This window comes from Myotis yumanensis, unplaced genomic scaffold, assembly GCF_028538775.1.
Source record: "Myotis yumanensis isolate MYYU_CA2020_CCGP unplaced genomic scaffold, mMyoYum1.0.hap1 SCAF_1, whole genome shotgun sequence".
In the NCBI taxonomy this organism is placed as follows: domain Eukaryota; kingdom Metazoa; phylum Chordata; class Mammalia; order Chiroptera; family Vespertilionidae; genus Myotis; species Myotis yumanensis.
Window position 1 is genome coordinate 186,603,638 of NW_027223752.1, and position 118,533 is coordinate 186,722,170.

At 42.2% G+C, this 118,533-nt stretch overlaps 1 protein-coding gene and 1 pseudogene across 3 annotated transcripts; both read left to right on the forward strand.

Annotated features, from left to right (window-relative positions):
• Nucleotides 1-5,678: 5,678 nt before the first annotated feature.
• Nucleotides 5,679-107,663, forward strand: TMEM150C (transmembrane protein 150C). 3 transcript variants are annotated; one of them, XM_070409311.1, is made up of 8 exons: nt 5,679-5,748; nt 75,449-75,538; nt 76,627-76,680; nt 76,807-76,839; nt 77,272-77,339; nt 97,377-97,504; nt 100,879-101,056; nt 105,382-107,663. In XM_070409311.1, the coding sequence occupies exons 2-8, from the start codon at nt 75,459-75,461 to the stop codon at nt 105,588-105,590; spliced, it is 750 nt and encodes a 249-aa protein (XP_070265412.1). In that variant the 5' UTR covers nt 5,679-5,748; nt 75,449-75,458; the 3' UTR covers nt 105,591-107,663. The 3 variants fall into 3 exon arrangements, with proteins under 3 accessions (XP_070265412.1, XP_070265423.1, XP_070265431.1); XM_070409322.1 differs by lacking the exon at nt 5,679-5,748 and adding an exon at nt 5,940-5,994; XM_070409330.1 differs by lacking the exon at nt 5,679-5,748 and adding an exon at nt 47,364-47,369.
• On the forward strand, nt 45,168-46,336 carry LOC138993097 (cytochrome c oxidase subunit NDUFA4 pseudogene; annotated as a pseudogene).
• Nucleotides 107,664-118,533: the final 10,870 nt, after the last annotated feature.

Below are 118,533 nucleotides of genomic sequence, written 5' to 3' on the forward strand. Positions count from 1 at the left end.
GCTGTAGTCTTTCCAAAACAGAATTTTCTGACTGAAAGAGACCTTTTATCCAACCCCAGACCTTTAGAGGGGAGGGAACTGTGATGGCTAACTATTCAATAGAAGGTTAAACCAACACTTAGATCCATTCAGATCTTTTAATTTTTATTTTTTATATTAATAGTAATCTTTAGCATTTATGCGTATCAGGCTCTGTGCCAAGCATTCCAAATATTATCAGAGTTAATGAACTCAAACACTCTATAAAGTTGTTTTCTGTCCTCCAGTTACATCACCTGTAATACAGGGATCATATTATCACCTTTGGTGCAGGGTCCATTTGGATCTTTTAATCCAGAACCTTACTTCCAACTTTCTTATTGGAAAGCTTAAGTTATAGTCTATATACACATGAAGGGGGTTTCTTGATACATATCACTTACTTGTAAATCAGGTATGATGACAGAATGAGACACTTCAGAAGTTTTAAGGTATCATATGGAATGCATGATATTTGAATGTAGAGCTGATATACTGACCCAGTGGGACTCATGGCATAATCAGAACACAGCTTTACTCTCTGCTATCATGCCTGTTCAAGCCTGCTCCAAGGGGCCAGTTGTCTTCCTGGCCCTTGGATGGATTAATTCATAGGCCCTATAACTTTTTTAGGTCACTCTTAAATAATAAAAAGCCTCTGGCTACTTTTAGTTAGAAAAGTACAGTGTTATATAAGTAGTTAATATGTCTGGAGCAGTGTCATAATGCAAAACTCCAAACTTCAGTGGCAAGGGGGAGAAATAGCTCGCTTCCTCTGTATTTCTCCCAGCCCGGAGCCTCTCCCATCTTTCACACTCACTAGGCTGCCCAATGCCTCCAGGACTAAAGTGGGGAAGCGGAGGCAGAAAGGCCTGGGGGGCTCCAGCTGCCATTGCTTCCTCTGGCTACGACAGATGTTTCCAGCTGACACTTTCTCTCGTGGGCACTTTTATGGGTTTGTCAGAACCACCGCTGGGGAATCTCTCACCACCCATTTCCTTGGCACAGGCAAGTTCGTTTTTTGCCTCTGACTAGTTGCCTTAGATTCTGTCCCTCCCCTCCCCCACCCCAGGGACCCCAGCACCTGGAGGCAAACCTCTGGCTGCTTTCTGCTTGACTTTCCAAGCAGTCGTGTTGGGTAGGATCAAAGTCAAGCCCACACTGTCTCACTCTCTTGGGCTTGTCTTCCGTGGGAGTAAACTACTTCCTCACCCTCGTTCCTACCCTGTGCTCAGGCCACTTTTGCCAACTCTGGCCCTTTAGATTTCTCAGGCATGAGGCAGGCACCAGTCCATGGTGTTCCCCCAACTGCAAGGGACACATCCTGAGCTCTCTGAGAGGTCTGCCCGAAGTGCCTCTTCACCAGGTGAGAGTAAAGCCCCCTTCACCCTCTGCGTCCATGGGTGGGGGCAGGATGCAGGGGAGGGGCCTCTTAGAACACCTACGGCTCCTCTACAGAAGCTCTTCTCTAATCCACAGCAGTCTCCTCAGCCTCCACTTCAACTCTCTTACACCTTGACGGTAAGGGCGAGGTTAAGGGAACACTCCTTTGCAAGTTCTGCACCTTGTTTGGAATGGAGGAGTGGTAGGCAACCATTATGTGGAGCCTCTGATAAAATGGAAATAAAAGAATAGTTCCCACTGAACATCCTGTTACCAAATATATTCTCATTCTCTTTCCAACTACCCCCACAAGGTTTTCTTTAATAGGTAGATGTTGGTAAAGATTAAATGCCACTTCAACCAACTTTGTATGGCTTTGTTGTTTATCAGAGGAGACTTGAATTATCGGTGGTTAGGGAGAAGGGTTGGCTATAACTTTTTTAAAAATATATTTTATTGATTTTTTTACAGAGAGGAAAGGAGAGGGATAGAGAGTTAGAAACATCAATGAGAGAGAGAGAGAAACATCGATTAGCTGCCTCCTGCACACCCCCTGCTGGGGATGTTGCCCGCAACCAAGGTACATGCCCTTGACCGGAATCAAACCCGGGACCCTTTAGTCTGCAGGCCGACGCTCTATCCACTGAGCCAAACCAGCCAGGGCGGGTTGGCTATAACTTTGTTATACAGAGATTTTTTATTATAACTAGATTCATTACAATTTGACCAGGGGCAGGAACTCCCAGAATCCTGGCAGTATCATTTATGAGTTGTGCTTCTCAAGTATGTTTTTCCAACTGAATAAGGAGAGTGATTTGAATCACCATCAAGAGCAAATTGGCTGAGAATATAGAATTTCCTTGTAATTCTAATGGTCTGTAGTTGTTTCCGTAAGATAAGTTCACTTATACCAAAGAAACTATCACCCTGGCCCTAACAGGTTTGGCTCAGTGGATAGAGCATCGGCCTGCAGACTGAAAGGTCCCAGGTTCGATTCTGGTCAAGGGCATGTACCTTGGTTGCGGGCACATCCCCAGTAGGAGGTGTGCAGGAAGCAGCTGATCGATGTGTCTCTCTCATCAATGTTTCTAACTCTCTATCCCTCTCTCTTCCTCTCTCTAAAAAAAAAAAAAATCAATAAAATATTTTTTTTTTTTAAAAGAAAGAAACTATCACTCCAACTCAGATGGATGGACGCCTGTGCTATTCACCAGAGTTGGGTCAGCACCATTGGTAGAGCAACATGGTATCAAAATCATGGTGCCTCATTGGGGTCCCGTGGCATAACTATGTCCCTGCATATTGATCTCCACCCTACCCCAGGAAGTTTGTTGCTGGCATCTATCTTCAGGCCTTAAGCCCTGTTTGTTCTCTAGTTAGCCCTTTCCTCAAAGCCTGAAGCATTTTGGAACACTGTTAACATATCACTCAAGAATACAGGATCGCCCAGCTGGTATGGCTCAGCGGTTGAGCAGTAACCCCAGGAACCAAGAGGTCACCTGTTCAATTCCCAGTCAGGGCACATGCCAGGGTTTTGGGGTTGATCCCCAGTAGGGAGCATGCAGGAGGCAGCGGATCGATGATGTTCCTCTCTTATCAATGTTTCTGCTGGGGTCCAACCCCAGCGGGTCCAGGGGTCCCCAAAGGTGTGGACGGAGTCGGCGAAGAAGGAAGGACACGGAGGCTGCATTCAGTTGATCAGCATTGCGAGGTTCTCCCACCAGGTTCTCTAGCCAGCTTCTGTGTAGGTTCTTTTGCCATGTTCTCTCGCTAGGTTCTCCAGCCAGGTTCTGTAACCATGTTCTCTCGCTAGGTTCTCCAGCCAGGTTCTCCAGCCAGGTTCGGTCGCCAGATTCTGTAGCAAGGTTCTCCAGCCAGGTTCTATCCAGGTTCTCCTGCCATGTTCTGTCTAGGTTCTCCAGCCAAGTTCTGTTGCAAGGTTCTGCCTAGGATCTTTTGCCATGGTCTCTCACTAGGTTCTCTCTCTAGGTTCTGTCTCTAGGTTCTGTCTTCTGCTGCCTTGTTACATCTGTATTTATAACAGTTGATTTTAATCCTATCAATTTCTATTCCAAAGGTTAGGGCGTTTCTTATCTCCATTCCAGGGAGTAAAAGATTATGTAGCTTAAGTGTGATTGTTTGTAGTTAAAGTGATTAACTACCCGCCTGGCACTTAGTTAAGGGGTTTCACTCCCTCCCTAACTTCAGGGGAAAATCCCCACCTGAGGAAACAACCTTTCTCGGAGAGGTGACCTTGGCCAAAACACATAGCGCTGAGGGGAGCAAAAACATTAAGAACAGTATGCTATATATGCCAGGTCCCTTGAAACACATGCTGTGCAGATGTTTCCTCCCTGCAGCGACTGTGTCAAGCAGCAAGGATGGACTGGCTCCCGGCAAATGTGGACCCCAGCATGTTTCTATCTTTCTATCTCTCTTCCTTCCTCTCTCTATAAATATAAATAAAAGCATTTTTTAAAAAGAATACAGGATGAACCTTCATACACATTTTTAAAAATAGACATCCAGCACTGGAATAGTATTTCAATTCTACACCCATACATGATTTAAAATATCTAAGGTCATATTGCGTATATGGCAGACAAATTTTAATGGGTGGGATGCCAAGACCAATAAAAGATAAAAGCACAGTTAAATTTATGTTTTGTTTGTCCTCAGTTCTCTTAAAACTTCGCCAAAACTCTCATGACATTAACAGAATCTGAGTATAGCAACCAATTTTCCTTCATGCCAGCATTTTACATAATATGTCAGCTGTCAATATCACAGTCAGGAATGTAATTTATTTCACTGGGTTTATTTAGATAGACGTTTTGGAGATGAAGGTGGCAGTGACATAGTGCTGCTGACAAATGGTTCTAGGCTTGCTATACTCACAAATTCAAGTTGGTTTCTCAAACAAAAGTGAGCCTGGCTCTAAGTGAAAATGAAAATGTTCCAATAAATTAAACATAGTGCAAGGATTCTGAGTCCTTCCATAGAGAAAAGGAAAAATAAGGGCATATTACCAATCAGGGATCCTATTCCCAAGAAAGGCAGTGTCTTAGTCATGGGCATGTCCGAATCACCTGTGGCTCTTCTTAAAAATACTACTCCCCTGCACTCCGGGTTGGGACTCAGGGGGTCTGAGGAAGACCTGGGCCTTTGCATTGTCTTAAAGCACCACCCCGGCCGGTGATTCTGATGTGCAGACTGTTGAGAGGGGACACTGATTGTTTGGATCAACCCAGAAGTTTTAAAAGAATGGACTGGAAGGTCTGGCTGGAGGGCCCCTTCAGTCAGGGCAGTGGTGGGGCTGGGAGGGGTGTCACATCAGAGCTGGGGTTCGTTCATAGATAGGCCTCCGGCAATTCTTTGAGAAAGTCACAGATCACTTTGAGAGTCTGATGGAAACTACAGTTACTCTCTCAGAAAAACACACATAGGCTGACCCCCACAAAATTTAGCACATACTTTCAGGGGATTCTAGATTAGAATTAAGTTTTTTGTTTTTGCTATTTTCACCGAAGGGGTAGCAGTCCCATTGTTAAGGTGAGGAAAACAGGAGGGGCCAGGAGAAGCACACAGCCTAGTACCAGGAGAAAACAATAACAAATCAATATATACACATGTAAACAATAATTACAAGAGTGTGGGGGAAGGGAGAGTTCTCCAATGTTAAATTGGGGAATTCGCACCGTGTGCTTTGAGAGGAAACAGATAAATGAGACAGGTGTGGTACAGAGGCCCCAAAAAGAATGGAGATCAGTCTGACTAAGGCAGGATGATAAAGGACCTACTGTGTGTGGGCGACCCCTAAAACTAAGTTAAATGGTGAGCGCCTGATAAAAATGGCACCGATCCAGCTGCTGCTAGAGGTCACTGACATGGTGCCACTGGTAGGTCGGGGTCTGAGGTGGGGGAAGCTATTAAAATGCTGATGAATACAGTTTTGTGACAGACTCTGGGAGATTCTGGGAGGCAGAGGGCAAGCTGGCGCTGGGGGGGCGGCCTTGGAGTACGCCATTCATCCTCAGGGTCAGAAGTTGGCCCCGTGTTTGTTCTTTACGATGAAACAAAACCGCGGGAGAGCGCTGAGCGGTGGAGAACTACATCCAGCCAGTGGGCATTCCAATGATTTTTAGCTGCGATGTGCAAAACCCCTAGGTGCGCGGACAGAAGGGAGCCAGCCAGAAGGTTATGACAGGTCAGGAATAAATAACCAGCAGGCGGAGGATCCCTCAGATTCCGTCCTTCCTTTTGTCGGGTGCCGAGCGCCCGGCGCGCGGGTCCACGAAGGCTTTGGGAAGAAGCGGTTCCGCGGTGCACACTCGGCTCCAGCCCCGGGTAACGATCAGGGCCCCCGAAGGGTGGTGGAAGCTGGGGCCCGGGGGGCCCGCTCTCGCTGGCGGGGGCCCCAGCATAAGTCGGGGGCGGGCCGCAGCTGGGCGGACGGCAGATCCCACCCCTTCCTTAGAGAAGCGCCCTCCTCGCCAGGACTGCAGCCGCCGCCGCCGCCGCCGCCGCCGCAGGTCACGGCCCCGCGAGGCGCCCGCCGCCCCGCCACCCCGCCGCCCCGCCGCCCCGGAGCAGGTAGGCGCTTCGCTCGCGGCGCCGCGTCCCCCGCCCGGGCCGCCGGGCAGCCAGGGGGCGTTGGGCCCGGCCCCGCTCCCAGCCCGGAGGCGGAGACCGGGGGCGGCGGGCGCTGCAGCGGGGCTCCGGCGGCGGGGTCCTGCCGGCGGCGGGGCCCGGCTCGGCTCCATCACCCGCCTCGGAGCGCCCCGGGCGCGGCGCCGCCGGCCCGACCCCGGGAGCGCACGCCCCGAGCGCGGCGCAGGTGCGGGCGGCTCCCGGTCCCCCGCGGACGCAGCGCCGAGCCGGCGCCCGGTCCCGCCGCCGCAGTGCCGCTGCCCAGCCCCGCGCCCCCCGCCGGCTGCGGCGCAGGTCCCGTCCTTTGACAGGTGTCCCCGCTCCCGCCCCGGCGGGTACCCAGGCCTTTGTTGTCGGCGGACTCTGGCGGGAAGGGACCCCGAGTTCGGCCTCCAGCCTCCGGGCGGTTCGGCTCACTTTACCGTTAGCCCAGCCGGGCTGTGCGGCGGGCGGCGGGCGGCCGGGAAGGAGCAGCAACTTGCCTGCCGCGCGCGCCGCCCTCCGCTCTCCACGCTCCACGCTCGGCCGGGCTGGCTTCTCCGGGGCGCGCGCTGGGGGAAGAAAAGGGGTTTTCCGTCTCTCGGGGTTACCGAGGCTGTTTGGGGGCATCCGCTACAATGAGAAATAAAGCGATTAGGTTGGGTGATGGCGAGAGCCCTTTTTTAGTGGTTTTCTCCTCTTTTAAATAAATCAAACGGACTCAGAGGACGAGGGAGTTTTCCCATTTTTTAATTCATATTCCTTTTCTCTCAATGCATCCCTCTCCTCCGTCCACCCTACCTATAATGCACTTGGTTATATCTCAAACATTTTACTGGTTTGTGGGGGGTCAGGTTTATTCCTGCCAGACCTTCTCTCACGGCTAAGCCAGGATTGTGACTATGAATATGACAACAGCCCAGTTGGAATGGAAGCCCCTCTTCTTGAAGGAACCCATTCTGACTTCCTACATGTGAGGTCCTGTTAGGGAACCAAACATAATAAATGACGTGTTTTGCTTTTTTTAAAGTTCTTGGATCCGTCTTGCACCTCACTTTTCACTTCTAATACGTATATCTTGGGGAATTTTCCCTGTTAATGCTTAAAGAGTTCTCTCTTTAGATAGCTGCTTATTATTCAGTTGATAATAAATTATTATCAATGCTTCCAAATAAAGTTATTGGATCTATTATGATAACAAAGCCTGAGCGGTAATGTGAGTTTCTGCTTCATTTCTCTGCTTGAATCAAAGGCAGATTTTTTTTATATTGCAGGGCTGTAACTCCATTCTAGGCTGCAGCTCATCAAAACGATAGGCGAATGTGGATGTATTCCTTCCATGGTAGCAGTTGATAAATTGACCTACTTAACATTTTCAAAGAAAATTGTTAGGCTCATATATGTAATATTTACAGATCAAAGAATCTTAGAGTCTCAGCTGTCGTGCATTAAATCCCAAACTTTTTCTTCTATATGTACTAGAGATACCATGTTTCCAAGATTAACGATAGCTGTCATTTCCTAATGAACTAGAAATGTAAATTTAATCTCCATGGCATAGCATAGGAATTTTAATGATGTGTCCTTTATTTATACACATTTAATAAATGTCTTGCAAGCTCCCCAAGTTGGAAGCTCAAAAACTGGACATGGTAAATAAAAGGATGGAGAAGTTTTGCTAATAATAATGACTAGATGGCCGATGTTATGACATTGAGCAAACAAAGTATTTGGAAAATGCATGTTTCTTATAATCTGCCATCAAAGGCAATCTGTTTGGATTATTTAAATCAACATTAAAGTGTCTTTATAATAATTGCTTAATTTATGCATTTCACATCAAATGGCTTTCACAGGTTGCTTTGCAGAGGAGATTTGCTCTGTGGCATATATATATATATATATATATATATATATATATATATATAATAATTCCTCATGTTTAGGCTTTGTTATAGAACAGCAATTTTCAACCAGTGTGCATCATGGGATACCTGACTAGTCAGGGGCACTGACGTTTTTTCCCTTAGATTGTCAAATTTGAAAAAACGACAGCAGCCAACACAACAATAACCATCTGGTGTGAATGAATCAAACTTATACCTCTTTTTGTCAGATCGGCAAAAAATAGATTTTCTGGTGCGCTGCAGAATTTTAGTAATTAGTTTCCGTGTGCCACGAGATGGGAAGGGTAGAAATTCGCTGTTGGAGAGCCATCACACTCATGCCTACGGCGACTTTGCAGGGGTTTTGTGTTGTGCTGACCTGGCCTCTCTGAGATCTCTGCTTCACGCTCTTACCTGTCCTCCGGCTTTGTTTCTCTGTGGCCTGGGCACACCCCTGCAGGACAGTGGCCAGGTCAGCAGGGCACCTGGAATCACGACAGCGGGAAAACTAGCTGGCCCCGCCATCTCAGCCACTGGTTTCTCTACGCTATAATCTGGCCAGTTGGGGTCAGTTGAGTAACCAATTCAGCAAGACAGACACAGACAAGATAATGTATTCCCTCTCAGTCTTCCCCTTCAGGAGAAGGACCTAGAGCAGCGGTTCTCAACCTGTGGGTCGCGACCCCTTTGGCGGTCGAACGACCCTTTCATGGGGTCGCCTAAGACCATCCTGCATATCAGATATTTACATGACGATTCATAACAGTAGCAACATTACAGTTATGAAGTAGCAACGAAAGTAATTTTATGGTTGGGTCACACCATGAGGAACTGTATTTAAAGGGCCAGAAGGTTGAGAACCACTGATCTATAGTGCTCAAAATCCATACTATGGTGGGGATTACGTTCTGTGCAGCGCAAATGTGATAAAGTTCTCAAAATGTGATACAAAGACCAGGTGTTGTTGAATCTGAGTCTCAGTTCATGAAAAGGCTAGGGACACATCAGATGTGTGAGAGATATTTTCCTCATTCTCAGGGTAACAGAAGTGGGTCCCTTCTTATTTTAACTATAAACTTTTATTCCTGGAGCTGATGGTACCATGTATTTTTATGTTTTTTGTTTTGTTTTTATAAATTGCTCTAAGAACTTTCAAACTAAGTTAGTGGAACTTTAACAAGTTATTGTGATCATCCAATAATCATTTCCTAGCATGTTTGGATTTTGAAAAACAACTTGTGGCAGTGGAAGGTCAGTGCAAAGAGATTTGAAATAAGCTGGTTGGAATGATATTTTGAGATCATAATCGAATCTTTGGCAGTCGCCTTTAAATTCAACTCCACAGCCCTGGCTGATGTGGTTCAGTTGGTTGGACATCATCCCATGCACTGAACGGTTGCTGATTTGATTCCTGATCATGGCATATGCTCAGGTTGCAGGCTTGATCCCCAGTAGGGGGTGTGCTCTCACTTCGGTGTTTCTCTCTCTTCCTCCCCCTGTCTCTCTAAAAATCAATTTTAAAATCTTTAAAAAAATAAATTCAATTCCACATTATTCAAAGTCAAGCTAGTTCTGCTGGGTAGGACTTGGAAGTCTTTTATCAAATGAGAAGTGAACAATTTTCTTTTTAGCATCTGTAAATGGCTTTTCTCTTGGTCAGTGCTGTCCAATAAAACTTTCTGCAGTGATGAAAATATTCTATAATCTGCCCAGCGTGGTAGCCAAGAGCCACACATGACTGACTACTAAGAATTTGAAAAATGTCTAGTGCAATTGAAGAACGGAATTTTCGTTTTTATTTAATTTTAATTAACTTAAATAGCTACTGGGGCTATTGGCTACCATACTGGACAGTGAAGCTCTAAATTCTCTCCACCCATCTCCTGTAGAAATAACACGTGATGGTAATATTCCTTTAGCTAGAAGCAAGTGGAAATTGACATCGATAGAACCAAGAACGAGGCAGATTTAACTCTGTAATCCTGTTGCTACAAAAAAAAATAAATAAATAAAAACAAAAAACACTTGTATTTACTCTAAAGAACATGTTTAATGCTGACGTTCAACTCTAAAAATAAAACTTCCCTTTTAAATTCGATGTCTGCTAGCCACAAAAATAAGCATCACCCAGAATTGTTTAGTTGCTTGGCCTCACATGTCTGTGTTCTTGAACTTTTTTAATTTGCTCTCTTGCACATTATAGAATTGTTTATTCTGCGAGTTGGTTTCTGCGCTTTTTAAATTTTTCAAGGGGAGGGAGACTTGGAAAGGGGTAGGAATTGAAGGTGATTTGCACCCTCCACCCCCTGCAGTTACAGAAATACTATGACAAGTCTGACAAGTGAGTTCACCTGCCTCAAGGAGTGGCTGAGGCTCTGTCTCTCCTGCAAACCTTCTTGTCTAGTTTCTTTCCCTTGGGCTTCAAATCCAGCTCTTCTTTTTCAGCCCAGCCCCTGGCGCTGAACAAATCCACTTAAAAAATTACCTACCATTATTTTTGGTAAAACCATTAAAATGGGATTTTTAAAAAAATATATTTTATTGATTTTTTACAGAGAGGAAGGGAGAGGGATAGAGAGTTAGAAACATCAATGAGAGAGAAACATCAATCAGCTGCCTTCTGCACACCTCCTACTGGGGATGTGCCCCCAACCAAAGTACATGCCCTTGACCGGAATCGAACCTGGCACCTTTCAGTCCGTAGGCCGATGCTCTATCCACTGAGCCAAACCAGTTAGGGCTAAAATGGGATTTTATTTAACATCTACCATGTTTCAATTTTTAGACTAATCTGTTGTGATTAAGCCATCATTTGAGAGTGACACATTTTTAATTAGACTTTTTCACAAGGCACGGCCTCTCATATTTATTGTAAGTGACTGACCATCCCTCTACCTAGGACACCTCTCCTCAGGCCAGAGCTCAGGGTCCTGGTGGTCCCCCTTCAAATGGAGGGACTCTTCCTCAGTCAGTTACTTCAAAATTTTTCAAATGTGTTTGTGCATACTAACTAGGATATAAATTAGATTTACCCCTGCATTGTCTCTTCCCTGAAGGTTTTAGTTAACACCCTAGGATGACATTTTCCAAATTAGTGTCCATCCCACAAGGGGATAGAGATGCTTGAATAAATTTAGGAAATGGTCCATATAGTAGTCCTTGTGTGTGTGTGTAGATTTACATTGCACAACAGCATGGTAAGATGAGATATATAGACTTATTTAATTTTTGTATTGCTTATGCTTTTAAAAAAACTTTCATACAGTGCTTATAATAGTTTTCAAACTACAGGTCTTGGGTCATGAAACCAATTCAACAGGCCCAGATCAGCATTTTTAAAATTGACTTTATTTGGGTGACATTAATTAATAAAATTAAATAGGTTTCAAATGTATAACTCTGTGATACATGACCTGTATATTGCATTGTGTGTCCACCACCCAAAGTCAGATCATCTTCCATCACCACATATTTGGCCTTCTTTATCCTTTGCTATATCCCCACACCTCCTTCCCTCTGGTAACCACCATACTGTTGTCTGTCTGAGTTTTTTCTTTGTTTTCTTTCTTGTTTGTTCATTTATTGCTTTTAGTTTTATATCCTACATATGAGTGAAATCGTATAGTTCTTGACTTTTCAACAAATTAGTCTGACTTATTTCACTTAGCATGATCATCTCAAGATCCATCCATGTTATTGCAAGTGGCAGTATTTCATCTTTTATTTTTAGTGTTTTATTGTATGCATGTTCCACAAATGGCAACAGATATATGAAAAGGTGTTTGGCTTCACTAGCTATTAGGGAAATGCAAATCGAAACTACAATGAGATGCCACCTCATACATGTTAGAATGGCTATTATCAAAAGACAAGTAATAACAAGTGTTGGAGAGGTTGTGGATAAAAAAGAACCCTCATTCACTGTTGGTGGGAATGTAAACTGGTACAGCCACTGTGGAAAACAGTATGGAGGCTCTTCAAAAAATTAAGAATAGAGTTACCCCTCTTCTGGGTGTCTACCTGAAAAATTTGAAAACAGTTTTTCACAAAGATATGTGCACTCCTGTGTTTATTATGGCATCATTGCAGTGGCTAAGACATGAAAACAACTGAAGTGTCCTTATATAGTAAGCACTATCTAAGCATAGTCATTATTTGTATTATCATATAAAATATGTGTATATATATATATATATATATATATATATATATATGTCATGATATAGAACACTATCTCTGAAACTAAGCTTGGGGCCCACTTAGGGAAATACTGGTTTAAGATATATGTAACAGATGATAACAACATGTACCATTATTGAGTACTTACCAAAGGCTCCGTGCTGAATGCTTTACATGTATTATCTTATTTCTCACAGTCCCTTGATGTAGGAGCTACCATAATCCCACAGTTCCTATATCCCAGGAAGTGATAGAGGCAGAATCTGAACCCTGGGCCGTCTGGTGACAGTCCAGAGTTCAACCACGTCACCTCCTATATTGCAATGCGATGTCGATACACAGATGGACATCTGCAGACCTATGAGACCGCAATGTTGTACAGCATTGCACAAGTGCAGATAGGAGCCAGCAACACTTGTTTTCTGTATAAGACGAGGCTTGATGAGTGAGAGGGGAGTCATTGCACATTTCGGCTGGAAGAGACCTCACTGCTGCCAACCTGTGGCCTCTGAAGGTTAACACTCTTGGACAGGCAGCCTGCTGCCCAAAGAAACTCGAATGTTCCAGCAGATTACATCTCCAGAGCTCAGTCTTTCCCTCCTAACCACTTCCTAACGTCTGCATACTGGTTTGTAGCAAACAGTGACATATGGTCTAGATAGATATACCTATGCCATCCATAAATCCCCCCACTTTTTACTACATTCTGAGTTATTTGTAGTGTTGTTTTTTGTGGTTTTTTTTTCCAAAACCACTGCTTGCCTGGAAGTACTTCATTTTATATATGACAATATAGTATTTATTAGTTTTATTTTAGTTTTAGGTATACATCATAATGATTTGATACTTAAATATATTGTAAAATGGTCACCACAATAAGTCTAGTTAACATCCCTCACCACAAGTTACAGTTTTTTTTTTCTTGTGATGAGAACTTTTAAGATCTTTCTTAGCAACTTTAAAATATACAATACAGTGTTATTAACTATCACCATACCTAGGACTTATTTAGTGATGGGAAATTTATATCTTTTGATTTAATTTTTAATATAATAAATGGAAAGCAATGTTGTTTTAAGAATTTATTACCTCTGCCCTGGCTGGTTTGGCTCAGAGCATAGAGCGTCGGCCTGCGGACTGAAGGGTCCCGGCTTCGATTCCGGTCAAGGGCATGTACCTTGGTTGTGGGCACACCCCCAGTAGGAGATGTGCAGGAGGCAGCCGTTGATGTTTCTAACTCTCTATCCCTCTCCCTTCCTCTCTGTAAAAAAATCAATAAAATATAATTTTTAAAAAAAGAATTTAATACCTCTTCTAGGCATCTACCTGAAAAACTCGAAAACATTTATTTGCAAAGGTATATGCACCACTATGTTCATTGCAGCATTATTCACAGACGCCAAGACATGGAGACAACTAAAGTGTCCTTCGATGAAGGATTGAATAAAGAAGATGTAGCACATCATACTACTCAGCTATAAGAAAAGGTGAAATACTACCATTTGTGACAACATAAATGAAGCTTGAGAATATTAGGCTAAGGGCAATAAGTCAGTCAGAAAAAGCTAAGAACCATATGATTTCACTCATATGTGGGATATAAAGCTGAAACTCACAGACACAGACAGACAACAGTGTGGTGTTTACCAGAGAGAAGGGGGTGGAGAGGTAGTAAGGGGTACAGGAGGCCAAATGTATTGTTACAGAAGAGGATTTGATTTTGGGTGGTGGGCACACAGTGCAATGTACAGATCATGTATCATAGAAATGTACACCTGAAACCTATATGACCCTATGAACCAGTGTCACCCCAATAACTTTAATAATAAGTAAAAATAAATAAAAGAATTTCATATAAAAGGAGGCTGGAAATCCTTTCTCCCTCCTCCCCCCAGTGCAATTTAGAAAGTAAAACTAATTTTATTTTGGAAGTAGATTTCAGTTTTCCTTAAAGGTCGAACTAAATATAAGCAATTGCTTGTCCATAGATTTTGCGAGATAAAATAGAAGAGGCAAAAGCTTGTCATCATGGTTACTCTTCTTCTTTAAGAAGTACAGGCTGAAAAAAAAAAAAAAAAGAAGTACAGGCTGTGTCTAACATGCTAAAAATCCTTAAGATATTCAGACTTTTTTTCAAGGCTGCAGAATCGTCCATCTCCAGGGACAGTGATACAGGCTATCTGTGGAATACAGAGTGTCTTTGAAAAAATGTTGAAAGTCGTGTAATACTTTTAGGCAAGTGTAGACAAAGCTTAAGAAGTAATTGTGATTAACTATGGCAGTAGAGGAAATTAGCCTGTAGTTTAAATGGTGTTAATTATTATAATGATTTATCGTTTTCAATTGAATGTAAACATAAATGTCTCCAAAAATAGCATAGCTTTACTATTCATTAGACATTTCATTTGTTAACAAAGCAGACTTCTTCCTAGATTTTTTACACTTATAATATGATTTAACTGCCAGAGAAATGTTTTTAAATGGAAATAAGTAGAAGTTTTAAAGCATAAACTGAATGTACATGGCAAAAATGATGTTATTTTTTTTCTAATTAGGCTGCTTAATGAAATAGTCTTTCAAATTATTTTTCCTTCAATTGATCCATGAATGAAGAGGTATTAATTAAGAAATGTTGATACCACTGTAAAGCAGTCAAAATAGAAATATAATTTTTTACTGATTTTGGAGTGTATAAATAGAATTAGAATTCTGTAAAGTAATTGTCCTGGAATTTCTAATGGAAATGTATCTCCTAGAATGTCTAAAATCTGTTCACTCACCCCTATGTTCATAGCAACACAATTTACAATAGCTAAGATCTGGAAACAGCCTAAGTACATGAGAGGATAAGAAAGCTGTGGTACAGCTACCCCATGGAATACTATGCAGCAGTAAAAAAGAAGGATCTCTTACCCTTTGAGACAGCATGGAGGGACCTGGAAAGTATTATGCTAAGCGAAATAAGCCAGAAAGAGAAAGACAAGTATCACATGATCATACTCATATGAGGCATCTAATGAACAAAATAAACTGATGAACAAACTAGATCCAGAGACAGAAGCATGGAACAGACTCTGGAATCTCAGCGGGAAGGTGGGGGTGGGTGAGTGGGTGGGAAGAGATCAACCCAAGAACTTGAATGCATGTATGCATAACCCATGGACACACAATAAGGTGGTGGAGGCAGGAGCAGGCTATACGGGATCAGTGGGAGAAGAAAGGGGACATATGTAATACTTTCAACAATAAAGATTTAAAAAAAAACCTTAAAGAGTATTTGCACAGAAGCACTAGTAACTAAAATACACCTACATGCAGAGCAGGAATACTAACTTAGAGGTGACAGTTGTCTTCCTTGCAGTGTGATTTTCCCACACAGTCTAGACTTAAAAAGTGTGTCAGTTTGAATTTTTCCCCCAGTGTTGTCAATGAAAGCACAATGTTCATATTTATCTCCCTGTAATTTTAGCAGCTATTGGAATTTTTCTTGACAAAGCTGATTATCTTTTCTGACATTTTGATTAGTGTTTTTCCATTTTAATTTGAGCTTGTATGTGGGATAAAAATTGATTTATATGAAAAGGAGTGGGTTGCCCTTTGATTGAATACATCATAATGCTTTGATGTACCAAAATGTTGATTGAATGTGTATGATATAAAAATAAAGGCAAACATTTTCCATGAACTGATTTGGCAAAAAGATACCATTGTGATCAAATAGTGGCACACTGTGCTCTTTTAAGATCAGGCCATTGAACCAAGTGAATGTTCACTTACAGAGCCAGACATTGGCAGCTCAGAAATGGCATTCTTTATTAACTATTGGGCAATATTTGTGAAATCCCTAGCATGGTCCCTGGCCAGAGTAACTTCTTTTTTTTACTCTTATTTTTCAACTGTTTGTTTTTTAATTGTTGCTTTTTCCTTATTTATAACACATGTTTTAACTCATTTTTTCACATGGAAAATTAAAGAGGATTTTTCTGGATAATTGCTTCCCAATTGAGCATCTAAGGCATCTAAGGCTAGCAAAAGCCTTTGGAAGTCACATAATTTATTTCTTAGAACCTTGGCATGACCACAGTCATCACAGAGAGACTCTTAGTATTCTACTTTTAGGCTATGCATATTTTACACTAGTTCTTGACATATTGTTTATCCAAGCTGACTTAACAGTAATCTGAAGTTAAACCTAGGCTCACTTTGGTTTTGTGTATCTCCTGGTTTGCTTGCTTGTGGCATATTTACCTTGTCTTTCACATTATATCATTGTTGGTTTGTGTGTAGAAATTATATTATGTAAGGATACCCTTATCCTAGCATTTATTCATTCACTCATTCATTCAACAAATGTGATTTACTATGAGCAGACATGATCTAGATCAGTGATGGCGAACCTATGACACACGTGTCAGAGGTGACATGCGAACTCATTTTTTTGGTTGATTTTTCTTTGTTAAATGGCATTTAAATATATAAAATAAATATCAAAAATATAAGTCTTTGTTTTACTATGGTTGCAAATATCAAAAAATGTCTATATGTGACACGGCACCAGAGTTAAGTTAGGGTTTTTCAAAATGCTGACACACCGAGCTCAAAAGGTTCACCATCACTGATCTAGATGCTGGTTGATAGAGCAATGAACAAGACAGATGGTGTTTCTGCCCTCAGGGAGGTTTATACTCTGATCTATATTCTAGCTCAGAAATAAACAAGGAACTAGTATAGCATATGGCTAATGTGCTGTAGAGAAAAATAAATCATGGTAAAAAATGTGGAGGTACTAGAGAATGTGCTCTGAGAACTAGAGAAGTCTCCTTGTTGTCTGTTGCAAACTTAATAGTGATTCTTAGCACTTTACTGAGACTAGCCTTAGGACCTGAAGTCCTTTTCTTTCTTTTATTCAAGCCTGACCATCCAACTATGTCCATAACCCCACATCCTCCGACCTCCTACAGGTCTGTAACTTGTGCCAGCATAACCTCTCACATGCACCTTGCTACTCCCATATGTCATATCTTGTATTTTCAGTCCCTCTTAACTCTTTCACTTCTAGTCCTCTGTTCATTTCCCCACATTCTTTTTCTCTTCATCCTAGGGAATCCGTGGTTAAAGTTCTCAGCCTTTTGGCTGATTGCTCTCTCAGGCTTCTCTGTGGGTCGCTGCATGAAAGGCTTGTCATCCCCAATTTTGAAGCTAAATGTGGTAAACTGCCTGTCACCCTTTCTCATCACTGCTCTTCATCCAGCTCCAAGTCACTTCGTCCATTTCTTGAGAACTGAAGGCCTGGCTCCATGTCTTCTCATACCTCCCTTTCCTCTCCAACTCTTGTCATAACCCTTGGTGATGGCACCAGCCTAGGTGAACTGACCATGAATCTGGTCTCAAAATCCATTGGACCTTTTTACTTAATGAGCTGTGAATCCTTGCAACTCATTCATTCATTCATCCCACTTCCTGGGATGTCCTATCTTTCGACTTTCTTCAACTAACCAAAGTCTCCCTTGCACGTGCAAATATATTCAGATCCATCTTCATCTCCTTCCCTGAGAGGATGTGGTATCCATATTTCCCCATGTTTAAGGCCGGCCCATTACTTAAACCCTGAGTGCCATCTTCTTGTGCCTCCTTCAGAACCATTGCTATTTTAATATTCCTCTCTTTACTGTGGCCTTATATCTCTTTTTGTTTTTTACTGGCTCCTTCTCATCAGCCAAGCATTCATAATTTTCTTACATCCTAAAAAATAAATCTCCTAGGTTAAGTAAATTAAAGTAGATCTCTACAATAGAACACTATGCAGTCCTCTGAAATACCGATGGAGGTTGTATATGTCTCACATGGAAAGATGACCACAAAAATAAGTGAAAAGAGTGTTAAAACCGCTTCATTAAGTGATTTTCTTTTCCAGATTTTATTAATTTACTTATATTTTTATTTGTGGTGAAATACGTATAACATAAAATTCACCATCTTAACCATTTTCAAGTATACAGCTTAATGGTGGTAACACATTGCGGACCAGTAGTTTTATTGCTAGCTTTATCCAGTGGCCAGAGATCAGTTTTTATTGAACGAGTACAAAAAACGCTTTAAAATTAAATACACATTGCATTTTGAGTTATTTATTACATGTTCTTACAAGCTAATATCTTCTTAAGGTATGACACTTTGTAAAACACTGTGGATTATGAAGCGAGAATTCTTGTGATCCATCCGCAATGTGTTAAGTATATTAACATGTGCATCCAATCTCCAAAACTCTTAGCATCATGCAAAACTGAAACTCTGTACCCTTTAAACAGCAGCTCTCCATTTCCCACTCCTCTCCAACCACCATTCTATTTCTCTATGAATTTAACAATCTAGGTACCTTGTATACTAGTAAGTGGAATCATACATTGTTTGTCTTTTTCTTATTGGCTTATCTCACTGAACACAATGTCCTGAAGGTTTATACATGTTGTAGCATGTGTCAAAATGTCCTTTCTTTTGTAAGGCTTAGTAATATTTCATTGTATGCATATGTCACATTATGAATGATTTCATTTTTGAAGAAAAAGATATGTGTTAGTATATGTAAACATAGATATAATATATAAACACACATATATAAAAGATTATACATCAAAATGTTAACAGTGGTTATCTCTAAATTGTGGAATTTTGAATATTTTTCTTCTTCCTTTTTCTGATCTGTACCTTTTGAAGTATTTACAATGAGCACATTGCCCTGTTGTAGAAACTGAAAGAGACAAACCTTTAATGGCTCCTCCTCAGCCAGTCTAGTCACCCCCGTGATCAGGCACCTGCCCTCCTCTCCTGCTCAACCTTCCCCACTCCGTGCCTTACCCATTGTGCTCTGAGCACCACAAAGCTCTGGTTCTTGCGCACAGTGACTGGATGCCATGGAGGCCCTGCCCAGGCGGCATTCACAGCTGCATGGGAGCCTACTCATCCCTGAAGACTCAGCCAGGATCGTTTCCTTCTCGGGTGCCCTGCCCCGCCCTCAGTGCCGGCTCAGTTTCCTTGCTTTAGAGCTCCCAATTCCCTGTACTAATCTCTGTTGCTGCACTGGTGTCCTCATTATCTATGAGCTACTTGGGGATAGGGACTGTGCATTCATCTTTGTATTCGCAGTACCTAGAACAGAGCCTAGCATAATAATCCGGGCAGCTTGGGGACCACTGGTCACTCAGAGGGCCTGGGTCACTGGATGCCCAGAAATGAAGCTGGAACAGTAGGTGGAAGACTTGCCCACGCCTTTCTTTCCCACTATACCCTGCTGCCTGTTGTAGGAACCATGTAAAGATTTTAAAACACTTTACCTTTTACTAAAAAGAAATTAGATATTAAAATTATTGAAAACATGACATTTCTGTCTTGAACTTTGGTCATGTGGGCCATGCCTGGTCTCCTGTGTTGTTGGCCTTATAATGCATTTTCGGTAAATCCCTGTTCATCTGCTTAAGACCCCTAGTAGCACTGTATGCTCAAACCTCTTTCTTAAACTCAGCTACTGTGACAGGTTGGGACAGGATTTATTTAGAGGCCCTGGAGGCCTTTATTATCACCCTTCACATCAAATGATAGAGACTGGCTGCCTATACTACATGTCTGATTGATCCGGTCAGGACTTTGTGAGAAATAAAAAAATAAAAATAAAAAGATCTACTGCTGACATGGCTTTGAGTGCTGTGTTGAAGCACCTGGTGGGTAGAGACAGCTAATGAATCCTTCTTGCCCTTGATGTTGCCAGCCACACCTTGGACTGAGAGGGGCTTAATGACATTGTGAATAATGGTAGTTCACATTGAAAAGCTGTAAGGTGCCATACAATTTGGTAAAACAAATCTCACAGGCTGGCACAGTTAGGGAGTATGGGACAATTCTCTGACATATGAAAGGAGGATTCTAGGCCTCCTTTAGGCAGCATTAAAAGGGCAGGTGGAAAAATGAAAAATAGTTTTAATTACTGTGGAACTGAATTGGGTAAGGCCATCTTCAGCCTCTGAGCCCACAAGGATTTATCTTGGTTTTCCTTGAGAAAAGTGGCCCAATGTGAGTGATTCACCCAAAGCATCTGCAATTTTTAGAAAAAATTATTGATGATAAGACATTTAATGTTTGAAATGATGCATTTTTCAACTGTAGGACCAACATGTGGTATGTTGGCATAGATAGCTTGTGCCATTTGCCTCAGAATCACAATGGCTTAATTGAATGTTCCTTCTTACCAAGATCAGAATCTTATTGTAGAAGTTTGGCTAGACTAGGTAGTCCTGGTTATGATATATTTTGTTTTCTTTTGGTTTTTCCCAGTAGGCCAAAAAGGAAGTAACAAGATCACTTGGAATAAACATTAGACCTGAAGATGAAACGTCAACATTTAAGTCCTGGCCTAATTGCTCTCTATACCCTCTGTGTGTGTGGAGAAGTTATTTAATATATGGAAGCTTAGAGTTTCTATTGTTCATCCATAAAATGTGGGTTTATTTGTCTGTCTTGCTCACTGGACTGTAAACGTCTTCAGAGTAGGCTTTGTAGCTCATCCATCGCTGAAAACTCCGTATATGGGATGGGGCCTGGCAGGTAAGAACCCTGTACATATTTGTCGAACAAATCTGATTCATCTTACTACTTCATAGGTTCCCACACTGAAATGCCCTCCCTAGCCCATTCTATTTATTGGCATTTGCCCACAGCTATAAGGCCCACCTTTTTCGTAAACCCTACCTCTTTGTGAATGTTGATTGGCTTCTTCTGATATTTTTGCATGTGCTTATATTTAACTTAGAGCTTTATTAGGCACCATTTTTTAAATTAGTATCTTCTCAGATTGTTAACTTGGTCATATTAATATTGTTATAACCTTACTAGTTAGGCATTCAGGAAAATTGTACTGGTTTTGTATGTGTAACTAAAAAAGCAAATAACATTTTCTTCTTGGCAGCTGTCATTTCACCCCACTGCACATAAACAAAGCCCTGGAGACCATATGCGGTAAAACAAAATAATGCTGTAGAGCAAGGCAGGACTGCTGTTGCTATTACGGGACTTGTAAGTTTTTATTTTTGACTTTTATAACAATAAGACTCTGACTGCTTCAGTATATCAACATTTCTTCACCATTAAACCATGGATAAACTGTAGAATTGAGAGCCAGACCCTGGAATCATTTAAGTACATCATGGGAATTCAATAAATGTTGTAGACAGACTGGTTCCTACTTTATTTTTGGCTCCTTACTGATTTAGTCAGATTTGTACGTGTCACTTTACCTCCCTCTACTAATTTAGTATACCTTCTAAAATACTAAGATTTTATTAAATGTAAGATAGACTGAAATACAACTTTATTGTGGGAGCACAAACATATCACCCGTATGATGAGAACCAACATCGTCTTCTTGTCCTTTCTCCTTCCTTCTCTTCCAAGTTCTTTTTCTTCTCTTTCACATCCAGAGGCATCCAAAATGTGGAAAGCATTGGACTAGGAGCTGGGTGGACTTGTAGATGATTAAAACATTTCCTTCTCTCTCTAATCATCACCAATATTGAATTAAAGTGGGGTAAAGAGTTTACATAAGCGAACTGGGAAAATAAAGAAAAAGAAAGATAAACTTGGAAAATATATAACTTACAATAAACCATACTATGCTTCTAGTATGTGTCAAACTCCATGCTAGGTAATAATCACATAACTGTATATTCACAACAAATATTTCAGGTAAATACACTGATCTACTTTGCATAAAAAGAATTGGAATACATTGGGAAAGAGGCAGAGCTGGAATTCAAGTCTTGACCATTCTTTTATTATGCCAATCTGTCCTTATGCCAGTATAAAGATAAAGTTTAATCTATAATAATAGAAGTGGAATATGCTAATTAGACCGGACCTCCTTCTGGACCAAGCCGGGGCTGTGAGGGAAGCCTGGGTCCGGGTGCCTGCCTGTGGCCAGAGGGAAGCCGGTGCTGGCAGCCGGGGGAAGGAAGGCCTACTCTTGCACGAATTTCATGCATTGGGCCTCTAGTATGTAAATAAGAGGTTTTGATGGATACTTTTAAATAACCACAGAGCTTTGCAGGAGTTCGCTTGTCCCTAGGGGAAATTAGGATAAAAAGTAGTAAAGTACAAAAGAAATAATGCACAAGGGAAAATATACTTATTAAGAAAATAAATACCCATCAGTTTTGAAGCCTCCCAAGTAATGAATGCTAATCTATTATTAACTGCTAAAAGAACGGGTAGAGACAATGAATGACTTCTTTTGTGAAATTCCAAGTAAAACTAACTTCCTTCAGAATTATTAAGTAGATTGTAAAGAGGGACTTAGACACATTTTTATATGTAGTTATGTGTTTCAACAGTTATTCCAGATGAATGTTAGAAACACTGTCAAATCCCAAATTAATCCCCTTAAGGTTTTTCTTAATTGAATTCTTTGATATCTCTAAATTAATTTGGCAAGAGTGGCTTTCTTCACAACATTCTAATTAACCCTAATTCTAATTAACTTGAATATTGATTCAAGTTTTTGTGTCTCTCAGAGCTTTGTGGGTTTTTTTCAAGTACATTTCATATTACAGATAGTCCTAGATATTTTATGGGTTTTGTTGCTACTGTAAATCTCTTATGTTTCCATTTATCTGCATAATTAAAAACTGAATTTTTGTTTTTTAATCCAACCCCTTATGTGAACATTCATTCATTTCAATGATATTTTAATCAATTCTCTGGTCTTATTGTTGCAGATAATAATTCTTTTTCTGTATTTCTTATAGGTAGTCCCCTTATTTCTGTTTTTTTTTTTTTGTCTTATTGAATTGGCAAAAACTACCAGAACAGTGCTAATCATGGTAATAGTATTTATTCATTCATCCTAGTTTTGTTTAATAGGAAACTTGTCTTTTCACACTAAAAAGTGATACTGACTTATGGTTTGGGAAAGACACTCAATATAGGATCCTTCCATTCCCACTTTGTCCAGATATTTTGTAAGGGATGAGCACTGAATTTTATCAAGTGTCTTTTCAACATCCTCTTAGAGTTTCTTTTAATTTTACTTATTAATGTATTACATTATATTCCAACTAATAACTATATATTTCCTGGGATAAACGCTCCTATGTCATTTTTCTTTTAGTATACTGTGGACTTTATGTGCTATTTTCTATTTGGAGATTTTTACTCGTGGTATTCATCAGGGCAATAAGTATGTGTGTTATATATAGTTCCATTTGGGGATCATGTTGTACATATATTTGTGTCCCAAATTTTCTATTTTCTATACAGTAAGCATTTTCCTATGGCATTAGCTTTAAGACATATTTTAATGGCTGCACAATACATTATGTATGCATTATAATTTAACCCTCCTATTTTTCATTGCTTTTTAAGTTTTCCCTAATTTTTTTTTGCCATCACAACTAATGCAAAGGTGAACATCTTTATTTTTTTTATTCATATCACTGATTGTTTCCATAGTGTCTTAGTTTCCAAGGGCCACAACAACCTTAATACCATGAATTACCACAAACTTAATGGCTCAGAACAGCAGAAATTTATTCTCTCACTGTTCTGGAGGTCAGAGATCCAGATCTTTCCTTGCCTCTTCTAGATTCTGGTGGCTCCTGGCTGGTGACAGCATAATTCTAGTCTCTGCCGCCGTCTTCACATGGCCCTCTTCTCTATGCATGTCTGTCTGTGTCCTCTCCTTTTCTTCTGAGGGCACCAATCTTTGGTCTTAGGGCCCACCTTAAATCCATGATGATATCTTCTCAAGATACTTAAGTAATTACATCTGCAAAGGCCAACTTCCAAATAAAGTCACCTTCACAGGTAACGAGGGTTAGGACTTGAACATATCTTTTTCAAAGGGGGACACAATTCAACTCACTACTTGTTCTGTGATTAAAATACAAAATCAGGTAGGGGAGGCCAGGGGATTGTCAGGGGCAGGGGGAAAAAAAGGACACATATGTAATACCCTTTGTAATACTTTAAGCAATAAAAAAAAAAGGAAAAAAAATACAAAATCAAAGGATAGGAACCTTCTTAAGCCTCTTGATGCTTAATACTAAGCTGTTTTCCAACATTTGTAAGAGGGCCCGGCTCATTTATCCACATCTTCACCTGCATTACGTATTACCAAAATAAATGTTTGCTTCTTAAACAGGGCAAAAATGGAAACATCATTTTTAAAATTTAATTTCACTCATTGTTGGTGAAGTTAATAATTTCATGTACTTAATATGGATGTTTGTAATTATTCTGTAAAAACTTTGTTCATGTCTTTTGCCCATTTTTCTTTTTGACGCATTAGTCATTTTCTTATTGCTGCTGTCATTCTATATGAAGAATAGTAGCTCTTTGTCATATTGCTTGTAAATATTTTCCCAATTTGTCACTTGCCTTTTTATTTATTTATTTATTTATTTATTTATTTATTTTCGTTAATCCTCACCCCAGGATATTTGCCCCATTAATTTTTTTAGAGAGAGCAGAAAGGGAGGGAGGGAGGAAGGAAGGGAGGGAAGGAGAGAGAGAGAGAAACTTCAATGTGAGAGAGACACATCAACTGATAACCCCCCCGACACACACACACACACTCACACACACACACACACACACACACACACGCCCTGATCAGGGCCGGGGAATTGAGCCCAGGACCCTTCAGTGCTTAGTCAGCACTCTAGAGGCCCAGGCATTTACCTTTTAATTTAGAGGTAGGGGTGATGCTGAACATCTTACAATGCATTGGTCAGCCCCCACAACAAAAACGATCCAGCTCAAAATGTCATTAATGCTGCTATGGAGAAACCCTATTTTCAAATGTATCTTAGACTAGCAGGCCTTCCCCATATTAGATAGTAGATGTTAAATATAAGCCACGGCTGCTCCCGACTCTAGAACCTACTGCCTAGAACTGTGCCTGTGAGAAACAGCCCAGGTCAGTGCCTGCATGTCTTTGGGCCTTCCTGGCCCCTCCCCCAAGTTGGAGGCTCTTTTTGATGTTTTGTTCCATGTTTTTACGTCTGGAATACATCTCCTGACTGGGAATTGCATGGCCTCCCCTTGTTCTGGTTTTCATGGTACCCTTGAGGTGTACTGCATTGTAAAATTGCAAATCTTCATGCTTCTCTGCTTCCACAATATCCCCACAAACAGGCTGTTGGCACCTTGTCCAGGCAACCAGGTTGGTGTGATAAGGCTGGTCCCTGCCACAGCCCCCTCTGCCCTCCCTGACTGTGACCTGGTGACATTCAGACGCAGCACTGACATTTCCTCCTACCCTCTGCTTGTGCCCCCCCCCGCCCCCGCCCCCACTGAAGGCACTTCCCTCTCTCTGCTCCCGCCTACTGGGTCGAGCCACTGCCTGGGTGCTCCTCTCATGTGGGCCCTGCCTGTTAGAGCGCCTCCTTCTTAAAGGACCTGAGCATGTAATCAATCTCGGACTTTCATGTCTCTTGATGGTATTATTCCGTGTCTGCACCAGGCTGATCTTAAAAAAAAACACACCTATTTTCAATAACCATTATTCCTTACAACACAGTTGGCGAGGAGGCAGGGATGATCTGAGTCAGGACGGAAAACCCCAGGGAGATGCCCTGGGATTGCTCACCACTCAGCCAGGTCTGGAAGGCTCTGGCTGGTTGAGGGGCACGTGCGCTGCCGTGTTGCCCCTTCGGGCGCGCCCACACTCTCCATCCTAAAGTGAGGGTCCTGCCCCAACCCCAACCCCACCCCCCAGGTCCCGAAACAGAGCCACCGGGCAGCTGGGCTGCCGTTTGGCACAGTCCAAGGAAGGACTTCCGAAGCAGGAGCCCCGGGGTGTCCTGGCCAAGGCCCGCAGAGTGGCTCCCGGGAAAACAGGCTGGTGACCCCCGACCACACCGCTCGGTGCGTCTCTGAGTGACACTCGTGAGGGGCAGGCCCTGCTGCCTCCCATTGGGTGTCGGGCGACCCCTCCTCGGAGAGCCCATGGTGGGCTGCTGGTTGGCTCCCGGCCTGGCTGTATCCCTGGCTGCTGACCCGCTCCTGGCTCCCACCCCATGGGGTATCAAGCATCCTGTTCCCCCAGACTGGTGGCTCAGTGTAAAAACAAAAATAGCCCCGTCCCCCGCTCCCTCCAGCCCCCCGCCCCCCCCCCCAAGCAGGGTGGGGAGGGGCAGAGTGGCGAGGGAAGTAGCATTCTGATCCTGCCCCCTAATAGACCCGCAGCGGTTTCCTTAGCCCATTTGAGATCAGAAACCTCCGGGTCCGCTTGACTGGACACTTCTTAGTGCTGCTACCTATTGGCATGCTACAAGTCTTCTTAGAATGAACAAAACAAAGAATTAAAAGACGGAGTTGAGGCCACTATTGCTCTCCTACTTGTAGATCCTAGCCCCTCTAAGGTTGACTGGAACCCCCTAGAGAGAGAGCCCCCCACCCCTTACACAGAGCACTCTGGCTTCCTTTAACAAAACGGGTGGGGGGTGGGGGAGCTGATTATCCTGTGGTTGGTGGGGGGTTGTCCCAGAGAGAGGCTATAGCCTCTTTCCCCTTCCTCTTATCAACCAGAGACAGAAACTAAAATTCCTGCTTTCAGGTGACTAAAAGCCTAAAACAGAAAAAATGAAAGAAAGAAAGAAAGAAAAAAAGCAGAGGGAGAGAGGGAGGTACTGCCACTTAGGCAGCTACTAGCCCAGCCGTGGGCAAACTACGGCCCTCGGGCCGGATCCGGCCCCTTTGAAATGAATAAAACTAAAAAAAAAAAAAAAAAAAAGACCGTACCCTTTTATGTAATGATGTTTACTTTGAATTTATATTAGTTCACACAAACACTCCATCCATGCTTTTGTTCCGGCCCTCCAGTCCAGTTTAAGAACCCATTGTGGCCCTCGAGTCAAAAAGTTTGCCCACCCCTGTGCTAGCCCAAAGGGAAATAAAGAAAAGGAACTTTACACCTTACATATGGAGCACACCCAGATTTAGCAAACATAATGCTAGTCCTGATTACTTATCTATAATAATAAAAGCATAATATGCTAATTAGACCAGACATCCTCTGGATGTCCTTCCAGACGACCTTCCGGACAAAGCCAGGGCTGCGAGGGAAGCCCAGATCCCAGGTTCTGGAGGGAAGCTGGTGCCAGCAGCTGGGGGAAGGAAAGCCTACTCTTGCACGAATTTTGTGCATTGGGCCTCTAGTTTCTTAAAAAACAAGAGCCCCAGCCCGGATTGCTCAGTGGATAGAGCATGGGCCTGCAGACCAAAAGGTCCTGGGTTTGATTCCAGTCAAGGGCATATGTCTCGGTTGCATGCTCCTCCCCTGCCCGGGCCCTGGTCAGGGCTCATGAAGGAGGTAACCAATCTATGTGTTTCTCTCACATCAATATTTCTCTGTCTTTTCCCCTCTCTTCCATTCTCTCTAAAAATCAATGGAAAAATATCCTCGGGTGAGGATTAAAAAACAAAACAAAAACAAAAAACCCTAACTACAGGAAAAAGTAAATAAATTAAAGGTAATTAAATACATTATGTATATCCATGTGTGCATAACTCAGTTAAAGCAAGGCTCCATAATTTGATCCAATTGGAAACCCAAAGTATATACACATTTTTTATATACTGAAGAATTTTTAAAAATAATTTCTTTTTAAAAAACATATTTTATTGATTTTTTACAGAGAGGAAGGGAGAGGGATAGAGAGTTAGAAACATCGATGAGAGAGAAACATCGATTAGCTGCCTCCTGCACACCTTCTACTGGGGATGTGCCCACACAGCAGGGGGGTAATCACTCTTTACTTATTAGCGTTTATATAATAAGTTTTAATCTTTGAAGGTCCTATTTTAATTTACTTTAGGACACATTAACTCTTTTAACTGGGGTCTGTGGGGTTCCTTTTATAAAGCCAATTTGTAAGTGCCAAAAACTTACATTCATTTACATTTATTATTCATATTAGAGCCTCTATGTCTAATATGGAATATCTTAGGGCAATATGTCCTAAGATATATCCTTTGACTTTCCTGTCAAAGTACATGCCCTTGACAGGAATCGAACCTGGGACCTTTCAGTCCACAGGCTGATGCTCTATCCACTGAGCCAAACCGGTTAGGGCCTGAAGAATTTCTATAACAAAAAATTAAAAAGGTGCTGATTGGCTTTTGTGTCTCTACAACTTAGGTTCTACATTAACTTTAAATTATGCTAAAATGCACCAACTGATAAAACTTCCTGGACTTAATACTGGGCTCAAATTAAAGTTGTATGTGGGCATCCCACTAAATTTAAACATTGTGCCCTCTATAATCTTAGAAAGGTAATTAAATACAAATAGAGAAACAATAGGTATGCTTCACTTTAACTGTAGCCTTGCCTAAGTTTTCTATAGTCATTGTATTCATTGCCCTAAGATATTCCATATTAGACATAGAGGCTCTAATATGAATAATAAATGTAAATGAATGTAAGTTTTTGGCACTTACAAATTGGCTTTATAAAAGGAACCCCACAGACCCCAGTTAAAAGAGTCAATGTGTCCTAAAGTAAATTAAAATAGGACCTTCAAAGATTAAAACTTATTATATAAACGCTAATAAGTAAAGAGTGATTACCCCCCCTGCTCCATTTGGCAGTCTAATTTTACCTCTTCTTAAATCTGAAAAGCAAATAAATAAATGGCACCTCAAGTGGGTTACTAGGACCTTAATGCTATGGTTCCATCCATCAAAGCCCCATCCCCAATATCAATATTATTGAAATTATGGGTTCTAGTCAAAGAACAATGAGTAAATGCTTTGCTCTTATAGATTTGGTTAACATGTTCTACTCAGTGTCTGTTTCAGTAGTCAGCTATAGTTTGCCTCCACCTTCAAAGGCACATAATATATCTTTCTGGCTTCCCACGGGGTACTTTAACACCTTTGCTATCACACAGTCTTTGCAGACAAGACCTTGACTACATCCATCTTTCTCCAGGAGCATACATATAACATTACGTTGATAGCATCCTCCTCCAAGGAGATTCCTATGACACATTTGTTAATCAAATGACATTTGTTAATGACACATAAATCCAACATCATGTAGTTCTTTTTTGGGTTCTGGTGACAACATAGTCCTCATTTAAAAATTTTACTTAAAAATTAAAATCAGTAGGTACTCCTCTTAGTACCTTCAAAAATTCCTTCACTGCAGAACCTTTGACAACCTCTTCTCATGCCTCCTGGAGCCTCTGAACCACTTCTGATCCCAGAGCTGCTGATGCAAGAACCTGTACCAGTTGTTCTCTCCGTTAAAACAACAAATGACTAGCTACCTACTGGACTGTCCTGGAAATACTGGTAGAGGCTTTCATAGACCCTGAGCCTGTGACCCTCCATATCCACTGCCCCTTATTCTTTAAATCATAACAACAATGCACCACAAGCTCAACACAGCTACCAATGCCTACTTAAGACAGGTTGGAGCCAAACGTTGCTCTTCTGGCATATTCTACCTCCAGGAGGGGGTGACTTTCCTTGTCCTCAGTCCCTTGCCAGATGCCAGCCAAGGTGCTAAAGGAAGTCCCCTCTCCCTCAGACCCCTTGCCTCCCTGGGGAGCCTCTTGGGATTAATTGAACAGCAGTGGGTGTTGCTAACCATCATATGTGATGGAGCCCCATGGAACGCTGCTGCTTTTCATTCCTTAGCCAGAATGTCCCTAGTATTGGACAGGACCCCAGAAACTACTTGGCCAAACTGCCGGCTGTCATCTTAGTGCCCAGATGCCCTGGCCAAAAATGGCCCATCTTCACATTATTGTAAACTGTTGGACCTTTTCCTAAAAATTATCCCCTTCAAGGTAAACTACTTTAGAAATCTCTTGCCTTACAGATACCCAAAATAAAAATCATGCATGCCTCTGCATATACTAAGGCCAAAATACATGGCTTTGCAGGACACTCCTCATTTCCTTCAGAGTAACAGACATTATGGATAGTAACCAAGACACCCATTTTCACTTTTCAAAATACACAAGCTAGGCCTTTGGAAGAGATACACAAAATCCCTTGCATGTCCCTGGTAAGTCCCACATAACTGGTTTAATTGAGAGACATATGGTCTTCTCACAAAACTCTTTTTCAAATTCTAGTATAACAAACTCTAATGTTCTCTACTTGCCCCAGGTCTTAATTAATTTATTTATTTTTATTAATAAATCTTTATTGTTCAGATTATTACAGTTGTTCCTCTTTTTTTCCCTCATAGCTCCCTTCCACCCGGTTCCCACCCCACCCCATGCCCTTACCCTCTCACTGTCCTCATCCATAGGTTACGATTTTTGTCCATTCTCTTTCCTCACCCCCCATCCCTCTTCCCCCCGAGAACTGTCAGTCCACTCCCTTTCTATGTCTCTGATTCTATTATATTCACCAGTTTATTCTGTTCATCATATTTTTATTCACTTGATTTTTAGATTCACTTGTTGATAGATAGGTATTTGTTGTCACTTTGTTGTTCATAATTTTTATCTTTACCTTTTTCTTCTTCTTCTCCTTCTTAAAGAATACCCTTCAGCATTTCATATAATACTGGTTTGGTGGTGATGAACTCCTTTAGCTTTTTCTTATCTGTGAAGTTCTTTATCTGACCTTCAATTCTAAATGATAGCTTTGCTGGGTAGAGTAATCTTGGTTGTTGGCTCTTGCTATTCATCACTTTGAATATTTCTTGCCACTCCCTTCTGGCCTGCAAAGTTTCTGTTGAGAAATCAGCTGACAGTCGTATGGGTACTCCCTTGTAGGTAACTGACTGTCTTTCTCTTGCTGCTTTTAAGATTCTCTCTTTGTCTTTTGCCCTTGGCATTTTAATGATGATGTGTCTTGGTGTGGTCCTCTTTGGATTCCTTTTGTTTGGGGGTTCTCTGAGCTTCCTGGACTTGTAAGTCTATTTCTTTCATCAGGTAGGGGAAGTTTTCTGTCATTATTTCTTCAAATAGGTTTTCAATATCTTGCTCTCTCTCTCTTCTTCTGGCACCCCCATAATTTGGATGTTGGTATGCTTGAAGTTGTCCCAGAGGCTCCTTACACTATCTTCATATTTTTGGATTTTTTTTCTTTCTTTTCCATTTGGGTGTTTTTTGCTTCTTCGTATTTCAAATCTTAGACTTGATTCTTGGGGTCCTCTAGTCTGCTGTTGGGTCTCTGTATATTATTCTTTATTTCAGTAAGTGTATGCTTAATTTCTAATTGGTCCTTTTTCATATCCTTGAGGGTCTCACTAAATTTCTCAGAGGTTTCTAGAAGATTCTTGAGTAACCTTATAACTGTGGTTTTGAACTCTATATCCAGTAGTTTGCTTTCCTCCATTTCTGCATTTGTGACCTGTTTCTTTGTCTCCGCATTTTGGCTGCTTCCTTGTGTTGATAGAGTGGCTTTGTGTGCTAGGTGTCCTATAGGGCCCAGTAGCTCAGCCTCCCTAATTACCTGAGGTGGACACTCTTGGTGCACCCCTTTGTGGGCAGTGTGCACAGTCTTATTGTAGTTAAGTCTTGATTGCTGTTGGTATCACTGGAAGGAATTGACCACCAGGCCAATTGGCTGTGAGGACCAGCTGTGTCTACAATGGGAGAACTGCTGTGCTAGAGACACCCTTATGGAGCAGGACTTGCTTCAGTGGGGCTTTGGTGCTCACTGAGTCTGCCCCTTGAGTGTGTCTCTTATGAATGTGAAGAGTTGTACTCTGGTATGGTCTCACACTGATCACTGGGTACACTGGCTCTTGGATCTCTAAGGAGGTGCAAAGCCAGCCACTGCCTGAGGGCCACCCAGCAGGAGCTACAGATAGATCTGCAGATTCCTCCTCTTTGTTTGGGGTTTGGAGGTGCCCTGATGAGGCCCAGCTGTGAAGCAATGCAGGCTGCTGTCTAGGCCTTCTTTTGAAAGCTTTGGCAGCTCTTTGACCCAGCTGTAGTTTGTTAGGTTTTAGATTGCAAAAGAACAGGCCATTCATATGCAAAAGCCTCTGCTCACAGCTTGGATGGGGTTGTAAATTGTGTGGGGTGGGGTCTCAGGGAATCATCAGGGCAGAGCAAACCACAATGGCTGCCAGTTTGCTCTGCCTCAGAGAGGTCCCAGGGTCTCTGTGTCCCACGTCCCTGTGCAGGAACAATGATCTCTGCAAGCACCTCTGTGAGAAAGCCGCCCTCATGTTCCAGCCCGATGCCAGACAGTCCAGTTTCTCCCCGTATGAGTCTGAGTTCCCAGAGACTTGCCCAGAACTGGAGTTCGGAGCAATTGGGAGCTTTTATCTCCCGGTTGAAAAAGACAACAGCATACCCAGTTGCCAGCCTGTTTTCGCGTGCACCTCTGTACCTCTGCACTTCCACACTTCTGCACCTCCTACCAGTTTCAATGCGCTTTTCACTTTCCTTCTAGTTGTAGAATTTCCACTCAGCCAGCCTTCCCGTGGTTCTGGATGATATCTGTTTTGTCTTTTAGTTGGAGTTTTGATGTGGTTGTGCGAGGCAGCAAGTTCAAGTGTGTACCTATGCTGCCATCTTGGTTCCTCTTAATTTATTTTTATGAATTTTCAATCATATCCCCCATGCCATAGGGCTGGAGGCCAGATCATGGGCACATACTGTATGTACTCTCTTAGGACTCGTTAAACTTAAGTTGTCCCACAGGGACAAGCAACTGTTCATCTGATATGGGATCCACTTGAACCTCAACTTCCACAAAAACCTAAAACAAAAAGTACACACCATTCTGTTGACTGTTGCTCTTATTACTCCTGGGTGCTTTTATTGGTTTACAGTCTGGAAGCTCACAGCAAGTAAGTACCCTTTTGGAAAGGATGCTCCAATCCCACATCCTAGACAACACTGCCCTGACCCACAATCTCATAGACATAGCCCCAGATGACAGCACTTCAACCCAAGACCTTGCCATTGGAGATAACCACCTCTTACACTAAAATCTCCACCCCAGGTACACCCATGGACCACCTCTCCTATGGCACAAAGTGTACACAGGACATTTTTGCTTATATTCCTGAGTTTGCTATCTGCTCAGCCCATGATTCAAGTTTACTCCTTGTTCTCTGCTCAAATGTATACCCTACACTTCCATGCCTATGGGGAAATCTTGTAGCGGTAACTAAAAGTAATGGAGATTATTGCTTTCCCCTGGAGGGCCTGCCTTCTATCAGTCAACCCCTTGAGAGAGGACCACCCACTCGCTGGTGCCTTTTCCTAAACCCTCCTCCCCAGTCTTCCACCACCGTCTCTTGCTTTGTGTCTATTACCATGACCACCACAACCACTCTTTCCCCTTCGCTAAACACAACACCACATTCTCACGGGTTCATTATCCCCTAAATAGTGGTCCTGGGCACAGCACCTTGTTTAGTTCTCCTTGCTGACTCCCCAACATGTTTTCCCTAATGAAGCAGTAACTCAATGTGCAATGGTTATACTGGGGATTCCCATCATTCTTTATGCGCTGGGTACTTCCCTGTTTCCATCAACCCAATGATGCCAGACAAAACAGACAATATTTATACCTATTGTAATAAGACTTGCCATACCAAAGGAGCAGCCAGCATTGGCACCAACATAGTGTCCTTTTTTCGAACAAAATCAAGTCATAACTGCCAACCAGCACCTTTTGATGGCCCTTACAGATCATTCAGAAGCTGCACAAAACACTGTCCATTATGCAAGAAACCCATGAGTCTCTAGCACAAATCGTAATAGATAACAGATTGACTTAACTACTCACAAGCCAGGGCAGGAGGGGTTTGTCCATGCTGTATGACGTTATTAACTCTGGACTAAAACAGGCCAAACTATGAGTAATAGGCCAAACTATGAGGAATGGGCCAAAAGGTAAAGATCTCTCATAATGTAACCAACAGATTCCCTTACAATCAGAGATGCCTGGCCTGTTCTCTTGGCTATTGCTCACAAAGTAGGATGCCTGGTTGTGCGTATTTTTGTCATAGTCTTACTAGGACTCTTCCTAGCTGTGATCTCTATCAAAGTTTGCCTTCCAGTGGCTACATCAAGCTGTCCCACTCACCTTTGACATCTCCACAACCCAGGTGGCAAGGTCTGAATTAATAGAGTTACTGATGTTGAAGCATCACAGAGTTGATTGCATTATAACTTTTAAAAACTTCCTATTTTCCTGCTGCCTCAATATCCCCACAAACAGGCTGTGAGCACCCTGAAATCCCCTTGTACCTTTTGCTTGTCCTCCCTCTGTCCCCCAATAAAGGCATTTGCTTATGGGTTCTCTCTCTCTTCCCACCGTCTTGGTTGAGCCCACCCTCTGGGCATCCTCCCCTGTGAACCCTTGAGTAGTATGCCATCCCTCCCTCTTCTAGGACCTGGGAGTGAGATCAGGTCTCTCTTTCATATCTCTCTGTGGTATTAGTCCATGTTCTTACCAGACACACCATCCAAAACAAATTGTTTTTAAGAAGCAGAATTATTTCTTCCAACACATGCGCCTGTGGCCTCCCCAGCCAAACTGCTTCGGTTACATGTAGCATCAGGTCTTCCCAAACCAACCCTCCAAGTTGGGTGAAGAAAGAGGCAGTGGTTTTCTGGTGATGCAATAATGGACACACAAAACCAATTTTACTTCTGTAACTTAATGTGGGATTTTTGTCTTGGGACTATTCCGTTCAGATGATTAGTTTGTTGGTCTTTGCAAAGGACCACATTATTTTTATTACTGAAGTTTATGATGTATCTTATGCATATACTTTAAGTTTATGATATTCTTTAACATATGTCAGGGCAGCCACCTTCGTGGCTCTCATTCCAGATGAACTTGGAATCTTACTCAAGTTTTATGAAACCTACATAAAGCTATGGTTGCCAACCTGTAGTGTGTATTTATTACAATCACTTGGGGAGCTCAGTAAGAAGACAATTTTCTTGAAAACCTATCCTTCCCCCTCTTGTGATGCTGTTAAGTCAGGGCTCGGCCAGGAATCTGCATTTTAATAAGCATCCAAGGGGTTTTAAGGCAGTAATCCCTAGACCCCATTTAGAGATTCACGCTGTGAGTAATTTGCACGGAACTGACAACTTATTACTGTCTCTCCATTTATTTAGGTCTTCTGTTTATCTCCTAGCAAAGTTTTCCCTCCAGATGGTACATCTTGCACATTGTGAATGCGTTTTATTTCTATTATATCGTAATTGTTATTGCTAGTACACAGGAAAGCTATTGATTTTTAGATGTTTGTTTTTGTATCCAGCCACTTTGCCGAGTTCCCTTGTTAAATCTAATCGTTTTTCAGTTAAACTTTTCCCAAGGGTGAGGTGGGCGGGAGACTGCTAAACCAGCCCAGCCATGGGAACACTTGATTTTTGCCTCCTCCTTTACATTATACCTCTTACACGTTTATATCTAGTGTATGTGTCGCTACATTGTTCAAGCCTTCCAGGACACTGCTAAATAAACACTCATAGGATCCACCTTTCATTTGTTCCTGTTTTTAAAGGGAATGCCTTTATTAAGCTTTCATTGGTTAAGAATGGTGAGGCTATTGAGTTTATATAGACCCTTTAAAAATTATGTTAAGAAAATAGTTTTCTATTCCTACTCTTAAAGCTGCTTTTTTAAAAAAAATAAAATAAAATAAGGAATGGATATGGGACTTATATGGGGGAAAATTCTTTTCCCTTCTCCCCTCCTATGTTCTCCACTGGGGCCCTGTAAGCTGGACGGACAAGAGACAGATGAACTAGAGAAAACAAACAAGTGTATTAGCATGTGCATCCCACTTACACATTCGAGCGTCCAGAGATGAGTAACTCAAAGAGGTGGTTTGAATTTGGGGTCTTATATAATGTTGTATGTCAATTATACCTCAATTTTAAAAAGAAAGAATTTGGAGTCTGTATACCTAACTTCCTAGGGGAAGGGGAGAAGGGCACTAAGGGAAAAGCAAATGACTTTTTGGAAAGATGGATGGGCCCTTGGAAATAGAGAGGAGGTATGCGAGTGTGTGGCAATGTCTGCCGAGGTGGGTGCTGACTCTTCTTCTCTGAGAAGAGTTTAATTAGAGTTGCTCCGAGGAGAGGCAGTTGAGTTTTTGGGGGGAAGCTCTTCTTTTAGTCAGATAAGGGGTTTCAGAACTCCAGGGCCTTCGCCTCAAAATAATTCTTATGTCAAAGAGGTGTATTTCGGGGGGGGGGGGGGGGAGCCATATCCTTATCCACTTCAAATCTTACTCAATAGCTTTGCAGTGTCTATTGAAGTGATAATATTTTCCTATTTTAAAATAAAAAATGTATATTAATGAAATTTCAAACTCATCCTCGCCTTTCTGAAATAACTTATATGTACTTAGTTATGGATTATTCTTTTCATGTATTATGAGTTTTATTTCCTATGATAGCAATCCCTCACCAATTGTGAGAGGTTTACTTCTAAAAAGTTGCTTACCTGCCAAAACTAACAGGTGTCAAAACCAAGGTTTTTTGGTGTTTTGTTTGTTTTTTAAGATATTAATTGACTTTGAGAGAGAGAGGAAGGGAGAGAGAGAAACATTGATGTGGGCGCATAACATGCATCAGCTGCCTCCCGCACGCCCCTCTATGGGGGACTGAGCCCACAACCTGGAAATCAAACCAGGGACCTCCTGGTTCCTGGGTTGATGCTCAACCACTGAATCACACCAGCAGGGCCTCGTTGTAGTTTTGATTTGCATTTCCCTGATAGCTAGTTACACTGAACATCTTTTCATATATCCGTTGGCCATTTGTATGTCTTCTTGGGAGAGGTGTCTGTTCAGGTCCTCTGCTCGTTTTTTAATTGGATAGCTTGTTTAGTGTTGAGTTGTGTAAGTTCATTATATATTTTGGGTATTAACCCCTTGTCAGAGCTGTTGTTTGTGAATATCATCTCCTATTTGGTTGGTTGCCTTTTTGTTTTGTTGTCAGTTTCTTTTGCTGTGCAGAGCTTTTTAGTTTGCTATAGTCCCATTCGTTTATTTTTGCCTTTACTTCCCTTGCCTTTGGGATCAAATTCATAAAATGTTCTCTAAGACCAAAGTCCATAAGTTTAGTGCCTATTTTTTTTTCTATGTGATTTATTTTGTCAGATCTTATATATAGGTCTGATCCATTTTGAATTAATTTTTGTATGTGGGGACAAACTGTAATCTAGTTTCATTCATTTGTGTGTGGCTTTCCAATTTTCTCAGTATCATTTATTGAAGAGGCTTTCTTTTCTTCATTGTGTGTTTTGGCTCCTTTGTCAAAAATTATTTGCCCTTAGTTCCATTCCCTGCACCATCAAGGGTTGTGCAGGAGGCAACCAATGGATGTGTCTCTCTCACATCGATGTTTCTCTTTCCCTCACTCTCCCTCCCTCCCTTCCACTCTCTATAAAAAGCTATGGGAAAAATATCCTCAGGTGAAGATTAACAACAACAAGATTATTTGCCCATATACATGTGATTTTATTTCTGGGCTCTCCGTTATGTTCCATTGGTCTGTGTATCTGTTTTTCTGCCAAAACCATACTGTTTTGATTATAGTAGCTCTGTAGTATAATTTGAAGTCAGATAATGTGATACCTCTGCTTTTGTTCTTTTTTCTCATGATTGCTTTGGCTATTCAGTGTCTTTTGTGGTTCCATAAAAAACCGAAATGACATTAGGATTTTGATAGGGATTGCATTAAATCTGTGTATTGCTTTTCAAATGTATTAACATTCAATTGCTTATAATATTGTGATTTTTTTTCATCTCTTATTTTCTAGAACTTTCTTTTGGATTATTTTTGAATTCCTATGACTCAAATATCAAAAATTATAAAAGCTATTTATTAAAATTTATATCTCCTGCTTTTCCTCATCTGCCAAATTCTTACTTCTCCCAACAAGTATCTACTTTTTGTTTTAGTTAGATATGTGTGTATATATAAATAGTCATATACCAGTATATTGTTTTATGTGTGTATCTCTCTTTATGTACACACACATATGTATATACATACACCAATTAGATATTTTCTAACAGTATTTTTATTTTTAAAATATTTGAATTGTCAAATTTTCTGTAGTAGAGGTGGTTTGAAAACCAGCTCTTAAATTTCTTTATGTTAATTTCCCTTTTTTAAATTCATTGATTGTTACTTTTAACTTGCTTATTTCTTCCCTCTTTGTTTCTTTACATTTGCCTTTCCCCCCTAAATTCATGAAGAGAATGCTGATTTTTTTTCTTCCTTCCTTTTTTGATTATAATGAAAAATTTTAAGACCACCAATTTATAGCCTAGGCTACACCTTCCTACATATTTGACAAATCCAGGAAGATTATATCAATATGCATTATGACTTGCACTGAATTATGTCACTTTTAGTAAATATTTTTGCTGACTTGATAAACAAACATGTTGTTGCTTTATTCATACTCTTTTAAATTCCATACTTTTTTATTTTTTAAATTTTTATTAAGTTATTACATATGTGTCCTTACCCCCACATTACCCTCCAACCCCCCCACTCATGCCCTCACCCCCCTGTTGTCTGTGTCCATTGGTTATGCTTATATACTTGCATATAAGTCCTTACTCCACTGGCTTCTTATCATCAGCTGGTACAAAATCATTATGCTCAATTTTGTTGTCGTTTCTAACCAAAAAAATCTTTCTTTCTTCCTCACTCCTTCGAACTATTGCTCCATCTATCTGTTTACAGCCAAAGCTCTTGAAATTGTACCTCCCATTCCTTCTCAACCCAATTGAACTCTTGCTTCTCACCCAGGACTTTATGAAAACCATTGTTCATACCAACAAAGATAATGACCTCTGAATTGCCAGATGCAATGATCTCATCTCATTTCTGGTCTTTGTTAAGTTCTCAGAGCACTTTATGTTGTTGACCATCTCTTTCATCTTGAAACTTTTCCTTTTCTTGGCTTTCATGACAATATTTTTTCCTCTATTAGCCTCCATGACCACTTTTTCAACCTCCCTCCCTTGCCCCCTAAATATGCCCTCTCATCTCTCTACCTCTATCTCTACCTCTATCTCTATCTCTATCTCTATCTCTATCTCTATCTCTCTCTATCTCTATCTCTCTATCTCTCTATCTCTATCTCTATCTCTATGTCTCTGTCTCTGTCTCTGTCTCTGTCTCTCTCTTTGCCCTTGCTTCCTTTCACAGAAGAAATGGAGATTATCAGGAATGAACTGACTGAGACTCACTCTCTTGACTTTGCTTCTTCCCTCCTGTGGTGGATAACCCTCACTCCACTTTGGAGCCAGTTCCCCTGCCTCCTGCAGAATCTGGAACCACTGTGTACTCCCTCCCTCTACCCGTGTTTTCACCCTTTCACCTCTTTCCCATTGACTATAATGTATGCTCGAATCTCCATTTGAAAAAAAAACAACACTTCTCTCTTAAATCTTTATCTAGATTTCTCTTTACTTATGACTGCATATATTTCCTTTCTTTCTTAGCCAACCTACTTGAAAGTGGTCTACATTCACTTTATCTACGTCCTCACCACCTTTTCATTCTACATCGCTGCAGTGAGGTCTCTCCACAACTCCACTGAAATGGCTCTATAAAGGCCACCACTGATCTACTAATTGGAAAATTCCTCAGCCTCTCTTCAGCCCCCAACTTGACCTTCCTGCAGCCTTTGAGATGGTTGACCATTCTGTTTTTCTCAAACCCTTTCCTGGTCTCCATAATGAGACTCTCTTGTTCTTTTCCTGTCTGGCTGATTATTCCCACTCGTTTTCTTTTGCAGCATTCCCTTTATCCTCCTACTCCTGGTGCTCCTCATCCTCTGTCCTGCTGAGCTCTCTTCTGTTCTGCTCTCTTCCCTTTCCCTCCTACTTGCTCATCTCCTCCCTTTGCACAGTCTCCTTAAGTGAGGTCTCCCCTGCATGTCCATGGCTCCCACTACCACCAGTTTGCCTAGACTCCCACATCAATATATCCAGCCTCACTGTTTTCCTGAACTCCAGCCCTAGGTTGTCCCCTTCCTCCTGAACATTACCACTTTGGTACCTCCATCCAAGACACCATAAAACTTGATTCATTCAAGATGGTGAGCAAAGAGGGCAAAGGAAGTAGAAGTAGTAAGAGAGAAAGTGGAACAAGAGGGAGGGCTGTGGGAAGGGAAAAAGAAAAGTTGTAAATGATTTTTTTAAAAAATATATTTTATTGATTCCTTACAGAGAGGAAGGGAGAGGGATAGAGAGCTAGAAACATCAATGAGAGAGAAACATCGATCAGCTGCCCCCTACATACCCCCCACTGGGGATGTGCCCGCAACCAAGGCACACGCCCTTGACCAGAACCGAACCCAGGACCCTTCAGTCGGTAGGCCAACACTCTGTCCACTGAGCCAAACGGGTTAGGGCTGTAAATGATTTTTTATGCCTCTCTCGCTTTGGCGCTGCTGTGTCTAGGACATTGACCACCTCCAGCCTCTCTTTTCTTCACTAGAGCTGTGGTTCTCAGAGTGTGGTCCCCAGGCCAGTAGCATCAACATCACCTGGAAACTTGTTAGGAATACAAATTCTCAGGCCGACTGAATCAGAAACACAGAGATAAGGCCCAGCGATCTGTGTTTTAATAAGCCCTCCGGGTGATGTATGCCTGCTAAAGTTTGAGAATGCCTGCACTGGTGAATTTCCTGTTCCTCCTTCATGGCCCAGCGTCAATGTTACCTCATCTGCAGAGCCTTCCCCAATCCCCTCAGACAAAATTAATGACTTCCTCCTCTGTTTTCCCATAGTACTTTATTCATGCCAATTATATAGCACTTACTCTATTATAGTTGCTTTTTGGAGTCCTTCCTCCCCCTTAGATTAGAAGGCCTAGGCTTATTATTGATCTTTATATTTCCAGTGCCTGGCATGAAGTAGACATATGTTACATTATCACAAATTACTTTTATTTTTCTGCTCCAGTGACCCCTTTCACTCCCTACTTACCCTTTGTTTTTCTTCCTCAAACCTGGTTTCTAGGTATGAATAAATCATCAGAATGAGATTTTACCATCCCAAAGCAGTGTTTTCATATTGGATTCAAGTTTTCACCTATTCATATCTGTCACTCAGGGTTCAAAGAGAGAAGTGGAACCACAAATGGGTGTGTGTGTGTGTGTGTGTGTGTGTGTGTGTGTGTGTGTGATTGATTAAGGGATTTGAACTTATGTAGTTGTAGACTATTAAAGTGTCTGTGCAAAGCTGTTGTCTCACTTTTATGCTGGAGCTTGAACTCCAGTGGACAGACATTTGGGAAGGGAATGATAGAGCAAAGAGGGTGTGAAGGGTGACCAAAGGAAAACTGGATCCACACGCACACAGTAGAGCTCACAAGTATGAACTGGAATGCATGGGGACAGACTAGAACCGAGTCAGTTCTCCTGTCTCCAACCCTGATGAGATAGATGTTCCACCAGAGAAGCAGGTTCCTCCATCATGGAGCTAAATACACTCCTGACTCAGCCGTTAGGGCAGTGGAAGGAGGATGTTGGAGAAGGGAGCAGCTACAGGCCTGTGACTGTCCCACACTGAGGAGGGAGCCAGCAGCTAGATAACCATGTGTTGAAGCTACAAAACATAAAGGAAAACCCTTCCTGGGTTAGCTGGCAATGGAATTGTTTCAGAAAGATGGATAGGAATCTGTGGGGATGCCCAGCCAGTGTAGCTCAGTGGCTGAGCATTGAGCCAGGAACTAAGAGGCTACCGGTTCAATTCCCGGTCAGGGCACATGCCTGGGTTGCGGGCTCGATCCCCTGTCAGGGGTGTGCAGGAGGCAGCTAATCAATGATGTTTCTCTCCCATCAGTGTTTATATCTCTCTATCCCTCTCCCTTCCTCTCTCTCTTAAAAAAATCAATAAAATATATTTTTTAAAAGAATTCTGTGTGGGAGACTAGGACATCCCAGGGGAGACAAAATCATGATTCTCAACAGAAGACCCCTGTCATCAGTGAAAGGGATAATTATGTCGAGTATATTGTCTTTACTGATTTTAGAAAGATTATTTGTAAGAATTAGGAACAAAGCCACCTATATTTAATTAATTAGAACATCATCCATCCATTATAATTAATTGGGGTTTTTGGTAAGTAGTGAGTGCAATAAAGGATAATAATAGTTTAGTACAATGTAGTGGGCAAGAGCTTGGACTCAACTACTTACTAGCTGTGTGACTCTGAGCAAGATTATTAAACTTCTGTAAGCCTTTGTATTCTCATTTATAAATTGGCAATAATAATAGTCTTTATCTCATAGAGTTGTTGTAAGGACTTACTAAGAGAATTCATGTAAAGTACTTGGCTATCAGGCACATAGTATATTAACTGCTGCCAATAGTTCATCATTGTTATTGTTGTTACTGGTATTGTTATTTCCCTAGGAAATACTTTCCAGACAGATTGATTACAAAGGCTCAATAATACCTTTGCCCACTCCAAATAAGTAGCAGGCCAATTTATCATATAGGATCCAGCTTTGATTGACAGAACTTTGCTCTACTTATTTTTATGCTTTCTTTGGATTAAAATGTAGTTGCCCTTGTCTTCTCAGCCCCAACTCCAAATGCATTCCTGCACTTTCCTGTAAAAGTTCTTTCATTTGTCTAAGTAATGGGCTCTGCAGCTTTTTTCCACCACCTGCTCTACTGGACCTTGAGCAAAGGTGGTTTTAAAGCCCAGGGTGCAATGGCTGGAGCCCCAGCTACCTGACCCACTCAGGTCCTAGCAGGAAGGAATGGGATGAGGTTAAAGTGAACGCATGGCTTTCTTGTAGCAGAGTTTAGGGGCTTCTTTTATGGGGCCATGAAAAGACTGATGCCCACCCACAGCCATGGGTACCATTTTGTAACCATAATCGGAAGCTGTTAAGCATTTTACTGCCCAAGAAAAAGGACTGGATGAATATCTCTTTATGTTTGTTAAACAATAAAAAAACCAAGAATAGAAAGTTATCCTCTCATTGAAGAGCCCTGCTAATCTCTTTCTTTATCCTGATTATCATTGGGTTTTCATGACTCTATCTCCTGTAAATCTTCAGTCTCATTTTCTCTCTCTCCATCTTTAATTGCGTTTTTTGGTTTGTGGCCTCTTTAACCGAAGAAAAGTCACTGTCGTAGAATTTGGAAATAATACAGCCCCTTCTGGTTTTATTACCCAATTTCAGTATTGATTGGATCCCCAGAATGTACTTTCATTGACATACCCCTCTTTTATTTTTTTTTATTTTTTTTAAAATATATTTTATTGATTTTTTACAGAGAGGAAGGGAGAGAGAGATAGAGAGTCAGAAACATCGATGAGAGAGAAACATTGACCAGCTGCCTCCTGCACATCCCCTACTGGGGATGTGCCCGCAACCCAGGTACATGCCCTTGACCGGAATCGAACCTGGGGCCTTTCAGTCCGCAGGCCGACGCTCTATCCACTGAGCCAAACCGGTTTTGGCAGACATACCCCTCTTTTAAAACAAAATCCATGTAACCTATCAATGTAATCATTTTTCTCCATTACCAAACTGACATTACTCCAAATACAAAAATCCCTCATCCAAATAAATGGAAGGGTTTCTATTCCTTGATAGGTGCATACTGCAAGCACCACCTCAGCTATGTTTTCAAGAATGAAATGTATCTGATTAAGAGGGAGGGGGCTGGGGAGGAGGGCAGAAGGCAAAAAAAAAAAAAAAAAAAGAATGAAATGTATCAAGAATTCTTTCTACTTTCACCTCGCACCCCCATACATATTTCTTGAGTTCATCTGTTTTAGTATGTCCCTATTCTTTGGTACAGGATACAAGTGTCTCCAGGGATGTTGCCTGGCTTTCTGCTCCCCCAGTACCACTGCCATACTGAAATCCTCTTCACTGGTAAACAGGTTCACCATCCAATCGTGTTTCCATGGTTTTGTTCAAGCTGTCCCTCTGCCCAGAATGCCCTTTTGCCTTTGTCTGGTGAATTCCTTCAAGACTGTGTTAAATGGCACCTCCTCTAGAAATCTCTTCTCAGCTTCCTCAGGTGGGGTTATGCAAACCTTGCTTTGGCCTGGATAGAGCTTGCTTGTATTGTGAAGGTTATTACATTGATATTAGTAATTATTTCATTGTGTCTGTCTCTTCCTCTAGGCACCTGAGGGCAGAATCCTTGTCTCTTTATAACTGTACCTTCCCCCCTACCCAGTACAATACCTGACCAGGGAAGGCACTTGGTCCATACTTGTTGAGTGAATATACGCACGGTTTTTTTTATTGGGTATATAAATAAGGAAAAACATAATAATGAAGACAATTAGTTAGGTAGTTTTCTGGAACACTAGAGAAAGCTGCAAGTAACTTGTGTGCAATTTAAAAGAAATGGGCTATTCATTCACAGGAAAAGGGTGAAATGCAGAGCTCCCCGGACACACTTCTCTTTTTCAGAAATGCACTGTGTGTGCCTAAATGAATGTCTTTGGAGGAGGGAAAAAAATAGATTTTAGTTTTTCTGTGTGTGTGTGTGTGTGTGTGTGTGTGTTTTGTTTTTTTAAAATCAAAGGAGAAAATGGTACTTCTGAGATAACTTTATCTTCTGCAACCTAATTTTGAATTATGGTTATGGTTTAGCTGTTTTTTGATAAAGTAAGTAATTTTGACCCAACCCACTCTTTCCTTTCATTCTTTGAACATTATGTATAATGCTCAGGGTCACACAATTGTCTATCTGATGCCTCTCAGAACAGTACACATTTTGATTTCACATATTAAGATGCCAAACTTTTTTGTGCCTCAAAGAAACCTAGAAGCATCTCTTTATCTTTGTAAATCTGTCATTGGACTCATTAGGAAATAAAATTGAGGATACTACGGACCCGTAGCTGATTTCCAGAATGTGTTCTGTGATGTTTTACTGGAGCTTACTCCCATCACGTCAACCATTTTAAGGATCTCTAACATTGTGATCTCTCCGCATTGTTTGGCCTTGGTCAGTTGTGGATTAGGGTGAGATAAGAAGAACAGGGCACACCAGGCTGGGTCACAAATCCCAATCAGAGAACTCCTCTGGGAGAGAAGTGTGTTCAGAACATGGATGGGGATGGCAGTGTCCGGAAGAGGTAACCCAGGAACAGAGCCAATGCATCCTTGGCCTGGGAAAGACCCTGGAGCCTTTGGAGCCACCTGTGGGCCAGCACACTGGGCTGTTTAGAAGTCCAGTTTCACACCAGTCCCTGCTGAGACTTGCGACACGTGCCAGCCCTCTTAGCAGCAGACCTGGAAGTCGTTCAGATGCATTACATGCTGTTACTGCTTAACTAGAGCCTCCTTTACTGATTTCCTAATTTTGTTCCCAATTCTGCAGGCACATCCTTATTTGTACCCTGTAGCCTTCTGAGTGCTTCAAATGAACACGTAGTGACATCATCTGTGGGGATAAGGGATGGAGGAAGATAGAGAAGATGGACACATAGTAGGTCTGTTCCAGGTGGTGTTTTGTAGGAACTGTAGGAAATGGGGAACTGCCTTAGGTCACCTTTCACCGGCTGTGTGGAAGGCAGTTAACTACATTTACAAGTGCCTGGAGTGCCGGGTTTCGGGGCTTTCACTTCGGCAATGTAATGGTTCTGAGTGTTGGGGGGAGTTCGGGGTCTGAGGTGTTGATTAGTTCTTCTGGGCATGGGGAGGATACAGTGACATATGACCTTCTTCAGCACCAGTCTGGGCCCCACAAAGCACCTCTGGTCTGGTGTATTTCCTGTATTTTGTTTGTCCTTCCAAAGAAGTCATCAGCATAATGTCTTTGTACAAGGTCATACCCGGGTTCCTCACTGAATTCCTAAGCCGTCACCGTTAAGCTAGGATAAATCTGCAGTCTTTTTCGGGACCACAAATGGGATGGGCATCAGTGATATGAAGACAGCCATTTATGCTCGTTGAACAGACTACCTGCTTCCGGGCCTTGCAGTTTTGTTTTTCTCTGCCTCCAGGTCAGAGCCCTCAGTCACAACCATCATCTGCCAGATCCTGGGTCAGGCCAGGAAGCATCCAAGCTCCAACCCCCTCTTTGTATTTCTTGGAGCCGAAGGATCTGGGCAGCACTGCATATCTTACGCCTGGCATTATTCAATCCAGATGTTTGCTGGGACAGAAAAACTAACCCAGAACCCTGGAACAAACTAGTTCCCAATGATCAATCCAACTTCTACCCAGTGAATGTAGATTACAGCAAACTGAAGAGAGAAGGTCCAGATTTTTAAATGAAATGTTTTACTGAAAAGCTGCGTCAGCCCTGGCTGGTGTGGCTCAGTTGGGCGTCCGAAGATTGCTGGTTTGATTCCCGGTAAGGAGTGTGCAGGAGGCAGCCGTTGGATGCTTTGTTTTTGCATCAATATTTCTCTCCCTCTCCCTTCCTCTCTCTCTAAATAACAATAAAAATATTTTAAGAAAGAAGTAAAATAAAGCTGCTTAGAATGAAGGTCTTCCAGAAGCCGTCTGCTTAATTTTCCACTTAATCAGGAAATATTTCACCTCTCAATGTACAAAATCATGTTGGTGTATTGTGTTGGGATTTACACTGAGTAGTGTGTATCTGAAACTATAAAGACAATGAATGATAATAGGCATCCAGTTATTCAGCATGTGCCATATGCTTGTCAAAGAGCCTTTTGTGTTAATTCACCTAATTATCATGGAAGCCCTATGAAGTAGGTACTGTGATGATCTCCGAGTTATAGATGAGAAAGCTGAGGCTTGGAGAGGTTAAGCAATTTGCACAGCGTCGTCCAGCAACTAAGTGGCACAGCCTGGATTTGAAACCAGAGACTCTGGATCCAGGACATGTGCTCATGAACCCACAATAACAGAAAAAAATTACTATTTGGGCCATCACCTCTGGTATAACACATCCACTCAGCAGCTGCCAGTTTGTTGGATGAGGAGATCCAAGTTCAGTGTTTGGTGTTTGATGTGCATTAGCCTAGCATTTCATAGCCACATAGGACTCTGCCTGAATTTCCTTCTCAGATCCCCATCTCTTGAACTTAGTGGATTTACCTGCCCATTGGGGATTTCTTGTTTGCTCTACTTGGTTTCAGGTTTGGTTGTTTCTGTTCCTGGAACCAGGCTTGAGGTGTTGGTGTCAGAGTCTAGCAAGAGACAGCCAGCAAGCCTCATGATGAGTCATTGTTTGTTTTGGCACTTACTGCTGGGACTGTGGGCCAAAAAAGGTCGCTGTGATGTGATTTCAAAGCTGAGGACAAGGGACTTCCAGGCACAAGGGTTTCATTTTCGGTGAGCTCCTGGTCTGACTGCTTTGCAGGTTTTTTTTATGTATTTGTTTTTTGCCTTAGGGATAGGAAATCACATGAAATAATTGCATACAGCAAAGGGTCTAGAAAAGATTCTTTAGAACTGCTGAATCAGGCATGTTGGGAGTAATCACATCATTGTCATCTATAAAATAAAATCAGTCCACTACCCAGCTTTTATATACCTTCCAGGATGCTGTGAGTTGTGTTTTTTTTGGGTTTTTTGGGGGCTTTTTGGGGGGGGGGGGTAGGGGAGGGATTGCTGTGAGTATTCATTTTATTTCAGATCTATAAAATACAGCTAGCTCTTTGGGGGAAAGCTATGTTTGTATAGTTATAAAACCTTTATAAATATTATATGTAGAAATTATATGTCAAAGATTGGTCACTGCTAAGTGAGGAAACCATTTCCTGGTTAATACTTCCATGCGCTTGGAGAAACCTCCTCATCACTTGGCACTTTTGGGTATCATCTGATTCTGTAAATTATTATCACCTATAAACTCAGAGAACAGACTGATGATTGCCAGATGGGAGAGGGGTTGGCGACTGGGTGAAAAAGGTGAAGGGATTAAGAAGTACAAGTTGGTATTTACAAAATAGTAAAGGACAGGATAGGGAATGTAGTCCGTAATATTGTAGTAACTGTGTATGGTGCCAGATGTTTCTAGACTTATGCGGGGGGGTAATCACTTCATAAATTATGTAAATGTCTAACCACTATGCATGCTGTACCCCTGAAACTATCATAAAATAATATTAAATGTCAACTGTAATTGAAAATTTTTTAAAATCCTTTTACCTCTCAAGTAGCTCGGGAACAGAGCAACTTTGCCATTTTTATAGGGACTAATGTGAGGTAGCAGATCAGATGTTTGGGCTGTAGCTAACAGAGTATCGGAATCTCTAGAGTAAACGTTTAAGCAACTATGTGGCTTAAAGATGCAGTTTATTTTTTCCCTCATGTAGCAGTCCACGTGGGGGACCCATATCAGTGGAGGAGGAGGGGTTCATCACAGCCAGCCCGAGCTCAGCACAGATTCTTTCTTCTGGTCACAGATTCTGTCTTCTGGTCACTGGCATTGCAGCCCATAGGAAATCTGTGTTTGAGAGGTATGTGTACCAAGTCAGGAAGTGGCACAAGTCTCTTCCGCTCACATTCCATTGGCAGGAACTTATGGCTACTTCACAGTGCAGAGGAGGCTGGGCAGCCAAATGTCTAACTATTATACTTCTTTCTCTTTTTAAATATTTTTTTTATTGATTTCAGAGATGAAGGGAGAGGGAGAGAGAGATAGAAGCATCAATGATGAGAGAGAATCATTGATCGGCTGCCTCTGCATGCCCCCTATTGGGAATTGAGCCCACAACCAAGCATGGGCCCTGACCAGGAATCAAACCAGCAACCTCCTGGTTCATTTGTAGATACTCAGCCATTGAGCTATGCCAGCCAAGCTAACTGTTATACTTCTAACACGGTGGAAGAGGGGGAGAATGGATTTTCATAGACTGGTAACAGTCTTGCACAGTCAGTCCTTCTGGCTACCCGGAGTCAGTGAATACCCTCTTTCCAACACATGAAACACACTTCATCCCAAGGGAGACAGACAAGCCCATCCAGTAAATGCACCACCTGAAAGCCATGGTCTCTGGGTAATGCACAGTCCTCTCCATCCGATTTGGATGTGGCCTAATGGTCTGGCAATCAGTGAACTAAAAAGGATATTATCTCTATTTCTATACTTATACGCACACTCCATATTCAATGGTGGAGCAGGAAGTAGAAAACCACATTTAAAACTCTCATTCAGAAAAGAAGAGAAAGACATGCACACAGCAGCTCCTGGCCCATAGCGATGCTGGGATCCTAAGGGAACGGGAAGGCCACCTGCCCTGGCAGAGGAGGAGGTTCCCTGATTAGACCCTGGTTCTGCCCTTTAGGAGGGCCCTGTGTGCATGCTTCTGTCTGCCCCTTGAACTTGCCCTTGGGGAATGGTTGTTCTGTTCAGTTTCCTCTTTAGCTGAATCTGAAGTGGGGGCCCTCCCTTGGTGGCTATCCAGGTTTTTCAGACTGCCTATTCGTGCAGACTGGAAGTCTGAGAGTACAGCAGTCACAAGGTTTTATTGGCTTTGCTAATATAATTCCCTCAGAAACTCAGCTGGCTTCTCATCTTTTAACATGCAAACAGGTCACATGCCAGCAATCTCTCCCAAAATTCTTTCCAAGACATGGATCTGGAGCCTGCTCTGTTTCTTTGCTTCCATGCCCTCCATGCTTCTCACTCAATGTAATGGCAGCTGTATTGAGGCCTCTGAAACCACAGACTTTGGAAGAAAGGCAACATGCTTTTTCTCATCTCTAATCCCATGCTGTTTGAGATGGAGAAGCTAAGAGCCCCAAATTTCTAAACTCTTCTACTTTTACATCTCTCTTTGCAAATTAGTCTATTCTGACCTGGGCTAGTCTCTTTCTTATAACTCCTTGGTAAAAACAACAAAGAACAGCCAATTCATACTAATATACAGGTCCTTTTCAATTCTTTTTATGAAATTACTAGAGGCCCAGTGCACAACATTCATGCTCTGGTCGTGGTGGGGCGGGGGGGGGGGGGGGGGGTTCCTCAGCCTGGCCTGCACCCTCTCGCAGTCCAGGACCCCTTGGGGGATGTCTGACTGCCAGGGAGCGGGCCTAAGCTGGCAGTCGGACATCCCCTGAGGGGTCCTTAGCACTGCTGTGGAGGTGGGAGAGGCTCCAACCACCACCACTGCACTCACCAGCTGTGAGCCCAGGTTCTGGCTGAGTGGTGCTCCCCCTGTGGGAGCACACTGACCACTAGGGGGCAGCTCCTGCATTGAACGTTTGCCCTCTGGTGGTCAGTGTGCATCATAGAGTCTGGTCGTTCTGCCATTCAGTCGATTTGCATATTAGCCTTTTATTATATAGGACTAGAGGCCCAGTGCACGAAAATTCGTGCACTCAGGGGGAATTCCTCAGCCCAGCCTGCGCCCTCTCCGCATTCCAGGAGCCCTCGGGGGATGTCCTAAGCTGGCAGTCAGACATCCTTAGCACTGCTGCAGAGGCAGGAGAGGCTACCGCCACCACTACTATGCTCCCCCTGAGGCAGTGCACTGACCACCAGGGGGCAGCTCCTGCATTGAGTATCTGCCCCCTGGTGGTCAGTGCACATCATAGCAACCGGTTGTTCTACCATTCAGTCGATTTGCATATTAGCCTTTTATTATATAGGATAGGTTCAATAGGAATGTGGTCTGTCTTCCAAGTCAGAAAAATCAGGTGACTGTTTTGTTTTTTCATCTCTTTGAAAGAATCAAGATACTTTCTTGGCACAAACCACATTTTTGTAAGACATTTTCTTTTGTTTATTATTTTTATTTATTTATTTTAGAGAGAGAGGAAGGGAGAGAGAGAGGTAGAGAGAAACATCGATCAGTTGCCTCCTACATGACCCCCTCTGGGGATCAAGCCCACAACTTGGGCATGTGCCCTGATAAGAAATCAGACCAGCAACCTCTTGGTGATTGGGACAATGCTCAACCGAGCCACACCGATCAGGGCTATTATTGTTTTAAGTTGTATGTAGATACCACATTTTGTTTATCCATTCTTCTGTCCATGGACACTTGGGTTGCTTCCAGCTTTTGGCTATTGTGAAAAATGCTGCTATGAACATGGATGTGCAAATATCTCTATGAGTCTCTGTTGTCAATCGTTATGGGTGTATATCCAGAAATAGCATTACTGAATTATGTGGTAACTCTTTGTTTAATTTTTTGAGGAAACACCATACTTTTTTTCCATAGCAACTGTACCATTGTACATTCCCATCCACAGAGCACAAGGGTTCTACTTTCTCTACATCCTCACCAGCACTTGTTAATTTCTAGATTTTATTGTCTTTGATAATAGATATCCTAATGGTGTGATGTAGAACTTCTTTTTTGATTATGTGTTTACTTTTTTATTTGTGGTGAAATATATATAATAAAATTTGCTATTTTAACCATTTTAAATGTACAATTCACTAGCATTCATTATATTTACGATGTTGGGTAATCATTGCCACTCTACTGCTAACTTTTTCATCACCCCATTAATGAAGTTTTTAAAAGTAAATTTTAGACATTGAGGCAATTGATCCCTAAATACTTCAGTATGCATCTCTAGAAAATAGAGACCTTTTCCGATATAATATATAATACTATTATCATATGGGCCTTCACTCACATTTGATTGGAGAGAACTTATTCACAGGGCCACATTTATTTGAAAGGGAGACTGCTAATCATAGTGTAGTTGAGTAGCTGTTTGCTCAGCTATAATGGAAGAAGAGAGAATGGATTTTGGTGCTATACTAACCTACAGTAGTAAAGCAATAACGACTTAATTGATTCACATTACAAGAAGTTTGGGGCTCACAATATCGGGAGTTTGGTATCGTTTCTCAATGGTGTTATCAAGGAGTTAGCTCTTCCCTCCTACTCTGCTATTCTCAGTATGTTGGCTGTGGGTCCTCATGTTTGCTGTCTTATGGTGCTATGATAGCTGCCATAATACTAGGTACAATATTTTCACAACAGCATCCCAAGTAGAAAAGGAGGAGAGTGGGAAGAAATGAGGTTTTTCATAATCAGGGATGTAAACCCTTCCCTTGCTACTCAATAGATTTCCCCTTGCATCTCATAGGCAAGTGCAAAGGAGTCTGGAAAGATACTCAACAAAGGAAAATGAGATAGTTATTATTGGCTTAGACCAGCTATGACATATACCCTTGGGCTAAAAACATAGCTGTCCTGAATAAAACTAGATTCTGTTAGCTAGGAAGAGGAAAAATGACTGTTGGATTAGCTATTATATTTGCCATGTATATGAATATTTTTTAATATTATTGAAGATATAAATGGATTCTGAGGAGGATCTTGGCATAGAAATTCTAAGAAGATATTATAAAATTCAAATACTGGTAGAAGGGACTTCCTTCTGGGATTACTCCATGAATGGTGTGAGGACAGTGTATTCCATCTGTTTCTGAGAAAAATAATCCTTTGAGCAGTTTGAAAGTATCCCTACAAATCATCTGTCAATTGAATGAAGGTGATTGATTTTATAAATCAAAAAAGCATTGGGGAAAAACCACTCACCATTGGTTCTACTTAGAAACCATCATATTCTTTTGGAAATGGTAATATTTTACAGAAATCCTTTATTAATTTATTGTTTCTTGCCAGTGTTCATGAAAATTATTTTGAAGCAAAATTGACCGCATAGATTAAATAATATTATTCCTACCTGTCTGGTTAAAGGAAGTCATATAGTCTTAGGGTGACACCAGGTCACTCAAACTATCGTGCTTTCCCAAACTTAGGGTTCAGTGAAAGCAAAACTTTAACTGTCAGCATAATGAGCTGGTTGTGTTGCAGATCTCTTGTTTTATAGCTGAGAGCCTGTAAACATTTTAGGAACAAAACAAAACAAAACACATAGTCCTTGCATTACCACTTATAATTGTAAATGAATTACAAAATAATATAAGCGCTTCACATTTATTTGCCCATGACACACATGGAAAATAACTTACGATTCCCAGAAAGTTAAAAAAAAATCAAGGATGCTGTTTGTTTACAGACACTGGGACAATCCTAACCACTAGTGTGTGACTCATTAATCTTTCCTGCTCTATTCCAGCTGGCTCTGCCAACAGAATAAAAAATTGCTGTGGTAGAGAGCTCATTTTCTGACAAATTACAAAATGAAGACCCCAAACATCACTTGCAGTGGAATATAGTTAACATTTATTGAAAAGCCGCCAAATGCTAGGTACCATCAGCACTTTCAATGTATTGATAACCTTCATAAAAATCCTATGAGATAGGTACTGTTATTATTTCCATTTTACTGATAAAGAAACTGAGGCACAGAGAAGACTTAACCAAGGTCTCATAACTAGTCAGTGGCAGAGCTGGCATCCAAGCCCTGGAAATCTGGCTCCAGAGTCAATGTCTCTCACCATCACCCTGGGGGTTACAAACTCCTACTTCTGAACAAGCAAATTCTTTCCAGCCCCAGAAAATATTCTTAACTTTTGTGACATTTCAGTTGTTATTATAAGTGGTTTCTCACTTACAAAGTTTTGAAAGCTGTAAATGAAGATGATCAATAGGCTTTACTTTTCCATTTGTAAATTGGAGTTTTATCATTGCCTGACAGAATAGAAAGTTTGTCTTTAGGGTTATCATTGGTAACAGTATGCTGTATCCTTTGACTTCTGTAGCTTTATTAGCTTATACTGTAAGAACCATCTGTTTGTAAGTTGATGATAAAATTAGGAATAATTATATGACCTCAACTTTATCATGACCCCCTTTTTCAAATCAGTTACAGTAATTGGAGTCTTAGGTGTTGAACTAATGTGGGTTATAGTAATCCTTTGTTTGCTTCCATGAGATTGTAAGTTTTAAATGGCCAGGTATTCTCTTGGGCTTTTGCAGCTAGAAGACTTCCAGGGGAACAAACTGTCAACAGTGGGACCCACCGCAAGCCTTCGATGCAGTTCATTTTGTCTCGAAGAAGGATAAAAGCCTCGAGGATGCAGGTCACAAAGGCAGAGCAGACTGGGATTTCCAGCCTCTGACTCTGTGTTGAGGAGTTCACACTGTGCAGTCACACTCCTGCCACAGACTGGGTGTCAGAGAGTGAAATCACTCGAACTTTGATATCTATTGGAAGAAAAGAACACACGATAGGAATATACAAAGGGTTAGCAGTATTGGCTCTCTGGGAGGATTTGACCATCTGGGTAACAGCTTTGCAGATCATTTGGATAAACGATACCATTTGGAGGAGAGTCTTCCAAACTGCAGCTACATGCCAGAATCCTTTCAAGAAGGTTTATGCAATTCTGGCTCTTTCCCTCCTTTTGTCAGGAACTCATTAGGTGACATTGTTCCAGATGTAGTTTACCATTTGGGATGTGGGAACAATTATCCTACGTATTTTACTGTGAGATATTAATGGGAGATTAACATCAATGGAGTATTACACAGAATAAAAAAGAAGTATAACTCAGAATGCAAAGATAAAACTATCCTAAAAGTAGAGTGTTTTTTCCCTTCTGCCCATCTTTCCTTAAAAAGGGAAGGAAAAATGTACTATTAGCTGGTAGGTACCGTGCTGATGTTGCTCAGGGAAAGAGCGGAACTTGTCCTTGCTAGGAAATGTAGGTAAAGTTTGGGTGACACTTTCTAATGTGACTGGAAGCAATGGACAAGTTTATTTTAATGGTGCCTGGAAGGATAGAGGAGAAAGAACCATTTCTCAGTTTTAATTCTCAGGTAACACTGAAGCAGTGAAGAGAGTTAAATAAATAGATCTATTAATTTATTCTTTGCCGAGGTACTCCAATCAAATATCTCAACTCGTCAAGCCAGACAACTCAGAGTCTTATGAAACCAAACTTAATCAAATGGTCATCTCCTGACCCCTCCAGGAATCCTCTTCCAGCACAGAGAGCAGAAAGCACATCAGTGTCGTTTCTCTACTGCGGGTTCTTGGGTCACATTATCAGATGAGTGTGGGCAAAAGAAGGATACATAGATTGTTTTAGACAAGAAAAGTATATGTAACAGAATCCCCTTATTTGGTTAACACAGTCCTACTAGAGAAGGAGAAAGAAGTTAAAAAGACCAAGTTATGTCAGATGGGGCGTTGGCAGGTTAACAAACCAGAAACTGGTCCTGAAAGAAGTTTTTACTTGGATCTTCTAGTCTTCATGCTAACTCTTAGGTGGGTGGGAGGTGAAGTAGGTAAGGGAGCTCTTTTCCCCACCTACACACACACACACACACACACACACACACACTGTTCGGTTCTTAGGCTCATAATGGTCAGATGCCAACAGAACCTGGCATGCTAGGATATATTATGGCTAAAGCATATGTTCTTCATTATAAGAATATTTCTTTACTACTTCAGAAGATTGACTTAGTGTCACATATTTCCTGATCCTTGTGAAAATGAGTTATAAATTGTCTAGGGTCTAACTCTAACCCAATTCAAAAAGACCATAGAGACCTATAGTATAAAAAGACATAACCAGATCATAAATTCAAATGTAAAATGTAATGCTGTAACACTTTTAGAAAGACTATAGGAGAAAATCTTCAAGATCAAGGTCTAGGCAAAGACTTTTTAGGCTTGACATCAAAAAACACAATTTATAAAAGGAAAAAATGGTAGGTTGCATCTTATCAAAATTAAAAACCTTTGCTCTGCAAAAGAGCCTGTTAAGTGCCAAGATCATTCAATGAGGGAAAAGATAGTCTTTTAAACAAATGGTTCTGCATATTAATGTGCCAGCAAAGCTACTTTGTACCATATATAAATATGAACTCAAAATGGATCAAAGATCTAAATGGAGGAGTGAAAACTATAAGTATCATGACATTGGATTTGGCAGTGATATTTTTGGATAGAACACAAAAATATGGGCAACAAAAAAAATAGATAAACTGGCCTTCATCCACATTTAAAATTTTTGTGCATAAAAGGACACTCTCAGCAGAATAAAAAGGCAACTCGCCTAATGGGAGAAAATGTTGTAGATCATGAATATGATAAGGGATTTATATTCAGAATATATAAAGAACTCCTACTCCTACAACAGAAAACAACCCAATTTTTAAATGTGCAGAAGACATGAGTAGACATATCTCCAAAGAAGATATAAGTCTGGAAAAATGGTGGCCGAATAGGCAGACATGTCCTGCGCCTTGTCCGGAGCAGATAGAAGGAGCAACTAAATCAGAGAATATCCGCTCAGAATTGACAAATTAGACACAGTTGGTGAGATAGCTTGCAGCCAGGAAGGGCAGAGAACACCTGGAGAATGGTAGGATCAGGGATCTGGGCTGGAGAGAGAGATGCACGACCACTGGGCCAAGAGGAAGCTGCACTGCACCAGGGCTGCGTCCCTTGGGGACAGGCGTAACATCCAACTGTGGAAAGGAAGTCCACAGGGCTGCTGGCAGCTGAGGAATCTAGATCTAAGTCCACAGTCATGAGAGGCTGCACCCAGGAAGGTGGCCTGAAGAGCTGCCTGAGCAGTGTGGAGCGGGGTAGGGGTTGGGGGAGAAACTCGCAGTTGTGTGGTTGTTTTGCCTCTGTGTTGTCTTTGCTTTTATTCGCTAAGCCCAGTTCACAGGACCCTTCAATTACAAACACTCACCTGAGGCTGTGGTGCAGACAGAGGTGCAGATTTGTGGAGTCAGGGGAGAGGCTGTGGAGGAGAGTGGGTCAGGAAGAAGTGACCAGGAATCTGGCACTGAGGCATTTGTGATCCAAACCTAAGCAGCCTTTTTTCTCCTGAAGAGCCAGCCCCTCCCAACAGCTAATACAGCCACACCCAGCCTACACCTTGAGCTTTACAAAGGAAACAAAGACTCTGAATAGCCCCAAAGAGCCCTTAGGGACTAGGTTGAGGAGGGGTGGTTCAGTTCTGGAAAGTGAGACAGCACTACTCCCAACTACAGTCCTGTCGGAAACAGACGCTTGAGTGATTAAGATTGACAGCAGGCAGACAGGCAAAGAGGGCAGATTGGTCCCGCCTGCTTGCAGCCAAGGCTGTGGAGATAGACACAGAAGAGTGGTGGATCGCTTGGAACTTCAACACAGTGCTAACTACCTAACAGGAAACCGAGAAGAGGCAGACAGAACAGAAGAGTGGGGTCTTAACCCAGCCCCCATGGGGCATTAAAACTCAGCTGAAGTGAACAACACTTCAGTTTTTAATTTTTTAACTTTTATTTTAAAAACAATTTTTTCTATATTTTTGTTTGTTTTTTCATTTTTTCTTTATTCTATTTTTATTTTTTATTGTTATTTTATTTTATTTTGTCTTTTTTCCACCTTTTTCTTCCTCACTTCTCTCTTTTTCATCCTGTTTTCTCTTCTCCTGTCCCCACTTTAGTTCTTCTCTTTCCTTTCTCTTTATCCCTTGTTAAAAATTGATCTTCTTTATCTGCTTTATTGATGTGTTATTATTATTGTAGTCTCTGTTGACTTACTCATATATCTAATTTCCTCTCCCCTACTCAAAGTCCATGAATGCTTCTCTTTTTTCTTCACTAGTCAATTTTTTATGCTTTTGTTTTTCCTCTCCCCTCATGCTTTCTTCTTCTCTTAATCGTTTAATTAGTTTCACTCATTAAACTCAAACCTATCTACTCTCTCCTCTATTCTCCCTTTCCAAAAATAAATGGATAAATAAATTAATTTAAAAAAATTTTTGTTTTATCTTATTTATTTATTTATTTTATTCTTATCCACTCATTCTCTCTCTACCTCCTCCACACTGAACTGTGGTCCTTCCCCTATTCAGCCAATTCCGTAACCTTACTTTCTGTATATAAGCTCTACCTCTATAGATTCTATCTCCCCCCTTTTCTGGATGTTTATTGTTTGCATTTTTTTGGTTTATTTGGTTTTTTTTGTGGTGTTTTCTCCCCTATTTTTTCCATCTTACCTTTTTTATTCTCAATATCATTTTTTCTCTCTTTTCTCTTAATTCTCTCTTCTCTGGTGGTCACTTTTATTGGGGTTATTGGTGTCATGAGTACATTCGTGATTTTTTCCCTTTGTGTCATGTCTCGTCAAGTTGTATGTTGTGCTATTCAGTCAACATGGCAGAGAGTGAGCCACATAACCAGACACCATGTGAGGAGATTCCATCCACAAATGAGATAATAACACTCAAGACCCAACCAAACCAAGAGAACCCAAATATCCTAAGTAGGGGACATTCCTAAAATACCCAGCCCAGAATACCTGAGAGACTGAACCACTGGGTCCCACAAAAGATCTACTATATAAGACAAACTAAAAAAAGCTGGGTGGCATAGCAATTTGATCTAATACAGAGAAAAAAATCACAAAAGAATAGCAAAAATGGGGAGACAAAGAAAAAATCCCCAGATAAAAGAAAAGGAGGAATCACCAGAAAATAAATAAACAAAATGGAGGCAAGTAATTTGTCAGATAAAGAATTCAGAGCAATGGTTATAAGGATGCTGAAAAGGATGGAAGACAAATTCAACATGTGTAAGAATAAAGCAGAAATGAAAAATGACATAGCTGCAATAAAGAACACACTGGAAGGGTGTAGACTAGAAGACTAGAAGAAGCATTGGTGAGTTAGAAGACAGGATAGAAAAAAACACCCAAGCAGAGCAGCTACTGGGAAAAACAACAACTTAAAAACAGGAGGAGAGGCTAAGGGAGCTTTGGGACAACACAAAATGAAACAACATCCGCATAATAGGGGTGCCAGAAAGAGAGGAAGCCAGCAAGGAATAGAAAATCTGTTTAAAGAAATAATGAGAGAAAACTTCCCTGATCTTGGGAAGAAAAAAGTCACACAAATCCAGGAAGCACACAGAGTCCCAAATAAGATGAACCCAAAAAGAGCAACACAAGACACATTGTAATTAAATTGGCAAACATCAACAAGAAAGTAAGAATCTTAAAGGCTGCTGGAGAGGGACAGAAAGTTACCTACAAGGGATCTCCCATTAGACTATCAACTGATTTCTCAACAGAAACATATCAGGCCAGAAGAGAATGGAATGAAATATACAAAGTGATGCAAAGCAAGCGACTTAAACCAAAAACACTATACCCAGCAAGGCTATCATTCAAAATTGAAGGTGGAATCAGGAGCTTCACAGACAAAAAAAAAAAAAAAAAAAAAAAAAAGGCTAATTATGGAGTTTATTACCAAGAGCAATGCAAGAAATGCTCAAGGGGCTACTGTACAAAGAAGAAATAAGGAAGAAGGAACACAGGCATAAAGAATAAAAATGGCAACAAACAAGTACCTATCAATAATAATCTTAAATGTAAATGGATTAAATGCTCCAATCAAAAGACATAGGATAGCTGAATGGATAAGAAAACATGAACAATATATTTGCTGTCTACAAGAGACCCACCTCATAACAAAGGACTCACACAGACTGATAGTGAAGGGATGGAAAAAAATTTTTCAAGTAAATGAAAATGAAAAAAAAAAAGCTGGGGTAGCAATACTTATATCTGACAAAATAGACCTCAAAGTGAAGGCCATAACAAGAGATAAGGAGGGCCACTTCATAATACTAAAGGGAGCAATTCAATAAGAGGATATAACTCTGGTAAACATATATACACCCAATACAGGAGCACCCAAATACTTAAAAAAAAAAACTTCTGGAAGATATCAAGGGAGAGATCAACAGCAATAAAATCATAATAGGAGACTTTAATACCCCATTGACACCACTGGATAAATCCTCTAAACAAAAAATCAGCAAAGAAACAGCAATGTTAAATGACTCACTAGATCAGATGGAACTAATTGACATCTTCAGAACATTTCACCCTAAAGCTACAGAATATACATTCTTCTCAAGTGCACATTGGACATTTTCAAAGATAGGCCACATATTGGGAAAGAGAAAAATTCTCTTCAAATTCAAGAAGATAGAAATCATAACAAGCATCTTCTCAGATCGCAATGGCATAAAATTAGAAATGAACTACAATAAAAACAATGAAAAACAATCAAACACTTGGAGGCTGAATAGCATGCTATTAAACAATGATTGGGTTACCAATGACATCAAAGAAGAAATAAAAAGCATCCTGGAAACAAATGATAATGAAAATAAAACAATCCAAAATCTATGGGTCACAGTGAAAGCAGTCCTGAGAGGAAAGTTCATAGCTTTACAGGCCTACCTCATAAAAGAAGAAAAACTGGTAATAAAGTATCTAACGCTACAACTTAAAGAATTAGAAAGAGAGCAGCAAGAAAAGCCCAGAGTAAGCAAAAGGAAGGAAATAATAAAGATCAGAGCAGAAATAAATGACATAGAGACAAAAAAAAAAAAACAATACAAAAGATCAATAAAACCAAGAGCTAGGTCTTTGAAAGGATAAACAAGATTTATGAATCTCTAGCCAGGCTCACCAAGAAGCAAAGAGAGAGGACCCAAATAAACAAAATCAGAAATGAAAGAAGTGAAATAACAAGTGATCCCACAGAAATACAAACGATTATGAAAAAATACTATGAACAACTCTACTCCAATAAACTGGACAACCTAGACAAAATGGACATACTCTTAGAAAAATACAATCTTCCAAAACTCGATCAGGAAGAATAAAAAAACCTGAATGGGCTGATAACTACTCATGAAATTGAAGCAATAATCAAAAAACTTTCAGCAAACAAAAGCCCTGGTCCAGATGGCTTCACAGAGGAGTTTTACCAAACATTCAAAGAATGAAAACCTATTCTCCTCAGATTATTCCAAAAAAATTCAAGAGGAAGGCACATGTCCAAGGTCTTTCTATGAAGCCAGCATTACCCTAATCTCAAAACCAGATAAAGACACTACAAAGAAAGAGAATTACAGGCCAATATCCCTCATGAACTTAGATGCCAAAATCCTCAACAAAATTCTAGCAAATCAGATCCAGCAATACATCAGAAAGATCATAAACCATGAATAATGGGATTTATTCCAGGGATGCAAAGCTGGTACAATATCCGCAAATCAATAAACGTGATACATCACATAAATAAATTGAGAGACACAAATCACATAATCATATCAATTGATGCATAAAAAGCATTTGACAAAATCCAATACCCTTTCTTGATAAAAACTCTCAGCAAAGTGGGAATAGAGGGATCATACCTCAACATAATAAAAGCCTTATATGATGACCTACAGCCAACATCATACCCAATGGGAAAAAACGAAAACATTTCCCCTAAGAACAGGAATAAGACAGGGATTCCTACTTTCACCACTCCTGTTCAGGGACATACAGAAGGCCAAGAGACATATGAAAACATGCTCAAAGTCACTAATCATCCAAGAGATGCAAATCAAAATGATAGTAAGATGCCATCTCACACCTGTCAGAATGACTATCATCAACAAATCACAAGTGCTGGTGACGATGTGGAGAAAAAGGAACCCTTGTGCGCTGCTGGTGGGAATGCAGACTGGTGTAGCCACTGTGGAAAATAGTATCGAGTTTCCTCAAAAAATTAAAAATGGAACTCCCATTTGATCCAGTAATCCCACTTCTAGGAATATAACCAAACAAATTAGAAACACCAATCAGAAAGGATATATGCACCCTATGTTCATAGCAGGACAATTTACAATAGCTAAGATTTGGAAACAGCCTATGTGCCCATCAGCAGATGAACCAATTAAAAAACTGTGGTACATCTACACAATGGAATACTACGCTGCTGTAAAAAAGAAAGAACTATTACCATTTGCAACAGTACCGATGGACCTGGAAAACATTATGCTAAGCTAAATAAGCCAGTTGGAAAAAGATAAATATCACATGATCTCACTCATTTGTGGAATATAATGAACAACATAAACTGATGAAACAAAAATAGATCCAGAGACATAGAAGCATTGAAGAGACCATCCAACCTCAGAGGGAAGGCAGGGGAGAGGGTGAGTGGGATAAGAGGTCAACCAAAGAACTTGTATGCATGCATATAAGCATAACCAATGGACACAGATAGTAGGGTGGTGAGGTCTGTGCTGAGGGGTGGGAGTAGCTGGGGAGAGATCAGTGGGGGAAAAAGGAGACGTATGCAATACTTTAAACAATAACGAAGTTTTTTAAAATGGCCAATAAGCACATGAAAAGATACTCAACATCACTAATCATTAGGGACATACAAACCAAACCCACTATAAGATACCACTTTGTACCTATTAGGGTAAAAAACTAAAACCTGATAACTACTCATCTTACATGCTGGTTGGCATGTAAGATGGTAAGGCTGCCATGATGTTTCTTCAAAAAAGTAAAAATAGCATTACCATCTGACCACCAGTTCCTCTCCTAGGTATACACCCCAAATAACTGAAAGCAGACACTTGAACAGATATTTGTACATCTATATTCATAGCCTTATTCACAGCAGCCCAAAGGTGAACTTTCCCAAATCCTCATCTACCCACGGATGAAGGGATAAAAAAAAACATTATATATATATAAAATGATATGTTATTCAGCCTTTAAAATGGAATGAAATTATGATACATGATACATGATGGATGAACTGTGAGAACATTATACTAAGTGAAATAAGCCAGACACAAAAAGACAAATACCTTCACTTTTATAAAGTACCTAGAATAGTCAAATTTATAGAGATAAAAAGTAGAATGGTTGTTGCCAGAGGCTGGGAGTGGAGGGAATGAAGAGTTATTATTTAACTAGAGGCTGGGTGCATGGACTTGTGCACCGGTAGGGTCCCTTGGCCTGGTCTGCGGGAATTGGGCCAAACCAGCTCTCTGACAACCTCTGAGGGGTCCCGGATTGCAAGAAGATGCAGGCCAAGCCGAGGGACCCCACCAGTGCACAAATCCATGAGCCAAGCCTCTAGTATGCATATAAGGTCTTTGCTTAATCTCTTCCTGCCCTCCCCCCTTCCCTCTGAGATTCATCTGTTCAGTCTGTTCCATGTTTCCATGCCTGTGGTTTTCTCTCCTGCGTTGTGCATCTGCCCCCTGGTGGTCAGTGCACGTTATAGCTACTGTTCAGACTGTCGCATAGGTTTTATATATATAGACTAGAGGCCTGGCGCACGAAATTTATGCGCAGGTACGGTCCCTAGGCCTGGCCTACGATGAGGGCCATCTTTCTTGGCTGCTCACAGCTGGCCCCTCCCCCCACCATCACCCACCCTCAGTTCCCTGTTTGCCATTGGGCGATTGGAGCCTGATGGCCAGGGGATGGGCCCAAGAGGTCGGCCATTCCCACCCACTTGCCACCCCCCGCCCCACAACGTGTTGCCCTCTGTGTGTGTGGCGACTGGTGAAGTAGGGGCCTTGGCCTGGCACCACCCGCATCCCCCACCACTCACCCTCGGTTCCCCATTTGCCATTGGGCGATCAGAGCCTGCTGGCCAGGGAAAGGGACCGAGAGGTGGTCAGTGCAACTCATAGTGACTGGTTGAGCGGTCATCTGGTTGTTCCACTGTTAGGATCAATTTGCATATTGCCCTTTTATTATATAGGATAGAGGCCTGGTGCAGGGGTTGGGGCCGGCTGACCTGGTGGACACCGCTGGGGGGGGGAGGGGGCAGGCCGGGGTGAGGTGCTGTGATGAGTTTGGAGGCTGGCCATAGCCCTGATCGGGGTGGGGGTCCCTGCTGGGGGCCTGGGCCGACTGGGGCGAGGGGCTGCAGTGGTTCTGGTCTCTGGTCATTCTGGTCACTCTGCCATTTGGGGTACTGGGCTTTTATTATATAGGATGAGTACAGTTTTAGTTTGGGATGATGAAAAGTTCTGGAGATGGATAGTAGTGATGGTTGCACAACAATGTGAATGTACTTAATACCATTCTATTGTACACTTAAAATGATAAGATTTTTATGTTATGTACTAGAGGCCCAGTGCACAAAATTCGTGCAGTGGGGAAGAGTCCCTCAGCCCAGCCGGCCCCCTCTCACAGTCCAGGAACCCTCAGGGGATTTCCTACTGACAGCTTAGGCCCGCTCACCATGGGGAGCAGGCCTAAGCCACAGTCTGCCCTCCCTCTGTGGGAGGCAACCGCCTGATCAGGGGAAGGCACCACCCCCATCACCCCACTGCTGCTGCCACTGCCAGCCACCACAGCCACCAAGGTGTTTTCATCAACATGTACTACAGTCCTTTCACCATGAAAAAATGACAACTTTCTTTAGGTATTTTCAAGATGTCTCTTTCATAGGAAATGACATTTCTTTCTTTTTTTTATACTCACCTGAAGATATTTTTCCATTGATTTTTTTTAATTAAATCTTTCTTGTTCAGATTATTACAGTTGTTCCTCTTTTTCCCCCCATAGCTCCCTCCACCCGGTTCCCCCCGCCCCACCCTTACCCCCCACCACTGTCCTCATCCATAGGTGTACTATTTTTGTCCAGTCTCTTCCCGCACCCCCCAAACCCTTCCCCCCCACAAGAATAGTCAGTCCATTCCCTTTCTATGCCCCTGATTCTATTATATTCACCAGTTCATTCTGTTCATCAGATTATTTATTCACTTGATTTTTAGATTCACTTGTTGATAGATGTGTATTTGTTGTTCATAATTTGTATCTTTACCTTTTTCTTCTTCTTCCTCTTCTTAAAGGATACCTTTCAGCATTTCATATGATACTGATTTGGTGGTGATGAACTCATTTAGCTTTTTCTTATCAGTGAAGCTCTTTATTTGACCTTCAATTCTGAATGATAGCTTTGCTGGATAAAGTAATCTTGGTTGTAGGTTCTTGGTATTCATCACTTTGAATATTTCTTGCCACTCCCTTCTGGCCTGCAAAGTTTCTGTTGAGAAATCAGCTGACAGTCATATGAGTACTCCCTTGTAGGTAACTGACTTTTTTTCTCTTGCTGCTTTTAAGATTCTCTCTTTGTCTTTTGCTCTTGGCATTTTAATGATGATGTGTCTTGGTGTGGTCCTCTTTGGATTCCTTTTGTTTGGGGTTCTCTCACTTCCTGGACTTGTAAGTCTATTTCTTTCACCAGGTATGGGAAGTTTTCTGTCATTATTTCTTCAAATAGGTTTTCAATATCTTGCTCTCTCTCTTCTTCTGGCACCCCCATAATTCTGATGTTGGTACACTTGAAGTTGTCCCAGAGGCTCCTTACACTATCTTCATATTTTTGCATTCTTTTTTCTTTTTGTTTTTCCGTTTGGGTGTTTTTTGCTTCTTCGTATTTCAAATCTTTCACTTGATTCTTGCGATCCTCTAGTCTACTGTGGGAAGTCTGTATAATATTCTTTATTTCAGTCAGTGTATGCTTAATTTCTAGTTGGTCCTTTTTCACAACCTCGAGGGTCTCACTAGATTTCTTGAGGGCCTCACTAAATTTATCGGCGGTTTCTAGAAAATTCTTGAAAAACCTTAGAAGTGTGGTTTTGAACTCTATATCCAGTAGTTTGCTTTCCTCCATTTCTGTCATTTGTGATCTGTTTCTTTGTCTCTGCATTTTTTATGCTTCCCTGTGTTGGTAGAGTGGCTTTGTGTGCTAGGTGTCCTATAGGGCCCAGTGGCTCAGCCTTCCCAATTACCTGAGGTGGACACTCTTGGTGCACCCCTTTGTGGGCTTTGTGCACAGTCTTGTTGTAGTTAAGCCTTGATTGTTGTAGGTATCACTGGGAGGAATTGACCTCCAGGCCAATTGTCTGTGAGAATCAGCTGTGTCTACAGTGGGAGAACTTCTGTGCTGGAGACACCCTTCTGGGGCAAGACTTGCTTCAGTGGGGCTTTGGTGCTCACTGAGTCTGTCTCTGAGTGTGTCCCTTATGGGTCTGAGGAGTTGTAATCTGGATGGTCCCACTCTGACCACTGGTACACTGGCTCTTGGATCTAAGGAGGTGCTAATTTAGCCTCTGCCTGAGGCTACCCAGCAGGAGCTATGGAGAGATCTGCAGATTTTTCTTCTTTGTTTGAGGTTTGGAGCTGCCCAGATGAGACCCAGCTGTGAAGCAATGCAAGCTGCTGTTGGGCCTTGGGTCTTCTTTTGGATGTTCTGGGTCTCTCTGACCCAGCTGCAGTTTGTTAGGTAATTTTCAAATTACAAAGGGCCAGGGCAGTCATATGCAAAAGCCTCTGCGAACAGCTTGGGTGGGGCGGGGTCTCAGGGAATCAACAGGGCAGAGCAAACAGCTATGGCTGCTCCTCAGTCCTGCCCTAAGAGGCCCCTCGTCTCAGTGTCCCGGTAATTGCTGCAAGCACCACTGAGAAAGCCGCCCTCAAGTTCCGACCGATGCCAGACAGTCCAGTTTCTCCTCGTATGAGTCTGGATCCCCAGAGACTCACCTGGAACTGGAGTTCAGAGCAGTCGAGAGCTTGTGTCTCCCTCCCGATTGAACAAGACAGCGCGTCCTCAGTTGCCAGCCCTTGCTGCGTGCGCATCCGTACCTCTGCACTTTACTTCCGCACCTCCTCTGAGTCTCAGTGTGCTTTTCTCTTTCCTTCTAGTTGTATAATTTCCACTCAGCCAGCCTTCCTGTGGTTCTGGATGATGTCCGTTCTGTCTTTTAGTTGTATTTTTGAAGTGGTTGTGCGAGGCAGCAATTTCCGGTGTTTATCTATCCTGCCATCTTGGTTTCTCTTTCCATTGATTTTTAGAGAGCATGGAAAAGACAGGGAAAGACAGAGAGAAACATCAATGTGAGAGGGATACTTCAATTGGTTGCCTCCTGTGTGAGCCCTGACCTGGGCCCTGGCCAGGGAGGAGCCTGCAACCTAGGTATATGCCTTTGATCAGAATCAAACCTGGAACCTGCGGTCCGTAGGCCAACACTCTATCCACTGAGCCAAACCGGCTAGAGCAGAATATGACAGTTCCTAGCCCCTCCAACCGCAGACCTTTGTTTTTTCCTCCAGGAATGAGGTGGGAAAACCCTAGATCACCTTCTTGGATTCTTATTACCCAAGTTACCAAGAACACTGTGAGTGGTGTACGGGGAGCTTAGCCAATGAGCAGTCAGAAAAGGTGTTTCTTCTGCAGCTCACGCACAGAGGTGGGACTGCTGGTGCGCAGCAACCAGCAGGCCCCCCATCTCTCTCTTCTCCGGGTCTGCTCAAGCCACTGCGGCCGATACTGGCAGGCCCCCCTGTCTCCGCTCTGGATCTGCTCAAGCCACCACGGCATCTGTGGCTTGCCTCACCTCCCACGCAGTCTCCTCCCACCCACCTGCCCACACAGCCTCCTCCTGAGCGGTTGTGATGTTATGGCATCCCGGACAATTTGCATATTATCTCTTTTTATATATATACTAGAGGCCTGGTACACGAAATTCGTGCACTGGGGGTGGGGGGAATCCCTCAGTCCGGCCTGTGCCCTCTCACAGTCTGGGACCCCTTGCTCCTTACCGCCCGCCTGCTTGCTGCTCCCTACCACTCGGCTCGCTGCTCCTCAGTGCTGCCGCGGAGGTTCCTGCCACCTTCGCTGCACTCACCAGCCATGAGCCCGGCTTCTGGATGAGCAGCAGCCCCCCCGAGGGAACTCATTGTAGCTCCAGGCCCTGGTTGGTGTGGATCAGTAGTTAGAGTGTCCTCCCACGCCTCAAAGGGTCATGAATTCAATTCCAGGTGAGGGCACATACACAGGTTGTGGGTTGCTTGGGCAACTGATCAATGTTTCTCTTTCTGTTTCCCTCTCCCTTCCTCTCTCTCTAGAATCAATGAAAAGAACATATCCTTAGAGGAGGACTTAAAAAGAAAAAAAAATGCTGGTTTGGTTCAGTGGATAGTGCTTCTGCAGGCAGACTGAAAGGTACCAGGTTGGATTCCAATTGAAGACATATACCTGGGTTGCCGGCTTAATCCAGGGCCCTGGTCGGGGATTCAGCAAGAGACAACCATTTGATGTCTCTCATATTAGTTTCTGTCTTTCTCCCTCCCTCCCACTCTCTGTAAAAAAATAAATAAATAAACAAAAAAAAATCAATCCAAAAATGTCCTCAGGTGAGGATTAACCAAAACAAACAAACAAACAAACAAACACCCATTCCCAGTGTGATTATTGAAGGAGCATATGAAGTATTTGTTGAATGAACGGGAAGGGATAAGACTTTGCTTTCTAACTGTTTTAGCAACTCTGCAAGCCAGAGGGTTTATTTTTATTTTTTTAAAAATATATTTTATTGATTTTTACAGAGAGGAAGGTAGAGGGATGGAGAGTGAGAAACATCGATGAGAGAGAAACATCGATCAACTGCCTCCTGCACACCCCCTACTAGGGATGTGCCCGCAACAAAGGTATATGCCCTTGACCAGAATTGAACCCGGGACCCCTCAGTCCACAGGCCGATGCTCTATCCACTGAGCCAAACTAGTTAGGGCCAGAGGGTTTATTTTTTATTTTCATTTTTATTGATTGATTATTTTAGAGAGAGGAAGGGAGCGAGAGAAACATCAGTGTGTTGTTCCACTTACTATGCTCTCTTTGGTTGCTTCTTGTCTGTGCCCTGACCAGGGATCCTACCTGCAACCTTGCTGTATCAGGAGGAGGTTCTAACCGACTGCTCAGGGTGCTGCCTGTCAGGGCCTCTCAACAAAATCCCTCTGGTGTGCCCTGGCCCCTTCTGTGGGTCGGAGCTCCTCTGCCACAGCAAAGGTTTGGGTTCCATTCTGTCAGGTTTTGGGTTTGATTCCTGGTCCAGGCTGACTGCTGCTCAGCAAGTGACCGAGAACCATTGAAGTCCATGTGCTCTAGTCATTCGGCGGGGACCTGGGGTTCCATGGCTGACTTGGCTGACTCTGATCCCTGCTACCCCCAGTCCTCCATCCAGGGAGACTTCAACTATAAAAGCTGCATGGCCTCCAGGTAGGTCGCCCTCTCCATGGCTCGCCAGGCTTGGTTTCTCCACAGTTGCCCTGGGAGGCTGATTTCCAGGTTACCAGGGAGAGCGCCCTCCACTCTGGACTCCCAGGGAGAGCCGGTTGGGAGCATGAGTGCTGGCTGACCTCTGCGGTTGCCCCACCAGCCCCGATCTCCCCTGCCTGTGGCCCCGCCTCTCCCTTCCTGATCACATATCTGGGGCCTCAGGCATGGCTTCACCGGATGCCCTGAGTGCTGCCATGCTTGTGGCCCCGCCCCTCCCTTTATGATAGCAGATCAGAGGGCTGCAGGCAGGCTGTACCCTGGGCCTGCACCTGGTGCTCAGGGTGCTGCCATGCCTGCTGCCCCACCCCTCCCTTCTCCATTGTAGATCCGGGGGCTGCAGGCATGGCTGCACCCGATGCCCTGGGTGCTGCCATGCTTGTGGCCCCGCCCCTCCCTTCGTGATCACATATCCAGGCCGCAGGCACAGCTGCACCTGCGGTCCCACCTCTCCCTTCAAGATCGCAGATCAGGGGACTGCAGGCTAGTTGGCATTCCTGGCCCCTGTGGTCCTACACCCTGGCTCTCTCTTCCTCCGATTGCCATGGCGATCACCAGCACCCCTGACAGGGGTGTCGCCTGGCCTGCTGGGCTTTCTGATGGCGATCACTGGCTGGGGGGCGGGCAAAGGCAACCCTGCGGGCTGCCTTTGCCTGCCCCCCAGCTCTTCCTGCCACCATTCTTCCATCTTTCTCTTTTTGCCTCCCATCATTGCGCCTATGTATGCAAATTAGCCGCCATCTTTGTTGGCGGTTAAGCGCCATCTTTGCTGGCAGCTAATTTGCATATACTCACTGATTAGCCAATGAAAAGGGTAGCGGTCGTACGCTAATTACCATGTTTCTCTTTTATTCGTGTAGATATAGATATTTTAACTCACGCACAACAATAAATCCTATATAACAAGAGAGGAATATGCTCATTAGCCGTTACACCCTTAGGCATAACAACCAAGCACATCATGACCAGATCACAGGTCAGCAGGGGGTGGGCCAGCAAGGTACAATTGGGCTGCAGAGAGCTACAGGAGAGGGCAGGGCAACAAGCTATGAGGGGGACGCGGGGGGAGCTACAAGAGGGCGACAGCAGGCAGAGAGCTACAGGAGGGCAGCAGCGACCTACTGGCACATGGATTCAAGCACAAAGCTACTAATAAATAAATAATTTGTTTACATAAAGACCCTGTTGAGTGGATGAAGAGATAAGCTACAGACTTGGAAGAGTATTTGCAAACTGCTATCTGAAAAAGGACTTGTGTCTAGAATTTACAAAGCACTTCAAACTGTTTTTCATTCTCAACCATAAAAAATAGTCCACTTGTAAATGGGTAAAAGCCAGGTACAGACATTTCACTGAAGAGGATATACAGGTGGCAAATAAGTACATAAAAAGATATTCCACATCACTAGCCAGCAGGGAAATGCAAATCAAAACAACAGTGAGATATCAGTGTATGCCTGTCAGAATGGCTAAGATAACAAATAGTGACAACATGGATTATCACCAATTAACACCAATTATTTAGTGCTAACACCAAATAGTGATATCACTAATAGAGATAAGGATGTGAAGACACCTTCAATCCTACCTTGCTGTTAAGAAAATAAAATGGTAAAACTACTTAGGAAACTGATTCTTTGAAGACTATTCATGAAATTATCATACTGCCCAACAATTGCAGTCTTGGGCTTTTATTGCAGAGAAATAAAAACTTATGTTCATGCTTCATAGCTTTTCTTTTAATTGTGTGCTTTATTTTATTTTAAAATTTTTATTTTTCAATTACAGTTTATATTCAATATTATTTTGTATTAGTTTCAGGTATACAGCATAGTGGTTAGACAATCACATGTTTACAAAGTGTTCCTCCCGATACTCCTAGTACCCACTTGCCACCATACATAGTTATTAAATATTATTACATTCCCTATGCTGTACTTTACATCTCCATTACATAACTTCTTTATTTGCAATAGAAAGTTAAAGCAACCCAGATATGCTGTAGTCAGTGCATAAACAAACTGGGTACATCCATAGCATGAAATATTACCAAAGAATAAAAGGTACCAGACCATTGATGAGCGTAAACCTTACATGAATCTGCAAGGAATTCTCAGATGAAGGCTCAGTGAAAAAAGTCAATCCCAAAGGTTACATGCTCTATAATTTCATTTGTATAACATTCTTGAAATGATCAAAATTATAGAAGTATAGAACGGATTAGTGGTTGTCAGAGATTGGGAAGGAGGGTTTGGGGGAAGGAAGTAGTATGGTTATATAACATGGCAACACGCGGGAACTTTGGCTCCCCTTTTAGGAACACCTGTATGTTCTGTGCTCGACTGTGTTGGTGATCGTACACATGTGCACACATGGTAACATTTGTTTAAAACTAAATACAGCAAGGAGTGCGTGTAAAACTGATGAAATCAAACCATGTATCAATGTCAATATCTGGGATATTGATGTTGTACTATGGTTATACAGATGTTACTATTGGGGGGAGAGAGTGAAGGATATACAGGATTTCTCTCTACTATGTCTCATATGTGAATTTGCAATTATTTCCAAAATTAAAAAAAGGGAGGTGCATAACCAATGTAAAAGTCCCGAAGAAGCCCCCACGTAGTGGAAGCTAATAATATAACTATCCATAGACTTATTCTTTTCACCTCTCAAGGCATCCCTTTGAGTTAAAAAAAAAAAAAGAAGAAGAAGAACAATTTCAGCTATCATTAGGGGGTATAGTATGATTTTCCCAGAATTTGGAGATGAGAATTAAACTAACAAGAATAAAATAATTAAGGAGAGTAGCCATTAGCCACCATAGATGCTTCCACAACAAAATGAGGAAAGCAATGCATAGTGAAAAGTAACCACAGAGGAGAATCTGAGGAAGGTAGGCCTTCAATATGTGTGTACAGTTAAGGTATTAACTCATCTTAGGGGAGAGCCATCTGAAGAAAGAAACTTACTTATCAGGAAAGGTGTCTGCATCCTAGAGAAGCAGGGGCCCAGAGAAGAAGAAAGTGTTTGGCTAACCAGAGCCTTGCTTTGGAGGGAAAGGTCCTCATCCTAACATTGATCTTAGAGTTAGAGTTGGCAGAGCTGCCACTTACGGAACTTGTATTATATGTGCGGAGTTACCAGTTCTCATTAATCCTCAGCACAACACACTGAAGATTACAGATATCTCCCATGTCCCCCCTTCTATTCCCCTCCTAATACAACTATTTTTATGTAACAGTCTATGCAACAAATAAAAGCTAAGTAGCAGTTATCTCCATAATTAAACTGAAGCTTAAGAAATGAAATAACTTCCGAGGGAAGGTCAATGGGGGGAAAAGGAGACATATGTACTACTATTTTTAATACTTAAAAAAAAGAAATGGAATAACTTGTTAGAGATCAGATGCACGGCAGAACTGGCTTTCGGTCCTGCGCATTGCCATACCATTTCCATTACACCATGCTGCTTTCTTTAAAGTAAATTAGCACATGTAACTTGATGCCATGGTCTTAGAATTATCTCAACTCTCTTCACTCTATTTTCCTGATTCCAAATTCTGATTTTCCCTATAGGTGTTCCTAAAAGAGGAGCCAATGTATTTGTCCATTTGGCAGTTGTGTTTCTCGGTGTACATAAATAAGTTGGCATTATGGTTTATTCACCAGTCTGTTTTTAAGATGGTTTATAGGCATGAATTCTTCTGGGGCTGATAATTTGGGGCATATTGGAGCATTCTGTTACTGCAAAGATATGCTACTGAACTTGGCTTAGCCTACAAGTACTGGTTCAAACCCCAGTAAGTGACTTTTCCCAGTTAATTATAAAATCCAAAACAATGAGCAGCAGTTTCTCCCTAGAGGTTCTATGTAATCCCATATCCTTCTCCTGTCAGATCACCTGTGGAAATCACGAGGGTATTTTATTTTCCAGGAACCGGTATTTTTTGCCTTAAGCATTGTTAGCATCCAGTGTCTCAAATAGATTCTCTGTGATGGTTTTGGGCAAAGAAGTAAAGTGATAGTTGTTTCTTTCTGTTTTCTACCAATCATTTTTCATAGGCACTTCTGAAGCTCTGCTTTCCACTTTATTTTGGTGGGGGATTTTTTATTTATATACTTTTGCTTTAAAATATACCATCCAATGGAACTGGAGACCATTATGCTAAGTGAAATAAGCCAGTCAATGAAGGAAAAATACCACATGATCTCACTCATTTATGGATAATAAAGACCATTATAAACTTATGAACAAAAATAGATACAGAGGCAGAGCAGCCTCGAACAGACCGTCAAACTACAGCAGGAAGGCCAGGGAGGGTTGGGGGGTAGGAGGGGAGGGTAAGAGATCAACCGAAGGACTTGTATGCATGCATATAAGCATAACCAATGGACATAAGACACTGGGGGGTAGGGGAGGCCAGGGGATTGTCAATGGCGGGCAAAAAATGGAGACATATGTAATACTCTTTGTAATACTTTAAGCAATAAAACAAAAAATAAATAAATAAAAATAAAATATACCATCCAAAATGCCTAGCATATGGCTTTCCTCCCCTCCCCCATTGTGTTGGAAGAAACAAATTTAAAGTTACACACAACACATTTTCCAAATCATTCGAGTGTCTTCTGAGATTGTTGCTCAATAACGTTTTGAGAAAAATTCAGATTTGCAAAGCATTTGTCATTTCCTCCTGAGTTGCTAATTTATTTTGTAGCCATTTATTTCTAACACTAGAGGCCCGGTGCACGAAATTCGTGCACTGGGAATGGGTGGGGGGGTCCCTTAGCCCAGCATGTGCCCTCTTGCAGTCCGGGACCCTTCCCTCATTACTGCCCACATGCTTGCTGCTTCCTACCGCTCAGCTTGCTGCTCCTTAGTGCTGCCATGAAGGCCTTGGGTCTGCTGGGTGCCGGGCCTGCGGGTTTGTGTCTCTGATACCCCCAGCAGCCCCAGCACCTTGATGGCGGGGCTTGGAGCTGCGGGTCTTTGATCAGGGCCCCAGCAGCCCCAGCACCAAGGTGGTGGGCCTTGGGGCTGCTGGGTACAGGCCCCCCATTGTGTGTTTGTGTCTTCTATCAGGCCCCCAGCAGCCCTAGCAGCCCCAGCACCACCTAAATAACTTAAGGGAAACTTTTTTTAGTCTTCTTTTAAAAGCAATCTAGTTTAAAAATGAGTTGCAGTTAAGACAGAACAAAGAACATGGTACCTAAGAGTGAGATAGACTGACAGAGGAGAGGCTGGGCACTGGTCAGGGGCTTACATGCCAACTGTTCTCCACCTGGGAAATGATGTAAAATCGGTTTCTTTAGCTTTCTGCTTAATGGTCTTCTCCAGCACTGAGGTCAGAGGAGCCGCCTTCCAGCCCCCAGGCTGCTTCTCAGAGTCGGAAATTTCGCCATAGGCCTCTGCCTAGGACAGGACCTCTGCACCCCCAGGGTGCATAAACACACAGGGCTTCCATCAGGCTCCGCTGATCCCGGGCCGGGAGGCCTCTCAGCTCCGCTGATCCCGGGGCCTGAGGTCTCTCGGCTCCGCTGATCCCGGGGCCCTGAGGCCTCTCGGCTCTGCTGATCCCGGGGCCCTGAGGCCTCTCAGCTCCGCTGATCCCTGGGCCAGGAGGCATCTCGGCTCTGCTGATCCCGGGGCTGGGAGGCCTGGCGGATCCGCTGATCCTGGGGCCGGGAAGCCTCGTGGCTCCGCTGATCCCGGGGCCCGGAGGCCTCTCAGCTCCGCTGATCCCGGGGCCCTGAGGCCTCTCGGATCCCCTGATCCCAGGCCCGGGAGGTCTCCCGGCTCTGCTGATCCCCGGGCAGTGAGGCCTCTCTGCTCTGTGGCTTCAGGGCTGTTTGTCTTCGCTCTACCGCTTGGAGCCTGAGTATGCAAATTAACCACCATCTTTTAGCTTCTATAATTGAAACATTGTTTCTTTCGGAGCTGTTGCTTCAGGAGCTCAGAGCCCCGCAGCTGCAGGCAGGAACCTTGGTTTCCTCTATCACTGGGTCAACCAAGCATCCTGTTCTCAGCTGCCTGGCTGCCAGCCGCCATCTTGGTTGGCAGTTAATTTGCATATCGCCCTGATTAGCCAATGGGAATGGTAGCGGTCATACGCTAATTACCATATTTCTCTTTTATTAGATAGGATTCTTGTTACCTAAGCTGTAAACATATGTACATGCTGGACCCATAGATCCATAAATCCATAAATGTTAATAGCACTAAAAGTAGGTTTGACTTTGTCTTTGGTACCTAGTTCTAACACAAAACCTTCTTCTCCAAGTCCTAACCCAAACTCTTTTGTCGTTTCTTAAATACATCGATACTTGTATAAGGATAAGTGTCATAATTAGAAACTTTCCACCAGTTCTCAATGAAGACTCTGGAATATCTGAACTAATACAGGATAATAATCATCCATGTTACCTTGCAAGGACTTCCCATGTAGGTGGTCGTAATGTTGAACCATGGTTTCATAAGATGCACTCTTTTTCAACGAAAGTAAACTTCCTGTCTGTCCTGAATCAGGTACGTTTTTGTCTTTGTTATTAATACCTGTTCATTTTCTTTCAGTGGAACAGGAATGGATGGGAAGAAATTCAGCGTATGGATGTTTTTACCTCTTGTATTTACTTTATTTACTTCGGCTGGATTGTGGATAGTGTGAGTATCCTCTTATTTATTATTTAAGGATTGGAGTGCAATGTAGATAACAATGTGGTTTTGATAGCATATGGAATATCTAGAGCAATGTGTTTATAAACACTTTTAAAAAATGTTTACAAATTCAACCTTGCTGAAGTCCCCATTTCTCTTCCCTTCTTCTGTTACCCAAAGTAGCAAGAGTAATAAATTATGTAAAGCAGGTAGTGAAGAATACTAGACTCTTGTGTTCCCATGTCCTTCCAGTAATGAACATCCTAAACACTGGTGATATGGATTCATTATTTGCAAGATTTGCTAATTTGACACTAACATCCTAAAGATTTTATGACAGTCCAGTTCATAGTCAGGGTGGTTTTTTGTGTGATTAGGTCTGGTATGTTTATAAAATGGGTATCATTACATTGGAAATCTTGTCTTATCACAAAACATTCCCACTCTTGCTTATTTCAATTACTGTTCACTTGTAGAAAATTATTTTAGCCCTAACAGTTTGGCTCAGTGGATAGAGCATCGGTCTGCGGACTGAAAGGTCCCAGGTTCGATTCCGGCCAAGGGCATGTACCTTGGTTGCGGGCACATCCCCAGTAGGAGGTGTGCAGGAGGCAGCTGATCGATGTTTCTCTCTCTTTGATGTTTCTAACTCTCTATCCCTCTCTCTTCCTCTCTGTAAAAAATCAATAAAATATATTTTTTAAAAAAGAAAAATAATTATTTTAGTTCCTTGCAGTTCATTAAGAAAGGTGGAGTGAGAAATTAGGAAATTACAAAATTTGAATTCGAATTTTAGTTTCCCCAAAGCTGTAAGGTCTCATTTCTTTGTTTTCCAGTTTTCAGATTATAATTATTTCCATTAATTTTGGGGATGTTTTGATTAAAGAAATATTATTAAGAATGACATTTGAGCTTCAAAGAACTGTATGATCTAAAGGTAAAAAGCATTAGAGTAAAAGAGCATTTTCCTGGTTAGGGAAAGATAAATAGGATCTAATGTGGTTTGTCTAATAAAACTGGGAAACAAATTATTCTTGTTTTTTTTTTTAAGAAAAGTCTTTGTTTTATAAACTTTTATTGTTCTTCCTTCATAGATACTTTATAGCTGTGGAAGATGACAAAATTTACCCATTAAATTCAGCTGAAAGGTAAGGTTTATCTCTGGGTAATTCATTGTTCACCAATAGACCTAACAAAAACTTTGCAATTGGTGAGGTTAAACTGTGCATAGATGACTATATTTAACGTGAACATCTATGTTTTCTGTTTTCCAGGAAACCTGGTGTGAAGCATGCACCATATATAAGGTAATTTGATAATTCTCTTCTGATCTATGAAAAAGTTACAAGAGGAGTGTCTTAATTTGGGCTACTTACCAAAGTAGAATAGAATGGGTGGCTTATAAGTAACAAATTTATTTCACATAGGCTGGAGGCTAGAAGTCCAAGATGAGAGTGCCAGCATGGTCAGGCCCTGATGAGAGCCCTCTTCTGGGTTATGGACTAGCATCTTCTCACTGTATCCTCACAGGATGGAAAGAGGACGAGAGAGGTCCCTTTTGTAAGGGCACTACTCCCATTCATGAGGGCTCCACCCTCGTGATCTAATTACCCCCAATGGTCCTACCTCCTAATACTACTTTATTGGGAATTAGGATTTCAGCATATGAATTTTAGTCCTTTGTAGAGGGTTATAGACTTTAACACAGTAATAAAAAAAAACATTTCATATTTTTCAAGTATTGCAGGTGATCAACCTCCTGCAAGCTGTGTGTTTAGTCAAGTCATGAACATGGCAGCTTTCCTAGGTAAGAAGATAATAAAGGATGCTTTATGTGCTTTGGTACATTTCTATTTATCTTCAGTTCTCCCAGGCCCATATCAAAAGCATGGCAGGCTTAGTTGATAATTTGGGATCATATCATGGGGAAGCTTTTTGTTTTGAGGGTATCTTTTCTCATAAATCCTTTTATGTTCACCCTGTTTATCTTTCATTTTCTCATCTCTTTATCATCTTTATCATTTCAGTGTACTCTTGGCTTTATTTCTTTTGCTGCATGAAATAATATATTTCACATATCACAAAATCTTGCATGTGAATGTAATATTGTGCAATATTTTTTAAATGCTTTATTTATTTCTTCACTGGCAAAAATGAAAAATGCCTAGTATTTGTGATAAATATTGATGTGTGTAGATACTGTTTTTTAAATTTAAAGGTGATGCTCTCCCCTGTGTCTATCCTATATACATATCAAGCTGGCACATGGATACATAGTTTAAAAAAAAAAAGAAAGAAGTCTGGCTAGTGTTGCTCAGTGGTTGAGCATTGACCCTGAACCAGGAGGCCACAGTTTGATTCCCGATCAGGGCCTGGGCTTTAGGCGCAATCCCTGGTAGGGAGCATGCAGGAGGCAGCCAATCGATGTTTCTATCTTTCCTTCTCCCTTTCTCTCTCTCTGAGATTAATAAAAACATATCCTAATATATAAAAACCCTGGGTCTGTCACTACCTGAGGCTCGACCAGCCGGAAGTTAGTCCTGCAGTCGCAGTGACCCAGCACTGACTGCTGAGGGGTCTGCGAATCAGGCCTGGAGAGAGTCCTAAAGAGAGAAGCAGGGTCTGATCCGTAGCCTCTGTGGCAGCTGTTGATCAGCACTTGCCTCTCTCTTTTTCTCCAGCAGCCCTGCCTCCATTTCTCTCCAGGCCTCCACTAGGGCTACTAATCAGCCCCACCTTTCTGGTCAGTCCCTGTTGATAGGCCCAGAGACACTGACTGGCATAGAAAAATCAGAACCAAATCTAGGTGAAGTGTGAGGAGCCAATGGCTGCCTAGGAGGCAGAGCTTTCGACGCTGACTGGCATAGAAACCTACCAATCAGAACCAAATTGACCAGCAGAGGGGGGCAGTTGGGGGCAGATCAGGCCTGCAGGGGAGGACAGTTGGGGGCGAGATCAGGCCGGCAGGGGAGGGCCATTGGGGGAGAGATCAGGCCGGCAGGGGAGGGCAGTTGGGGGCCATCAGGCCAGCAGGGAGGGCAATTGGGGGTGAGATCAGGCCAGCAGGGGAGGGCAGCTCAGGGCAATCAGGCTGGCAGGAGAGCAGTTAGGTGTTAATCAGGCCAGCAGGGGAGCTGTCAGGGGGTGATCAGGCAGGCAGGCAGGTGAGTGGTTAGGAGCCAGCAGTCCCGGATTGTGGGACTGGGCCTAAACTGAGTCAGACATTCCCCGAGGGGTCCCAGATTGGAGAGGGTGCAGGCTGCATGAGGGACACCCACCCCTAGTGCATGAATTTTGTGTACCAGGCCTCTAGTTTAAAAATAAAAAATAAAGAAAGAAAACTATTATACTCATGTCTGGCCCCAAATCCTCACTTTTTCTTTGGGGCCCAAGACCCTCATTTAATATCTGTTCTCCTTTGTTCCATGAGAGCTTCTATGACCTGGTGGTCCTCTGGGGATTGTGGGAACCAGCCATGCTCCCTCTTCTTTTCCAACCAGCCTTCTCCTCAAGGCCAGGTCTTCCTAGTATCTTTCAGAGGGTCAACCAACTGTCATCATTAGCATGCTGTGGGGGACAGGCCAGTGACAACTGAATATTTCAGCAGTGGTTTTCTGGAAAGGGTTCTTTTGGAAGGTGAGATTTTTCACTCTATGTGAGAGATGAAGGTGATATTATTACTGAGGAAGTATTCAGCCTTTTTGGCATCTGTCTTCCTAAGAGGTGACCTGTTATTTCATCTAAGTACAAACCCCCCCACCCCACCCAAAATATTTCTACTCACCTTTTTTGGTTTGGCTTTTTATTTTTAATTTTTATTTATATTAAATTTATTGGGGTGACATTGGTTAATTGTTAGGGTCCAACCCCAGCAGGTCCAGGGGTCCCCAAAGGTGTGGATGGAGTCGGCGAAGAGTGAAGGACACGGAGACAGCGTTCAGTTGATCATCATAGCAAGGTTCTCCAGCCAGGTTCTGTAGCCAGGTTCTCCATCCAGGTTCTGTGTAGGTTCTCCAGCCAGGTTCTGTCCAGGATCTCCAGCCAAGTTCTGTCCTTTATTGTCTTGTTACATCTGTATTTATACCAGTTGATTTTAATCCTGTCAATTTCTATTCCAAAGGTTAGGGCGTTTCTTATCTCCATTCCAGGGAGTAAAGATTATGTAGCTTAAGGGTGATTGTTCATAGTTAAAGTGATTAACTACCCGCCTGGCATTTAATTAAGGGGTTTTATTCCCTCCCTAACTTCAGGGAAAAATCCCTACCTGGGGAAACAACCTTTCTCGGAGAGGTGACCTTGGTTAAAACACATAGAGCCAAGAAGGTGAGCAAACATATTAAGAACAGTATGCCATATACACCAGGTCCCTTGAAACATATGCCGTGCAGATGTTTCTTCCCTGCAGCGACTGTGTCAAGCAGCAAGGATGGACCGGCTTCCGGCAGTTAATATGGTTGTACAGGTTTTAGGTGTAGGTTTCTACGTTACAAGATCTGTATATTGCACTGTGTGCCCACCACTCAAAGTCAATTCTTCTCCCATCACCATATATTAGAACCTCTTACATCCCCTACCCACTTCCCTCTGGCAACCACCACACTGCTGTTTGTGTCCATGAGTTTTAGTTTTATATCCCACATATGAGTGAAATCATATGGTTCTTAGCTCAATTCACTCTTAACATGTTCTTTTCTTTTTTTTCTTTTTTTTTTTATTAACTAAGATGTCTTTATTTTTTTGTGTGATTAATCACTATGCTTTAATTATGTTCAATTTGTAACAATGAAATTGGGGGTCACCACAACATGAGGAACTGTATTAAAGGGTCACAGCATTAGGAAGGTTGAGACCACTGGTCTAAGGTTTATTTCTACCTCAATTGCTAGCCCCTACCCAGCCTGGTCCTGGTCTGGGCTTGGGCAGGAGGCAAACAACTGATGTGTTTCTCTCACATCGATTATTTCTGTCTTTCCCTCTCTCCCCCACTCTCTCTAAACATCAATGGGAAAATATCCTCGGGTGAGGATTAAAAAAACAAACAAAGGTGGGTAACCTTGTCAGAAGGTCAAATCTTCAAAGTGCATGCAAGCTGCTCCTCCCAGGGCGTCCGGACTGAATGTTCCTGAGCATCTCCAGGAAGGCCTGCGGGGATGGTGCCTCCACATTCTGGAAGGTGTTCTGGACTCTGCCGAACAGGATGAAGTATCTCTCCTTCCGAGAGATGAACCCGAAGTGGTTCTCATCGAACAAGATGAAGACTCCAGGGCAGCGCCTGGGTGGGGTGAGCCATATGAGGAGTTGGGTAAGGCAAATGAGGTAACATTGTGCACAGCATAGAAACACATCCTGCAGGTTCCCGGGTAGCTCTCATCTCTTGGGAGCACGACCACAGGCAGAACAAATGGAACAGGCTGCTCCTCTGAAGCTGCAGCCCTGGACTCCCCGACGCTGGGCTGGGCAGGGCTCTGCCAGCCATGGCCCTCACTTTCCTCAGTCCCGTCTTCTTGCTGCTGCTGCTGCTGCTGCTGCTCCCGGATCACCTGCTTGTCAATCTCCTGGACCACGAGGGAGAGCTCGTCGAAGTCGCGGAAGAACTCACCATCTGGCAGCTGGATGCGGCGCATGAGGTGGATCTCTAACATCCCCATGGAGTCTCCCGTGATCTTCGTGACCCTGGCATACTTCCCATGGAAGCTGAGCATGGCAATCTTTAGGCCTAGGCTATCGTATCTGCATTGGAAGAGGCCTGGCCTGATGAGGTCGTCCGGGTGGCTCGAGGGGAGGTAGACGCGGCGGTAGGTCAGCCAGTCATACCGCTGTCTGTCTTCAAACACCAGCAGAATCCGTTCTCCCCTAAGCCGCGTTGGTGAATCCGTTCGGTGGTCTCTCTTGATCCACTCGATGCTGAACCTGTCCTTCCGAATCTGCATGAGGCGGCTGTGGGAAAAGCTGTAGAAGTCGTCCATGTACTCCACCGTGGCTGATTTCCTCTCCGTCAGGCGAATTCTAAACGAGGGCTCGAATTGCATTGGGCCATCCACATGGGTGTTAAGGGAAGGCACGCACGTCCAACCAGTAATGCATAAGCCATCCACCGCTACATTCAGCAGTCTTCTATAGTCATGATCTAGCTGCCACAAATCCAAAATGTTTCTGTATGGGTGGAACAGCTTCGCATAGACTTCTCGATAAGACATACCCATCATCTCTGGTTTCTGCAAGGTTTCAGGAACTCCAAACTCCTCCCGGCAGCGCCTTCTCCAGATGCTGTCCATGTGCAGGATGTGGTGGAATTTGGTGCAGACCTGGGCCAGGCTGGGCAGGTCGGTGCCGGGAACCCAGGCGAAGATCTCCACCAGCATCTTCACCGGCAGGTCCTGCAGCGAGCAGTGCGGGGGCGGCGGGGGCAGCATGGGGCTGGCGATTCCTCCACTCCCCGCACAGCACCCCGCTGCCGCCTCCCCCTCGACGTGCTTTTCTGCCAGGGCTGGCTTGCCATTGGCCGCTGCCGTCTCAGCTGGGGCGTGGCACTCCTGAAGACACCGACATCCCCGCAAAGAGCCCACGCCGCAGAGGCCAGCGCACCCCTCCATGCCTCCATGCTTAACAGCCACCAAGTGTGGGCCGCCGCCCCTCCGCAGGGTTTTAAACTGGCTGGGTCCTCCCTAGAGTCCAGCCATGCCCCCCAGGGCCTAGCCACGCCCCCTCAGAGAGGAGCCAATTGTAGGACTTTATTTTTTTTTATTGTTTTATTGCTTAAAGTATTACAAAGAGTATTCCATATGTCTCCTTTTTTTCCCGCCCTTAACAGTCCCCCGGCCTCCCCTACCCCCCAGTGTTTTAGTCCATTGGTTATGCTTATATGCATGCATACAAGTCCTTCGGTTGATCTCTTACCCCCCCTTACCCCCCCTCCCCCCCGCCTCCCAACCCCCCCCCCCCCCCCACCTCGCCTCCCGCCCCTCAACCCTCCCCGGCTTTCCCGCTGTAGTTTGACAGTCTGTTCCAGGCAGCTCTGCCTCTGTATCTATTTTTGTTCATAAGTTTATAATGGTCTTTATTATCCATGAGTGAGTGAGATCATGTGGTGTTTTTCCTTCATTGACTGGCTTATTTCACTTAGCATAATGCTCTCCAGTTCCATCCATGCTGCTGCAAATGGTAAGAGTTCCTTCTTTTTTACAGCAGTATAGTATTCCATCGTGTAGATGTACCAGAGTTTTCTAATCCATTCATCTACTGATGGGCACTTAGGCTGTTTCCAGATCTTAGCTATGGTGAATTGTGCTGCTATGAACATATGGGTGCATATATCCTTTCTGATTGGTGTTTCTGGTTTCCTGGGATATATTCCTAGAAGTGGGATCACAGGGTCAAATGGGAGTTCCATTTTTAGTTTTTTGAGGAAACTCCATACTGTGTTCCATAGTGGCTGCACCAGTCTGCATCCCACCAGCAGTGCACGAGTGTTCCTTTTTCTCCACATCCTCTCCAGCACTTGTCGTTTGTGGATTTGTTGATGATAGCCAGTCTGACAGGTGTGAGATGGTACCTCATTGTTGTTTTGATTTGCATCTCTCAGATGATTAGTGACTTTGAGCATGTTTTCATATGTCTCTTGGCTTTCTGAATGTCCTCTTTGGAGAGGTGTCTATTTAGGTCCTTTGCCCATTTTTTGATTGGATCGTTTATCTTCCTTTTGTTAAGTTGTATGAGTTCCCTATAAATTTTGGAGATTAGGCCCTTATCAGATAGAACATTGGCAAATATGTTTTCCCATGCAGTGGGCTTTCTTGTTGTTTTGTTGATGGTTTCTTTTGCTGTGCAGAAGCTTTTTATTTTGATGTACTCCCATTTGTTTATTTTCTCTTTAGTTTCCAATGCCCTAGGATCTGTATCGGTGAAGAAATTGCTTCGGCATATGTCTGAGATTTTGTTGCCTTTGGATTCTTCTAGTATTTTTATGGTTTCCCGTCGTACATTTAAGTCCTTTATCCATTTTGAGTTTATTTTTGTGTATGGTGTAAATTGGTGGTCTAGTTTCATTTTCTTGCATGTATCTGTCCAATTTTCCCAACACCATTTATTGAAGAGACTATTTTGACTCCATTGTATGTTCTTGCCTCCTTTGTCAAATATTAATTGAGCATATTGGTTCGGACCAATTTCTGGGCTCTCTATTCTATTCCATTGATCTATACATCTGTTCTTGTGCCAATACCAGGCAGTTTTGAGAACAGTGGCTTTGTAATACAGCTTGATATCTGGTATTGAGATCCCACCTACTTTGTTCTTTCTCAGGATCGCTGCAGCTATTTGGGGTCTTTTTTTATTCCAGATGAATTTTTGGAGAGTTCGTTCTAGATCTGTGAAATATGCCGTTGGTATTTTAATGGGAAGTGCATTGAATTTATAGATTGCTTTGGGTAGTGTGGACATTTTAATGATGTTGATTCTACCAATCCAAGAACGTGGTATGTTCTTCCATCTGTTTATGTCTTCCTCTATCTCTTTTTTTCAACATCCTGTAGTTTTCTGAGTAGAGGTCTTTTACCTCTTTAGTTAAGTTTATTCCTAGGTAGCTTAATTTTTTTGGTGCGATGATAAATCGGATTGTTTTTTTAGTATCTCTTTCTGTAAGTTCACTATTGTTGTATAGAAATGCCATAGATTTCTTGGCGTTAATTTTGTATCCTGCTACATTGCCGAATTCATTTATTAAGTCTAATAGTTTTTTGATGGAGTCTTTAGGGTTTTTTATGTATAATATCATGTCATCTGCAAATAAGGACAGTTTTACTTCTTCTTTTCCAATTTGGATGCCTTTTATTTCTTCTTCTTGTCTAATTGCAATGGCTAATACTTCCAGTACTATATCGAACAGGAGTGGTGAGAGTAGGCATCCCTGTCTTGTTCCTGTTCTTAGGGGAAATGGTGTTAGTTTTTGTCCATTGAGTATGATGTTGGCTGTGGGTTTGTCATATATGGCTTCTATTATGTTGAGGTATGATCCTTCTATTCCCACCTTGCTGAGAGTTTTTATCAAAAATGGGTGTTGGATTTTGTCGAATGCTTTTTCTGCATTAATTGATATGACCATGTGGTTTTTTTCTTTCAATTTGTTTATGTGATGTATCACGTTTATTGATTTGTGGATATTGTACCATCCTTGCATCCCTGGGATAAATCCTACTTGGTCATGGTGTATGATCTTTCTGATGTACTGCTGGATCCGATTTGCTAAGATTTTGTTGAGGATTTTGGCATCTATGTTCATGAGGAATATTGGCCTGTAATTCTCTTTCATTGTGTTGTCTTTACCTGGTTTTGGTATTAGGGCGATGCTGGCTTCATAGAATGAGCTTAAAAGTGTTCCTTCCTCTTGGATTTTTTGTAGTAGTCTGAGGAGGATAGGTTTTAGTTCTTCCTTGAATGTTTGGTAAAACTCCCCTGTGAAGCCGTCTGGTCCTGGGCTTTTGTTTGCTGGAAGCTTTTTGATGACCGCTTCAATTTCTTCTATAGTTATTGGCCTGTTGAGATTTTTAGATTCTTCCTGATTGAGTTTTGGAATGCTGTATTTTTATAGGAATATGTCCATTTCCTCCAGGTTATCTAATTTGTTGGAGTAGAGTTGTCCATAGTATTTTTTAACAATCATTTGTATTTCTGTGGGGTCTGTTGTTATTTCGCCTCTATCATTTCTGATTTTGTTTATTTGGGTTCTCTCTTTGCTTCTTGGTGAGCCTGGCTAGAGGTTCATCAATCTTGTTTATCCTTTCAAAGAACCAGCTCTTGGTTTCATTGATTTTATATATTGTTTTTTTGGTCTCTATGTCATTTATTTCTGCTCTAATCTTTATTATCTCCTTCCTTCTGCTCACTCTGGGCTTTTCTTGTTGCTCTCTTTCTAATTCTTTGAGTTGTAAAGTCAGATGATTTACTATCATTTTTTCTTGTTTTTTGAGATAGGCCTGTAGAGCTATAAACTTCCCTCTCAGGATTGCTTTCATTGTGTCCCATAGGTTTTGGATTGTTGTGTTTTCATTGTCATTAGTTTCCAGGTTGTTTTTAATTTCTTCTTTGTTCTCATTGGTAACCTAATCAATATTTAATAACATGCTACTCAGCTTCCAAGTGTTTGAGTATTTTGGGTTGTTTTTATTGTAGTTTATTTCTAATATTATGCCATCATGGTCTGAGAAGATGCTTGGTATGATTTCAATCTTCTTGAATTTGAGGATACTTTGTTTGTGACCCAATATGTGGTCTATTTTTTATTATGTCCCATGAGTCCTTGAGAAGAATGTATATTCCGTGGCTTTGGGGTGAAGTGTTCTGAAGATGTCAATTAAGTCCATCTGATCTAGTGGGTCATTTAGGATTGCTGTTTCTTTGCTGATTGTTTGTCTAGAGCAGCCGTGGGCAAACTACGGCCCGCGGGCCGGATCCGGCCCGTTTGAAATGAATACAACTAAAAAAAAAAAGACCTTACCCTTTTATGTAATGATGTTTACTTTGAATTTATATTAGTTCACACAAACACTCCATCCATGCTTTTGTTCCGGCCCTCTGGTCCAGTTTAAGAACCCATTGTGGCCCTCGAGTCAAAAATTTTGCCCACCCCTGGTCTAGAGGATTTATCCAGTGATGTCAGTGGTGTATTAAAGTCCCCTACTATGATTGTATTGTTGTCGATCTCTCCTTTGATATCTTCCAGGAGTTTGTTTTTTTTTATGTATTTGGGTGCTCCTGCATTGGGTGCATATATGTTTATCAGGGTTATATCTTCTTGTTGTATTGATCCCTTTAGTATTATGAAGTGGCCTTCCTTATCTCTTGTTATGGCCTTCACTTTGAGGTCTGTTTTGTCTGATATAAGTATTGCTACCCCAGCTTTCTTTTCCTTTCCATTTGCCTGGAAGATATTTTTCCATCCCTTCACTTTCAGTCTGTGTGAGTCCCTTCTAATGAGGTGGGTCTCTTGTAGACAGCAAATGTATGGGTCATGTTTTTTTATCCATTCAGCCACTCGATGTCTTTTGGTTGGAGCATTTAGTCCATTTACGTTTAAAATTATTATTGAAAGGTACTTGTTTGTAGCCATTTCTTTTTTTGTGTGGCTGTTTTCTTTCTGAGCTTTTTATTTCTTCTTTTTACACCAGTCCCTTTAGCATTTCTTGCATTGCTGGCTTGGTGGTGATAAACTCCCTTAGCCTTTTTCTGTCTATGAAGCTTCTTATTTCCCCTTCAATTTTGAATGATAGCCTTGCTGGATAGAGTATTCTTGGATTCAGTCCTTTGCTTTGCATCACTTTGTAAATTTCTGTCCATTCTTTTCTGGCCTGATGTGTTTCTGTTGAGAAATCATTTGATAATCTAATGGGAGATCCCTTGAATGTAACTTTCCATCTCTCTCTTGCAGCCTTTAAGATTCTCTCTTTGTCCTGAACATTTGCCATGGTAATTATGATGTGTCTTGGTGTGGGTCTTTTCGGGTTCACCTTGTTTGGGACTCTCTGTGCTTGTGTGATTTTTTTCTTTCCCACCTCTCGGAAGTTTTCTGATATCATTTCTTCAAATAGGTTTTCTAACCCTTGTTCCTCTTTCTGTTGTTCTGGCACCCCTATTATTCGTATATTGTTTTGTTTCATGTTGTCCCATAGCTCCCTTAGGCTCTCCTCCTGTCTTTTAAATTTTTTCTCCAATTGCTGTTCAGTTTGGGTGTGTTTTGTTTCCCTGTCTTCTAATTCGCTAATTTGGTCCTCCGCTTCTCCTAGTCTACTGTTGAAACTTTCAATGGTGTTTCTTATTGCAGCTATATCACTCTTCATTTCTTCTTGGTTCTTACATAATTTATTGATTTTTTTCATCTGTTTCTTCTTGCTTCTTGCATAAGTTGTTGATTTTTTCCTCCATCCGGTTTATGCACTCTAGGACCCTTAATCTGAATTCTTTTTCTATCATGTTGCATGCCTCTGTATCACTTAGCTGCTTTTCTGGTGAGTCTTCCTTTTCTTTCCTTTGGGGGTTTCTTTGTCTACCCATATTTGATCGTACCACCATATCTAGATGTTGAGTCGTTCAGTGGCTGCTCCTTGGGTGGCAGTGGCTCCTCAGGCTGTGGTTGCTCCTCAAGGCGGTTGTGGTAGCAGCTGCTTCTCAGTTGGTAGCAGCTCCTCTGGTGGGTGCTGTTCACAGTTGTGGTGGCTCCTCTGGCTGGTGGGGGGAAGCTTCACACACAGCTGCTGTTCCTCAGACAGAGGGTGTGGTGATCAGGAGGCTGCTGTTCCTTGGATGGGGACAGGCTACACAAGCAGCTGCTACTCCTTCGAATTGTTACTTTTAATCTCTTAAGCGGCCTCAGGGTAAGGTGTTTTCCAATAGGGTGTGTCAACTGTCTTCCCCCCAGGCAAGGCAGATGTCTATACCCCCAGGCAAGGCAGATGTCTATCCCCCCAGGCAAGGCAGATGTCTATGTGGCTGTGTGAGGGAATGACTGAGCTGAGGAGACTTGGGTGTCTGCCTTCTGAGCTCTAAGTCCCCAGTGCTGGCTTCTGCTCTCACAGCTCCAGTCCACTTCACCCTCCCTCTGCCAGAGCACAAGGTGGGTGGCTCCACAGGGAATGTTTGTGCCTTGGCCCTTTAAGAGGGTGCCTGAACTTTCAGCTGCCACTCCCTGGCAGACAGCACCCCACTGCTTTTCACAGCTTGATGTTATGTGGATACCTTCCTCAGTTTGGTGCTCTCTGCTGGGGAGCCCAGCTCCAGGATTAGATCCCAGAATTCTCAGTGGCACCTCCCCCACATCCACCACCGGCTGAGATATCTCTCTGGGACTTCAGTTCCCCACTGTGGGTCACGTCTCTGCCCCTCCTACCAGTCTCTATGCCAGCTCCACCTTCGGTCCTTGGGTATCAGGGTTCTCTCCTGTGAGTTTTCCATTGATTATTCAGGAAGCCTTCTTGTATTTCAGTTGTAATTCCAACTTGTTCCTGGGAGCATGACCATGCAGCATCCTCCTACTCTGCCATCATTTTTAATCTCCCTCTTTTTTTTTCTAAATATATTTTAATTGATTTCAGAGACAAAGAGAGAGGGAAAGAGAGAGATAGAAACATCAATGATGAGAGAGAATCATTGATTGGCTGCCTCCTGCACGCCCCACACTGGGGCCGTGCCCTGACCGGGAACCAAACCATGACCTCCTGGTTCATAGGTCAACGCTCAACCACTGAGCCATGCTGGCTGGGCTTAACGTGTTCTTTTTTAATGTTTGCTATAAGAAAAGGGAAAACTTGTAGGCCTTATTGGAAAATCAAGGTAGAGGGTTGCTCCAACATGCAACCCAGGCAGAATGTTAGCTCAGAGGGTTCAAAAAGTGAGAAACACGGATAACGTGCCTGTGAGGCCCAAGAGGCCTCTCTTGAACCTGTGAGGGGCTTGTCTACGGTTAGTGAGATTGCCCCTGAAGCCAGCCTTTCCCTGTGCAGGCTTCCCAAGGCACGTCCCATTCTTCGAACAGGCAGTGTCTGAGGGCAGGAACTGCTCTGCCAGCTCTAAGGAGAAGGTTAGAGTGAGTTGCTGATCTTTAATGAAGCTCCTGGGCCCGTCCTTGACCCTTGGGTTTTGTCTTCAGTGCCTTCACTCGGAGTTGCCAGGAGCTTTATACTTGCCCTTTTTTTCTACTCTTGACACTACTCTTCTGAAAAGATCTAATCAACTTAGTCGTACCAAGGCATACAGGACTGCTAAGGAGATATTTGCATTTAATAGAGCACAAAGCCCCGAGAGTGCATCTTCCATTGCGGTGTTAGAGACCTTTCCCAACCCCTCTGCAATCACACCGTGTAGGCTGCAGGTGGGTACCTACTCATATGAGTATCCCCACAGGTGCAATAATAACAATAATTAATGACTGTCATTTAGATTCCAGGCACAATGCTGTGAGCTTTGCAAATGCTACCTCATCCAATCATGATGCAGAGGAAGGTGCCCTTATAGAAAAAGCTGTCACATCTGTCTGTCCTCCATTGGGCTTTAAAGAAACAAATGAACACGTTGGAAGTCACATACTGTTTCCTTCATATCCTTAAGAAAAATCAGCTATTTCCCAGTAGTCCTTAGTGTATCATCTAAAAAATACCAGTTTGAACAGCTCACAAATGTATCCCGTTATAAAGCTATGATTAACTAGTTATAAAAGCATTTCCAAAAACAAAGTAATGAAAACCAGTTCCTCTCTTCCAGATGACACTCATCACTACCCGTCCTTCCCCATTCCACCAAGGAGCAATGAAGTTTTTACTAGCTTTCCTGCTCTAAAGCATTGCAGCATCCGGTGTTTATTCTTTATTGTCTTTCATCATTTTTAGGGCCATCTGGTAGACACAAGACTGATTATGGTTAGTGTTCAGTGGGAGTAAACCAACAATTATTTATTTATCAATGCTGGGGGTGAAAGTTCGTTTACTGATGATTCTTGCTTGGAACCATGGCTCCCCAGGCTCATCCTGTTCAACCTCAGACTATTACCTTAGATGACATACATGACTTTAAGAAACAGCCCCCACTGCCTATAAGTAACTGCTTTTTGTCAGCTGCATCCTATATAATAAAAGGCTAATATGCAAATCAACTGAACTGTGGAATGACAGGTTGCTATGGCACTCACTGACCACCAGGGGGAAGATGCTCAATGCAGGAGCTGCCCCCTAGTGGTCAGTGCATTCCCACAGGGAGAGTGCTGCTCAGCCAGAAGCCTGGCTCACAGCTGGTGAGCACAGCAGCGGTGGCGGGAGCCTCTCCTGCCTCCGCAGCAGCGCTAAAGATGTCCGACTGACAGCTTAGGCAAGCTGTCAGTCAGACATCCCCCAAGGGCTCCTGGACTGCGAGAGGGTGCAGGCTGGGCTGAGGGACCAATACCCCCCACCCCCAAGTGCACAAATTTTGTGCACTGGGCCTCTAGTAGATTATAATTTACAATCTACAAATGAGCTGGTGTAGTATTGATTAAAACTAGTTACCAAATATCTTTTATCTTTTTGATGGACTAATCGAAGATCAAATGCTCAATTATTTTCTTTACCGAATGAGTTATGCTCTTTGTCCTCAGTCAACACTTTATTTCTCCTGGGGAAGGGGGAGATATTTAAGGCAAAGTTCTTTTCTTTGGTGTGTTTTTTTTGTTGTTGTTGTTGTTAATCCTTACCCGAGGATATTTTTCCTTTGACTTTTAGAGAGAGTGGAAGTGGGGAGGGAGACAGAGAGAGAGAGAGAGAGAGAGAGAGAGAAGCATCGATGTGAAAGAGATACATCAATTGGTTGCCTCACACATGCACCCCAACCAGGGTCAGGGATTGAACCTGCAACCTAGGTATGTACCCTTGACCTGAATTGAACCCAGGACTCTTCAGTCCATGGGCTAATGCTCTATCCACTATGCCAAACCAGCTAAGGCTAAGACAAATTTCTTAAAGGGAATATTATTTTCTGCCCTGGAGAGGTTTCCAGGTTAAAGCTAATCACTGAATGACTTCAGTCACCTAAAAGCAGCCACTCTCCCTGCTTCAGCCAAAGCATCTTGATTGCCACATTCTACTGCAGTCATAAAGAGGAATCATTGATGCATAAACAGTAGAACTAAGCCAAACAAAAAGAACTTGGCTAGGTCCCAATTTAGCACGGCAGTGAAGAGTTGTTCTTTTGAATTAAATTTTAAGAACCCAATCAGCCTCAAATTTTTAAAAAAATAGTGAAGAACATAAGCAATGTAAAAATATTTGTGGCCCTAACCGGTTTGGCTCAGTGGATAGAGCGTCAGCCTGCGGACTCAAGGGTCCCAGGTTCGAATCTGGTCAAGGGCATGTACCTTGGTTGCCGGCACATCCCCAGTAGGGGGTGTGCAGGAGGCAGCTGATTGATGTTTCTCACTCATCGATGTTTCCAACTCTCTATTCCTCTTCCTTCCTCTCTGTAGAAAATCTAAAATATATATATTTTTTAAATTGTGTTCTTTTACACTAGGGCAGTGGATCCCAACCCTGGCTACACATTAGAATCACCTGGGAATCTTTTTAAAATCCTGATTTCTGGGCCTCATCCTCTGGAAATTCTGTTTCTTTGTTATAGGGTGGGGCCACAACATTAGTAACAAAGAAACAGAATTTCTGGAGGATGAGGCCCAGAAATCAGGATTTTAAAAAGATTCCCAGGTGATTCCAATGTGCAGCCAAGGTTGAGAACCACTGCACTAGAGAAATTAAATGGGAGACACCTGTAGGACAAAGGATTATTCTAAACACCAAAAACAACAGGAGGGTGGGTTTTAAAAATCTTGTCTAAAACTGTTGATAAAATCTAAAATTTTTAATGAAACTAAAACTTGGTGAGCATATATCAAGATTGCTCTGAAATTGCCCAACTGCCCAGAAGCCTTTTTAAAGAAGGTATAATTAAACCACTGCTTGGTTGGAAATGAACTTTGTTACAGATGGGTCGAGTCTGCTTCCCTTTAAGCCTAATTATTTCCACCTAGAATTCACCTAGAGTCTGCTCTAAAAGGAAGTTATACCCCATCTGAGAGGGTTAATAATGGAATCGATAGGTTAAAAGGGCAAAGTGTGGGTTGAGAATGCAATTCTGGAAGTTCAGAGTGTTGGGTTGAGTTCCTGTCTTCAAGTAGGTTTCTGTTTCCTGCTCAATTTCATCGTCTGTTCATGACAAGATAATTTTTATCATCCCTATGGGAAGGCTGGCAATGCTGAGACCAAGAGACAGATACATGTCCCATTTTAATAGGAGAGAAACAGGCAAGTCAGAGAATGGCCCTCCACTCTTCTTTTTTTTTTTTAATTAAATCTTTATTGTTCAGATTATTACAGTTGTTCCTCTTTTTTCCCCCCATAGCTCCCTTCCACCCGGTTCCCACCCCACCCTCTGCCCTTACCCGCCCCCCTCTATCCTCATCCATAGGTGTATGATTTTTGTCCAGTCTCTTCCCACACCCCCCACAACCCTTCCACCCCGAGAATAGTCAGTCCACTCCCTTTGTATGCCCCTGATTCTATTATATTCACCAGTTTATTTTGTTCATCAGATTATTTATTCACTTGATTTTTAGATTCACTTGTTGATAGATGTGTATTTGTTGTTCATAATTTGTATCTTTACCTTTTTCTTCTTCCTCCTCTTCTTAAAGGATACCTTTCAGAATGTCATATAATACTGGTCTGGTGGTGATGAACTCCTTTAGCTTTTCCTTATCTGTGAAGCTCTTTATCTGACCTTCAATTCTGAATGATAGCTTTGCTGGGTAAAATAGTCTTGGTTGTAGGTTCTTGGTATTCATCACTTTGAATATTTCTTGCCACTCCCTTCTGGCCTGCAAAGTTTCTGTTGAGAAATCAGCTGACATTCGTATGGGTACTCCCTTGTAGGTAACTGACTTTTTTTCTCTTGCTGCTTTTAAGATTCTCTCTTTGTCTTTTGCTCTTGGCATTTTCATTATGATGTGTCTTGGTGTGGTCCTCTTTGGATTCCTTTTGTTTGGGGTTTTCTGCGCTTCCTGGACTTGGAAGTCTATTCCTTTTACCAGGCAGGGGAAGTTTTTTGTCATTACTTCTTCAAATAGGTTTTCAATATCTTGCTCTCTCTCTTCTTCTGGCACCCCTATAATTCAGATGTTGGTACACTTGAAGTTGTCCCAGAGGCTCCTTACACTATCTTCATATTTTTGGATTCTTTTTTCTTTTTTCTTTTCCGGTTGGGTGTTTTTTGCTTCTTCGTATTTCAGATCCTTGACTTGATTCTTGCGATCCTCTAGTCTGCTGTTGAAAGTCTGTATGATATTCTTTATTTCAGTCAGTGTATGCTTAATTTCTAGTTGGTCCTTTTTCACAACCTTGAGGGTCTCACTAGACTTATTGAGGACCTCATTAAATTTATCAGCGGTCTCACTAGATTTCTTGAGTGTCTCACTAAATTTATCGGCGGTTTCTAGAAAATTCTTGAAAAACCTTATAACCGTGGTTTTGAATTCTATATCCAGTAGTTTGCTTTCCTTCATTTCTGTCATTTGTGATCTGTTTCTTTGTCTCCACATTTTTTATGCTTCCCTGTGTTGATAGAGTGGCTTTCTGTGCTAGGTGTCCTATAGGGCCCAGTGGCTCAGCCTCCCCAATTACCTGAGATGGACACCCCCTGTGGGCTTTGTGCACAGTCTTGTTGTAGTTAAGCCTTGATTGTTGTAGGTATCACTGGGAGGAATTGACCTCCAGGCCAATTGGCTGTGAGAATCAGCTGTGTCTACAGTGGGAGAAGTTCTGTGCTGGAGACACCCTTCTGGGGCAAGACTTGCTTCAGTGGGGCTTTAGTGCTCACTGAGTCTTCCCCCTGAGTGTGTCCTTTATGGATCTGAGGAGTTGTAATCTGGATGGTCCCACTCTGACCACTGGGTTCACTGGCTCTTGGATCTAAGGACATGCTAATTTAGCCTCTGCCTGAGGCTACCCGCAGGAGCTCAGCTGTGAAGGAATGCAAGCTGCTGTGGGGCCTTGGGCCAGCTGCAGTTGGTTAAGTAATTTTCAGATTGCAAAGGGCCAGGCCTTTCATATGCAAAAGCTGGTGCACAGCTTGTGCGGGGCGGGGTCCCAGGGGATCAACAGGGAGGAGCAAGCAGCTATGGCTGCTCCTCAGTCCTGCCCTCAGACGCCCCGCTTCTCAGTGTCCCGGCAATCACTGCAAGCACCTCTGAGAGAAAGCCGCCCTCAAGGTCCGACCGATGCCAGACAGTCTACTCTAGCCTCTCCCTGTATGAGTCTGGGTCCCCAGAGACTCGCCCGGAACTGGAGTTCAGAGCAGTCAGGAGCTTGAGACTCCCTCCTGATTGAAAAAGACAACCGTGTCCTCAGCCGCCAGCCCTTTCCACGTGCACCTCTGTACCTCTGCACTTTACTTCCACACCGCACCTCCTCTGAGTCTCAGTGTGCTCTTCTCTTTCCTTCTAGTTGTAGAATTTCCACTCAGCCAGCCTTCCTGTGGTTCTGGATGATGTCTGTTTTATCTTTTAATTGTATTTTTGAAGTGGTTGTGTGAGGCAGCAATTTCCAGTGTTTACCTATGCCGCCATCTTGGTTTCTCTCTTGACTCTTCTTCTGGACAAAGTGGAACAGACTGGATAGGTCAATGTCAGCAGCAGTTTAGCGCTTAGGCTGAAGTTCCAGCATGATCCTTTTCCAAACTACATGGCAACCAGAGAGCTCCCAGAATGATACTTCCCACTAGTCATCTTCAAAAGAAACGAAATGTGCTGTCTAGGTATTTTTTCCTTATTCCCTGACCAAGGTCCACACATGATTACTTAGCATGTGTCTCCCATGGTGCCCTGTGTTTGGGTTTCTGGATTGAATCTTCTTTATCTGATGGCCACTTGGTGTCAGAGTGCTTATGTTGAATTTCTTCTCTCCCCATTTCCTCCTCCTATTTCCCATCCTAAAAAGCAATAAATTGCACTAATTTTTTCATCCTCTAGGGTAGTTATTATCATTATTAATAGACTCCTGCCCAGCCAGTGTGTCTCAGTCAGGGCACATGCCTGGGTTGCGGGCTCGATCCCCAGTAGGTGGTGTGCAGGAGGCAGCTGATCAATAATTCTTTTTTTATCATTGATGTTTCTATCTCTCTCTATCTCTCTCCCTCTCCCTTCCTCTCTGATATACATATAAAAATATATTTTTTAAAAATGGACTTCTAATATAATATAACTCCTAACTAGGTTCCTCAAACAAGGAGGTTGGAAAACCATTGTCAATTCAAGTGTAATTTATTAATATTATAATCAATAGTGGGCATTAGCTAAAGCATGAATATACTAAAAGCTAAATCAGAACAGAAATTTGAGATTGCATAAGTTATGGTTTATTTCTATCTTGTTTCCCAAATCCAAATTTGTCCAAGTTGTAGACCACTCTTTGATCAGAGGTACTTGAAAGTGAATGTCAACTCACTGAGCTTAACTTTGTAGCTTGAAACTATGAAATTTAGCATACTTGGAAATGCAAATTTATGAATGGGTTTTCTTTCTTAATGGCTACTAATAATGGCCTGTGATTGCTGTAAAACCTTTAGCATGCAATTACCTACTTAATTGCTGTATAAGTAGGGTAATTCTTGAATTTCTAATTGTCTTCCCTGCTAAACCTTAATGTCAAAATAAATTGTTTTAGGAAACGACAAGTGCATTTCCTTTTATGTAGATACGAGAGGCCCAGTGCACGGATCAGTGGACCTCTGCACCGCTGTAGCCTGGCCGTACCTGCCAGCTCGTTGGGCTCTAGCCCACTGTCCGCACAGCACAAAGTAGCTGTGGGAAGCAGCAGGCAGCCAGGGAAGAGCTGAGCCCAGGCTGGGCGCCATGCCACTCCCACTCATCCTGGCCCCACGGCCTGTAGGGAGAGTGTCCATAGAAGAGGCTTGCGGCACCACAGCTGCGCTCACCAGCCATGAGCCAGCGTCTGGCGCCTGTCTGTCAGCTGAGCGGTGCTCCTGCTGTGGGAGCACACTGATCACCAGGGGACAGCTCCTGCATTGAGCGTCTGCCCCCGATGGTCAGTGCATGTCATAGCTACCGGCTGGTCATCTGGTCACTTAGGCTTTTATATGTATAGATAACTTACATTAATTGCAAGTGTCTTTTTATCATTCATAAACTAATCTCTCTCAGCTTTTTGTATACATATGGAAATATCCTTGCACTAAGCAGTATAAAGGGGATTCTTAGATTCGTGACTTAAGTATGGACCATCCTCAAGGTTACTGTTAGAAGTCAGATTTGAAATCTAAGTAACTTACTTCACTCTTTCTTCGGGGTCTGAAATGACAATTTACTCCAAAAAATAGAGTGGTGTTTTAAAATAAGTAATTAACCTCATTTGGAATAATTGAGCGCTCTTAATATAATCAGTGTGATTTTAAATACATACCAGACCCCCAAATCCTCTATATTAAAATTCATAGTTCGTCACTTGGTTGCTGTAGCTCAGTGGTTCTCAACCTTGGCTGCACATTAGAATCACCTGGGAATCTTTTTAAAATCCTGATTTCTGGGCCTCATCCTCTGGAAATTCTGTTTCTTTGTTATGGGGTGGGGCCACAACATTAGTAAGAAAGAAACAGAATTTCCGGAAGATGAGGCCCAGAAATCAGGATTTTAAAAAGATTCCCAGGTGATTCTAATGTGCAGCCAAGGTTGAGAACCACTGCTGTAGCTGCTCTTCTTCGTCCATGAACACCTCCAGGTGGAGTCAGAGGGAAGCAGGAGTAAACCAGTAGTAAAGGGATTTGTGCACTTGCCTTACCTTCCTCCCATCCGCAGAAATGATTTCTGGGACAGGAACTAGAAGGTTTGTATGGACCTGTCTTCTATCCCATGTATTTCTGCCCTGTCTGTTCTAACACTGTTCTAAGCTAAAGGATGATTCAGTCTGAATTTCCCTGCCAGGGGCTGTCAAGCTTCTGCAGTGCCTCCTAAGCCAGTCTGTCCTGTGCTGGCCTCATTTCTGAAAACCCAGAGAACACTATGAATGGTTCTATCAAACTTGCATCACCCAAATGACAAACATATAGCGCTGCTTGCTGCTTCAGGTCCTCTCTGCTTCCCCCAGGTTCGGTACAATAAAACAGCTAAACAATGGTAAGCACCGCATGAAACATTTCTTTTAAACACTGTCATCTCGGAGATTTAAAAACGTACTGTGGTGAAAAGTTTAATTTTGCTTTGGAACTCTGCCTCATCGTCTGTGTGTCTGATTTCGGTTTTTCTATTTTAACACTTTCTTTTATTCCCTAGCTCTTGTGGTAGCTGTTCTGCGCTTCATACAACTGAAACCAAAGGTTTTAAACCCGTGGCTGAATATTAGTGGATTGGTGGCCCTGTGTCTGTCTTCCTTTGGAATGACCTTACTTGGTAATTTTCAGGTACTTCATTTTGGCCTTTTTCCACCTCCGTCTCACACTTCTCCTACATGATAATCACAGCCACTGAGGGACAGTCACTATGTGGCCCATATCATTCTGCATGAATCTTCCAAAACATTGCTAATAGTGGTTCCTGACATGCACAGCTTCTCCAGCAGTCAGCCTGTCTGGTCTCTCAGCCTGGCCTGCGTAACTGCGTTACACACTGGAAGGTGCTCACTATGCGTTGGAAACACAGCACAGCTGCTGGGAAAAGTAACTACAAACATTGCTGTATATTTTCTACAAAAGGTTTCAAAATGCTTTATACTGTCTTTCATCACAAATTGTATCCTGATGTACCTTTCTAGAAAACTAACAGGATCCTTGCCTATTATTAAACACTGAGCTCCTTTTAGGGTGAAAGCTCGCATTTCAGATGAGCAAACTCAAGTTGAAAACCCAGAATTTCTCTAGAACACCTATGACTTGTATAAAGATACACTAACTCTTCTTCCCAGAAACTTAGAAGCCCAAGGTCACCACGTTTAAGAATAATTTCCTTTGCCAATGCCATCACCCAACTCTTGACCTGCATGGCTTCATTTGCAGAATAGACAAGGAGACCTCTGCGGTGTTATGGTAGTTGTCTGATTTCCCTGCCTCCACTCCCGCCCAGCATCCTCCCGCCTGTGCTGTGTACTGCTGCCGGACACTTAGCTCTTGTCAAACACCTGATCCTGGACATATCTCCCCCTTCTATTGAGTGAAGTCCAAATGGCATAGACATCCAAGAAAATATGGCATTAGATTCTCAGAGTGTCTCTTATCCTGACCCTCAGTCCTGATAATTCATTAAACCAGAATTTTTTGACAGATAGGCAACCCCACCAATTCCTCTAACTATTCTAGGTCTCATCCCATGTCAAGCTGGACCCCCAGAAGCCGTATCCATAGGACAATGAATTACCAGGAGATTTTGGGGAGTTTATCCTATCAAACTCCAAAATGTTAGGGCACGGAGCATTTTCATCGAGATTTTGGTGGTCTTTCCCTCACCTGTCTGGGCTGCAGGTGCTGGCATGTTGTAAAGAGCTCAATAACTTTCATTTCTCTCAACCAGGACTTGGATGGAAGTTAATGAGTAGATGTTTTGCTCTTTACTAAAGTCCGAGGAGAAACCCAGAGATTAGGTTGTTTTGGTCAAAGCCATGAATGATGATGCTACATATGAAAAACACTTTCTGGAATATCTACATAGAATACACAGGAAACAAATAACAAATTAGTTGCCTGTGGAAAAACCAGGTGGCTAGTATATGGGATGGGAAACAGACTTCAATCTATACATTTTATAATTTTTAAAAGTTTGAACCATGTAACTATATTATCTATTTTTTAAATTAGGTTAAAATAATAAATGAATAGAGTTTAGAAAACCAATTTCCTAGAAGTAAAAATTGACTTGAAGAATCATTTTTTGAAATAAGTTTTGAAAACATGTCTTTTTAACTATGAGAGAAAAAAGTGTCCTCTTCCAAAGAAGAGGGGGGAAATCATACAGAAAAAAAAAAGAAAAATTTGTAAAAGGAAAGTAATATTGATTTGATACGACCATTATTCACAGCAGTGTCAAATAATAAAACATCTGAAGGCAATGGCAAATCAAAAAAAGATTTTCACCATGTTTTAAACATTTTTTTCAAACTTAAAAAAAAACTTTTTCATTTTGGATGGGGCAGGAGAGGGAGAAGGGGAGGGGGAGAGAGAAACATTGATTTGTTGTTCCACTTATTTATGCATTCATTGGTTGCCTCTTGTATGTGCCCTGACCAGGAATTGAACCCATAACCTTGGCATATCAGGATGATGCTCTAACCCAGTGGTCAGCAAACTGCGGCTCGCGAGTCACATGCGGCTCTTTGGCCCCTTGAGTGTGGCTCTTCCACAAAATAACACGTGCGGGCGCACACGTATAGTGTGATTGAAACTTCGTGGCCCATGCGCAGAAGTCGGTATTTTGTGGAAGAGCCACACTCAAGGGGCCAAAGAGCTGCATGTGGCTCGCAAGCCGCAGTTTGCCGACCACTGCTCTAACCAATTGAGCTACTGGCCAGGGCTTTCACCATGTTTTTTTTGTTTGTTTGTTTGTTTTTTAATATATTTTATTGATTTTTTTTACAGAGAAGAAGGGAGAGAGACAGAGAGTTAGAAACATCGATGAGAGAGAAACACCGATCAGCTGCCTCCTGCACATCTCCCACTGGGGATGTGCCCACAACCCAGGTACATGCCCTTGACCGGAATCGAACCTGGGACCTTTCAGTCTGCAGGCCGACGCTCTATCCACTGAGCCAAACCGGTTTCGGCAACACCATGTTTTAAAAACTACCTCTTCAAAATAGATTTTTATTTTCCTAAATATGTATTTTAAAATATATGTAATTGCTAAAGGTGCCTTAAGTGACAAATGATATCCCTGCCTCCCTATTCATTTATTATTTTAACCTAATTTAAAAAATAGATAATATAGTTACATGGTTCAAACTTTTAAAAATTACAAAAAGTATAGATTGAAGTTTGTTTCCCATCCCATAAAAATGATTGTTTTAAATCAGTGGGTGATGATTTAGGGAGTTTGCATCTCTAACATCCAATGGAAAGAACTCAAATGGGTCTCCTTTAACCCATTAGCTCTATAAATGCGGTGGCCACAAATCTTCAAACACTGTTGTCCTTTAATGGGTCTACAGATATGGCAAAAGCTCAGAGGCAGTTTTATTATAACAGGAAAACAAAACAAACCTAGTAACACACAGACTGTACATTACTCCTGCAAAACTGGCCTGTCCATATAGTGTGACCACTTCACTGTTTGGCCACACTATATGGACAAGCCAGTTTTGCAGGAGTAATGTACAGTCTGCGTGTTACTAGTTGTCTATGCCAGAGCAATAATGACCTCTTTAGATTTGGTCCTCCTCAGTCAGTAAACACACATACAGATCCCAGGTCTAAAAAAATAAAGTTTGGGGTGTATGTTTGTAGAAACTTGGACATTTCTCTATTTTGGGGGTATAACTTTACTGCCTTTTTCTTTTACTTTTCTAAAAAGCTTTTCTGGAAAATAAATCCAAGGAATAGATTAAGCACTGCCTTGTATGTTTTTTCAAACAAAAGTTTTGAGATTTGTAGGTACTGTTTATTTCTTCTTCCCCTCCGAGTTCAAACCAACTGAGAACTGACCCAAGGAGCCAGTGGAGATGAAGGACTCGAATCTTTCTAAAACTCATTTCATTGTTGGGCTATCACTATTTCCCCTCCTAACTTATTCCATTGGCTTTTATGTTGTTTCTAAATGGGCCTCCACACGTTCTTATCTGTTCATCCCTTAGCTCACGAATGATGAAGAAATTCATAATGTTGGCACCTCCTTGACCTTCGGATTTGGCACATTGACGTGCTGGATCCAGGCTGCACTGACACTCAAAGTCAACATAAAGAATGAAGGACGCAAAGTTGGAATCCCACGAGTTATTCTCTCAGCATTGATCACTCTCTGTGTGGTCCTCTGTATCCTTTGAATGTGAAAAGGCTCTTTGCCACTGAGATTAAAATACAGATAACTGAGAAAATTGCCATTCCAGGTTGGTTAGGATATAGATAGATCATTTCAGAATCTTACGGTAGATAAAACAGAAAAGAAAACGGGTATAAAAATAAAAACTCTCACACCCAAGAGGAGAACTGAAAATAAAAATAAGCTCTGCCTTCTCAAGATTGTGTCACTCTGTGGACATGGGGTCATGCACTCTCCTAATTACTAATGACGTAAAAGTTTCCCTTTGTGAGAAATACAGAATGATCAACCAAAAGAGAATTGTGATTTTCCCCCCTCAATCTTGAAAAAATTTCATTTAACTTTATTAATGGCCCTACAATTTAATTTATTCACTCTAACATGAATTTCAAGGGACAAATACATTTATATCTTTCAGGAAAATAAGCTTTTTTAGGAAACAAATTCAAGAATTAGATTACCACTGCAGGTATAGTTGTCCTAAAACATATTTTTGAGGTTTTGACGTGCTGTTTATTTCCCTTCCTCCCTCAGAGATTAAACCAATGGTGAACAGACACAAGGATCCAAATGGGGAGAAATCAGCCTTTATTCCTGGTAAATTTGGAAAGGAAAATGCCGCAGGCCTTCATCTCACACCCTGGCATTCAATTTATCCACCCAGTAACAAGTAGAGAAACCAGGGAAAGGAAGAGAAGGGCGCTTCACTCAGTTTAACCCCAAACAGATCAGAGAGAAAAGAGAGGGTTGAGGGAGAGAGAGAGAGAGAGAGAGAGAGACTAGTCTAGGATGGGGCACAGTGACTTCACCTACTGGTGGCATGGCCCAATGGGCCAGCCAATTTCAATCCCACCAATCAGATTGCTTACTCATTCCATGGGGTGGAGTGATCATAAATGTTCCTCCCATAGGAAACCAAAGAAGGGAACAAGGTTCCTAGATGGTAGACTGTATGGGTAACACAATTACACATCTTCAGTCACACAGCAGCCAATATTTACTGGGCACTAATAATGTGCCCGGGGTTATCCTAAATACTTTAGATCAAGCATGTCAAACTCAAAGGCTAACACGGGCCAACTAAACAAGGGTTAAGTTTATGTAGGCTGCAAAAAAAAAAAAGCTTCAATTTTTATAGAAACGTAGGTTTATTTTGATAGAGTCATGCTAAATACAAAGGGCTGAAATAAATGAGTAATCATCAACATAAAATAATAGAAGATTTTAATAAAAATTAATATTTTTCTTGAACATTAACTTACCAGACACTGAATAAACTGCACAAATTAATAAGCGTAATGCAAATAAACCTATTTTTCTTCATCTCCGAAAGCAAAATATTTTCTGTTTCGCACACCAAACAAGTCAGTACAAGACTAATGACGTGGCGATTGGCTGCAAAAATATTCGCTGCTAGTATTAGTGGAGAGAAATGGTGCGCCTGTGCATAAGGGAAATGAATGCAACACGATTATATAATCAGTCATTAGTGAATGTTGTAGTTCGTTATTAATAACTAGAGGCCCAGGGCCCCTCAGGCCAGCCTGCCCCTCTCACAGTCCAGGAGCCTTCAGGGGATGTCCTACTGACAGCTTAGGCCCACTCCTTTGCGGGAGGCGACCGGCTGATCAGGGGAAGGCGCCAGTCCCATCGCCCCGCTGCTGCTGCCACTGCCAGCCGCCGCAGCCGCCAAGGCGTTTTCATCAACATGGACTCCAGTTCCTTCGCCACGAAAAAAATGACAACTCTCTTTAGGCATTTTCAAGATATCTCTTTCATAGGATATGACAGTTCTTTTTTTTTTATCCTCACCTGAGGATATTTTTCCATTGATTTTTAGGGAGCATGGAAGAGAGAGGGAAAGACAGAGAGAAACATCAATGTGAGAGGGACACTTCGATTGGTTGCCTCCTGCGTGAGCCCTGACCTGGGCCCCGACCAGGGAGGAGCCTGCAATGTAGGTACATGCCCTTGATCAGAATTGAACCCGGACCCTGCAGTCCGCAGGCTGAGGCTCTATCCACTGAGCCAAACCGGCAAGGGCAGAATATGACAGTTCTTAGCCCCTCCAGCAGCGGACCTTCGTTTTTCCCTCCAGGAGTGAGGTGGAAAAACCCTACATCACCTTCTTGGATTCTATTACCCAAGTTACCAAGAACACTGCGAGTGGCATAACGGGGGCTTAGCCAATGAGTGGTCAGAAAAGGTGTTTCCTCTGCAGCTCACACGCAGAGGTGGGACTGCCGGTGTGCCGCGGCTGGAGCAGGCCCCCCTGTCTGTGTCCGCTCCGGGACTGCTCCAGCTGCCTCGGCTGTTGGGGCAGCCCCGGGCCCCCTGTCAGTGTCTGCTCTGGGGCTGCCTGAGCTGGTGCGGGGTGGCGGCTCGGGCAGGCCCCCCTGTCTCTGTCTCCTTCTCCGCTCCGCTCTGGGCCTCACCTGCATGCGCAGCCTTCTCCTGACCAATCGTGACTGTTACGGTGTCTGGCTAATTTGCATATTACCTCTTTTTATATATATCATGTATAACAGGATATTGTAAAAATTAAGTTACGAAATTTTTATTAAAACGTTTCTTACATACCGTTATATTGATTGGGCCGCAAAAATATTCGTTGTGGGCCACATGAGGCCCATGGGCCTCAAGTTTGACATACTTGCTTTAGAGGTGTCAACTTCCTTAATCTTCACAGGTAAGAGTAGTGAAGCACTGAGGTCAATTTACCCAAGATCACACAGTATGTGGTGATCTTGATTTAAAGTCAGTCTCAGTTCAATACATGATCTCACCTTAGAGAATGTGGCTTTAAAATATAAAAAGATTTCCTGTTTAGTGATGTTCTTTAGGTAGTGGAGTATTTGAAGTCTTTTATTTCTTCTTCCTTCACAAATTGCCGTTAAGTCATTCATTGTTTGGTTGGTTTTTCTTTTGAAGTTCTGCTGTTGCATTAGAGAACATTTAAGGATTTGAAAATCAAGCCAAAAAGCTTTGTTAGCAACCTAATAAAATATTTTGAGTGAAAAGGTCAGAACTCTGCCAGTATGAGATTTGAAGATTCATTCCTTCCCCATTAACCTAAGTAATACTATTGCTTTGGCAATATTTTGAACCCTTAATCAGAAGAGTATGTACAGACTTTAAATTATTCTGAGTGTGTGAGCTTATACCAAGTGATTCTGATCCATGTTATTTCTGAACACTTGGAGCCACTTCTTGGTTCCCAGATGAATGGATCCAGGTCTAATCTGGAGAGCAAAGTTTGGCTGAAAATTTCCCAAGATCTTAAGTTTAAGCTCTTACGATAGAACTAATTCTAAGGAGGTATTTCTGCCTTTTCTAAATACAGTTATTTAGTCCTTGATCTCTTGTTCTTTCACTAAGTCTTTCTCAACATACATACTCCATGTATATTCAGGCACAGGAATCTTATCTGTGTTTTTTTAAATTAAATATTTTCATTTAGGTACAATTTTTAAATATGACACCATGAATGAATGAAACTAACCTATACAGTATTGTCTAAAATACGATAGTGAAAACTAGACAGAAAAGAAAGAGGGACCACTTAGACATTATTAGTAGCACTGCAGAGAAAAATGCAGCTTGTATGGAGGTTCAAAATTGTTTCTGCAGATAGAATAATGACTGTGCATCCAGTCATTTGCAGTGATTTTTAAAAAGATCACTTTATTTTTCTGGCCAACTACTTACTTTGGTATTGTGACTCTTGCTAATCTCACAGCTTATTAGGCAGCCGTGGAGTATAGTGGTTGAATGCAAGGCCTGGGAGTTGGAGTGCTTGTGTTTGAATCCTGGGTCCACCAGTTACAACCTGTGTGACCTTGGGCAAATTACCCATTTAGCTTCAGTTTCCCTATTTTTTAAAAAGAATGTTTTTATTGATCTTAGAGAGTGAGGGAGAGGGAAAGAAACATCGATGTGAGAGAGAAACATCAATTGGCTGCCTCCCCTACGCACCTGGGCATGTGCTCTGATAGGGAATTGAACCGGCAACCGTCCGGTACACAGAAGGACGCTCAACCACCTGAGGCACACCAATGAATTCTGTTAATAGGGTTGTTAGGAGGATTATAAGTTAGATTTTCCATGAAAGCACCTAGAAGCATGTCTGGCACAAAGTAAGAGCTCGATAATGTGATCAAGTGTTGTTCCTGTATTTTCGAGTTCAGCAAGCTCTGTCAAGCTAACTCTTGCTAGTGAGGGGCAGAGCCAAGCTTTTCCTGTAACCAGTCTCTGCCCAGAAAAGAGCCCAGTTTTCACGTGGCTGTTAGAAGTACTTTCCTTGACTGCTCCTCCCCAGACTTCATCCTCATGGCCCAAGGCATCCACATGTACGCAGCCAGGGTCCAGTGGGGCCTGGTCATGTGCTTCCTGTCCTACTTTGGCACCTTCGCTGTGGAGTTCCGGCATTACCGTTACGAGATTGTTTGTTCTGAGTACCAAGAGAATTTCCTAAGCTTCTCAGAAAGCCTGTCTGAAGCTTCTGAATATCAAACTGACCAGGTGTAACCTATCAGTTTTTCCTTGCTGGTGAGCTGGGTGTGACAGTGGGGGAGGGGCCAGGAGGGCACACCCACTGGACTTGACACGTAACTTCATGACACATTTTACACACACACACACACACACACACACACACACACACACACACGTTCGTGGCCACATTTGCCAAATGAGTTTTTTCAGGGCGAGTTATTTCTGTAACAAAAAAGCACAAGCCCTTACATGTCAAAACACACGCTGTTACACTGAAAATATATGCACGACAGAGCAAGAAGTTTGTGTATGATCACCAGTTTTTCCCCCTCTCTCCCAGTACTCCCTGCTCTTCATTCCCTTCATGTTTCACACATTGCGATCACCCTACCATAGGGTAGAGCAGGCCAAATGTATCATGGGAATAATGCCAACTCCCGAAGTTGCCTTCAGATCCCAAGGGCTTGGAACCAGCTCCCGAGGAAGTTCTGAACCTGGCAGTAATACTTTTGAATGTATAGTGTGTCGTCTAATTGGATGGAAGCTGTACAGAGGTTGACCCTGGGTAACCTGTGGGAACACGTGTTCGAGGATAGAACTTCCCCACAAAAACTCCATCACTATCCAGTGGTTGGCTGTGAGGATTCAGTGAAAGAGGAACAGGCTATGCACTGTGAGAGTGAAGCCCACCGCCGTGATTCGGACTTTACTGTGACCAAGAAATATTTCCAAATGTGAACGTGTGTGGTCTGCTCAGCATGGAACAGGATGGGGCAGTGAGGGTGTGCCTTCACTGTTGCTTCTAGAGTATGCTATCTATCATTTTTGTTTTCTAGTTCATGGCTTGCCTTCTTTTTTTAAAATAACCACCAAGGATCTCTTGAGGCTTCATGGACAGAGATGTAGGCCAGAAGCAAGAGATGAGCTTGTTTTGGTTTCAAACATGATAAAAGAAAAAAACAAAAAGGTGACCTGCAGGCTTAATGTGCTGCTTTTATGTTTGAAGCTAAGACTATGTTCACAGAAAAGCACAAAGAAACGTGTGGAGGTCATGAATGAGCTCCTGCTGGCCATTTATTAAAGACAGGAGTTTCCCAGCATCTTGTCGCAAGTCCAAGTCAGGGGAGAGTTTCTTCCTATGTGTCTATAGGTCAAATTTTGTATTGGGGGTGGTGGTGAAGGGCTTTTCAGATTCGGAACTTGTAGAAGCCAGTTAGAAGATTACCCCCCTCGCCCTACAAATTGGCACCGCTGTCCCCTAATGCCTAACATGTAGCCCCACCTGCTAAGAGTGTGGAACTCAAACTGTAGGCCTGGGCTCTTGAGGCTGTGCTTCATAGAAAAGAATAGAATTATAAATTCAACACGTGTTGGAGGTAGGCCACGTGGACAGACCCTCCCCGAGTGCACTTTGTTTTAAGAAATCCCCAAATTTACTTTATAGGGGCTTGGGATTTCGTGGAATATAATGTGAAAACATTTTTATTTTTAATTCAACCCAAACTCAGCTTCTTGAGGAGTGGGGGTGTCAATGAGTTTTCATCTCTGTATTTATCTCCACCTCCTACACAGTGCCTGGCACATCGTAGGTGCTCAACAAATGTCTGTTGAACAGAATTATTGGTCATTTAAGAGTAGGAAAAAGGAGTATCAGAGAAAGACTCAAAGTGAGAGAATGGAAGATGACTGTTCCAAGGAAAACGAGAATGGTAGAAGTGAGAATACTTAAAATTTGTGAGGAAAATAATCAAGGAGAGAATATTCTATTATAAAGGTATCTTACTGTAAATAGTCTAAGGTGACATTTATCATTTTGGAATACTGCTTTTGGGTTTTTTTTGTTTTCATTTTTATATTTTAAAAATTTTATCAGAGAACAAAGATTTATGAAGTTCTCTGTTACTCTATACAATCCAAATTAAACAGCTTTTGGTGATGCACTGTACACTTTCTTATGAGCATATCTTATATAGCACATTTTAGCAGAATCAAGCAATGACTGACATTATTTGTTGGGATCTGACCATTAAATAAAATTTTTATGCGGAATTGTGATTTGTCTCTTACACTCTAATATTGAAGCACGTGTAAACTCAATAAGACAGTATGTGGAAATGAACTTCCGTGTTATATTGGTAACATATTTTTAGGGTGTTTTCCTACAGCCACAACCAATTCTCTAATTTTTGTTATGCCCAGATTTCAAGATTCCCAAGAAACTACATCAGGGAGCCAGCCAATCCGATGCAAAAGCATAAGAATCTGTATTTCAAGCTAGCTTGAACTCCCCTCCACCAGACTCACCGACACAACGGCAAACCAAGTGGCCGAGAGACAGAACCCCGCCTAGAGATGGGTTTTAAAGGGGGAGGGGGTTGGAGTAAGGGGAGGAGAAAGGACTGTGCTCTGCCGATTGGCCAGGCGCAAGTCGATGTCTTGTTCCTGGGTGTGGCTAGCAGAGTCTTAGACTTCCGGGAAGAACCTTCTTGCCAAGCACGTGGCCAAGGTAAGATGGAGGACGTAACCCTTACCCTGGGGCAAGATGGAGGGTGTAGCCTTTACCCTGGGGCAAGGTGGAGGGCCTAGCCCTCGCCCTTTCAATTTTCTGGACACCAACTGGATGTCCTATAATTCACTTTACTTCTGACACTAACTCCCAGGGTTACTGTTAGACCCCATGGTTTAAGGGCATTCACAAGACTGCCCTCACTTCAGACGCCAGCTGCTAGTATTGGGCCCCAGGTTACACATACTCCCATCCAACTTGGTTATAAAGTTGAGTAGTTCCCACCACTCCCTTCACTTAAGTTCGGTAATTTGCTAGAATGGCTCACAGAACTCAAGAAAACACTTAACTTCCATTGGGCCTGGAGAGGGAAGGAGGGATTTGGGGGCATGCCAACCTCACAGGATTTCAATGTGCTCACCAACCCAAAAGCTCTCCGAATCTCACAGTTCAAGAGTTTATAGATCTCAGTGTTCCTGGAGGTTGGTCTGGAGGTCTAATCACTTGGGCTTTCAGTTTACCAGCTCCTTCCTAAGGCTATCCCGGAGCCCCACCCTAAGTGGCCTCCTCATTAGCATAAACTCAAGGGCTCATTATGAATAACAAAACACTCTCCTATCAGGAAATTCCAAGAGTCTTAGCCGCCCTGCAGCAGGAACTGAGGACAAAGACCAAATATATTTTTGTATTATACCACACATATAAACAAAGATGAAAATTACCTCCTGGGAGTTAAGAGCCAAAGCTTTCTTCTAAGAAGCCAAGACCAGAGAGTCTGCCTTTGGAATGAGCAGTCCTGGAGGATCTAACAGATGGCCTCCAAAGAACAAAGTTTGAAGTACATTAGACTGTTTTTGGTAGTCTAGGGAAGCCTCCTAAAGGAAAAACGTTCCCCTCCTGGTTAAAAGAGAAATACATTTTTTTAATGTTAACATTTTAAAGGTTCAATGGTTTTTTATTTAATGGAGAACTGACAGCGAGGTAAAGTTTTATTACCTGTGTTATTTATTGAATTTTCTTTCTCCTGGTATGGGAAAGTAAAACCTTTATATCCTGAAATGAGTCATCTATTGGTTGTAATGGAGCTGGAACACCACTGTTTATTTCTGTCCTTAGGCATTGTGTCAGGATAGGTTGGGTTTTGCCATCCCAAGATAAAGCTAATAAAATTAAAGTTCATTTCTCATACTAGAAGTCTACCCAGGGTTCGCAAGGCGCTCTGCTCATGGCTATGGCTCAGGTCCTGGCTGATAGAGGCTTCATTTCACACATGCTTCCATAACTGCTGACAGCCTAGAAAATGTGGCAGGCTGCTCACTGGTTCTTAAAGGTTTTGCTTGGAAATGGCACATCACTTGGCTCACATTTCCTTGGCCAGGGCAGATCACATGGCCGTATCTGAGAGTGGCCCTCTTGCCATCTGCCCTGAAGAGAAATATTTGTCAACAGCCTAGTGCCCACCACAGGCTTGACGGTGAGTTTTTCAGGCTTCTTGGGTCATTGTCATTCTTTGAAGATTGGTAAAGAACCCATCGTCATGCAGAAACTGAGGAAGGTAGCCATCTATGGAGTTGGGATAGGGCACCAAATTACAAGTATGAAGAGCCATCCAAGTAGTAATTAGAGAAATGGAATTCCACTCGGTCTAAGGACTCTTGGCCACATCTAAAATGTGTTATATTCCCCGAAGTAGTGGGAACCAACAGTTGGGGAGAAAGAGAATTCCACATGAAATGTTTATTTTCACAATCCTCAGCACCATGTGAGTTGAGATGTCCCATTAACACTCCTCAAAGCTGAGTTTCCAAGAAATAGCAAATATCCAAATGTGAAGTCCAAAAAAGGGAGTTAGGGAGAAAAGGCTAGGTGAGTGGTTCCCAATGTGGGCACATGCCCCACAGGGGGGCAATTTGATATTTAAGGGGGACAGTTCGAGAATGAGTTATTAACAGTGAATTTTTTGCATTTCTTATGGCTCTAGGTGACTCATATACAGTAAATAAATATATATTGTGACATGCATTTCAGTTCTCTATTATGTGTTTGGAAACTTTATTTGCTATTTTTTCATATCACTTTATATCATTTTTTAAAAAAAATATATTTTATTGATTTTTTACAGAGAGGAAGGGAGAGGGATAGAGAGTTGGAAACATCGATGAGAGAGAAACATCGACCAGCTGCCTCCTGCACACCTCCTACTGGGGGTGTGCCCGCAACCAACGTACATGCCCTTGACCGGAATCGAACCCGGGACCTTTCAGTCCGCAGGCCGACGCTCTATCCACTGAGCCAAACCGGTTTCGGCTATATCATTATTTTTTCAACAATTTCTTAATGGTTTCTTCCTCAGTAATTCAACTGCCTTTCATTCTTTTATTTCTCTCTTTCATGGACGCCATGTTCTTTGAAAACTTCATCTTTGGAAGGTTCTTTAGACCAAGTTAATGGCCTTTTAGGCTTCCTCCACTAAAATAGGAGTTCAATTTTTGAATAATAAGAATTATATGTCACGGGGAGCGGGCAGGGGGCATCAGGATTTTAGAGATCCTTAGGTGGGGCATGGCCAAAAAAAGGTTGGGAACCACTGGGCTAGGTCCATCGCTGGAAAAGCAAAGATCCTTTTATCAGCATAGAGCATACTTTTATTTCTTCCATCTTTAAAGAAGAAAAAGTCCCTATTTTCTGCCTCCCATCACTCTCTCCTAATTCCCTCTTGACCACACTCCAAGCATGCTCTTGCTCCTACCACTTAACTGGAACTGCTTTACTCAAGTTCTCCAAAGACCTTGTAATGTTATATGCACTGGTTAGTTTTTTCAATATCTTATCCAGACCCATAAGCACTTCACAATTTGATCACCTTGCTTAAAACATTTTCTTCACTTGTCTTCCAGTGCGCTGTGCCCTCTTAATTTGCCTCCTCAACCTCCTTGGCTGGGCTGTCTCCCCGATATCCCAATATTGGAGTGCCCGAGACTCAATCCTCAGAGTCCTTCCTTCCTCTCTACACTCACTCTTTTGGGAGCCTCAATCAGACTTCTAGCTTTAAATCTGCCGCACGCTGACCTCTCCACCTCTCAGACCTCTATCCTGAATGCCAGACCTGTACATTCAACTACCTTTGTACCATCCCCACTTGAAGGGCACCTCAAGTTTAACACATCCTGATCTTATACCTTTAAAATATTTTTTCCTGAGTCTTCCCATCTAAGTTAAGGACAACTCAGCTCAGTTGCTCAGACGAAAACTTTGAAATAATCCTTCTCTCCTTTTTTTAAATTTCTCACATACACCACATTTGTTAGCAAATGTAGTTTGCTCTTATCTTAAATTACACCTGCCTTAAGTAGGTTGCTCAGTTGGCTGAAGTGTCATCCTGTGCACCAAAAAGAGGGCGGGTTTGATTCCTGGTCAGGGCACATACCTAGGTTACAGTTCGGGGGTGCATATGGGAGGCAACCAATTGATGTCTCTCTCTCACATCGATATTTCTCTTTCTCCCTTCTTCCCTCTTTAAAATCAATAAAAGATTTAAAAAATAATACTAAAATTTGTCTACTGCTACCATCTTCAAAAATAAAATAGTGGGGATAACTGGGTCCTTATCCTGAGAAAAACTGTATATATTTTGTTTTTAAGAAGCTGAGCTGACACTGTAGGTTAAACTCAGATTTTTAAATTTAACTCATCAAAAACTCTCCCTACAGTAAATGCTGTTTGGGTCAGCATACAGAAAAAGATGTAATCAGTTGAATAAATATTTCTGTAGCAAGAGGAACTAGATTTATTCAACAGTCAGTATTAAGATAACATCTAATACCTGTAGATTTTTATAAACCAAATTTAGATTTGGAGCCAGGATAGTTAAGAGGAAATGGAGGACAAGGGCTATGACTAAACACAGAACAAAGGCAATTCATGAACTCGAAGGACTCCAGAGACTAGCCAGTGATTTGCTGTTTGCATTGCCCTAGTAGGGGGCAGACAGCTTTCTCAAAATACAGTGGACTTCCACATCTTATCCATAAACATTATCATTACTTGCCCTTGGAAAGCTTTAAGTACTACCTTTTCTAGTATGACATCTAGAAACAATAAGCCCGTTATTGGTAGTCATTTTCTATTCCATTGCCTTTTATTTTGTAGCTAATAATGAACTCCTGAGTTTCAAGCACAGGCTGTTAGAAATGGGAAGAAAAGCATGAATTTGTGAGGCAAGGGGTGTCCGTAGAGGGCGAAGGGGAGGGAAAATCAGATGCTCTGAGGCTTTAAGCCTCGATGATTGGGAAGACGGGGACTCCTGCAAAGTCTAGGAAGACAGATGTCACTGTTTGGAGGGACAGAGAATGAGACAATCTGTTGCTCTTAACTGCACACTCTGGCACAGGCCTTTTGAAAGCCTAGCTGTGCTGAAAGGGATTAGAAGGTCAAGCCACTGCTTGGTAGCATTTGATTCACTTGGTGACTGTTCCAGTTGCTGTGGCTGCCTAACAAATTACCACAAAATGTAGCAGCATAGGACTATTTACTATGTGCAGATTCTATGGGTCAGGAATTCAGAGTTTATTTCTGCTCCTTGATGTCTGAGGTCTCAGGTACAGGATTTGAGGGCTGGGAGCTGGAAGTATCCGAAGGCAAGTTTACTCATAGGTCTGGAGATTGAGGCTGGCGGTCAGTTTGGGGCCTTGCTTCCTCTCCACCTGGGCTAATTTGTGCTCTCTTACAGCATGGTAGATGGCTTCCTAGAGCAAGTGTCTAAACCTCAGCTCCTGAAAGAGGAACAGCACAGACGCTGTATCCTTTCATAACCGCGCCTGGAAAGTCACAAACCATCACCTCTGTTGTCCTCCTTTAGTTGGAGCAGTCCTGAGCTCCCACTCAGAACCTCAGAGTAAGGCTTTATTTGGCAATGGAATCATCACAGATGTGATTCGTTCGCAGGAGAAGATAAGGCCCCTAATACAATACTACCGGCGTGCTTCTAAGAAGACAGCCATGAGAAGACACACATACAGGGAAGATGCACATGAAGATGGAGGCAGAAATTGGAGTAATGCCTCTTCCAACCAAGTAACACTAAGGATGCAGCTGTCACCAGAAGCCAGGAGGCTTGGGAAAGATTCTCCTTCATGGCCTCCAATGGAACCAACTCTGCTGATGCCTGGATTTCAGACCTTTGGCATCCAGAACTATGAAAGATTAAATTTCCATTGCTATGAGCCGTCCAGTTTGTGGTACTCTACAGTTCTAGGAAACTAATACAATAGGGAAATATTAAAAGAAAGTATGAATGTACTTGTTTGCAGCTCCTTTTGTTTCTTCCATCTGAATTAAAAGACATAAAACAATTGCATAAAACAATAACTATTAATCTATGTTTATGGGCACACAATGTATAAAGATGTAATTTGTGACAAAAACATAAGCAGGGGAGCAAAGTTTTATATCCTATTAAGACTAAGGCAGTATTAATTAGAACTGGCCTATAAGAAATTAAGATGTTAATTATAATCCCCAGAGAAACCACTAGGAAAATAACAAAAATATATAGTGAAATAAGCAATAAAAGAATTAAAATGATATACAAGAAATGTCTAACACAACAGAAGGCAGTAATGGGGGACTGAGTAACAAAAAAAGATATAAAGAAATATAGAGCCCTCGCCGGTTTGGCTCAGTGGATAGAGCGTCGGCATGTGGACTGAAAGGTTCCAGGTTCGATTCCAGTCAGGGGCATGTAGCTTGGTTGCGGGCACATCCCCAGTAGGAGGTGTGCAGGAGGCAGCTGATCGATGTTTCTCTCTCATCGATGTTTCTGACTCTCTATCCCTCTCCCTTCCTCTCTGTAAAAAAAAAAAAAAGAAATATAGAAATCAGGTTTAAAGTATGTAATACATAGTGTTGACTATATTAACTATACTGTGCATGAGATCTCCAGAACTTATCCATCTTCTAGTTGCAAACTGTACCCAACAGCAATTGACAGGACAGCCAGTCCTTGTAGCCCATCGGCCTGGGACTAAATCCCTCCCATTGACGTACCAACAGCAATCAAGTCTAAACTACACAGGAGAGTGTACACAGCCCACACAGGGGGTTGCACCTGGAGTGCCCAGCTCGGATGAACAGGGAGGCCATGCCACTGGACCCTACAGGACACCTACTACATTAGGCTATTCTACCAAGCCTGGGAGTCGCAGCAGCTCTACCTAATACATAGAAACAAACACAGAGAGACTGCCAAAATGAAGAAACTAAGAAACATGTCCCAAATGAAAGAACAGAACAAAATTCCAGAAAAAGGAGACAAGCAATCTACCTGATGCAGAGTTCAAAACATTGGTTATAAGGATGCTCAATGAACTGAGTGAGAACTTCAACACCATAAAAAAGAACCAGTCAGAAATGAAGAATACACTAACTGAAATGAAGAATAATTTACAGGGAATCAACAGTAGAGTAGATGAAGCCCAGCATCAAATCAGCAATTTGGAATATAAGGAAGTGAAAACAAACAAACAACCCAAAAAACACCCAATCAGGACAGAAAAAAAAAAAAAGAGGATAGTGTAAGGAGCCTCTGGGACAACTTCAAGCATAATAACATTTGCATCATGGGGATGCCAGAAGGAGAAGAGAGCAGGAAATTGAAAACCGATTTGAAAAAAATGACAAAAAACTTCCCTAACTGGTGAAGGAAATAGACATGCAAGTCCAGGAATCAGAGTCCCAAACAAGGTGAACCCAAAGAGGCCCACACGAAGACACATCATAAAGTCCCTAAATAAAGACAAAGAGAGAATCTTAAAAGCAGCAAGAGCCTGACAGGCATGGCTCAGTGGTTGAGCGTTGACCTATGAACTAGGTCGAGGTTTGATTCCTGGTCAGGGCACATACCTGGGTTGTGGGCTCAATCCCCAGTGGGGGGCATGCAGAGGCAGCCGATCGATGATTCTCTCTCATCATTGATGTTTCTATCTCTCGCTCCCTTCCTCGCTGAAACCAATAAAAATATATTAAGGGGAAAAAAAAGAAGTACAAATTGGTTGTTAAAGAATAGTTATGGGGATGTAAAATACAGCATAGGGAATGTAGTTAATAATATTCTAATAACAATGTAAGGTGTCAGATGAGTACTAGATTTATTGGGAAGAATAGTGATAGGGATGTAAAATACAGCATAGGGAATATAGTTATTAATGTTCTAATAACAATGTATGGTGTCAGATGAGTACTAGATTTATTATATAATGTCTAATCACTGGAGTGGGTGTACACCTGAAACTAACATAATATTGTATGTCAAATGTAATTGAAAAATAAAAATGATTTAAATGAAGGAAAACAACAAAAAATAATACAAGAATAAACTGTTTTGCACAACTATAACCCTACATTTGCCTATCCCTGTATATACCTAAAACAGAGTACCAAAACAAACAAATAAATAAAGCAAAAAAAAACAAACAAACCAGAATTGAAGGGAGAAATAGTTTAACAAATAATAGATGGAATATTCAATACTCCACATTCAATAATGGATAAAACAACTAGACAGATATCAACAAGGAAATAGAAGACAACACTATAAATTAGACCTGGCAAATGTGCATAGAACACTCCACCCAAGAACATCAGAATACATATTCTTCTCCAGTGCACAAAGAACATTCTCTAGCATAGACCATATGTTAGGCCACAAAACAAGTCTCAATAAATTTCAAAAGATCAAAATCATATAAAGTATGTTTTCCAAGTACAATAGAATAAAATTAGAAATCAGTAACAGAAGGAAATTTAGAAATTCACAAATATGTGGAAACTGAACAAAGCACTCCTCAACCAATGGGTCAAAGAAATAATCACAAGGGAAATTAGAAAATACTTTGAGATGAATGAAAACAAAACAAAATACCAAAACCTCTGGGATGCAGTAAAAGCAGTGCTTAGAGGGAAATTTGGAGGTATAAATGACTACATTAAAAGAGTTCAAAGTTGTCCAGCTAGTGTGGCTGCATGGTTGAGAATTGACCCATGCACCAAGAGGTCACTGGTTTGATTCCTGGTCAGGGCACATGCCCAGGTTGCAACCTTGATCCCTTGTAGGGGTTGTGCAGGAGGCAGCCGATTGATGTTTTTATCTCCTCTCTCTCTCTCTCTCTTCCTTTCTCTTTCCCTAAAAATCAATAAAAACATATTTAAAATAAAATATCTCAAAGCAATAACCTTCTACCTTAAGAACTACAAAAAGGACAAACTAAACCCAAAGCAAGTAGAAGGAAATAATGAAGATTAAAGTGGAGATAGGGTGTCTTTCAACTCCACAGTCCAATGGCAGCCTCCCTTACTACTACTACTCTAGTCCATCTCATTGATTTTGTCAACACCTCACTCCTTGTTTTAAATTTCTTTGATACCTGAAGTGGTTTCTGGCTTGGCACTCAAACCCTGTTATACCTAACTGATTTTCCTGCATCTATTCTTATCTGCCTATAACCCATTCTCCATCCAATGGAGAATTCCCTTACGTAAATCACATTGTCCGCTTCTGTTTAAAATTCTCCAGTGGCTTCCCACCACATTTAGAATACAACTCAAGCCCTAACAATCCGGCTCTGCCCACTTTTTTGATGGCAATCCAGCCACTGGCCTTCTCTCAATTACGGAATAGGCCAAACATGGACCTAGATATTTACTATATGCCTTTCCATCTTCATGGAATGCTCTTCCTTCTAGTTTCTTACATTTTCATGTCGTTCAGATTACATGTTGTCTTCTTAGCAACCCTCTATATAAAGCCACTCTATCCTATTTTCCCAACAGATCCAGGGCACATTATAGATGCTTTGTCAATATCTGAATGAACAATTTGGGTTAAATCTGTAAGGAAGGTGAATTCTACTTCTATTAGATAGAGTTACTCCAATGTGTTAGCAAAAACTACAAATTACTCTTAAATTAGGTTTCATAGCATTTTTTAAAGGCTTTTTAAAATTATATATATATATATATATATATATATATATATATATATAATTGATTTTTTTTACAGCGAGGAGGGGAGAGGGATAGAAAGTTAGAAGCATCAATGAGAAACATTGATCAGCTGCCTCCTGCACACCTCCTACTGGGGATGTGCCCACAACCAAGGTACATGCCCTTGACCGGAATCGAACCTGGGACCTTTCAGTCCGCAGGCTGATGCTCTATCCACTGAGCCAAACCCGCTAGGGCAAGATAATAGCATCTGACATCAGGGCATGAGTGGTGGATAATAAATTGTTTTGGCATATATTAATTCAACTTTGTGCTCTGGTGGGAAGTTTAAACACCTGAAAACAAGTCCTTTTTATACTTCAGCTAGAAAAACTGGCTTTCCAAAAATTTTTTTTTTTTACATTCTCACCTGAGGATACTTTTTCCATTGATGCTTTTAGACAGAGTAGAGGGAAGGAAAGAGAAGAGCAAGAGAGAAAAACATCAGTGTGAGAGAGACACATTGATCGGTTGCCTCCCGCACACACCCTGACTGGGGCCAGGGATTGAACCTGCAACCAAGGTATGTGCCCTTGACCAGGAATCAAACCCATGACCCTTTAGTCTGCAGGCTGACCCTCTAACCACTGAGTCAAACCAGCCAAAAATCACTTTTTAAGAAAATTTGACTTAGGGGAGGAGGGAGAAGAGGAATATTAGTGGGTGAATTTCACTCCGTATTACTGCCCCTTTTTCCAAATTACTCTGACTCCTAAAATATCATGCTATTGCCTTTAAGGATAAATGAACTAGACTTATTTTTCTCTTTAAGCTATGTTAGCTCCATCCCTGTATCTGGTGGCCTCATACTTGATAAGGTCTCTGGAGAAACAGCACCATCTGCTGGGCAAAGGCTGCTGTGCACCTGTCTAGACCAACGGTTCTTTACCTTCCTTTCCTTCTGAAACTCTAAAGTGGACACCAGTTAAGCTTAGCAACAAAGGCCCAGCCTTCCAGAAGGCCAAACAGAAAGCTCTGCTACTCCAGAGTTGCTGATAAGATTAGAGAAGTCCCTTTGACTGAGGCTTCTCTTCTAAGAAACCAACTTGGGTTTGGGAAAGAGCACAACTGAGGTAGATCTGGATTGACAAAGGGAAATGATAAGGGCCACAACTTCAAGAGGCCTTTGTTCCTCGTATGCTCTGCAAATAAGATGCTGAGAAAATTTAGTGCCTTTGTCCTTTTTTGGAAATTACAGGTAAGATTTTTCCTCCTTTCCTTACTCAGGACCACAAATTTATCTGGATTTACCTCCTAGTTCACAACCCACTTTCTAGGCATGTTCTTCCTTCATGACCAGTCTCCTTTACAACTCAAGGGTCTTCCAAAGATCCTTTCCTATCATATTGTAAATGAGTTTCTTAGGACCTAAGAAATAGTCCCCTCACCTTTCCCACACCTCTTTGACAAACGGAATTTGATACTGCAATT

What these genes read in the sequence shown, in the direction of transcription:
- TMEM150C (XM_070409311.1), top strand. Translation starts at nt 75,459, where the DNA reads ATGGATGGGAAGAAATTCAGCGTATGGATGTTTTTACCTCTTGTATTT. An exon ending in TCGGCTGGATTGTGGATAGT is followed by an intron (nt 75,539 to 76,626) that starts GTGAGTATCCTC and finishes CTTCCTTCATAG; the next exon opens with ATACTTTATAGCTGTGGAAG. An exon ending in CCATTAAATTCAGCTGAAAG is followed by an intron (nt 76,681 to 76,806) that starts GTAAGGTTTATC and finishes TCTGTTTTCCAG; the next exon opens with GAAACCTGGTGTGAAGCATG.